Source organism: Hemitrygon akajei, chromosome 9 (assembly GCF_048418815.1).
Source record: "Hemitrygon akajei chromosome 9, sHemAka1.3, whole genome shotgun sequence".
In the NCBI taxonomy this organism is placed as follows: domain Eukaryota; kingdom Metazoa; phylum Chordata; class Chondrichthyes; order Myliobatiformes; family Dasyatidae; genus Hemitrygon; species Hemitrygon akajei.
In genome coordinates, this window is record NC_133132.1 from 25,267,762 (window position 1) to 25,390,636 (window position 122,875).

The 122,875-nt window shown below is 43.2% G+C and overlaps 2 protein-coding genes across 2 annotated transcripts; one reads left to right on the plus strand and one right to left on the minus strand.

Moving 5' to 3' along the window:
• Positions 1-11,914: 11,914 nt before the first annotated feature.
• sxph (saxiphilin) lies at positions 11,915-103,398 on the minus strand. The gene is made up of 16 exons (XM_073055674.1): positions 103,321-103,398; positions 97,015-97,178; positions 90,804-90,903; positions 75,116-75,292; positions 59,096-59,258; positions 54,385-54,449; positions 49,234-49,391; positions 44,332-44,518; positions 36,311-36,459; positions 35,265-35,355; positions 25,126-25,305; positions 22,141-22,303; positions 15,992-16,074; positions 15,167-15,351; positions 12,049-12,235; positions 11,915-11,958 (listed from the first exon to the last, which is right to left on the minus strand). Exons 1-16 carry the CDS (start codon positions 103,364-103,366, stop codon positions 11,915-11,917), a joined length of 2,142 nt encoding a protein of 713 aa, XP_072911775.1. The 5' UTR covers positions 103,367-103,398.
• A 17,314-nt stretch (positions 103,399-120,712) lies between these two features.
• LOC140732640 (testis-specific serine/threonine-protein kinase 1-like) lies at positions 120,713-122,113 on the plus strand. Its single transcript, XM_073055336.1, has one exon. It carries the CDS (start codon positions 120,713-120,715, stop codon positions 122,111-122,113), a length of 1,401 nt encoding a protein of 466 aa, XP_072911437.1.
• Positions 122,114-122,875: the final 762 nt, after the last annotated feature.

Sequence of the window (122,875 nt, forward strand, 5' to 3'; positions counted from 1 at the left end):
GTATCAGTATTACAATGGAGTAAAGGGAATTTAGAGGTACGGAAGAGGAGCTGGCCAAATTGATTGGAAGTGGACACTAGCAGGGATAACAGCAGAGCAGCAATGACTGGAGTTTTTGGAGAACTTGAAAGGTGCAAGATAGATGCATCCCAAAGAAGAGGTATTTATTCTAAAGGCTGGATTTCACAACTGTGGCTGACAAGTCAAAGCCAACATAAAAGCTTTGATGTATACATGATGTATAATAGAGCAAAAATTAGTGGGAAGTTAGAGGTTTGGGAAACTAGGCAATGAAAAGGCCATGAAGGTGGGGGGAGGGGCAAGCTAGCCAATAATATCAAAGGCAATGCCAAAAGTTTATTTTCAGATATATAAAGACCAAAAGAGAGGGAAGGGTATATTTTGGAATACTGGAAAATTACGCCAGTGAGTAATAGGGGAAAAGAAAATAGTGGACAAATTGATTAAGTATTTTGCCTAAGTCTTCACTGTGGAAGACAGTAGCAGCATGCTGGAAGTTCAGAAGTGTCAAGGGTAGAAGTGAGTGCAGTTGCTATTACTAGATAGGTGCTTGGGAAAATGAAAGATATGAAGGTAGATAAGTCACCTGGACCAGATGGGTTGCACCCTGAGTTCTGAAAGGGGTAACTGAAGAGATTGTAGAGGCATTAGTAATGATCTTTCAAGAATCACACCACTCTTCAAAAAAAAAAAAGGGGGGGAGCAGAAGAAAGGAAATTTTAGGCCAGTTAGCCTGACCTCTCTGGTTGGGAAAATGTTGGTGTCTATTGTTAAGGATGTGGTTTCAGGCACCTGATAAAACAGGCCAAAGTCAGCACGGTTTCCCTGTTGGAATTCATTGAGAAAATAGTAAGCAGGCTAGACAAAGGATACTCTGTAGATGTTGTGTACTTGGATTTTCAGGAGGCCTTTGACAAGGTGCTGCACATGAGGCTGCTTAGCAAGATAAAGAGCCCATGGTATTATGGGAAAAATACTAGCATGGCTGGATCATTGGCTGATTGGCAGGAGACAAAGAGTAAGAATAAAGGGTGCCTTTTCTGGTTGACTGCTGGTGACTAGTATTTCATGGAGGTCTGTGTTGGGACCGATTCTTCTTATGTTGTATGTCAATGCTTTTTATGACAGAATTGATGGTTTTGTGGCCAAGTTTGCAGATGATGTGAAGATAGGTGGAGGAGCCAGTAGTGTTGAGAAAGCTGGGAGGCTGCAGAAGGAGAATTAGCAAAGAAATGGAAGCTGGAATAGTGTTGGGAAGTGTATAGTCATGCACTTTGATATAAGGAATAAAAGCATAGGCTATTTTCTAAATGCGGAGAAGAATTCAAAAATCCAAGGTGTAAAGGGACTTGGGAGGGTTCCCTAGAGGTTAATTTGCCGGTTGAGTCAGTGATGAGGAAGGCAAATGCAATGTTAGTGTTCATTTCAAGAGCACTAGAATATAAAAGGATATAATGCTGAGGCTTTGTAAGGCACTGGTGAGGCCACACAAAGTATTATGAGTAGTTTTGGGCCCTTTATTTAAGAAAGCTCGTGCTGAAGTTGGAGAGGGGTTTAGAGGAGACTCAGAAGAATGATTCTGGGATTGAAAGGCTTATCATATGAGGAGTGATTAATGGCTCTGGGACTTCACTCACTGGAATTTAGAAGAATGGGGGGTTTCTCATTGAAACACAGAACATTCATTGAAAGGCCTAGGTAGAGTGGATGTAGAAAGGTTGTTAAGTATGGTGGGGAAGTCTAGGACCAGAGGGTGGTCAATCTGTGGAATTCATTGCCAAAGGTGGCTGTGGAGGTGAGACGATTAGGTTTATTTAAGGTGAAGGTTGACAGGTTCTTGATTAGTCAGAGTGCGAAAGGTTACGGGGGAAAGGCAGGAGAATGGGTTTGAGAGAGAGATGGATCAGCCATGATGAAAGGGTGCAGCAGACTTGGGACCGCAGGGCCTAATTCTATACTATGTCCCATGGTGTTGTGGTCTCTGCAGGAGAGTTTAAAGTGGAGAAGCAGTTCCAATCCCTCCACCCCGGAACCCTGGGTCCAGTGGTATAAGCAGTCGTCTTTCTTGGTTGCGGTAGATGATCACGACGCCTTCTGTGCCTTGTCATGTTGGCATGCCCTTTGCTCTCGTTGCAGAACTGTCTTCCTGCCTGTCTAAGAGCGTTTCTTTCCCCCCCCCCCCCCCCAGTAGTTTATCTTGGGTGCTGGGCAACGTTCCCTCAAGTTTCTTCTACAGTTGTGCGGACCAACCATTGCTCTGAGCAGGAAATTTTTCTGGGGCCTGAAAACTGCAAGGCACGTTATATAAAAGAAATTTTCAGCTGCATGGCAGCAAAAGGGCTATGTGCGCGGGAGCATTTCAGTTGCTGTATGGCTTCACAACGCACAGTGATGCATTGAAGATTCCCTCCCCAACTGCAGCTCATGTGAGCACAAGGAGTCGCGGAACAGAAGGAATGATTAAAGTTCAGGGACAACAGCGTGGCAGGTCTGGACAAGAATGTGGGCTTGCGGTGATTCCGATGTGATGATCCATTCCGCACTATAGTGACCATGCAGTCTAAATGCTGATCTTCGAGTTGTACATATTGATCACCAGCTCCTGCTGGAGGCACGTTTGTTGGATCAGCACTTTGAGGACTTTTCTGTGCTGGAGGACAAATCCCACCTCCCTCTCCAAATTTAGCAGTTGGGCTGGGATGCGGAGGCAGGCCAAAAACTTGTAGCCCCTCAAATTAGAATATAAGACACAGGAGCAGAAAATTGAATCTGCTCCATTATTCGATCATGACTGATTTATTTTCCCTTTCAAGCCCATTCTCCCGCAACCTTTGCCACCCTGACTAATCAAGAACCTATCAACCTCCACTTTAAATATACTCAATGACCTGGCCTCCATGGCCATCTGTAGCAATGAATTTCACAGATTCACCGCCCTTTAGCTAAAGAAATTCCTGTTCTAAGGGGATGTCCTTCCATTCTGAGGCCATGCCCACTAGTCCTAGACTCCCCCACTTTAGAAAGTATTCTTTCTATATCAATGGTAACACACTCAAAATGCTGGAGGAACTCAACAGGTCAGGCAGCATTTATAGAATGGTTTTGGAGGCCTAGTCTTTTCAATATTCAATAGATTTCACAGATCCTCATTCTCTTAAACTTCAGCGAGTACAGGCCCAGCACCATCAAACGCCCCTCATACATTTACCCTTTCATTCTTGGAATCATTCTTGTAAATTCCTCTGGAGCCCCTTTCTCAGATAAGGGACTTGGACACTATTCACATTGACGTAGCCTACACTTGTACAGCAGTGGTGGTAACAATCGGTGAACAAAAACACACTGGATCAGACCACATTGCAGAGGCAAAGGGACAGAGTTTGGGAGGTGAAAGGTGGAACAAGATGAAGAGGAGATGGGGGAATGATGAAATGAGGTGGGGGAGGCTGTAGAGTCTAGGGTGATTTAAAATGGGAACAGAATGAAAGACCATGGGTGGACAGGCAGGAGGCAGAAAGGAACATGGGTGGGGGGGGGGGGGGGTTGGTACCTGAATTTAGGAAAGACGGAAGGGACAGAATAATGGTTCACCACAGACTAAGTGAGTTGAAGGGCCCCTTTCTGTACTGGAGTGCTTTATGACTTCCAGGGCAGTTTAGATTATTTGGAATGCTTGTCTTCCTAGGCTGAAACATCAAGCTGCAAGGGTCCTGTTACAGTTATACAAGACCTTGGTTAGACTACACTTGGAGTACTGTGTACAGTTTTGGTCACCACACTACAGGAAAGGTGTGGGAGCAATGGAAAGAGTGCAGAAGAGATTCACCGGGACATTGCCTGAAATAAAGGGCAGAGATTATGAGGAGAGGTTTGATAGACTGGGGTTGTTCTCACTGGAAAATGGGAGGTTGAAGGCTGAGTTTATAGAGGTGTAAAACATTACAGGGGTATAAATCTGATCTCAGGTGAGAGGGGAGATATTTGGAGGAGATGTGGAGTGTAAGATTTTCAAAGAGAAGGTGATAAGTATCTGTAAGTCAGTAAAACTCCATCTTTCCAAAACATACTGGTGCATTTCGACACTGACAGACATAGAGTATCCTCGCATCAGCCATTACTCTCACGACTACAACGAACTGTCAGGTCATTGCCTGCAGTCTACAATCACCGCAGGACGTGTTTGTGTCCAGGACAAAGAAGTGGGCAGGAAAATCATTGTGGACCCCACTCACCCTGCAAACTGCCCTTTACAAAATCTCCCTTCTGGAAAGCACTTAAAGGCTATTGAAGCAAAAACTTCACACCTTCTTAAGTTTCTTCCCCCACCATTCTAGTCAGCCTCCCCCAGCTTCCTTCCAAATATTATCTCAATCACTGTACTGCAAATACTGAAACTACTTTTTATAATGCTACCTACATTGTAAATAAATGCAAATATTTTTGCACATTTTATTCATATCTGTACTTTAACCTCAAACACGATTTTTATATCATTCTTTATAATTGTTAAATATTGGTTTTTGTTGAGCCTTGACCAAGCTGCCAGAGGAGGAAGTGGAGAAGATAGTTACAGTGTTGAAAAGGCGTGTGGACAGGTACTAGGGGTGGAAGGAACTTAGAGGGTCATTGGCATAATCTTTCCTTATAACTCAGGTACTCCAGTCCTGGCAACATCCTCGTTAATTTCCTCTGTACTCTTTCAATCTTATTTAAATCTTTCCTGCAGGTAAGTGACCAAACCACACACAATACTCCAAGTTAGGCCTCACCAATGTCTTGAACAACTTCAACATAATATCTCATCTCCTGTACTCTATACTTTGATTTGCTGATCCAGTTTACCATATTTTCTTCTAGATTGTTGATATAGATGACAAACAACAATGGACCCAACACCGATCCCTGCGGCACTCCACTAGTCACAGGCCTCCAGTCGGAGAGGCAACTATCTACTACCCCACTCTCTGGCTTCTCCCACAAAGTCAAGATCTAATCCAATTTACTACGACATCTTAAATGCTGAGCAACTGAACATTCTTGACCAGCCTCCCATGCGGGATCTTGTTAAATGCCTTGCTAAGTTGATGTAGACAACACTCCTTCCCTTAATCAATTTTCCTGGTAATTTCCTTGAAAGCTCTGTAAGATTAGTTAGACGTGACCTACCATGCATGAAGCCATTTTGACATTCCCTAATCAGTCCTTGTTCATCCAAATACTCGCATATCCAGTTCCTTAGAATACATCCCAATAACTTTCCCGCTACTGATGAGGTCACCGGTCTATAATCTCCTGTTTTATTTTTAGAGCTTTTCTTAAACAGTGGGACAATATTAGCTATCGTCCAATCCTCCAGCACCTCACCTGTTATTAAGGATGAATTAAACATCTTTGCTAAGGCTCCTGCAGTTTCTGCACTTGCCTCCCATAGGATCCAAGAGAACACCTTGTCAGTCACTGGGGGTTTATCAACATTAGTTTGCCCCAAGACAGCAAACACCTCCTACTCTGTAATCTGTACAGGGTCCATGAAGTCGATGCTGCTTTGCCTCACTTCTATAGACTCTGTGTCCATTTCCTAAATAAATACGGATTTTTAAAAAATCCATTTAAGATCTCCCTCATGTCTTTTGGCTCCATGGATAGATTACCATTCTGATCTTCCAGAGGGCTAATTCTATCCCTTGCAATCCTTTTGCTCTTAACATAACTGTAGAATTCCTCAGAATTATCCTTCACCTTGTCTGCTAGGACAACTTCATGCCGCCTTTTAGCCCTCCTGGTTTTTTTTGTAAGAGTTCTTTCTGGTATTACTTATACTCCATAACTACCTTGTTTATTCCTACCTGTCTGTTCCTGCTATATATCTCCCTTTTTTCTTAACCTGGGCCTCAATAACTCTTGAAAACTAAGGTTCCCTTCACTTGTTATCTTTACCTTTTATTCTGACTGTCACATATAAATTTGGTACTCTCAAAATTTTACTTTTGAAGGCCTCCTACTTACCAAGTACTTCTTTGCCAGAAAACAGCCTGTCCAAATCCACACTTGTCAGATCCTTTTTGATACCATCAAAATTGGCCTTTCTCCAATTTAGAATCAAAACCCACAGACCAGACCCATTTCTTTCCATATTTACTTTGAAACTAATGGCCTCATGATCACTAGGTGCAAAGTGTTTCCTTACACAGACTTCTGTCAGTCTTAATCGCCGATCAAGTATCACGCACTCTTTTATTGGGACTTCAATGTATTGATTAAGAAAACTCTCCTGAACATATTTGACAAACTCTATCCCATCTAGTCCTTTTACAGTATGTGTTCCCAGTCAACATGTGGAAACATGTGGATATGTTAATATCCTAATATGCTTAGGATATTAGTTGCACCATGCTCAACCTTTTGATTCCTAACTTTGAGGTCTTAACAACATCTGTCTCCAAAACTGTGGCACAAGTACCAATCCTGAGATCACAGCCTTGGAGTTTCTGCCCTTTAACTTAGCACTTTGAACTCCCTGAACTCACTTTGCAAAACCCTGTCACTCTTCCTACCTATGACATTGGTACCTATGTGGACCATGACTTTCGGCTATTCACCCTCCTATTGAGGTCTCAATCTGAATAGTTCAGGAGCCTCGCTCCTGGGAGGCAACATACCATCTAGGAATCTCATTCTCATCCACAGAACCTGCTGTTTCCCTAAGTGTTTAATCCCTTTTCCCTTCCTGACCATCACCCAGTTTCCAGTGTAACTACCTCTATATGTCCTATTATACCCCCCAGCCTCGCGAATGATCCGGAGTTCATTCAGATCCAGCTCCAACTCCTTAACGTGGATTGTTAGAAGCTGCCACTGGATGCACTTCTCACAGTTGTAGTCATCGGGGGCACTGGAGGTCTCCCTGCCTTCCCATATCCACCAAGAGGAGCATTACACTATCCTGCCTGGCATCTCCTCTGTTTTAACTGAGAAAATATAAAGATGGAAATACAACAGACTGTGGGGGAAAAAATGACCTGCAGCTTTTCGCTTTCTCTGACTGAAGCCTCAAAGAGCTAAAATCTCAAAATCCCCACTCTAACTCTATCCACTCCAACAGCCCCTGCTCAGAACACCAAAGTGGAAAGGGTGAGCAATTTCAAGTTCCTAGGTGTCAATATCTCTGAGGACTTGTCCTTGGCCCAACGTGTTGATGCAGTTACAAAGAAGGCCCTGCAACAGTTAGGAGGAGATCTGGCGTATCACAAACAACACTTGCAAATTTCAACAGCTGTACCGTGGAGAGCATTCTAACTAACTGCATCACATTCTCGTATGGAGAGGGGGCACTGTACAGGATTGAAATGAGCTGCAAAAAGTTGTAAACTCAGTCAGCTCCTTCATGGCACTGCTATCAGATTTCTGAATGGCCACTGAACCCATGAACGCAACCTCACTACCTTTTTTCCCCTATTTTCCAATACTTATTTAACTTTTTAAATATACATACACCCTTACTGTAACTTACTGTACTTATGTGTTATTATGTATTGCAATGTACTGCTGCTGCATTATAACACGTGCCAGTGATATTAAACCCATTCAGACTGATCAGCTCACAAGATCCATCCTTTTCTGCAGAATGGAAATACAATAGTCCACTGCTAATTAAATGTGTCTTTAACTGGTCAGTTAAGTAGGGAGAGAGAGTCTGATTCAGCCACACCACTTTCCCACCATAGGCATAAGATGTATTTTCAAGCCAGGCAGCTTTAGCTAGGTGAGGAAACTAACACCAGTTCCATCACCGCTTGACAGCCACATGTTAACAGGTGGGAGAAACGCAAAATCAGAGGAAGCCCATCATCTCTTGGGCCGCGACTTCGGTCTACCCATGGTTCTGTAACAGTCAAAGAAACTCTGATCGGTCACTCCACGCTCTCCGTTTCACACTCCTCTTTACTTCCAACCACATCACACTGTGCTGGGTCCCCTTCCTCTGAGTTCTCACTCGCCCCACAGAGAAGGATCTTTTAAACCTGACGAGCTTCCTCACCCGGTTCTCCGTGGCTCCTGTTGCAAAAGTACCTTCCCAGTAGCAGTGACCACTACATCCAGCTGCTGGGAGCACGTACCCCTGCCAGTGATCCCCACTTAGTCCACTCCAGACTCCGGACCAGGGTACCTTCCCTTGACAGCAACAGTGGGAGTTGAGTCTCCACTCATTCACCTCCTCTTCCACTTTCAACTATCATTTTCTTTTATCTTTACCTTTGCTTCAGTAAGTACTTTCAGTTCTTCTATTATCCAGGTGGACTTTCATGGTTGTTTTCCGATGAATTTGCCGAGATGATTGGAACAAAGAGCAGTACAGTTCAGGAACAGGCCCTTGTATCCAACTAATTAAGCTAGTAATGAAACGCCTATCTAAACCAGTTCCCTTCTGCCTACATGGTGCCCACATCCTCCCATTCTCTCTATGCCTATCTTATGAACCTCCTAAACACTTTGTACCTGCCTACTCCACTACCTCTAGCAGTAAATTCCAGGCACCCACCAAACTTGCTCTGCACATCTCCTTTCAACTTACCCCTCTCTAAGTGCATACCCTCTAGTATTAGACAGTTTGACTCGGGGGGGGGGGGAGGGGAGAGATACTAGCCTCTCATAATCCTATTAATATCTATTAAATCACTCCTCAGCCTCCACCAGTCCAGGAAAAACAACCCCAAGTTTATCCATCTTCTCCTTACACATGCCTTGCTCCAGACAGCATCTTGGTGAACCCATTTTGCACCCTCTCCAAAGCCCCCAATTCCTCTCCACATCAGAATGCAACACTCCACAAGTGGCCAAATAGAGTTCTATAAAGAAGTAATATAATTTCCTGACTTTAACTCAAAGCCTCAACTCAGTAAGGCAAGCATGCCATATGCTTCCTTTACCACCCTATTAACCTGTGCAGCCGTTTTCAGGGAGCTGTCGACTTGGACCCCAAGATCCCTCTGTGAATCAATGCTGTTAGTGTATTGTCATTTTACATTTTATCTCTGAAGTGCAACACTTTACAATTGTCCAGATTACCATCTGCCATTTCTCCACCCACCTCTGGCAATCTTCTATACTATCCACAACGCCACCAATCTCTGAATTCACCAACCCACCTGTCAGTATTTTCAAGCAAGTTGATTATACTGTTATGTACCCCTAGGGTTCATTTTTTCTGTGGCCTGTCACTTTAAAATGCTGGGAGAATGAGACTGACTTGTGCTCTATTGGATTTCTACTGACTACAGTGTGCTTGGACTTATGCAAGGACACTGCCTGCTTCTGAGTTGCTATGGCGAAGAGAGATGGAGTTATTTGATGGACAATCGATATTATGGTTTCTCTGCAGCTTGTTTTGAATATACAAAGACAAACAGAAGTATACAGTTAGAGTCAAGATGGACTCGGTCAATGGAAGACACCAGTGAGTCGGTCATTGGTTTAAACTTTCAGTAGCCCAAAAGGGATGAGTTGAGATCGATCCTGAGTATTGATAAATGACTCTCACAAGTTTTCTGCAACTAGAACAAGATTGCAGGGAGAGAAGAGAGGAGAGGTAGAAACCTAGTGACAAAGAGATCACTGTTTGGACTCTCTCTAAGTAGCCCGTAAGGTGAGTTTGTTTCCATTCGGCTATGGAAGTGTGATTGTCACTTAGTTAATCCACAGGTGTGGGTTCTCTGGTGAGGGGAAAACCTTTGTGAATACCACGTGTGTGTTTACCCTTTGTCTGGGTGTGGTATTTCACTGAAGAAGGCACTCCTGTGGCAAATCACTGTAGGAGTTATTTCCTATGTCGTGGAACTGGATAAGTGGCTATCACGTTGTGTGTTTGAGGTAACCTTGTGGAATCTACCGGTGTGTCGGTAGATTCCTTGCCTGGGTGGTGGTTCCCTTGAAGATGGTCCCCTTTGTGATAATCCATACGTGGATTTTGTTTGAGTATCCTGTGGCCACCACTTTGGGATGTCCCGTAGCTGAATTCGGGTGTGGTACCACTTGTGTTGAAAGGATATTAGTTGAAGATCACTGTCACTGATGCTTCATGTGCGTGGAGTGGAACAACTTCAGAGATAAAACCTACTGCTATTGTTATTTTGTATTGCTGTTGTGGAATCTGTGGAATATCGATGTAATTGCCTTCTCATAACATACGCCTTTGGATTACAAATCTCTCTCTCCTATTCAACTCAATATCACGAACTGAACTGACTTCATACCTATACCATCGTAAGACTGTATCATTTACTACCTAAGCTCGAGGAAGTTTGGGGTTTTATATTTACACACTTACATATGCATATACTTTGCTAACCTATTAGCTTTATCTTGTTTTATATTACTTTATTACATAGATGCTAATAAAATAGTGTTTGTTAACAGTAGACTCAGACTCCAGGTGTGTTCCATTTCTGCTGGTTCTTTTAACCCGTTACGGGGATGTAACAATACACATCACAACCAGCAGAGGTCTGAGCACAGATCCCTGCAGAAGATGACCAATTATGGACATCGCCCTCTTTGGGCAAGGCCTTTTTGAATCCAAGTAGCAAATTCACTGCATTTTCACCTTGTGGATGAGCCTCCCATGAGAGACCATGTCAAACACTTTACCAAGATCTATGTAGACAACAACCACAGCTCTACCCTCATCAATCACATTCATCACCTCCTCAAAATCTCTATCAGGTTAGTAAGACATGACCCACACTACATAAAGCCACGCTGATTGTCCCTAATTAGGGATATGGACCACGTGTGTACAAGCAGATGTGGTGTTAACCTCCTGTTACGGTTTGGGCTGAAGGGCCTGGTTCTGAGCCCCAGTGGTCTTGGCCCAAAACGCCAGTTGTTCGTTTCCCTCCATAGATGCTGCCTGACTTGCTGAGTTCCTCTAGTACTGTGCGCGTGTGTGTCTAGATTTCCAGCATCTGTAGAATCTCTTATGTGGGACTGTTTCTGTTCCCTGTTGTGTACTTAGTGTAGTGGCAGTGACATAAGAGAAGTCTGTGTCCAACTGTGTAGAATGAGGCAGGAAACTGTTTCCCTTCTGTCCACACCCCCCCCCCCCTAACTTCTGTAGCAGATCTGCATGATCCAGTTAAACTCATTCAAGTGTGGAGGTTCATTATGCACAGACTGGAACAGCTTTCTTTAGTCCTCACCCTGCTTCGACCCTTACTTGGAGGAGCTTCCAAACCAGCTCAATGGCTTGCAATGCCAGGAACATCTGGCTGCGTTTGGGGGCACTGTTCCCAGGTGCATCGTAACTGAAATGCTCCTGCACACACAGCCTTCATTGCTGCACAGCTGGGATTTTTTTAATATAATGTGGCGCAGTTTTCAAGCCGTGTAAAAGCTTCCTGCTCAGAGCAGTGGTCAGTCTACTCAGTTGTAAATAAAAATGAGAGGGTGTGTTGGTCGGGTGTCAGTGGGAAGAGCAGAGCCCTCTCTCACTCTGCAGCTCTCGATCCTGGGCTTGGAGAGGTCCAGCCACTCCTGGGTTTCCAACCTATCCAGGGCCACAGTTCAGGAACCAGAGCTGTTGGTCATTGTTATTCCTGCAGATTCAGTGGGTGGGATCCCATCCTGTCAGTCTGTCAAGGGGTATTACAGTGACTCATGTGTCCAACGGCAGGCAAGCGCACAAGCAAACAGAGAAGTTAATTCAATGCCCTCCTCATTTTACACAGTCTGTTACCTTCCCCCACTCCCGGGCGCTTAGCTATGATTATTCACTTCATTCAGGACACCGGTGAGGGGTGTTGTCAATGACCTGTCTGGATGGAGAGGGAAATGAACATGGGGCAATGTGGAGCAGAGAGGCTCTGGGCTCTTCCCCCTGTGACTGCTGGCACCAGCTTCACCAGTGGCTGCAAACATCCCGGTGGCAGAATTCCAGGATTTCTGTGGAGTAACAGGATGGGAGATGTGTTTGAAATCTTTCCGAGGGAGACGATTATTACCCATTGTGATAATCCTGCATGAGGACGCTACCTGAGTGTGTGCAGCTGAAGACAGACTCGGCCAGGCTGACAAAAGCATCGCCCAGGATGTCAGCGTAGCTCAGGTGAGCCGCTTGGCTCAAAGACCGGGTTGCATCCTTGAAGAGCAGGTCACTCTCTTTATATTTTTTGGACTGGAAAAGCTGGAATTCAGAGAGGGAGCTGGGCCCAAAACGTTCCTGAAAAAAGATGGGAAGGAACTGGTGAACAGCTCTTGAAAGCAGTAGGTCCTGAGACAGCAGTAATATTCATACGTGGGGCAGCTTGTGTCACTGGGGCTGTTAGTATCACTCTACCAGTCCAAACCAGTCAAGTGGGCAACTAACAAAGTTTTCTGACCATATCTCAAATCTTACAAAGAGAAACTTAGTACTTTGGCTCAGTTTTCTTTTGTGCTTATAAGGAGGAGCATATTCAAACAGAGGGGAGGCTTTGTAGGGTAGAGGTTTATGTAATGATGTACGGTCACTGGAAACAGGTATGTAGAACTCTCTTCTCTCAGAGGGGCTGGATCTCTGAAGATACAAGGCACAGAAGAATCTGGAAGTAAGGAATTACTTCTCAAGATTCAGAGCAGTCAATCTGGAATGGAGATTAGAAGAAACTGCTTTTGCAAAAGAGAAAAGAATCTGTGGGGTTCCCTGCCTAGGGATACAGTGAAGGATACACGAGACACAGTTAGACTTTTGCATAGTAGGGAATTAAGGGTTCTGGGGAAAAGGCAGGAAGGTAGAGCAGAGTCCATGGTTACCTGAGCCTATTGAACAGCAGAGCTGGCTTAATGGGCCAAATTGCCTACTTATGAACCCACCTGTCAAATCTTTCTGCTATGGAATGTACATAAAAATGCTTATCAGGACACTGAGAACTTGGCACAGTGACAAAAGAGTTTGATAGAGTAACGTAGCAAAGAGCTCTCTGCATGTGAGACTGGAGACAGAGGGGAAAGTAGTAAAGATCCATTGGGGGATGTGAGAGAGCCTTCCTTTCCCAGAGTGCATGGCGTAGCTGAGCAGAGCACATCCAGATGGAAGAGAAATAGGCAGTAACGTCAACCTGGCTGCATAAAGAGTGATGAGTGGAGGCAGTACATAGTTGTTGGGATGAATGGCCTATTCCTGTGCTCTAAGTACTTTGCGAGGGTGAAGAAGAAGCTGCCTTCTCCGTACCTTAGACAGTGAGCTGACTGCTGCTTGTTCAGCCATGGGAATGTTCCTCTCTGAGATTAAATACAACAATATCTGGAGCTAAAGCATTGGGATACACCTGTGTTGTCTCTCCAGAAAACTAGGGCACCTGGTCAACCATCTGCATTGCAAACCTGCCAGGTAGTCAAACTCAGCTACCCTGTGCCAAAGAGTGGCTTAAACACCCACACATCATGGTACTGAGATCTGTGCTCCACAATTAGTTGCACATCTGACAATCTGGTCCCATCCACTTACACCACTGGATCTACTAGACAACGTGGGAAGTTTCCCCAGGGGTGTCCTGATCACATGATGCTGGACATGTGATGCCCACCAATCGTTGGCAATGTGATGACTGTGGTCATCGGAAATCAGCACTCACTCTCCAATAATCTGCTAACTGATAGCTATTTTGGATTATTTGAGCCACTTGGCTCCAGACCTGACCATAACCTCGGTCCAGATGTAGATTCAGAGTTACAGAGACTGCTTTCACAATAGTATGCCCTGATAGAGCCAGAACACTCCAGTGGTTGGAGTCACACGTCGCACCAAGGAAGATTCCAGCTCTGTTACATCACCACTGTTCCTCAGGACAGTGTCCTTGGCTAAACTTTCCATCAATCAGGAGTGGGGAAGTTCTATGACAATTATACAATGTTCAATTCTGTGCACAGCTCCTCAGTTCATGCATGAAAGGAAAAGGGAGTGGCAATCTCCAAGAGAGGGTTTAACCACCCTAACCATCTACCTGAATATTGAATGGTATTATTATTACCAACCCCTCGCCTTCAATATCCTGGGAGGTCATAATGGGAGAGACTTGTCTAACGATGCAGGTGTAAGGTCATAATGGGAGAGATTTGTTTAACAGTGCATGGTTATTGACAACCGAGGTATGTAGAAACTTCTTCTCTCAGAGAAGCTGAATCTCTGGAGATATAAGGGACAGAGGAATCTAGAACTAGAAGACATAGCCTCAAATTTCAGGGTGAGTAGACTTGGAATGGAAATGACAAGGAACGGTTTTTCCACCATAGAATAATGAATCTGTGGAATTCTCTGCCCAGGGAAGCAGTGGAGAAAAACATTCGACTGGCCAGTCACGTTAACGTGGTGGCCACAGAAGCACACCAGAGGCCAGGTCTCCTGCAGCAGGTGAGCCAAGACCAGAGTGTGATGGGATTCTCTCAATTTACCTGAGTGAGTGCAAATGCAGCACCTCTTGAGGAGCTTGGCATCACCCACTCAGAGAGGGGAGCCACTATGGCAGAGGGAAGGGCTAGAGGAAGCTGACTGGCAGCAACATGTCCCAGGATGTGAAAGCAGTGTATTGGGCACCGGGGTTAAAGCAGGTTCCTTCACCCTGACAGTGGAATGAGGCCAAATCACATGTGGTTGGTGAAACAGTATTATAGCAGGGTCTGCTCAAGGCACAATACATGCTGCCCCGTCCAGTTGTTCTCTTTTGACCTGATAGAGGTTTATAAAATCTGATAAGGGGGATGGTGACAGACTTTTACCCCAGGTAGAGAGTCCGAAACGAGGGATAGAGCAGCACAGTGAGAGAGGAAAGATTTAAAAGCATCCTGACGGGCATCTTTTCCAAGCGGAGGAGGGTAGGTAGGTGGAATGAGGTGGCTATAATTGCAACATTCAGACAAGTTCAAGAATAAGAAAGGCTTAGGGGCCTAATGCAGGCAAATAGGACTAGCTCAGTAAGACAACCTAGTGTGAATGAATTGGGCCAAAAGGCCTGTTTCTGTGCTGTACATCTCCATGACTCTATTTTTGACTTTCTAACCAATTCATTATCCCCTCTTGTAACCACCTCTCCTCCTCCTGACACCACCTCCCCACCACCGTGCCTGATCCCCGAGGATGAAATGATGAGATGTACGTCATTGATCAGATACAAACCTGGGAGTTCATCAGGAAGTCTCTGGTTTTGGTGGCGATGACAGACCTGGTCATGACAATGTTTGGAGGGACAGCTCCCAGGTTGCACGAATCCCACTCTGTGAGTGGGGCACGGCTTCCACCCGGACAGAGCAGCTCGAAGTCATCGAAAGTCCAACCTGTGGCCCAGCCACTCCTGCCCAGAGCTGCAGGGGAAGGGCCACAGTTAATGAACATCTCTTTTGAAAGCTGAGAAGAATTTCAGTAATTCCTAATTTCTGTCCTTCAGGTTGTGCCAACATGAATCTGTTCACAGAGTTGAAATCACAGTGAACCCCTGAAATGTGTGATGCTGGCTCTGGGAAGACATCAGCCATTAGTTCCAATTCCTGTTCACCCTGTCTATATCCTTGTTATCCTTTCCTGTCCAGGTATCTGTTCCAACATTGGAATAAAATACACCTCCATCATTCAGCCTCCAGGCTTGCTCCACATATCCAACACCCTGTGTGAGAGAAACTGTCCAGATCACCTTTAAATTTCTCCTTACACATGTGCTCTCTTGCTCTAGCCTCCCCTCCTGTGAGAAAAAGACTCTCTATCTACCCTATCTATGTCTCTTATAATATTATAAATCTCTGCAAGGTCTCCTCTATCCTCCATCGTTCCAGTGAGAACAAACCCTCTGTATCTAAACTCTCCTTATATCTACTGCCCTACGTTCCACTGGTTCTGAACACTGTAACCCCCATCCCAATCTGATCATCACTATACATTCCCATCCGTTCACAGCTGACACATTTTCATTTTTAACCTATTTAGAACAGAAGCTGAAATCTATCTTACCCTCAATGTTTTCCATTAAGTTGTGATGCTCCAGAAAGGCGACATCGCCAAAGTTTTTCTGATTGGAATTCCCAACTAAACACCTGGAGAAACACCAGCAGTTAATCTCTCCCTCTGTTCATTGTGATACTTCTTCCCTATTCTACTTTGTGTCCTATGATCAAACTTACACTCTACCATTCAGACACCATCCACCACTTCCAGTCTGTCACAGCTCCATCTCCGGTGGCTGATCTGAGTTCCCTGGGAAGGCTGACTACAGGTGTCTGATGAGCAGCATGTGGGCATGACCCATGGAGATGGAACAGGAAAGACGATAAGGAAATGAGATACAGCCCCTCAGTGTCCAGTAACAGCAGAACCCCAGACAGTTGTTCATCCCCAGCAAAACCTTAGCAATGGTTGCACTGAGCTTGAGTGCATCCCTCAGCATGTCCTCACGGACATCTCGATGAACTGGAAGACCAACAGGCAGACCAAAGAGCATCTTTCACTGAGTTGAGGATCTTCCAGCAGCACCTGATGTCTGTCTGTGTGTACGTCCCTGGGAACAGCCCATAGATCAGCTGTTAGGCAGCAACTCTGGATGACTTGGGACAGGGATCCTTGCATCCCTCTCCAAAGCCTGCGGAGAGATAGACGTTAATCTCATCCTCAACGCAGCTGTTCGTGAACAGTGCGTGTTGTGGGATGAGACTTGGACAGGCATTCAGAAGCGAGCTTACTCTGGGACTGAAGGTCTATTGCCCCAGGTATAGGAGAGGTAGAAATGGCATCCGTCTATGCCCCCCCCCCCCCATGTAGAGGAAGGATTCCAGATGGAGAATTCTAATGTCTTCTCCCTAACTCGGAGGATGAGAGAAGGAGGTGGACCCAAAGGGTCAGGTTCATGGCCTCTGCATCTTTTCACTGTTCAGATTCAGATGCATTTATCACATGGACATCGAAACCTACAGTAACGTGTGCTATTAGTTTTAACAGCCTGCAAGTGTTGCTGTACATTCCAGTGTCAACACAGCATGCCCAGAGTGCTCAGTGGAACAATAAAGAACTCAATGAAACAGAACAAGCAGCAAAACAGCAAAGCAAACCCCTTTACCACTCACATACACAGACAGTCTTCCAGTGCCAGGGTACGGATTGACTTACTGGCTCCGATCTTCAGTATCAACCACTGGACTAACCGATGATGGGACCCCGAACTTCAGGCTCAAACTCTGGACGTGCCAATTAGACAGCCCTTGGGCTTCTTGCTGGTGTGGACTCCAAGCTCATTTGAGCTCAGGGTTAAGACCTAGACTGATGTCCTTCACCTGTCTGGACTCTGTCATGGAGCAGAGTGGAGGCCTGACCCCAAACCTCCGCACATTCCTGTCCCTAATCTGACTTCTAACTACTCTCTCTGTCCCAAAAACCATTCCCCTGACCCTAAAAATAAACAACTAGCTCTGAGCCACAATCTTGATGGAGACCACAACTTGGTGCCATACTGAAAAACTGAGCGAAGACGGACAACACTTTCACGGTCTGTCTGGGTGGTCCAAGTGCTGCCCAGGCAGCTGAATTGAATAAAAACCTCTTCCAGCAGGCAGAAAATACAAAAGCCTGAAGAAGAGCTTACATTCCACTGTTATCTGACTCTTGAATGGGCCTCTTGTACGATAAGAGGGACTCTCGACCTCACAATCACCTTTGTTATGATGTTGCACCTTATTGTCCTTATTGCACTGCACCTGTTCAGTACCTTTTACACGTTGTTCTGCGTTGTTACTGTTTTCCCTCATACACTGTGTGATGATTTGATCGTATGCAGGACAAGCTTTTCTCTGTATCTTGGCATAAGACAATAGTAAACCAATACCAATAATTTGGAGAAGGAAGTCTGAGAATCCGAACAGGAGTGCTGCCGGAGCCATTTTGATTTTTTCTTCTCGTCGGGGTTAAGAGATGAGACTGCACAGGCGTGTGACATCGGGCAGTGAAGCGCGGAAGATTTAAAAGGAACCCAGCCTTATACAGTGGGCAGCGTCGTTTTGCAGGCAGCAGAGTGAAGGCTTAAGGGCTTTGGCTCAATGGGCTTAGGCAGAAACGGTCAAGGCAAGGTAGGTTTAGTTTTCAGTTTCTTCCTATTATTTGAGGAAAGGGGGAATTATGAGTGTGAGGGCAGCTTGTTGTTCTCGGTGTCGGATGTGGGAGGTCCTGGAGTCTCCTAGTCTCCTGGACATCCATATCCGCGCCAGGTGCGCTGAGCTGCAGCTCCTAAGGGACCATGTTAGGGAACTGGAGCTGCAGCTCAATGACCTTCATGTCAGGGAGAGTGAGGAGTTGATAAAGAGGAGTTACAGGCAGGTGGTCACACCAGGGCCACGGGAGACAGACAAGTGGGTCACAGTCAGGAGAAGGAAGGGGAAGAGTCAGGTACAAGAGAGTACCCTAGTGGCTGTACACCTTGACAATAAGTACTCCTGTTTGAGTACTGTTGGGGGGCACAGCCTACCTGGGGGAAGCAACGGTGGCTGTGGCTGCGGCACAGAGTCTGGCCCTGTAGCTCAGAAGGGTAGGTAAAGGAAGAGGAAGGTAGTAGTAATAGGGGAGTCGATAGTTAGGGGGTCAGATAGGAAATTCTGTGGATGCAGTCAGGAGACCTGGGTGATAGTTTGCCTGGATGGTGCCAGGGTCTGGGAAGTTTCTGATCACATCCAAGATATCCTGAAATGGGAGGGTGAAGAGCCAGAGGTCATGGAACATATAGGTACCAATGACATAGGTAGGAAAAGGGAAGAGGTCCTGAAAGGAGAATATAGGGAGTTAGGAAGGGAGTTGAGAAGAAAGACCACAAAGGTAGTAATCTTGGGATTACTGCCTGTGCCACGCGACAGTGAGAGTAGGAATGGAATGAGATGGAGGATAAATGCGTGGCTGAGGGATTGGAGCAAGGGGCAGGGATTCAAGTTCCTGGATCATTGGGACCTCTTTTGGGGTAGGTGTGACCTGTACAAAAAGGACAGGTTGCACTTGAATCCTAGGGAGACCAATATCCTGGCAGGGAGATTTGCTAAGGCTACTGGGGAGACTTTAAACTAGAATGGTTGGGGAGTGAGAATCAAATTGAAGAGTCTAGGACAGAGGAGGTTAGTTAACAAATAGAGAAAGCTTGTAGACAGTGTATGAGGGAGGTTAGGCAGGTGATAGAGAAGGGGAGTGCTCAGACCAAAGATGTAGAGAAAAGGAAGAAAAAGAAGATAGTAAAGTTGTTTGCACTGTTAGAGATAAACAGAGAGTAAGAGGTGGAGAATTTTTTAAATGCATCTATTTTAATGCTAGGAGCATTGTAAGAAAGGTGGATGAGCTTAGAGCATGGATTGATACCCAGAAATATGATGTTCTAGCTATTAGTGAAACATGATTGCAGGAGGGGTGTGATTGGCAACTAGATGTTCCTGGATTTCATTGCTTCAGGTGTGTTAGAATTGGAGGGGCAAGGGGGGAGATGTTGCATTGCTTGTCAGAGAAAATATTACAGCGGTGCTTTGGCAGGATAAATTAGAGGGCTCGTCTAGGGAGACTATTTGGGTGGAATTGAGGAATAGGAAAGGTGTAGTAAAACTTATAGGGGTGTATTATAGATCACCTAATGGGGAGCAAGAATTGGAGGAGCAAATTTGTAAGGAGATAGCAGAAACTTGTAGTAAGCACAAAGTTGTGATTGTGGGAGATTTTAATTTTCCACACATAGACTGGGAAGCCCATTCTATAAAAGGGCTGGATGGTTTGGAGTTTGTAAAATGTGTGCAGGATAGTTTTTTGCAGCAATACATAGAGGTACCGACTAGAGAAGGGGCAGTGTTGGATCTCCTGATAGGGAATGAGATAGGTCAGGTGACAGAGGAATGTGTTGGGGAGCACTTCAGGTCCAGTGATCACAATGCCATTAGTTTCAATAATAATTATGGAGAAGGATAGGTCTGGTCCCAGGGTTGAGATTTTTGATTGGAGAAAGGCTAACTTTGAGGAGATGTGAAAGGATTTAGAAGGAGTGGATTGGGACAATTTGTTTTATGGGAAGGATGTAATAGAGAAATGGAGGTCATTTAAAGGTGAAATTTTGAGGGTACAGAATCTTTATGTTCCTGTTAGGTTGAAAGGAAAGGTTAAAAGTTTGAGAGAACCATGGTTTTCAAGGGATATTGGAAACTTGGTTCAGAAAAAGAGAGAGATCTACAATAAATATAGGCAGCATGGAGTAAATGAGGTGCTCGAGGAATATAAAGAATGTAAAAAGAATCTTAAGAAAGAAATTAGAAAAGCTAAAAGAAGATGTGAGGTTGCTTTGGGAAGTAAGGTGAAAATAAATCCAAAGAGTTTCTACAGTTATATTAATAGCAAAAGATTGTGAGGGATAAAATTGGTCCCTTTGAGAACCATGTGCACACAGCTATGTGTGGAGCCAAAAGAGATGGGGGAGATTTTGAACAATTCCATTTCTTCGGTATTCACTAAGGAGAAGGATATTGAATTGTGTAAGGTAAGGGAAACAAGTAGGGTAGTTATGGAAACTATGATGATTAAAGAAGAGGAAGTATTGGCGGTTTTAAAGAATATAAAAGTGGATAAGATAGTGTAGAAATAGCAGGGGCTCTGACAAATATTTCAAATGTCATTAGAAACGGGGTTAGTGCCAGAGGATTGGCGTATTGCTCATGTGGTTCCATTGTTTAAAAAGTGTTCTAAGAGTGAACCTAGCAATTACCGGCCTGTAAGTTTGATGTCAGTGGTGGGTAAATTAATGGAAAGTATTCTTATAGATGGTATATATAATTATCTGGATAGACAGGGTCTGATTAGGAACAGTCAACATGGATTTGTGCGACAAATCTTACTGAATTTTTTGAAGCAGTTACTAGGAAAGTTGACGAGGGTAAAGCAGTGGATGTTGTCTATATGGACTTCAGTAAGGCCTTTGACAAGGTTCCACACGGAAGGTTAGTTAGAAAGGTTCAATCGTTAGGTATTAATATTAAAGTAGTACAATGTATTCAACTGTGGCTGGATGGGAGATGCCAGAGAGGAGTGGTGGATAACTGTTTGTCAGGTTGGAGGCCGATGACTAGTGGTGTGCCTCAGGGATCCGTACTGGGTCCAATGTTGTTTGTCATATACATTAATGATCTGGATAATGGGGTGGTAAATTAGATTAGTAAGTATGCAGATGATACTAAGATAGATGGCATTGTGGATAATAAAGTAGGTTTTCAAAGCTTGCAGAGAGATTTAGGCCAGTTAGAAGAGTGGGCTGAAAGATGGCAGATGGAGATAAATGCTGAAAAGTGTGAGGTGCTACATTTTGGTAGGAATAATCAAAATAGGACATACATGGTAAATGGTAGGGCATTGAGGAATGCAGTAGATCAGAGTGAGTGATCTAGGAATAATGGTGCATAGTTCCCTGAAGGTGGAATCTCATGTGAATAGGGTGGTGAAGAAAGCTTTTGGTATGCTGGCCTTTATAAGTCAGAGCATTGAGTATAGGAGTTGGGATTTAATGTTAAAATTATACAAGGTATTGGTGAGGCCAAAGTTGGAATATTGTGTACAGTCACCAAATTATAGGAAAGATGTCAACAAAATAGAGAGAGTACAGAAGAGATTTACTAGAATGTTACCTGTGTTTCAGCACATAAGTTACAGAGAAAGGTTGAACAAGTTAGGTCTTTATTCTTTGGAGCGTAGAAGGTTGAGGGGGGACTTGATAGAGGTACAGTATTTAAAATTATGAGGGGGACAGCTAGAGTTGACGTGGATAGGCTTTTTCCATTGAGAGTAGGGGAGATTCAAACAAGAGGACATGAGTTGAGAGTTTAGGGGCAAAAGTTTGGGGGTAACATGAGGGGGAACTTCTTTACTCAGAGAGTGGTAGCTGTGTGGATCGAGCTTCCAGTAGAAGTGGTAGAGGCAGGTTCAATATTGTCATTTAAAAAAAAATTGGATAGGTATATGGACAGGAAAGGAATGGAGGGTTATGGGCTGAGTGCAGGTTGGTGAGACTAGGTGAGAGTAAGCGTTCGGCACAGACTAGAAGGGCCGAGATGGCCTGTTTCCGTACTGTAATCGTTATATGGTTACCAAAAAACAGCTGGAGTGGTACTTACCGCAGTGCCCCCAGGTTTCCATAGTAGAGTTCATCATGGTTGGCAGCACACCGCAGACCGGAAATCTTTGAACCAGCTTGCTCCCTGCCAACGCAGACTTTACAAAGTTTGCCCATAGTTCTGGAGCCGGGCATGCAGGCCTTACGGAAGTAATTTGTGTAGGCTGTGGGTCAGTGAGAGAGAGGTGTCCGGTCAGAATGTGCAGAGAGCACCTCTGGGAACATTGGCTTGTTGAGTATGATTGAGGCTAACCATCTGGTGCCTTGGGTTTTCCCAGAGGCTGAAGGGGCGAAGTTCATTTGGTGCTTCATGCCTCCTGCCTACTGCCAACAGTACCTCTCCTGAAAGTGGCTGGATGGTATCGGGTTGATTGTGAGAATGTGGAAAGTGTGTATGTGCCCATTTCACCACTCGGTGATTCGAATGACTAGGCCTCTTATGCACGCAAGGCTCTTCTCTTTATGCGTGGGTATTCGACTGCGTATATTTTCATCTCTGTGGGCCTAGTTCATCACTCCCACACTACAAGTTGCCCTGTGTGTACCGTGGTTAACATGATTCAGTAAATGTTTAATCCTGCTTCTCCATTGCCATTCTTGCTCCAAGTATACGCAACAGTAGCTGTGTGTGGGTGTCAGGATAATGACTTCTGCAGTGCAACAGTCTGCCAGCACTGTGGGAGTTATTATCCTGACAGCTGTATGAAGACACCCTCTGGACTCAGGGCTGGGCTAGGAATGGGAGGGGGATAGGGATGGACACAGGAGGGAATAGAGAACCTGGAGGTCTTGCCACTCCCACCCTCAAAAATGTTTACCTATTCCACACACAAAATGCTGGTAGAACACAGCAGGCTAGGCAGCATCTATAGGGAGAAGTTGTTGTTTGAATTTCCAGCATCTGCAGATTTCCTCGTGTTTACCTATTCCAACTACCTTTCACCCATCTCTAATCCAATTCCTCTATGATCAAATGTATTCGGATAAAATAAAAAAGCAGCCACAAAACCCTGCCATCGCTCCTGTGACTTTACTCCTGGGTGTTTGGTACGGTGCACTGGAGTTTCACCTGTAACGCCTGGGATGGCCGCCTGACCAGTGGACCAGGTGTTGGGTGACCATGGTCCATCCTAAGGAGCAAAGAGGCAACCGGAGTGAAAGGGTGTGGGCAGCAGCATGAGGACTCCCACAACAATTTCTGAATTTTCTCCCCATTCAGAAAATAGTCTATTCCTTTCTTCCTTCTATCAAAGTGAATGATCATACACTTCTCTACACTATACTCCATCTGCTTCTTCTTTGCTCATTCTCCTAATCTGTCTAAATCAGGGGTTCCTTGGTTAATGGACCCCTTGGTTAATGGTAGGGGTCTGTGGCATAAAAAAATTGGAAACCCCAGTCTAAAACTTTCTGCAGACTCCTCACTTCCTAAACACTACCTGTCCCCCCAACTATCTTCGTATCGTCCACAAACTTGGCCACAAAGCTATCTATTGTATCATCCAAATCATTGACATATAACATGAAAAACAGCTGTCCCAACAAAGACCCCTGCAGGACACCACTAGTCACCAACAGCCAACCAGAATGAGAGTGAAGTGTCGCCTCACCTGGAAGGACTGTCTGGGGCCCTGAATGGTGGTGAGGGAGGAAGTGTAAGGGCAGGTGTAGCACTTGTTCCATTTACAAAGATCGCTCCCTACGCGACTCCCTTGTCCACTCGTCCCCCCCATCCCTTCCCACCAATCACCCTCCTGGCACTTATCCTTGTAAGCGGAACAAGTGCTTCACCTGCCCTTACACTCCCTCCTTCACCACCATTCAGGGCCCCAGACAGTCCTTCCAGGTGAGGCGACACTTCACCTGTGAGTTGGCTGGTGTGGTATACTGCGTCCGGTGCTCCCAGTGTGGCTTTTTATATATTGGTGAGACCCGACGCAGACTGGGAGACCGTTTCACTGAACACCTACGCTCTGTCCACCAGAGAAAGTAGGATCCCCCAGTGGCCATACATTTTAATTCCACGTCCCATTCCCATTCTGATATGTCTATCCATGGCCTCCTCTACTGTCAAGATGAAGCCACACTCAGGTTGGAGGAACAACACCTTATATACAGGCTGGATAGCCTCCAATCTGATGGCATGAACATTGACTTCTCTAACTTCTGTTAATGCCCCTCCTCCCCTTCTTACCCCATCCCTGACATATTTGTTTTTTTCTCTCTCTCTGCCCATCACTCTGCCTGTTCTCCATCTCCCTCTGGTGCTCCCTTCCCCCTTTCTTTCTCCCTAGGCCTCCCATCCATGATCCTTTACCTTCTCCAGTTCTGTATCACTATTGCCAATCACCTTTCCAGCTCTTAGCTTCATCCCACCCCCTCCGGTCTTCTCCTATCATTTCGCATTTCCCCCTCCCCCTCCTACTTTCAAATCTCTTACTATCTTTCCTTTCAGTTAGTCCTGACGAAGGGTCTCGGCCCGACAGTGCTTCGCCCTATAGATGCTGCCTGGCCTGCTGTGTTCCACCAGCATTTTGTGTGTGCCATGTGTGGCACCTTATCAAAGGCCTTCTGAAAATCCAAGTAAACAAAATCTACTCACTCTCCTTTGTTTATCCTGCTTGTTATTTCCTCAAAGAATTTCAGCAGATTTGTCAGGCAAGAATTTCCCTTAAGGACATGCTGTCTTTGCCTATTTTATCATGTGCCTCGAAGTACCCTGAGACCTAATCCTTAATAATTGGCTCTAACACCTTCCCAACCACTAAAGTCAGGCTATCTGGCCTATAATTTCCTGTGTTTTGCCTCACTCCATTATTAAAGAGTGGAGTGCCATTTACAATTTTCCAGTCCCCTGGAACCACTCCAGAATCTAGTGCTTCTTAAAAGATTACTAATATCTCTTCAGCTACTTACACACACAAACACAACTCTATCTCATGAGATACAGAGATAGAGCCTACAGAGTTCCTCAGGGCACCCTCACCTTCATTGATGTCGCAGGTATCCGTGTCGTTGTGAGAGCGGACAGTGAACTTTGCCAACAGCAGCCATCCAGCAGGGCTGTACACGTGGCTGTGACAGCTTCGCCTCCCTGCCAGGTTAAATAAGTTCTCGCCCCGGGACACCTTCTTCACCACTGAGACTGCGTAGACAGGAGGCGGCCCTACAGTGGGATGCCAAGGTAAGAGAAACATAGAACAGTAAGCACAGGAACAGGCCCTTTCACCCACTGGTCATTATACTAGCAGTGAGAAGGGTAACAACCATTACCACTACCTCACCCTGCAATGGGCACCTGTCATCAAGCACTGACTCACCTGAATCAGCAAGTTATCTGCCCACTTTCAGTGCTCTGATATGTCAGTGGCTCCTCCATCCTCAGCCTCCCACTGACCATCCACCAGCCCCAGCTCCCTTCTCCTGTCATCATTGCACTGTACCCCACCTTTCCCTCTGTGGACACCCGGCTGCAGATGATGGGTGACCTCCTGCCTTCGCACACCAAGCAGCTGTCAGAGAGCCATAGAGTATGGAAACAGGCCCATCAGCTCACCCCCTTGGTGCTGACCACCAACACCTATTTACACTAATCTCAGGGTGGGTTGAGCAAGCTAAAACTTTTCTCTCTGGGTGAGGGAGGATGAGAAATAGAAACATAGAAAACCTACAGCACAATACAGGCACAATACTAGGCTTACCCATAGCCCTCTATTTTTCTGAGCTCCATGTACCTATCCAAAAGTCTCTTAAAAAACCCTATCATATCTGCCTCCATTACCGTTCCCGGCAGCCCATTCCACACACTCACCACTCTCTGAGTAAAAAAAAACTTACCCCTGACATCTCCTCTGTACCTACTCCCCACCACCTTAAACCTGTGCCCTCTTGTGGCAACCACTTCAGCCCTGGAAAAAAGCCTCTGACTATCCACACGATCAATGCCTCTCATCATCATATACACCTCTATCATCCTCCGTCGCTCCAAGGAGAAAAGGCTGAGTTCACTCAACCTGTTTTGGCATGCTCTCCAATCCAGGCAACATCCTTGTAAATCTCCTCTGCACCCTTTCTTAAGAAATGCTTTAACAGAGGTGTGCAAGATGATCAGAGCCACAGATTGAGTGGACAGCCAGAGATTTTATCAGAGGGTGGAAAGAGCAAATAGGAAGGGCATAATTTTAAGGTGACTGGAGGAAAGTACAGGGAGATATCAGAGCTAAGTTCTTTACACAGAGAGAGGAGTGGTGGCAGAGGCAGATACACAAGGAACATTATCTCAGATAGACATATGGATGAAAGAAAACTGGAGGACTATGTAGGTTAGATTGATCTTGGAGTAAGCTAAAAGGTCAGCACAGGGCCTGTACTGTGCTGTAGTATTCTATGTTCTATGACACACCGAGTGGTTTTGATGATAGAGAAGTTCTGGATATACGGGCAGTCTCTGAGGCACTGAGCACTTTGTATTTATATTCAATGTTCTGTTCATTTTGCATCACGTCAAGAGGAAAGAGCTGAAGAAGGTGATGAAGCACAAGGAGAACATGGACATCTCTGAGCAACCATAAGCTGGAGATATTCCAGTGAAACTCTGCACGAAACCGGGATATTATCAGAGAGGATAGGAACATCCATTATACATAGAACATTACAGCACATTCCAGGAGCTTCGGCCCATCATGTTGAGCCAATCTTATAACATAATTCAAGATAAATCTAAGTTTCCCTCCTACATCTTTCTATCATCCTTGTCAGGCAAGAATTTCCCTTAAGGACATGCTGTCTTTGCCTATTTTATCATGTGCCTCGAAGTACCCTGAGACCTAATCCTTAATAATGGGCTTTCTACATCTTTCAATCAATCTAAGAATTGATTGGCACAATCTACCACCACCCCTGGCTGGGTGTTCCATGCACACACCAATCTGTGTAAAGAACTTACCCCTGACATCCGCCCTATAACTTAAAATTATGCCCCCCAGTATTAGCCATTTCCATCCTGGGAAAAGGTCCCTGGCCATCCTCTCGACCTATGTCTCTTATCATCTTGTACACCTCTATACAAGTGGGCCCTTCAGCCCACTATACCTGCACTGGACAGTTTTGCTGCATAGTCAAATGGGACTCATTGAAAATGGTAAACAATGAGTCAGAGGCAATGTCCATGTTACTCAAACATTCAGGCTCGACATGTATAGTATATGATTTAGATTCCCCAAGAACTCTACCTTGTCAACTTCCCTGTTGATCTTACTGGCTGATGCACAGCTCCCCCAGAGAAGACAGAAGCAGCGTCCTATTAACAGTGAATTCTCAGAGTGGGCACATAATCGGGAGCCTTTACACACGACTTTCTTTGCTGCCACACTGTCTGATATGTTAAGGTGTTCTTTGTGAGAATGTACCCGTGACACAGAGCTACAGAATGATTAAGGGCAATCGATAATTGGTATATTATTGTCACAGGGACCAAGAAACTGCATAAAGCCTTTGTCTGCATACCATGCAAACAGATCATTCTGTACACAGGTACAAAAAATAACTAGAAAAGGGAAAACAATAACAGAATGCAGAGTTACAGATACAGAGAAAGTGGAGCACAGGCGTTTGACAAGGCTGACAGAGATCAAGAGTTCTTCTTTTACTATACGAGAGATATGTTCAAGAGTCTGATAACAATGGCTGAATTTTTCATACAGGGGGTAGTGAATATCTGTAATGACCTGCCTGAGAAGAAGGTGGCAGCAGATACAACTACATTACCAAGGCATTTGGACAAGAACCTAGATTGGAAAGGAGTCGAGAGATATTGGCAAACACGAGGAAATCTGCAGATGCTGGAAATTCAAGCAACACACACCAAATGCTGGTGGAACGCAGCAGGCCAGGCAGTATCTATAGGGAGAAGCACTGTCGACGTTTCGGGCCGAGACCCTTCGTCAGAGATATTGGCAATTGGGATTAGCGTGTTAAAGTCAAAGTCATGTTTATTGTCCTCTGCACAAAAACATGTATGCACCAGTGCAATGAAAAACTTACTTTGCAGCAGCATTGTTGGCACATAGAACATTACAGCACAGTACAAACCCTTCAGCCCATAATCTTATGCAACCTTTAAATCTATTTTAAGATTCCTCACCTTTCTCTCCTTTAGAGCCCTCCATTTTTCTATCATCCATGTCCCTAACTAAGAGTTTCTTAAATGTCCTTAATATATCAGACCCTACCACCACCCCTGGCTGGATGTTCTATGCATCCATGTTGAGTGTATAAAAAATCTACCTCCAAGATCCTCACCATACTTTCCAGCAATCACCTTAAAATTATGCCCCCTTGTATTAGCCATTTCTGCCTGGGAAAAAGTCTCTGGCTGTCCACTTGTTCTATATCCCTTGTACTCCTTCTCTCTAAAGAGAAAAGCTTAAGCTCACTCAACCTTTCCTCATAAGACATGTGCTCTAATCCAGCCAGGATTCTGATAAATCTCCTGTGTACCCTCTCTAAAGCTTCTACATTCTTCCTATAATTGTGTGGGGAGGAGGGATTTGGGGGTTGATAATCGTGCTGCCATTCTTTTCTTTCTTGGGTTTGTGGCTATCTGGAGAAGAAGAATTTCAGAGTTGTAATAAAGTAATCTTTGAACCTTTGAAATACATTAGACATTAAAGTCAGTATGGGATAGATGGGCCGAAGGGCAAGCTTCAGTGCTGTGCAACTCTATGACTCCATACTCTTCAGAGTATATAGATCCACACACTTCATTCTAGGGGGAATGGTATCAACCTGGAATCCAAGGTCTCTGCTCTATGTATGTACTTTGTACAGCATAAACCTTTCAATCTCAATGTGCCTCATGTTGATGTCATTCACAGTTCAATTTCCACCACAGCATGCACTCCCCATTCTGTATATACAGCTCCTAATCTCAATGAGAGCTGGTCACTCTTCTATCTGTTAGAAAATTGTAATATCAATTGCATTCATTTGAAGAATTGCATTCATTTGAAGAAGACTAGAATATAAAACCAAGAATGCAATGCCAGGACTTTATGGGCATTGGTCAGACCACATTTGGAGTATTGCGAGCACTTTCGGGCCTCACATCTAAGAGAGGATGTACCGACATTGCAGAGGAACAGAGGATGCTCGTGAGAATGATCCCAGGAACGAAATGAGGGAGTATATGAGGAGCATTTGTTGGCTCTGGGCCTGTACTCATTGGAGTTTAGAAGAATGGGGCGAGGGTCTCATTTCAAGAATCACTAGATTCTGGAATAGTTCCAGAAGACTGGAAAATTGCAAATGTAACTCCACTCTTAAAGGGAGGAAGGCAGAAAAAAGGAAATTATAGATCAGTTAGCCTAACTTCAGTGAAGATGTTGGAGTCCATTAATAAGGATGAGGATTTGGGGTTCTTGGAGGAACATGATAAAATAGGCCAACAAAAGCATCGTTTCCTTAAGGAGAAATCTTGCCTGACAGATCTATTGGAATTCTTTGAGGAAATAACAGCCAAGACAGACAAAGGAGAGTCAGTGGAGGTTGCTCACTTGGATTTTCAGAAGGCCTTTGACATGTTAAATGTCAATGAGTTGGATGATGTAATTGATGGCTTTGTGGCTGTTTGACAATATGAATTCTGAGGAACAAGTAGTATTGTGGAAGTAGGGAGCCTGCAGAAGGACTTATAGAAGTTGGGAGAATGGACGAAGAAATGGTAGTTGCAATATAGTGCAGCAAAGTGTATGGCCATGCATTTTAGTCAAAGGAATAAAAGTGTAGACTATTTTCTAAATGGGAAGAACATTCAAAAAGCAGAAGTGCAAAGAGACGCATAGGATTTCCTAAAGGTTAATTTGCATATTCAGTTGGTGATAATGCAAATGCAATGTTTGCTTTCTTTTTGAGAGGACTGGAATATAACGGCACAGTATGTAATGTTGAAACTTTAATTAGACTGCATTTGGAGTATTCTGAACAGTTTTGCACCTCCTATCTCAAAGGTTTGGTAGCATTGGAGAAGGCCTACAGGAGGTTCACAAGAATGATTCCAGGAATGAAAAGATTAACATATGAAGAACGTTTGATGGCTCTGGGCCTGTATTTGCTGGAGTTTAGAGGAATGGGGAGGGGTAGAATCCCATTGAAACTTATTGCATATTGAAAGGTCTAGATAGAGTGGGTGTGGAGATTATGTTTCCTATAGTGGGGAAGTCAAGGACCAGAGGGCCTCAGAGTAGAGGGACATCCATTTAGAACAGAGATGAGGAGGAATTTCTTTAGCCAGAGGTAGTGAACCTGTGGAATTCATTGCCACAGACGGCACAGCAGGCCACGTTATTGAGAACATTCAAAACAGAGGTTGATAGGTTCTTGATTACTCTGGGTGTCAGAGGTTGTCAGGCCTATACAGGCAGGCAGCACCCGGTCTCCACCCAGCTAACAGGTCACCTGCCTCTTGTTTTCAACTCATCACCTTCAACCTATTTAAACCCAGCTCCTATCCACAGTTCTTGAACCAGCCAGCCTCAACCAATTGCTCCAAGCCTTCAGTTACCTTGTGTTAATATCCATTCTCTCTTATCTTGTGACCCCTCATGGCTTCTTATTTGGCATTTTATTGGTTGCTCGCTGCTGAACAGTCTCTGTGGCTCTGCGTTCGGGTCAAGCCTCCTCTACATTTCCTGATAGGATGGGTGAACTAGCAATTGACCAAGCAGAGTTTGCTCACCTAAAGGAAGTCATCTGCCTTAATGAGTATACAAATCAGAAGCAGCAGGAGACCATCGACCTTCTGTTCACCACTCTCAATCAACCCTCCATCTCATTACAGCAAACCCTCACCAGTCAGCCTCCTCCCTCAGAACCTCATACTGCAGTGCCCGAACATTTCAGCTGATCCTCAACCCAATGCTGCAACTTCCTGTCCCAGTGCATCTTGCACTTTGAGATGCAGTCATCTCTGTGTTCTACAGACTGGGCCAAGTTTGCCTTCATCATCTCTCTTTTAACTGGGCAAGCACTGATTTGGGCCACCACTAACTTGGAACAATTAAACTATAATCTGCAATAAGTAAGGTGCTGAGATGTGCCGGGTTTTTGACCATCTGGGAAATGGAAGCGAGACAGGAGGTAGGATAGCTCACCTTCATGTTTGGAGCTGGATTATGCCATAGAATTCAGGACACTTATGGCTGAGCATGGCTGGAGCACAAAAGCACTCCTGGCCCATTACCATCACAGCATCTCTGAGTCCTTGAAAGATGTGCTGTCTACACCAACCATGAAAGCCTCGTCACTCAGGCCCTCCCTGTTAACAAGTATCATATTGAACGACCATCCAGGTCACCAGCCAGAAGTCCAGTTCCATTTCCCAAACCATTTCAGGCTGCAGGTCCCATGCAGTTAGAGAGAGCTCCCTTAGCCTGCTCCTACCTCCCAGGAGTGTGAGTGTTGGAGAAACAACTTGTCTGCTTACTGTGCCCACTGCATCTGGGAAAACAGCATCACCAGGATCCAGCCAGCCCCTCATTCCAGCACCATTGTCCAACTCGCTTTCTCTGTTCTCCTCTACACCCCAACTGCTCTACGTGCACAGGAGGTTCTGGTGGATTTCAGCACAGCAGGCAACTTCCTAGACTGGACTCTGTGTGTGCAGCTTGGACTCCTAACTGAGCCCATCTTTCACCCTGTCCACATCACAGCCATTGATGGACATCCCTTGGGGTCTGGGATGGTCAGAGCATGCACACGGCCTGTGCACATGGGCATCAGGGAGCACCACAAGTCCATCCAATTCCTCTTGATTGACTCACTCAACACTCCTCTCATCTTGGGTTACCCCTAGCTCTCCACTCACAAGCCTCACTTCAACTGGTCATCCGGTTCACCTCTGAGTTGGGCACCCACCTGTCTGCAACCTCTGTCAGCTTCAGCTCGTAAATCAGTGGAGACAGAGCTCACCAAACTCTTGCAGGAATACCATGACTTAGCCATCGCCTTCAATAAAGGCAACACCCTGCCACCTCACACACCACACCAGCTAGTGCACAATTCTTCTTTGTCAAAAGGAAAGGTGGGGGACTTCGTCCTGGTATTGACTACAGTGGACTCAATAAAATCACCAGTAAGCACTGTTACCCTCTCCCCTTGACAGGTAGCACATTCAAAAAACTCTGCTGAGCCCGGATCTTCACCAACCTGGATCTACAGAGAATTTACAACCAGATTTGCATCCACTGGGGAGGGGGGCAGGGGGATGAGTGGAAGACAGGGTTCATACACACACTGGCCACTAAGAATACTTGGTGATGCCTTTTGTACTTTCCAACAGTCCAGTGTTCTCCAGGCATTCATTTACAAGATCCTCCATGGCATGCTACACAGCTATGTGCTTGTTTACTTCAAATACATTCTCATCTTCCCCAAGATCATATCTGTCACATCTGCTCAGTCCTTCAGCATCTCCTCGAAAACCAGCTGTACTGCAAGATAGAGAAATGCCAGTTCCACACCCCAGTCATTTCCCGTCTGGTTTCCGTCCGTAAACAAGCGGAAAAGTGAGAAAATAAGCATGTTGTAAGTTGCAGAGAAAGGGAAAGGGATGCAAGGAATATGTGGAATAGTGTCGGGTCCAGGGTTCTGAAATAAGGAGAGTAAAAGCTGACAATACTCTAAGTATGATAATAAACCAGGATGCCTTTTAGAATCTACACTCCACTTCTATGCTTAAATCATTCATGCATGCTGGTATATGGTGCCTATAAAAACTATCCACTCCCCTTGGAAGTTTTCATGTTTTATTGTTTTACAACATTCAATCACAGTGGATTTAATTTGGCTTTTTTGACACTGATCAACAGGAAAAAACTCTTGTGTCAAAGTGAAAACTAAACTCTATAAATTGGTCTGAATTTGTTACAATTCTTAAACTCAGAATAATTGATTTCATAATTATTCATGCCCTTCAAGTCAGTATTTAGTAGATGCACCTTTGACAGCAATTGCAGCCTTGAGTTTGTCTGGATAAGTCTCTATTAGCTTTGCACATCAGGATACCACAATATTTCCCCATTCTTCTTTGCAAAACTACTCAAGTTCTATCAGATTGCATGGGGATCGTGAATGAACAGTCCCTTTCAAGTCCAACCATAAATTCTCAATTGGATTGAGGTCTGGACTCTGATTTGACCCCTTCAGGACATGAATTTTGTTTTTAAACCATTCCTGTATAGCCTTGGCTGTATGCTTAAGGTCACTGTCTTGCTGGAAAACAAATCTTCTCCCAAGTCGCAGTTCTCTTGCAGACTGCATCAGTCTTCCTCCAGAATTTCCCTGTGTTTTGCTGCATTCACTTTGAACTCTACTTTCAAGCCTTCCAGGGCCTGCTGCAGTGAAACATCCCCGCAACATGATGCAGACACCACCAAGCTTCAGGGTAGGGATGGTGTGTTTTTAATAATATGCGCCATTTGACTTACACCAAACATAGCATTTAGTCTGTTGGCCAAAAGCTCAGTTTTGGTTTCAGATCAGAACTTTCATTCAGCTGACTCCAGAGTCTCCCACATTCCTTCAGGCAACCTGCAGCTGAGATTTCATTTGTTTTTTCCAACAGTGGCTTTCTCTTTGCCTCTCTCCCATAAAGCTGTTGACTGGTGAAGCAACAGTTGTATGTGCAGTCTCTCCCATCTCAGCCACTGAAACTTGTAACTTCTCCAGAGTTGTATGAGTCTCTTGATGGTCTCCCTCATGAGTCCCCTTCTTGCACAGTCACTCAGTTTTTGAGGATGGTCTGTTCTAGTCAGATTTACAGCTGTGCCATATTCTTTCCATTTCTTGAAGATTAGCTTAACTGTACTCCAAGGGATATTCAGTCACTTGGAAATTTTCTTGTATCTTGTGTCTTTCAATAACCTTATCACAGAGTTGCTTGGACTGTTATTTTGTCTGCATGGTGGAATTTTTGCCAGGATACTGACTCACCAGCAGTTGGAGCTTCCAGACTCCAATCAATTGAAACACCCTGACTACACACAGGTGATCTCCATTTAACTAATTATGTGACTTGTGAAACCAATTGGCTGCACCAGTGATGATCTGGTGTGTCATATTAAAGGAGTGAATGCTTATGCAGTTGATTATTTTGCGTTTTATACTTGTAATTCATTTAGAGTTGTTTGTTATGTCTCCCCGCTCATTGGAAAATGGAGTCACCTCTTTTTCCCTTATTAGGAGAGAGTGAGCCTGCAGCATGTTGAATTACTGGGTAAATAATGTAGTGTCTGGGGTAACTGCAAATCTGTGTCTTTGCTATTGCTTTGCTCACGCTCGAGTGCTGGTAGCGGGTGCGCTTTATTTTTGCCGGTGGAGGGAGGGGAATCGTTGCTTGCTGCCACTTACACGAGGGAGGGAGGGGAGCTGGGGGGACTTCAGGGTTCTAACATTTAAGTATCATTCATTCTTGGGGTACTCTGTTTTCGTGGATGTTTGCGAAGAAAAAGCATTTCAGGATGTATATTGTATACACTTCTCTGACATTAAATTGTACCTTTGAGATTACTTTGTAGAAATCTGTCAAAAATGTCACTGACATGAAAGTGTCTTTTTCTGTTAATTAGTGTCTTTAAAAAGCCAAATTAAATGTAGTAAAACAATAAAACACAAAAACTTCCGGGGGTGGGGGTGAATATTTATTTAAACACTGTATATTTTATTCCACATTTGTAATTTAACATCTAACTTTGTTTTTATATAATTCTCTATTCTTTATAATTTTTGAATATTAATTATGTGTTTACATTTTTTTACTATTTACACTATTTGTCCTCTTGGTCCTTGTGTGTGGTTCCTCATGGATTCTATTGTGTTTCTTTGTTTTGTGGCTGCCTGCCAGAAGTTGAATCCCAAGACTGTATATGATAGACATACTTCGATAATAAATTTGAACTTTGAATGTTGTTTTTTGTTGCATGTTGCACCCTGACCAACTCACTACAGCAATTTCCTAATACATGTGGTGCAGAAAGTTGATCCTGGATCCTCCAGCTCAGTCCAATGGTTGTGTTATTCACAAGTATTTCTTGTCATTGAGGGAGTTTGTCAAAGGGACCAGTTACTCACCGTAGTGCTCTGTTACCACAGGAACCAGACCACACTTCCCAGCGATGTAAGCATGAGTAGCATCAAAAGAAGCTGCGTCCACCTCATCCCTCTGGAAAACAGAAGGAAATTTTGTGGCTAACAGTTTCCCAGTCTGGGGGAAGGCATTTTTCCAAGTAAATAGGAATCAAACACTACACATGCTGGAAAGCTGAGATAAAATCCAGCCAACATCTGTGGTTGGCCTGGAATCATTCCTGGAGAGTGTGACCATGGTTATCCCTGGCATGCAACAGCCGTGAAGCATACACCGATGGATGAACTCTGCTGGCAGGTACCTGGATAAGGCAGCTCAGGTACAGGCCCCACAGGATAACAATGCCAGGCTCCTAGCACTGGCTCAGTGAGACCTGCTGCTAACTAGAGACTGAGTGAATGACATTAAAGGGAACAGAGGCAGTGTAGTGGGTAAATTACTGGTAAACCCAGGCAGAACATCGCAGGACCCAAGTTTAGATAGTTGGGGGAACGTAACAAAGTTTCCCACAATGAAAAAGAATTCTCCGATGACTCATGAGGGGTTGAAACCAGGAGGGGGTCTCTCCTTGGTGGGTGGGATGCAGGGGGTAGATCTGAGGAATAAGTTCTTTGGAACCAAGAAAACCTCACGGAATAAGAGTGAAGGATGAAATATTTAAGAGGAACCTGAAGAAGAACTTCCCCACTCAGAGGGTGGTGTGAGTGTGGAACGAGCTGCCAGTGGAAGTGGTGGATACAAGTTCAACTGCAATTCTTAAGAGAAGTTTGGATAAGTACATCGATGGGGGATGGAGGGTATGGAGGGTGATGGTCCAGGTACAGGTCAAAGGGACTGAGCAGAATAATGGTTTGGCATGGACTAGATGGGCTGAAGGGCCTGTTTCTGTGAAGTCATGCTCTATGACTGTATGTGCAGAACTATTTTCATCAAAGTGTGGTAGAGCACACTTATGAAGGTGTACCACAGGGTCCTTTAGAACTAGTGGTGGATGTTGCATGGACTAGATTACATTCTCAGAAGTCAGTACCTTTATCATTTCTATGCAGTGGCTCGCTGATGTTGCTCTGATGCACACCAGGAGTGTGGATTTTGCATTCAGAGCCCAGTTCTCGCACTTGCTTTGTTCCGCTGTGCTTATACAGCACCACCGTACAATGCTGTTCTCCAGAGAGCTCCCTGACAAAAATCACAGCACAAGGTCACCATCAGAATATGCTCCGCACAACCCTCAGACCACCAGGCTGACCCACAGCAATGCCCTCCCCCAACTGCTAATTCTGGCTGTATGAACTCCAGGCGATTCCATCATGGGATGTCCTCCCCACCCCCAACAAGTCTAGGGCATACACAATGATTGGTAAGACCCCAGGTAAGACTGAGTAACTGATTGATACATGGGATGCAAGATGAGCTAGCCAATCAGACACAAAATCAGTTTGGTGAAAGGAGTCAGAGGTGTTGGCAGGGGGTTCTTTATCAACTTGTCATTTGAAGTCAGAATACAGGGTTAATGGCAGGATTCTTATCAGTGTGGAGGAACAGAGAGATCTCAGATCCATGTCCACATCCCTCAAAATTGCCATGCAAATTGATAGAGTGGTTAAGAAGATGTATGGTGTAGGAGATTTGAGTTCAAGAGCCATGAGGTAACGTTACAGCTCTATAAACCAGACATGGAATAGTATGTCAGTTCCAGTCACCTCATTATAGGAAGGGTGTGGAAGCTATGGAGATGGTGCAGAGGAGATTTACAAGCTTACAAGCTTGCAAGAAAACAAAGAATATTTTCATTTCAAGGTTCAAAAATCCATTTTTTTGATGATTTTCCATGTGAAATTGTGAAACAACGCACTGCTTTTGGTCCTTCCATGAAACTAGCTTTTCAAAAGAAGCTTTTTCCATCACTACAGTACCCAGTGAAATTAAGGATCATTATTAAAAATTCTGGAATTCGTATTTTCAGTGATCCAGCTGAAGCATTGCATTTTATTAACTCTTTGTCTGACGAGTCCGATGGTGAATCTGAAGTTTGAAGATTGAATGATTTATAATAGTTTGATGGTCTCATGGTGTAAAGTGAAGAAATTAAAAGATTTGATGGTTATAAAAGTTTTTACCTTAAAATGTATTTTTATCTCTGAAAAAGTCTGGTTTGGAGGGTTTTAACCTCCAAAGATATAGCAGGAGAACTGTTGAAAGATCGTAGATAATTCTGAACCATTTAGACTTTTTTTTCTGTAGCATCTAAATGTACCAACTTTTTTTTTGTTTCGTATGCTTTTAAAGTTTCTTTTAAGTAATTATCTGGATTTTCTTATGTTTTAAAGAGACTGGACAATTTAAAGATAGCGATTTTTTTCTTCTCTGCAAATATTTCAATGACAATGAATTTGAAGTCTGAAGTTGAATGACTTATAATGGTTTGAGAGTCTCGCAGTGTAAATACTGATAAAATTGGAAGATTTGATGGTCACAGAAAGTCTATTTTAAAATGTATTTTTATTTTTGAAAAAGACTGGTTTGGAGGGTTTCAACCTTAGAAGATATAGTGTGAGAACTGTTGATAGGTTGTAGTTAAGTATGAACCATCTAGAACTTTTTTTTTGCAGTATCTAAATGAATCAATTGGTTTTTTTTTATTCCGTATGCCCTATTGAGGATAATTTAAAATAATTATTTGGATTTCCTTGTGTTTTAAAGACAGATTTGACAATTTAAGGATGGCAATTGTTTTTCTTTTGTGAAAATATTCCAAGAATTGTTTTGGATGTGTTTTTCTTCCCTTATCTAATATTATGAAGGTTACTTTCAAATTGAAGGTTATTTGCTTTCACAAGAAAAACACTATCCTTCCAAGTTAATTATACTGAGATATAGGTTGACTGAAATGAAATTTATATTCAATAGAGGGAGATACAGATTACTTTTAAAAAAAAATTTTTACTCAGCTAGGCGGAGCTGTATTCACGACTATGCTTTTCTTGGGACTTGTGTTGATTGACATCGACTTGTTTCTGGGCTTTGTAGGTTGGGTGGTATTTTTTTTCTTTTTTTATCCCCATTATGGAATCCCAGAGCATACGCAAATTATTTTTATTGTTGTTCATCTCCGCCATTTTCGATCACTTTATCCTGACACGAGTCAAGCTACTTTTTTTAGATACAAAGTTTCATGATGACATCTAAACAGTTAAATGTTTGTGGTTGGAATCACCCTATTAAGCGTAAGAAAACATTTAAGGTTATAAATCGATTCCAGCCTGATATAATTTTTGCTCAAGAGATGCATATCAGGTTATGTGATAAAAATCGATTTTTTAAATTTTGGAAGGACCCTCTATTTCATGCAAATTCCCAGAGTAAAACTAGAGGTGTCTCCATTTTTATCAATTCTAATATTCCTTTTAGTTAGGAGGATATTATAGCTGATATTAATGGTAGATTTTTAATTGTTAAAGGAATAATTTGTAATAAGAAAATGGTTTTGGTTAATATTTATGGACCAAATGTTGATGATCCCTCATTTTTTAAAGCTGTTTTGCTCTATTACCTGATTTAAATGAATATATATTATTAATGGGTGGTGATTTTAATACTTACTTAAATCCTTTAATGGATAAGTCATCATCCAAACATCAACTTCCTAACCGTTCTGCATCACTTATTAATTCCTTTTTAATTGATTATGGTTTAATTGAGGTCTGGAGGCATATGCATCCTAATGATAGAGAATTCCTTTTTCTCACATGTTCATAATAAATATTTGAGAATTGACTATTTTATTGTCGACCCTCGACTTGTATGTAATGTTCAGAAATGTAAGTATGATGCGATTGCTATTTCTGATCATGCTCCTTTAAATTTAATAATTGAAAGATGGTGTTTCTACCAGACCACTTTGGCATTTTCCAGAACATTTATTACAAAGTGCAGAATTTGTTGAGTTTATTGAAACTCAGATAAAAGAGTTTTTTCTCTTTAATAATACAGGAAACATCTCCAAGTTATTAATTTGGGATACATTGAAAGCTTATGGTCAAATTATATTATATATGGCTAAATTGAAGAAACAAACAAGAATGGAATTAGATAAAATTTCTAAACAAATTAAAGAACTGGATAACATTAATGCAATCTCTCCAAATGTTGTTTCATTTAAAAGAAGAATAGAACTACAACCACAGTATAACTTATTACTAACATATCCTATTGAAGGATATTTGCTTAAATTGAAAAGTCAATTTTATATCTCTGGGGATAAAAATAATAAGCTCTTAGCTTCCCAACTAAGAGCAGATAGAGCTAAAAGACAAATTTTAAAGATTCGTAAAATCAATGGAGATATAGTAAGTAACTATGAAGATATTAATAATACTTTTCAAGATTTTTACTCTATAGATCTCAATTTCCTGCAGATTCCTCCAAAATGGAAGCTTTTTTACGTAAGATTAAACTTCCACAAATTTCTGATGAAGATCAACAGATGCTTGATGCTCCAATTTCCGAGCATGAAATTCAGAAAGCTATTTTATCAATGCAATCAGGTAAAGCTCCCGGACTTGATGGTTATTCGGTGGGATTTTTCAAAAAATTTGAAAGATTACTTTCTCAGTATCTTTTGGAAATGTTTCATGAATCCTTTGAGAAGGGTAATTTACCTTTTTATGAAGCATCTATTCCCTTAATTCTTAAAAAAGATAAAGACCCTGTTGAATGTTCATCATATAGACCTATTTCACTATTAAATGTGGATGCAAAAGTTCTTTCTAAAATAATGTCTAACTGCTTGGAAAATATTTTAATTAAAATTATCTCTATGGACCAAGACGGGCTTTATCAAAGGCCGTTACTCTTTCTCTAATGTTTGGAGATTGATGAACATTATTTATTCACCATTATCTAAGCAACCTCAATGTGTTATCTCTCTTGATGCAGAAAAGGCATTCGATAGAGTTGAGTGGCCATACTTGTTCAAAGTATTAGAAAAATTTGGTTTTGGTAATAATTTTAATAGATGGATTCAAATGATCTATAAGAACCCTATTGCCACGGTCATTACTAACAATTAGAGGTCTTCTTTCTTTTCACTTTCTCGTGGTACTAGACAGGGATGTCCATTAAGCCCTTTATTATTTAATCTTGTATTGGAGCCTTTAGCTATAACATTATGGGAGGCCAAAAACATTCATGGTATTTCTATAAATGGAACCATACATAAGATTTCTCTTTATGCAGATGATCTTTTGAATTTTATTTCGAATCTTGAGGAATCAATTCCTAATCTTTTGGAAACACTTAAAGATTTTGGAAAATTTTCAGGATATAAACTTAATTTGAATAAAAGTGAATTGTTTCCATTAAATACTTCTGTTAGTACATATAATGATATTCCTTTTAGAATTGTTAATACATTTAGATATTTAGGTATTATAATTACTAAAAAATATAAAGATCTTTATAAAGCCAATATAGTTCCTCTAGTAGACTCCATGAAATTACTATTTTCTAGATGGAATCCACTTACTCTTTCTTTAATAGGTCACATCCATGCTGTGAAAATTATGATTTTACCTAGATTTTTATATATTTTCCAAAATATACTTATCTTTTTAACTAAAATATTTTTTGATCAAATTGACTCTCTTATTTCTTCCTTTATTTGGAACAATAAGAGACCAAGAATTAACAAATACTATTTACAAAAACCCAAAAAAGATGGTGGACTTACACTTCCTAATTTAAGACTGTAAATATTAGACAATTATGTTTTTGGTTATACTGGCTCGATAAGAGCCAAAAACCACTTTGGGTTGATTTGGAATTAAAAGCTGTTAAACAATTTCATTTAACTTCAATATTAGGAGCTCCATTACCTTTACAGTTCTCTAAAATTCCAAATTTAAATTTTTACCCGGTTATTAGACAATCTTTACTGATTTGGATTCAGTTTCATAATTTTTTAAATTTTAAACAATTTAAGTTGTCTAGTTTTTATATCAAAACTTTTCATTTAAACCTTCAATAACCAACCCCATTTTTCTCCTATGGAAAAATAAAGGGATCCGTTTCTTTACAGATTTATTGTATAATGGTCGACTGATGACTTTTGAAGAGTTAATTAATAAATACTCTCTTGCTCATACACATTTTTTGCAATATTTTCAGGTTAGACATTTTTTACAACAATATTTACCTAAGTTTCCATACTTACAAGAATCTGATTTGTTGGATACCATTTTGAAATTGAATCCCTTAGTGAAAGGTTCCATTAGCAGAATTTATAATTTACTCTTGTTACAAAAAGAGAACCTATCACTAAAGATTAAACAAGATTGGGAGAGAGAACTTAATATGACCTTTGAGAATGAAGATTGGGTTCGAATTTTGAAAAATGTAAATTCTTCTATATGTGCTAATCGCTGTCTAATTCAATTTAAAATTGTCCATCATTATTATTTAACAAAGGAGAGACTATCCAAAATATTTCCTAGTGTAGATAATTATTGTGATAGATGTAAAACAGAAGTAGCTACTTTGTCACATATGTTCTGGTCATGTTCATTAAAACTGTTTTGGAAATCTTTATTTTCTACAGTCTCTAAAGCTTTGAAAATTAATTTACAACCTAATAGATTAACTGTTCTATTTGGATAGTTCCACATCATATTCAGGGTATTTCATCTTCAGATCAACATGTAATTGCATTTGTTACATTGTTGGCAAGAAGGGCTATTTTATTAAAATGGAAAGATATATCTTCCCCTACATTAATTGAATGGTTTTCTCAAGTAATGTTATGTCTCAGCTTGGAAAAAATTAGAAGTAGAACTTTTGAAACTCGATTTGATTTTGAGAGAAGATGGGGTTCTTTTGCCAAATATTACCATTTAATTTGAATTATTCTATATGGTTTCCTTCCAATTTTATTATCTTTTTTTAAAAAAAAAGTGAACTGGCAGTTGATGAATTTTTTTCTATATATCTAGATGATGGTATTGCTTCCAGGGGTTGATTCCTAATGGGTTCTTTTTCTCAGTTAGATGGGGTTCTTTTTTTTCCCTTCTTTTTTCTATATAATTTTTTTCATTTTTATATATTATGATTAGTTTTTTCTTCAGCTCTATTAATTGTATACATATTAATTTGTTGAAATCTTGTTTTATTCTATAGTTGTAGAAGATTATGTATTAATAAAAAGATTTTAAAAATGAAAATGAGATTTACAAAGATATTGCCTGGATTACAAAACATGTCTTATGAGAATATATGGAATGGGCTAGGGTTTTTCTCTCCAGAGCGAATAAGGATGAAAGATGATGTAATAGAGGTAAACAAAATGATTTGAGGCATAGGTTGAGACTTTCTCAAGGCAGAAATGGCTAATACAAGGGAGTATAGTTTTAAGGTAATTGGAGGAAAGCATGGAGGAGGGGAGAGTGTCAGAGGTAGGTGTTTGACACAGAGTAGTGGTGCCAGAGGTATTGGTCAAGATAGATATATTAGGGATATTTAAAAAACTCTTAAGTAGGCACATGGATAAAAGGGGAAAGGAGGACTACCTAGGGCAGGAGGGCTAGATTGATCGTAGAGTAGGTTAAAAGGCTGGTACTACATCACGGGCCGAAGGGCCTAGACTGTGTCATAGTGTTCTATATTGGAGGCCTGTGACCGGTGGTGTGCACAGGACTTGGTACTGTTGCTTGTCTACATATGATCTATTTGGATGAAAGTGCAGGTGTAATGGTTAGTCTGAAGCTAACACCAGAATTAGTGGAGTCATAGACAGTGAAGAAGATTGTCTAAGGTTCAACTGGGGAATTTGGGCAAAGAAATGGCAGATGCAATTTAACTCTGACAGGCGTGAAGTGAAGCATTTTCAAAAATGAAACCAGGACAGGTCATACACGGTAAACGACAGGGCCCTGGGGAGTGTTGTAGAATAAGGAGACCAAACGGTACAAATACATAGTTCCTTAAAAGTGGTGATACAGGTAGACAGGGTGGTAATGAAGGTGTCTTTATCAGACAGGGAATTGAGTACAAGGGTTGGGGCATCATGTTACATCTATTCAGGATGTTAGTGAGATCACACAGCCCAGAAACCAGTACTTCACCCCAACTCATTCATGCCAACCAAGATGTGTATTTAAGCTCGTCCCATTTGCATGCATTTGATCCATATCCTTCTTATCCATGTATCTATCCAAATGTCTTTTCAATATTGTTGTACCTGTCTCAATTCTTTCCTCATTCCAATTACATATGACCCTCTGTGCAGAGAATCTGCCCTTCTGGAGTATGGTGTACATTAGTGGTCACCATACATTGGGAAGGATATGATTAGGCTAGGGAGAGCACTGAACCAATTCATATGGATGTTACCAAAATTATCAGGGGCATAGATATAGTGGATGATCACAGTCTTTTTCCCTGGGTAGGGGTAATCTAAACGAGAGGGTGTAGGTTTAAGGTGAAAGGGGAAGAATTTAAAGGGGACCTGAGGGACAGAAGGTGGGGGGAACAGTATATGGACTGAGCTGCCACTTGTAATAGAAGCAGGTTGAAAGACTTTAGGACAGGTACATGGATAGGAAAGGTTAAACATGGAAAACGGGAAGGCACCTTGGACAATCTGGGCCAATGGGCCTGTTTCCCTGCTGTATAACTCCCTGACAGCAAGGACCAGCCAACACAAGATAAAACCTCCAAGGAACCTTGCCTACGGGATGAACCATTCTGCTTTAGTGAGGCTAGAACTCTTTCCAAAGAATTTAGTTTCCAGCATTTACTAAATGGGAGTGGGAACCTCAGCAATAGGACCAATAGGCCATTGAATAAAGGTAACAGTATCGACCTTCCACTCTGCCATCCACCAGCATGGCTGAAATAACCCATTACACACAGTCCTCTCCGAACTGCCACCTCCCCAGGTTGCAATCTTCTGGTTCTTTGGTACCTGGCCTAAATGGTATGAGGTCATAAGGCAAACAGTTCCAATCTTTATAGATAATACAAGAGGCAATGTTTGGTCAACATCAATGACATTACCTTGATGGCCCAAACCCTTCAAGAGAGTGATGTAGTCTAATCCCAACACCTGGCTGATGTCTGTGTTGTCGGCAAGGAGCATCAGCTTCACTGTGGCATCCTGAAACATGAGGTTCTTCCTGTTGAAACCAGCTGAGCTGAACAACTGGAAAAGTTGTCGGTGCTTTCCTTTCAGGCCGAAGAAATACTGCAGTGGGGAGTGACGGTTCCCAGTATTATTCATTTATTCTCATTATTTGCATAATTTATCTTCTTTTGCACATTGGTTGTCTGTCTTTATATTTATAGCTTTTCATAAATTCTATTGCATTTATTTTCCTGTAACTGCCTGCAAGAAAATGAATCTCAAGATAGTATACAGCGACATATATGCACTTTGATAATAAATTTACTTTGACAGATTCAAGGCAGAAGACTTGCGTCAGTACTGCCTCCTCACCACTCTGGAGACCCAGGTTTGACCCGACCTCAGGTGCTCTCTGTGTGGAGTCTGCATGCACTTCCTGAGTGAGATTCCTACGGGTGCTCTGGTTTCCTCCAAATTGTACAAGTCAATAGATTTAATTGTGCGCTGTATAGTCCTTGTAGTGTGTGGGTGAATGGTAGAATCGAGGAGGAGGGTGTGGGGGCCAATGAGAATGCGGGGAGAATAAAATAGGATTTGTGGACAGTCGGCACAGACTCAGAGGGCTGAAGGGCCTGTTTCTGTATTCTGTGACTATATGGACCATCATAATTCCCCCCTCCACTGCAAATTCCTCACCATCCCTGAGGTTCATCAGGCTGGCAACACACACATTTTAAAAATATTTCTTATTGGAATTTATAGTATTTTTTATGTCTTGCTCTGTACTGCTTCACAAAACAACAACGTTCACAACATGGTCAGTGGCAATAAACCTGATTCTGATCACAGCAACTAGGAACTTAAGGAATATTAACTGTCCTCCAAAATGGCTCAGCTGCTACAGTACAAAGGAGAAAGAATAAAACAATGTGGATCTTCAGCATCAACCTCACCGCTGGATAGTCACTTCTGAGACATGCTTAACCCGATCAACTTTGCAAATTACGTAATTCTCATCAATATTTGGGGATTGATATGTAAACAGAATTATCCTGAAAGTGAATTAAGCAACATCCTGGTAAACTCAGATATGTTGGACAATACGCCCAATGTCATCACTATGACTGGGCACTTGGATTTGACAGCTTAGCGATATGCATGTAGGAAGGGGTTCCAAACACGCATTAGGAGTCCCTCAATTACTATTCAATTAGATCACAACTGATCCATTTGCAACCTCAACTCCGCATCCCTAACTTCCCATGGTAACCTTTCTCCTTGATTATAAAACATCATGTATTCCTGCCTCAAAAGTATTCAAAGACTTGAAAGATTCAGCTCCCTCTGATTTGATAAAGAGTTAGAAAACCCAATGTAAACCAAAGAAATGAACTGCAGGAGTGATTGCTTTTGAGATCAGGGCACCACTTGATGGCACAACCAATGACAGGTGGTGCCTGAGAAGGGGGCATCCATCACAAAGAACTCTCACCGTACTCCAAGTTTCTGGATGGTCCATCAAGCCATGAACACTAACTCATTATTCCTCTTTTGCACTATTTATTTTTGTAAATTATAGTCATTTTTTACATCTTGCATTGTACTGCTGTCACAAAACAACAAATTTCATGACATTTCCATTCCCATTCTGACATGTCAGTCCATGGCCCTCTCTACTGCCATGATGTTTGGAGGAGCAACACCTTGTATTCCATCTGGATGGCATGAAAATAAAATTCTCTGGCTTCTGGTAAATGGTAAATGGCAAATGGATCCCTCTTCCATTCCCCACTTTGGCTCCCCTCCTACCACTTCTCTTCACCTGCCTATCACCTTCCCCTGGGGCCCCTCCTCATCCATTGTCCACTTTCCTCTCATATCAGATTCCTTCTTCACCAGCCACCTTTCTCAGCTTCTCACTTCAACCCCTCTCCCCCACCCCCCTGGCTACACCTATCACCTTCTAGGTGGTACTCCTTCCCCTCCTCTACCTTCTTATTCTCCTTCTTCCCCCTACCTTTCCAGTCCTAATGAAGGTTATCAGCCCAAAATGTTGACTGTTTATTCATTTCCATAGATGCTGCCTGACCTGCTGAGTTCCTCCAGCATTTTGTGTGTGTTGCCCTGGACTTCCAGCATCTGCAGAATCTCTTGTGTTTAAAATTTCATCAGTGATTATAAAACTGATTCTGATTCTCACACTGAACAGCAGACAAAATGTGGTTTGAGGATATTTTAAAAGAAAAGGGAGAAGTAGAGGAAGGTGACTGTGAGGGCTTTGGTCAGTGACAGAAGGTACAATCAGCCCATATATGGTAATATCCAGGGAAAGGGTCTCGCCCTACCCAGCCAACAAGCCCATGAACACTACCTCAGTATTTTACCCTCTCTTTCTGCACTACTTATTTCATTTAAACACAAACACACACACACACACACACACACACACACACATTCTTCTTCTTCTTCTTCTTCTTCTTCCGTTGTCCATCAGAATCCGATGACGATGTCCACTCCTTTAACGGTGAGATCTTTTATGACTATACAGTCCTATCCTGGACCCTCAAGTTCTATTGCAGGTGGGACATGTATATGTGGTAGTCATGGTAGTGATGGCAACCATGGCTGCATTTCTCCTGGCTCTCTTCTGCTGTCTTCTGGTTGTTCTTTCCATCTCCAGAATACAAAAACCATCCCTACACAGCTGTCGCCAAGTGTTACAGTCAGCAGCAACATCCTCCAGGTCCTCAGGTCTGATCTTGCACTTCCTTAAAGCATTCTTCATCTGATCCTTATAGCACTTCTTCGGCTCTCCAGCTGACCATCAACCATGATGTAGCTGGCCCTATAGCACTCTGCAGGGTAGTGGACATGGGGGCATCCTTATCACATGCCCCAGCCACTGCAACTGTAATCATGGCCTCAATACTTCTGCAGTTGATTTTTACTAGTATTTCAGTGTGAGGCACCCGCTCACACCAAGTAATTCCCAGGATGTGAGCTGATGGCGGCTTATGTGGAAGCACTCCAAGGACTTGATGTGATGGCTGTAGGTTACCCAAGCTTCACAGCCATAAAGGAGGGTGGTGACACAGACACAGGTGGTATACAGCGACCTTTGTGGAGGGACGAAGGCTCCTGTTCTGAAAGACTCTATGCCAAAGTCTCCCAAAGGCAGTTGATGCCTGCTTAATGCGGCTCTGGATGTCGTTGTCAATGCCGCTATCCTCAGAGACAATGCTCCCCAGATATTTGAAAGATGGCATGACTGACAGGTTTTCATCACCAACAGTGAAGGCAAGTAGGGTGGGTGGGACACTAGTACTCCATTGGCAAACCACTTCTGTCTTGGTGGTATTGACGGTCAGCCCCCATCCTGCTGTACGCTCGCACCGCCAGAGCAAAGACAGTCTGAAGATCCTCCGGAGTATGGGCCACAAGAGCACAGTCGTCTGCATACTGCAGCTCCAGGACTCGTTCTCTATGGAGCTTGGTGGTTGCTTGGAGCCTCCTGATGTTAAAGAGGTTGTCATTTAATCTGACTTCCACTGCCACATCGCTGCTAACCTCAATCTCGTTGTGGAGAAGCTTGGTAACACACAAGAGGAAGATGTTAAAGAGCACTGGTGCTAGCACACACTCCTGCCACACCTCCATGCGTAGGAGGAAGGGCTCGGACTTTTGTCCTCCTATGGTCACCCGAGCAGTCATCCCATCATGGAACTGGCGATGTTCACACACACACACTTATTTTAATAAACCTGATTCTGAAGTTAAATAAAGTGAATAAATAAAGATTGAGGAACAAGTGCAAGTTTTCAGAGTCCAGTTATTCTGCAACAACAGAGGCAGATACAACAGAAGCATTACATGAATGTGCAGAGAATGCAGAAATATGGACATTGTTCAGCTAGATGGGATTAGTGTAATTTGGCATTATTAGCTTAATTAGTTGTGCTGAACATGGGCCTGTTCATGGTCACTGTGTTCACTGCATTTACTAACATTTACCAGACCCCTTGCATTTTCAGAAAACAGTGCAGTTGTCCTGTGCTGTAAGCCAATCAATCATTGATCAAGGAAATAAAGTCCACTCACATATGAATCAGTCTGTGTGTCTGTGAACAGCCCAAGTCCTGTTGCCTAGATGGGTTTAGATATCTGAGTCAAACAGTCCCAGATGTCTAAACCCCTCAGCAGATTAATGACACTCCTCAACAGATTAATATAACTGACTCCAATGCGTGAAGGAGCTAGAGGTGACTTGCTAGAGGTATACAAGATGATAAGAGGCAGAGACTGAGTGGCCAGAGAAACTTCCTATTCTCTCGATTCTAATGGGCATCTTTTTAAAGTGATTGGAGGTAAGTCAAGGGGAAATCAGGGATACAGTAAGATTTTTTTTTACACAAAGAATGGTGAACACATGGAACATGTTGCCAGGGATGGTGGTAGAGGCAGATACATTAGGGACATTTAAGAAGATGGATGATAGAATAATAGAGGGTTAGATTGATCTTAGAGTATAAAATTATTAGAATACCAGGTTATAAGATCAGCATATCGTGGGCCAAAGGGCATTTACTGCACTGTGCTATGTTCTATATTTCTATAACTCAGTCAGTCATGGGGGCAGCAAATGAATGAAATAAAAACATCTAAACTAAATGGAAAATGCTGGAACCACTCAGCAGATCAAGCAGCATCTGTGGTAATTGTTGTTTCAGGATGAAGTTTGAAGTTTACCCTGTTTCTCTTCCCACAGACACTGCCTGATCTGCTGAGCATTTCCAGCATCTTTCTAGTTTTACATGACACAGAGGAGGAGATGGGACCTGGGCCAGGGCGAGGAATTTCCGAGTGCTCTTCCGGGCGTTGTATCTAGTCACGACTGCGTTCCCAGGACCACGACCCAGGTGGCATGTTCTCCAGTCCGTAACGTTGGCCTGTGTTCCGTCGGTGCACAGCAGTCTATACTTGGCTGCTTCAGATACTGAGGAGAACAAAGGAACAACACTTTGTTAGGTCTAGAAGGCATAGCACTGTTGTGGAAATACCTACAGATGATTGTAAACAACTTAATCTCCAGTCAACCTGATCTCTACATTCACCTTTGTGTCCCAATTACACCCATGTCACCTATTAACCTACTGTCCCTTATGTGTCTGAAATATGGGAGGAAACCCACGTGGTCTTGAAGAAAAAGTATAAGCTCCCTACAGACTGTAATTTAATCCAGGTTGCTGTTGAGGTAACAGTGTTATGGTAACTGCTACACTCTCATGCTGCCCCTAATAAATTTGGTTTATTATTGTCACATGTACCAAGATACAGTGAAAAGCTTGACTTGCATGCTGTTCAAGTCATCAAACAGTGCATTGAGGAAGAATGAGGAAAAGCAAAAACAATGCAAAAATAAAATGTAAAAATGCAACAAAAGTGCAGTGTAGGGAAACGATAAAGTTCAAGGTCATAACGGGGTAGATTGTGAAGTCAAGAGTGCATCTTATCGTTCAAGAGGTCCATTCACAAGAGTCTAACAGCAGGATAGAAGCTGTCCTTGAGCCTAGTGGTATGGCTTTCAGGTTTTTCAGGTTCCAACACTGCCCAATGGAAGAGGAGAGAAAAGTGAATGTCTTTAGCCCTAGATAAAAATGTGGAAAAATTCAAGGAAAAGGAGGCAAGCTGTGGTGAGTAGCTGGTATTTATCCAACACTTAACACTACAGAACTATTACCACGCACTGGGCCCCATTGGGCTTCCAGACAGACAGCAATTCTAAACAACTCCTAGGGATTGAGATGCTTTGGGACATGCTGAGTTTAGGGAAGGTGCAGGACAAATGTAAACCATTTTTGCCTCTGGAACGGTGCCTTGAAGTACTGTTCCCTGCAGTATTAGGAAAACATTTATCCACTGTATCTCATTTACTAACAACTGATGGTGACATCTTAGTTCCTTTTACTACTACAACAGTGCAATGGTGAAATCGACCTCACCAACACTGCCATAACAGATACACTATTGAGAGCACCCTGACGGTTGCATCATAGACTGGTACAGCAGTTCTAAAGCACAGGAGCCCAAGAGACTGCAGAGAGTAGTGGTCACAGCCTGGTTTGTCAGGGATGCAACCACCTCCATCACCGACAGCATCTACAGGAGGTAGTCCCTCAAGGAGGAGACATATGCCATCAAGGACCCTCACTATCCAGGCCATGCCCTCTTCTCACCATTATCATCTGGCAGGAAGTGACGAGGCCTGAAGTCCAACACCACCTGGTTAAAGGACAGCTACTTCCCTGCAACCATCAGATTCTTAAACCGACCTGCACAACCCTATTCTTCCGTCAGCAAAGGGCCAGCTTTTGTACTATCATGGAATTGTCTCTGATTGTATTTATTTTCCACTAATGCCTTTAAGGACAACAAAGAGGGGATCGCAGGAGGCAAAGGAATGGCTACAAATCGATAGGCCTGGCCTTGTTCAAATATCAGAGGATCTGAACAACTACGCCACGGTTGTCATGGACTTTATATTAAAAAAATGTCGTAGACGAATATGTCCCACAAAATCATTCAGCGTCTTCCCCAATTAGAAGCTCTGGATGAACCAAGAGATCCACAATCTGCTGAGGGGCAGATCAGTGGCATTCAGGTCTGGTGCTCAAGTACGATGCAAGTGGTCCAGATACACTCTCCAGAATGTCATCTTACTTGCAAAGTGGCAATTCTGGACCAAACCTGAATTACTGAAGGATATTTGGCAGCTGTGGCAGGGCTTAAATGCTTCCACCTCCAACAGAGTGAAACCAAGCGACACAGATGACAGCAGGGCTTTGCTCCCAAATGAGCTCAATGCCTTCTATGCACATTTTGACCATCAAAACATGGAGGAAACTTCACAAACTGCCACAGCCCTTGGTGACCCTGTGATCTTAGTCTTGGAGGCTGATGTAAGAGCAACCTTTAAGAAGGTGAGCCCACAGAAAGCACCCGGCCCAGATGGGGTACCTGGCCGAGTACTAAACAGCTGTTCTGATCAACCGGCTGGAGTGTTCACCAATATTTTCAACCTCCTGCTTCGGCAGTCTAAGTTACCCACCTACTTCAAGCAAACTTCAATTTTACTGGTGCCTAAGAAGAACGTGGTAACCTGACTCAATGATTATTGCCCAATAGCACTTACATCCACTATGATAAAGTACTTTGAGAGGTTGGTGATTAAACATGTCAACTCTTGCCTGAAAACCAACTTAGATTTGCTCACTGACACAACAGGTCAACAGCAGAAGCCATTTCATTGGCTCTTTACCCAACCCTGGAATATCTGGACAGTGAAGACACATACATCAGGATGTTCCGTACAACTACAGCTGGGCATTCAACACTAACATCCCCTCAAAATGAATCAATAAGGTTAAAGACCCTGGCCTCAATGCCTTCCTTCTGTAATTGGATCCTTGATTTCCTCACTTGCAGACCCCAGTCAGTTCAGATTGGCAAAAACATCTCCATTAGCACAGGTGCATCACAAGGCTGTGTGCTTAGCCCCTGCTCTACTCGCTTTACACCTATGACTGTGTGGCTAATACCGCTCCAGTGCCATATTTACATCTGCTGATGACACCACTTTTGTTGGAGAAATTAAAGGTGATGATAAATCAATATACAGAAGGGAGACTGAAAATCTGGCTGAGTGGTGTCAGAACAACAACCTCTTAAGCAGTCAGCAAACCAAGGAGCTGATTATTGACCAGGGGGAGGAAATCAGAGGTCCATGAGCCAGTACTCATTGGGGGATCAGAGGTGGAGAGAGTCAGCAACTTTAAATTCCTCACTGTTATCTTTACAGAGGACCTGTCCTGGGTCCAGCACGCAAGTTCCATTATGAAGCACAGCAGTGTCTCTGCTTCCTTAGAATTTTTGGAAGGTTTGGCGTGATATCTGAAGCTTTTACAAACTTCTATAGTTGTGTGGTGGAAAGTATATTGACTGGTTGCATCATGAGCCTGGTATGGAAACACCAATGCCTTTGAAATGGATTAGAGTTTACCCTTAGAAAAGGAAATACCTGAAACATTTACAAAAGAGGACACTCCTCTTAATGTATTCTCTCTAATGTAAATCAAAAGTCTCCCTTTTACAGCCAAGATGATCCAAAGGAAAACCAGAAAAGACCCCACACTGTCTCAGGTCTACATTGCCACCCAAAATGGCTGGAATGTGCAGCAGAAATTCCAGTTCCCCCATTTTTACCAGTGCCAGGATGAACTTGCTCTTGACAGGGATTGAGAGTTGTGGAGATTGAGAGTTTTTCCACCATCCATGCTGAGAGCCAAAGTGATGGAGGAGCTACGTGCGACGTTTAGGTTTGATCAAAATGAAAACATTGGCTTGAAGCTTTGTCTGGTGGCCTGGGATAGATCAGCAGATCGAGCAGCTTGCCATGAACTGTGCGGGATTTCATCAAGCCCAAAAGATGCCAAGAGCAACACCTCTCCATCCCTGGGAATGGCCTCACTGCCCAGGCAGAGGATTCATGTGGATTTTGCTGGATCATTCATGGGCACAAATTTCTTAGTAGTAGTGGATGCAGCAACCAAGAGGCCAGAAGTGATCCCAATAGCCTCCATTACAACCTTGTACACTGGTGATGTGTTGAGAAGCCTCTTCTCAAGGAAAGGTGCTCCAGAACACTTAGTCAGTAACAATGGGCCACAGTTTGTTGTGGAACAGACTCAGTCATTCTTGAAAATCAATGGAATAAGACATAATACATTTGCACTGTACCACCTAGCTACGAATAACTTGGCAGAAAGGGTTGTCCAGAGTGTAGAGAATGCACTGCAAGCAACGTCAGCTACACTGATACTGAATCAGAAGTTCACCATTTCCTCCTTGCATATCACAATGCAGCACCCTCCACAACCAACAACTCACCAGCTATGGGTTCTGGGTTCCTATGCTTACCCTTGTGTTCACGCTTGGATCTCCCCAAACCCGATCTCAGGAGTATGCAGGAGAAACAGCTGAAACAAACTGAGGGCCCCTCAAATAAGATTCAAGCTTTCACTTCAGGACAAGAGACAGACTACAGAGGTGATCAAAAGTGGGTACTTGGAAGGATTAAGGACAGAACCGGACCACTCTCCTACACAGTGGGAATTGCATCTGGAAAGAATACATCGGTCGATTGAGGAGAGCAGAGTCAAATGTTAGAGAAGAAATGTGTCCAGAGCTGTCAGAACCACTTCCTGCAGACCCAGAGTCAACTCCTACAAGCATCACAGAGGAGGCCCCATGACCTGAGATTGTTTCACAGCCACAAGTCTCACCTGCCAAGCAGAGTGACCCCCCCCCCCCCCCCCCCCGCCAGCCAGGAGAGACATTATCTACAAGAGAAATCCTCCACTGTGATTAAATCTTTAGGGCTGAATGGGACAATTAAAAATTGGATGCCTCTATAGTAGCTGAATTATGCAGTATACTGTATATATACGTATATAGGTTGAGATGCATTCTGGAGTTTATGACTAAGCAGGGAGGATTGCTGTGTATTTAATATTTCAGTAGTATTTGAGTAATATTGTAAATATATTGTTCGATTAAACATTCTTTCTTGTTTATATAATTCATTACGGGTTATATGAATAGTATAGGTCATTATGCCCCCACTCATAAGCGTGCTCCTCACTAAAAGTAAAAAAAGTTTACACGCATTGATTAGTTTTATGTTTTGAAGTTACAAAACATAACACTTTCACATAACCCTCCACCTTCCTTTCTCAGGCCTGTTTCTGTCAGGTATGACACTATGAAATCCGCCATTCAGAAGCAGAGCTTCAGACGTGGTGTCACCATGCTTTCTGCAGCAGAGCGGCTATCTCTCACTTCAGCACTGGCAGGAAGAACACGATTGGTGGGCACGTTTCTCCCTCTTCATTCTTCTGCTGTCATGGCAACCCTAGGAGAAGCAGACTCACCGCTCATGCTGGCAAAGGCCGAATTGTCCAGAAAAGCCACGTCACTGGTCCCCTGTTCCAAACACCTGCAAGGAAACATTAGCACGTCTTAGAACGAGGCCTGTCAGCCCAAACTCGCCCACCCCTGCTGAAGGCCTGTTGCGTGCAGGATTGCCATCTTGGTGCTGTGTTACTGGGCCTCCGTGACAATTTCTTACCCCAAGTTTGGGTGCCTCTTCTCCTTCGTGGCCTCCCTTCCAGTTCTGGAGGAGGAGAGAGGCCAGAAACAGAATGAACAGCTACTGAGGTAGGGCAGACAGTCTATGTCACTGTCTCACTGAGGTCTGACACCCCACCCAATAGACCAGGACTCAACCTTGGCATGTAGCTCTGCTGTCCGACAGGCTGCCGGGATCAAAGACCAACTTTATTTGCCATATACATTTGCATGTATTAGGAATTTGCTGTGGTGTTCTGGTGCAAAAGGCAACAGAAAGAACAATATCCATCAATTATAAAGAATAAATTATATACAGTACACTATAAATAAAGTTAGAGGTTAAATACCTATATGGAATATAATGTGCATAAATAACCGTGTGTATTTATAATGTAAACAGCATTATACAAAATTGTTTAAAGTTTTGACAGTGCGTTGACTGAGATAATAGAGTGGGGGGGGGGGGGTAACTAGAATGTGATGACTGTGCTCTCTGACTAAACAGCCCAGGAGTGTGGGTGGGTTTGTCAGGTGAGGTACTAGGTCAAGCTGAAAGCATGATGGGTCCAGGTGAGGGATAAAGCTTTCTGTAACATTTCAGTGTATGTTTGAAACTGACTGCTTCACTGCGACATGAGTGGTAAGGTGCCACGTGTAAAACTAGCAATTTATAATAGCGCAGAAGACGTCGGACTCACTCAGCCCAGGATCTGGAGGGAGAGACAGGCAGAATGATTCTTTCACTTTGTTTGTCACGTACATATCGAAACACACAGTCAAACCATCCAAGATTGTGCTGGGGGCATCCCCCATGCTTCTGGTGCCAACATAGCATCCCCACAACTCATTTACCCTAACCCGGCGTGTGAGAGGAAACTGGAGTACCCAGAGTGGACCCATGCAGTCACAGGGTGAATGCACAGAAAATGAGGATATCAGAACCCTGTTTGGTGATTGCGCTAACCACTGCACTACCCTACCGTGCATCGAGACTGTGAAGAAGAGGCAGGGTCACTCACATCTCCCTCAGCCTCCTGCGTGATGATTCACTGGCCTGTGTCCACATGAGGAACAGCACACTGACCCAAGGTCAAAGGGGTTAGCAGTCAAGTATTTGTGCATGGACAGTGTGGCACCCAGACCTCGTCCAGAACAGAGTCCAGTAGTAAGAGAAGGAAGGCTGTTTACAGGAGAGGAGAAGAAACTAAGGCAGAAATTGACTGTTTTTTGAATGAGAAAGGATTTATGAACTATGGGAAGAAGGTGGGAGAATGAGGTCGAGAAAACAAAATCAGTGGAGCAGACTCAACGGGCCAAATGGCCTAATTCTGCTTCTATAAGATCCAAGGCCAATGGTCTCATCCACTGTGGCATCTAAGATAGGCTATCTGGGTTTCCCCACACTGTTTGACACCTGATACGCTTTCATTGGGTGGTCAGTGTGGTAACACAGAGAATGTAGCAGCTGATGTGTGCACAGCAAGACCTCACAAACAACGGTTTGATAGGTTTCAATGACTAGATTATGTTGGTTGGGATAATTATTGTTCAGGATGTTTGGGGCAGTATTTCCAAGTCACTCTTCAAGATCTCTCACGTCCACCAAGGAGACCATAAGACTATACGAACAGAATTAGGCTGTTCATCCCATTGCTCCTCCATTTGATCATGGTTGATTTATTATCCCTCTCAACCCCATCCTCCTGCCTTCTCCCATAACTTTTGGTGTCCTCACTAATCAAGAACCTATCAACCTCTGCTTGAAATATACTCAACAACTTGGCCTCCACAGCATTCCGTGGCAATGAGTTCCACAGATTCAACAACCACTGGCTAAAGAACTTCCTCTTCATCTCTGTTCTAAAGGGAAATTCTGAGACTGTGCTCTTAGGTCCTAGACTCTTCCACTACTGGAAACATCCTCTCCACATCTACTCTATCCAGACCTTTCAATATTCGACAGATTTCAAAGAAATTCACCCCTCCCCCCAATTCTTCTAACCTCCAGTGAGTACAACCCACAGCCATCAAACTCTCCTCATACATTAACCCTTTCATTCCTGGGATCATTCTCGTAATCTTCCTCGCCAATGCCAACAAATTAGACTCAAAACTACCCACAAGACCTCAAGTGCAGTCTGATCAATGCCTTTTTAAAGCCTCAGCATTACATCCTTGTTTTTATATTATAGTCCTCTCAAAATGAATGTTAATATCGCATTTGCCTTCCTCACCACCGATTCAACCTGCAAGTTAGCCTTTAGGGAATCCTGCATGAGGACCCCCAAACAAGAGAAAATCTGCAGATGCTGGAAATCCGAGCAACGCACACAAAATGCTGCAGGAACTCAGCAGGCCAGATAACTTCTATGGAAAAAAGTACAGTCCTGCCAAAGGGTTTCGGCCCAAAACGTCGACAATACTTTTTTCCATAGATGCTGCCTGGCCTGCTGAGTTCCTCCAACATTTTGTGTGTGTTGCAATGACTCCCAAGTCCCTTTGCACCTCTGATTTCTGAATTTTCTCCCCCATTTAGTTCAGTGTCTGATCCCAAACTAGTACTGCTGGAGACGTTCCATTTGAATCACTGGACAGAGAACAGACCTCAGGGAGGAACTCAAAAACTTGCAGGAGCTGGAGATGGGAAATAAAAACAGGGAAGTGCTGGCAAGCTCAGCAGATCAGGCAGCATCTGTGGAGGGAGAACAGAGTTAATGTTTCAGGCCACAGAGCCTTTTATTAAAACAGGGAAAGTTTTAGGTTGTAGAGAAGGTGGCAGGGATGGAGGGATGGGGCAGTATCTGAGATAGGGTTTGCCCGATCATTTATTTTACTGGGGACAATTATGTAGTAACGCACATATAGGTGCCCCTTCCTACTGGACAGAGGAACCCCACCCCCATCACCAATATTCCCTTTGTCTTATCCATTCCTTTCCTGGAGCTTGAAACAGCACTTTCTGGATCCTCCCTTCCCATTTACGATGTACTCACATCGCCCGGTAGCACTCACATCAACAGTGATGAAATGCTTTGAGAGGTTGGTCATGACTAGACTGAATTCCTGCCTCAGCAAGGACCTGGACACATTGCAATTTGCCTATTGCCACAATAGGTCAATGGCAGATGCAATCTCAGTGGCTCTCCACACCGCTTTCAACCACCTGGATAACACAAACACCTATGTCAAGATGTTGTTCATCGACTATAGCTCAGCATTTAATACCATCATTCCCACAATCCTAATTGAGAAGTTGTAGAACCTGGGTCTCTGTACCTCCTTCTACAATTACATATCCTCCTCGCTGACAATCAACACTGGCACACCCAAGTTTGTGAGCTTAGACCACTGCTCTACTCTCTATATACACATAACTCTGTGGCTAGGCATAGCTCAAATACCATCTATAAATTTCCTGACATTGTTGGTAGAATCTCAGAGGGCGTACAGGAGTGAGATATGCCAACTAGTGGAGTGGTGCCGCAGCAACAACCTGGCATTCTACGTCAGTAAGACTAAAAAGCTGATTATGGACTTCAGGAAGGGTAAGATGAAGGAACACATACCGATCTTCAAAGAGGGATCAGAAGTGGAGAGAGTGAGTAGTTTCAAGTTCCTTGGTGTCAAGATCTCTGAGGATCTAACCTGGTCCCATCATATTGATGTAGTTATAAAGAAGGCAAGACAGCAGCTATACCTTATGAGGAGTTTGAAGAGATTTGGATATGTCAACAAATACACTCAAAAACTTCTATAGTTGTACTGTAGAAAGTATTTTGACAGTCTGCATCATGGACTGGTATGGAGGGGCTACTACACAGGACCAATAGAAGCTGCAGAAGGTTTGTAAATCTAGTCAGCTCCATCTTGGGTACTAGCCTACAAAGTATCCAGGACATCTTCAGGGAGCGGTGTCTCAGAAAGGTAGCGTCCATTATTAAGGACCTCCAGCACCCAGGGCATGCCCTTTTCTCACTGTTACCATCAGGTAGGAGGTACAGAAGCCTGAAGGCACACACTCAGCGATTCAGGAACAGCTTCTTCCCCTCTGCCATCTGATTCCTAAATGGACATTGAATCTTTGGACACTACCTCACTTTTTAAAAATATACAATATTTCTGTTTTTGCAAGTTTTTAAAAAATCTATTCAATATACATAATTGATTTTCTTGTTTATTTATTACTATTATTATTTTCTCTGCTAGATTATGTATTGCATTGAACTGCTGCTGCTAAGTTAACAAGTTTCATGTCACGTGCTGGTGATAATAAACCTGATTCTGAAATGTCAGCCGGTTCTCTCTCCACAGACAATGCCTGACCCACAGAACGTTGTAACAGTAAGGACCACAGAGGATGGCTGACACATTATGTGGGAGAACAGTTGGGCTAATCAGAACAGAGCCAGGACCAGTCCCCTGGGTATGGAGACACATTCAGGAAATTCTAACCCGCAGGGAGCAGGTGGCAATGGGTCAGGTTTGGATCTGGACCCTGTCATGGGTACATACCTGAGAGCTCCTTCAGAACCGTAGTACGGCTCATTGTCGGTGGTTTCACAGAAGTAGTTTCTGGCCATGTTGTAGGACTTTTGGCCCCGGCAGAGTGCACAAAGATTCGGGAACAAGGCACCGGCTCCAGGAGCACAGGAGGCACTGAAGAAGTTGCTAGCGGCTGTGGGAGCAAAACACAAGCAATTACAGGGTCAAGCACACATGGCATAGTAGTACAGGGACACATAACACAGATTAATTCCTGGTTTATTTACTAGGACTACTGATAATTACCAAGTTAGTGAGTTGGAGGCCAGTGGAATGTTCACTATTGTCCTGCTTGTGTTGCAGATAGTGGGGACACTCTAATCTAGCTGGGGTCTGACCACAGGAGTTCCTCGATACTCCAACCTGATGAGAATCCTTTGGCTTCACTGTTCACGTGGTTGAAATCCGTCACTTCAATTGACTTCAGTTTTGCAATAATCCTGGCACAGCATTATGACTGAAACTGGAGCAGGGGAATGGAAGAGGGTTTTAAAAACATTCTCTGTGTTGACAGGGTGAGCTACACTATTTCTTCTGTTGAGGATTACAGGTGAACTGCCATCAATTTAAAATTTTCACCTGGAGAATGCGTCTGCATGATTTTTAAAGTAGTCAGTAAGAATGTAAATACTTTGGCCAAAGGATCACATCTGCATATGGTTAAAGGAAATAAAGACTGGCATGTTTGTGCAGAGAAGAGAGTGTGTTGGCTCAGATCCATGCTGTGTTGTGTTTGGAGTCTAACACAATAAATCATGTTGTCAGAGACGACTACCAGACATTGTCCAGAAACTAAATCACTTAACTGGTAACTGCAAATCAACACACAGCAGATGTGGGTAATCTGAGATAAAAACAGAAAATGGCAATTACTCTGCCCGACACCACGACAAACTACAGAAAGTCATGAACACAGATCGACACATTACAGAACCCAGTCTCCCCTCCGTGAACTCTGTCTACACTTCTCGCTGTCTCTGGACCCCGTTCAGCTCCTGTTGGGCAGAAGATACAAATCCCTGAACACATATGACCAGGTTCAGGGATAGCTTCTATTCCAAAGTTATAAGGTTCTTGGAGAATTGTTCTATACAACAATGGTGAAGTCTTGGTCCCCTAGTCTGCCTTACCATGGCCCTCACACCTCACTGTCTACCTGCACTGCATTTTATCGGTAACAGTAACACTACATTCTGAACGCAAACACAAGGAAATCTGCAGATGCTGGAAATTCAAGCTACACACACAAAATGTTGGTGGAACACAGCAGGCCAGGCAGCATGTATAGCAAGAAGTACAGTCGACGTTTCGAGCCAGGACTAAGTGAAAGAAGAGATAATAAGAGATTTGAAAGTGGGAGGGGGAGGGGGAAATGTGAAAAGATAGGTGGAGGGGAAGATATTGTTGAGGAAGCAGGGAGTCTGATTCCCATTCTGATATGTCAATCCATGGCCTCCTCTACTGTCAAAGTGAAGCCACACTCAGGTTGGAGGAACAACACCCTATATTCTGTCTGGGTAGCCTCCAACCTGATGGCATGAACATTGACTTCTCTAACATCCTTAATGATGTTAATGTATCTCAATATCTCAATATCTCAATAAACCATAATGTTAATGCCCCTCCTTCCCTTCTTATCCCATCCCTTATTTATTTATCTATATTCCCCCCTTTTTTCCTCTCTCTGTCCCTCTCACTCCTTGCCAGTTCTCCATCTCCCTCTGGTGCTCCCCTCCCCTTTTCTTTCTCCCTAGGCCTCCCATCCCATGATCCTTTTCCTTCTCCAGCTCTGTGTCCCTTTTGCCAATCAACTTTCCAGCTCTTAGCTTCATCCCTCCCCCTCCTGCCTTCTTCTATTATTCTATTCTATTATTATCTCCCCCTTCCCCTCCCACTTTCAAATCTCTTATTATCTCTTCTTTCAGTTAGTCCTGATGAAGAGTCTCGGCCCAAAATGTCAACTGTACTTCTTGCTATAGATGCTGCCTGGCCTGCTGCGTTCCACCAGCATTTTGTGTGTGTTACTACATTCTCAATCCTAACAACAGACCATAAATATAAAATACTGAGCCATTATCAAAAGGTTTCAAATTTAAAATAACATCTATTATGTTGTTATCCAGGCTGGTAGGAAATATATGTAGTTTAGATCTTAAAAAATCTCTAATCTGCAGATATCGATAAAAGTGGGTATTTGATAGCTTATATTTCACCGAGAGCTGCTCAAAAGAAGAAAGATACCCTCCAACAAACAGAAATCATTTAATGCCTAACCTATCCCATTCTCTAAAAAACGGATCGGTCATAGATGGTTTTTAAAAAATTAGAGAAAAAATGACTAGAAAGGTATCTCAATAAACCATAATGTTTTCTAAACTGTAGCCAGATCCTCAAAGTGCGTTTAACCACAAAACTGTCAGTTAATTTATTTAAAGATAAAGGAAGAGAGGATCCAAGAAGAGAAATAATAGAAAATTTCGTAACAGAGTTGGCTTCCGAAAAGACCCATATTGGACAATCCTCATGATTAATATAATATAACCACAACAGAAGATTTCATATGTTAATTGCCCAGTAATATAACCTAAAATTAAGTAGAGCAAGGCCTCCATTCTTTTTTATTTTTTGAAGGTGGGCTTATTTAATCAGGGTTTTCTGTTCTTCCATATATAGGAAGAAAGAATTGAATCTAAAGAATCAAAAAAAACTTAGGAATAAAAACAGGTACATCTTGAAAAAGGTATATAAAATTAGGTAAAATATTCATTTTAATAAAATTGATTTGACCAATCACGATAGAGAGAGGCGACCAATTCATTAATTCATTAAGGTTAGAAAATTTTCTTTGAATAGATCTTTATAATTCTTAGTGATTGTTACACCCAAATATGTAAATTGTTTTCTTACAATTTTAAAAGGAAGGTTAATCACTCTTACGCAAATTCAATTTATATCCTGAAAACTGACTAAAATTAATCAGTAAAAGACTAATATCAGAATGTGTGATTTCTCTGGATGCGGAGAAGACCTTTGATCAAGTTGAATGGAATTACCTATTTAAAACCTTGGAAATATTTAATTTTGGGCCCAATTTTATTTATTGGATGAAATTACTTTACTTATCTCCCTCTGCTCGGATCCTTACTAATTTTCAGATTTCTAAACCAATTAAACTCCAGCGTGAAACCAGACAAGGATGTTTGTTGAGTCCTTTGCTTTTTGATTTGATATTAGGACCTTTAGCAATTGCCTTTCGAGAGTCTAAAGATATCACCAGTATCTTAAGGAAAGGTACTATTCATAAAATTTCACTTTATGCTGATGACCTATTGCTTTTTATATCTGATGTTACAACTTCTTTACCTCTGTGTTACTACATTCTGAATTCTGTTTTACTCTTCAATATACTGAGGTACAGAATAATCTGCCTGGATGGAAAGCAAACAAATGCTTCGCACTGTACCTTGGTGCATAAGACCATAATAGAAATATGAGCAGAATATTCAGTCCATTAAGTCTGCCCCACCACTCATCATGGCTGATTTATTATCTCTCAGCCCCAATCTCCTGCCTTCTCCCTGTAACTCTTGTTATCCTTACGAATCAAAAAGCCATCAACCTCCACTTTAAACACTGTATACCCAGTGACTTGACCTCCACAGCCTTCCGTGGCAATGAATTCCACAGATTCATTTCTCAATTCTGTTCTAAACACACATCCTTTCTTACACAAGGGGCCCAAGCTGCTCATAATACTCCACGTGGTCTGACCAGGGCCTAATTAAGCTCCAGCATCACATCCTTGCTTTTATATTGTAGTTCTCTCAAAATTAATGCTAACATTTACCTTTTTCACATCTTATCCAACCTGCAAGTTAACCTTTAGAGAATCTTACACAAGGCCTCCCAAGTCCCTTTGCACCTCTGAACTTTGAATTTTTCCCCATTTAGAAAATTCTCTACACCTTTATACCTTCTATCAAAGTGCATGATCATACACTTCTCTAAACTATATTCTATCTGCCACTTCTTTGTCCATAAGACCATAAGATATAGGAACAGAAGTAGGCCATTCAGCCCATCGAGTCTGCTCCATCATTCAATCATGGGCTGATCCAATTGTTCCAGTCAACCCCATTCCCCCGCCTTCTCCCCATACCCTTTGATGCCCTGGTCCATTCTCCCAATCTGTCTAAATCCTTCTGCAGACTCCCTGCTTCCTCAACACTATCTTCCCCTCCACCTATCTTTACATAGTCTGCAAACTTGGCCACAAAGCCAAAGCCAAAGGGGAAACACTCAGCAGGTCAGGCATCGACTGTGGAAAGAGGAACAGAATGAACAAGACTTTGATGAAAGGCCATTGGTAGAGGGGTTCCCAACCTGCTTGATGCCATGGACCTTTACCATTAACTGAGAGGTCTGCAGACCCCAGATTGGGAACCCTGGTCTAAAATTTTGACACTGTTTCTCTCCCTTTGGCTGCTGCCTGAAGTGCTGAGTGTTTATCAAATCAAGTTTACTTATCATTCAAACCATACATAGATACAGCTGAACGAGACAGTGTTCCTCAGGAGCCAAGGTGCAAAACATTCAAACTAGGAAGCACACATTCTAAAATAGTGACTTTACATCACTGACAGGTAGCTGTATTGGAAGAGGCAGCTAGAGATTGGAGAATTGTGTGATGCGTGCCTGAGAATTGTGTAGGCATGCCTGATGCCAGATCTCTCTGGTCATACAAACCACACTTCATTGGCATATGGAAACCCTGCAGACGAGAAATAATCTGTGCTTAGCAAGAGGCATAACAGGGCTGTGTGGGTGACTTGCGCCAGTGCTATTGTGTTCCATTTGTGTTGTTGCAGGTATGTGCTGATCACAATCCACTCTGTTATGCAGGAAGCAATGGACACTGTGAGCCTATCAGGACGAGTTGTCAGTTCTTGGCCACAAAGTCAGAATGTCTGAGTTCTGGCCCCTGCAGGAACCCTGTCCACAGGAACATACTGGGATCCACATTAACCGATCCCTCAAAGTTGCTGCTCAAGTTGATAGGGCTGTTTGGAAAGTACATGGTGTGTTCATCTCTGATTGTTGGATAATTCAGTTCCAGAGCCACGAGACAATGTTGCAGCCCGGTTAAACCACACTCAGAATGGTGTTCAGTTCTGGTCACCTCATTATAGGAAGGATGTGGAAACTTTAGAGAGGATGCAGAGGAGATTCACAGGATTCTGCCTGGATTGAAGAGCATGTCTTACGCGGAGAGAATCAAAGTTCAAAGTAACTTTATTATCAAACTACATATATGTCACCATATAGAACCCTGAGACTTGTTTTCTTGTGGGCATACTCAGCAAATCCAAGATACATAATAGAATCAATGAAGGAGTGTACCCATCGATTCAGACAAACAGCCAGTGTGCAAAGCACAACAAACTGTGAAAATACAATAAATAATAATAATAAGTAAATAAGCAACAAATATTGAGAACATGACATGGAAAGTCCTTGAAAGATTGTCCATAGATAGTGGGAGCAGTTCAGCGATGGGGCGAGTGAAGTTAAGTGGTTATCCCCACGGATTCAAGACCCTGATAGTTAACTGTTAGTGAACCTGCTGGTGTTGGTCCTGAGGTTCCTATACTTTCTTCCTGATGATCCAGACTTTTCCCCAGGGTGGAAATAGCTAATACCAGTGGCCATAATTTTAAGGAAAGTGTAGGGGAGATATCAGAGGTAAGTTTTATTTTTACACGGAGGGTGCTAAGTATATGGAACACCTTGTCACAGTGGTGGTAGAGACAGATACATCAGGAATATTTAAGAGACTCTTAGGTAGGTACATGGATGATAGAAAACTGGAGGGCTATATAGGAGGGAAGGGTAGATCTTAGAGCAGGTTAAAAGGTCAGCACGGTATCTGGGCCAAAGGGAATGTTCTGTGTTGTAATGTTCTATTCGTACTCACGTGCACAAACACACACTCTCACCACTCCCTGAAGGGCTGAGTAGAGGCCTCGTTTTTCATGAATCAGAATCACAGGGTAAAACAGCTCAGAACCAAAACCTTCATCCCACCATGTCCAAACTGACCATCTAATTGATCCCACCTGTCCACATTATGACCATAGCCTTCTATGCCTTGCCAATACAAGTCTCTGAGAACTCCTTCTCCAACATTGCACTTCACCATTCTCTCTGTAAAAATCTCACCCCTCTTTAAACCTGCGCCTTCTTGTTTTTGATTCCCCTACCATGGAATAAACTTCTGACATTGCACTCTCTTTCAATAGTGCACTTCAGGCCAGCTTGAAAATGTCTCTAAATAATTATCACCAACGTTTCACTTGTGGATCCAGAGGAGCCAACATACTGGACCACTGTTACACCACCATCAAAAGCACTTGCCGTGCTATCCCACACCCACACTTTGGAAAGTCTGATCACCTGGCTGTACTTCTACTCCCTGAGTACAGGCAGAGACTGAAGACCACTGCATCAGTAGAGTAAACCAAGAAGGTATGGATGAGGAAGGCAGAGGATCACTTTACAGGACTGTTTTGAGTTGCTGGACTCAACTCCATTCAGCGATTCATCTTCGAGTCTGAATGAATACACCACAGCAGTCACTAATTTCAGAATCAGAATCAGGTTTAATATCACTGGTATATGTCATGAAATTTTTTAACATAGCAGAAGTAGTATAATATACTGATAATATAGAAAAAAGTACATCAATTACAGTAAGCATAAATATGTATATTAAATTTAAATAAGCAGAGCAAAAACATAAATAAAAAAGTAGTGAGGTTCATAGGTTCAATGTCCAATCAGAAATCTGATGGCAGAGGGAAAGAAACTGTTCCTGAATCGTTAAGTGTGTGCCTTCAGGCTTCTGTACCTCCTTCCTGGCAGTAACAATGAGAAGAGTAAACACAAAATACTCTGCAGATGCTGGGGTCAAAGCAACATGCACAACACACTGGAGGAACTCAGCAGGTCGGGCAGCATCCGTGGAAATGAACAGTCAATGTTTCGGGCTGAGACCCTTCCTCAGGACAATGAGAAGAGGGCATGTCCTGGGTGATGGTGTCACAGCAACAACCTTGCACTCAACGTCAGTAAGACTAAAGAATTGATTGTGGACTTCAGGAAGGAGAAGTCAAGGGAACACACACCAGTCCTCATCAAGGGATTAGAAGGGGAAAGAGAGAGCAGTTTCAATTCCTGGATGTCAACATCTCTGAGGATCTATCCTGGTCCCAACATATTGATGCAATTACAAAGAAGACATGACAGCAACTATATTTCACTGGATTTCTGAATGGACTCTGAATCCATGAACACTACCTCACTACTTTGTTTTCTTTCTTTTTGCACTACTTATTTAACTTTTTAAATATATACTGTATAATTCTTAATATAATTTACAGTTTTTATTATGTACTGCAATGTGCTGCTGCCACATAATAACAAATTTCATGACCTATTCATTCCTATTCAACGATTCAGATATCAGGTCACCCTTCCAGGAAAAACAGAGTGTCATACAGCACTGAAATAGGCCCTTTGGCCCATCATGACCATGCTGACCAGTAGGTACCCATCCATACTAATCCCTCTTTCCACCACATGACCCTGATGCCAGGGTGTTTCTGGTTCTCACCTAGACCCATCTGAAGAACTACAGCCCTCCGTGTTGTTTGTCCATGTAGAAACACTGTAATAGAGAGCATTAAGAAGAGGTCTGTTATAAATGGGACATTGCTCAGATTCTCTACACCAGAAATGCCTGGAGAGGGAGGAGCTGTTTTCCAAGCCGTGCATGAGACACTTCGGCTGCTCTCCACTGCCGGATGACTCCATAGAGCTGAGAGAGCCAGGGTTTCCACCCAGCCGCCTCTGGCTGAGAGCCCTGTGCTGGTCCAGGTCCCATGCTGCCCCCTCACTGTGGCCCCAGTCTGCATGCACACATATTTAATGGATTAATGTGGACAATTTCCCAGTTTCTGTTCAATGACTTCATTTCCATAAGACCATGAGACATAGGAGCAGAATTAGGCCATTAGGCTCTGCCATTCCATCATGGCTGATTTATTATCCCTTTCAAACCCTTTCTCCTCCCTTCTCCTCATAAACTTTGATGTCCTGACTAATCAAGAATCTATCAACCTCCGTTTTAAGTATACCCAATAACTTGGCATCCATACCTGTTGGTGGCAAATGAATTTCATACATTCATACCATCTGGCTAAATAAATTCCTCTTTATATCTGTTCTAAAGGGACGTCCCCCTATTCTGAGGCTGAGCCCTCTGGTCCTAGACTCCCACGCTATAGGAAACATCCTCTCCACATCCATTCTATACAGGTCTTTCAATATTCAAGATCCCCTGTCATGTGTGCACAGCAAGACCTCACAAACAACGGTTTGATAGGTTTCAATGACTAGATTATGTTGGTTGGGATAATTATTGTTCAGGATGTTTGGGGGAGTACTTCCTAGTCACTCTTCAAGATCTCTCACGTCCACCAAGGAGACCATAAGACTATACGAACAGAATTAGACCGTTCATCCCATCTGCTCCTCCATTTGATCATGGTTGATTTATTATCCCTCTCAACCGCATCCTCCTGCCTTCTCCCATAACTTTTGGTGTCCTCACTAATCAAGAATCTATTAACCTCTGCTTGAAATATACTCAACAACTTGGCCTCCACAGCATTCCGTGGCAATGAGTTCCACAGATTCAACAACCACTGGCTAAAGAACTTCCTCTTCATCTCTGTTCTAAAGGGACATCCTTGTATTCTGAGACTGTGCTCTTAGGTCCTAGACTCTTTCACTACTGGAAACATCTTCTCCAGATCTACTCTATCCAGACCTTTCAATATTCAATAGGTTTCAAATAGACTCCCCCCTCTTTCTTCTAAACGCCAGTGGGTACAGGCCTAGAGTCACCAATCTTTTCAATCCAGAAACATTCTCATGATCTCCCTCTCGACCCTCTCCAATGCCAGCACAATGTTTCTTAGAAAAGGGGCCCAAACATGCTCATAATACTTGAAGCGCAGTCTGAACAATACCTTATAAAGCCTCAGCATGAGATCCTTGCTGTTATACTATAGTCCTCTCAAAATGAATGCTAGCATTGCATTTGTGTTGCTTTATGTATGTACAGTCTATGTATATAAATCAATCTCATGTATTTGTATTTATTGTACTTCTTATGTTTTCATTACGCTTATTATGTATTTTTATGCTGTATCAGATCAGAAGTTACAATTGTCACATACCCCGTGACGGGTTAAAGAACCAGCAGAAATGGAAAACACATTGGAGACTGGTATTGCTATAAACTAATAGTGTTTATTAGTAACTACGCAATACAGTACTAAAAATGCAGATATATTATACAGGTTAGCAATGTGTGTGTGTGTATATACACACACACACACACACACACACACACACACACACACACACACACACACACACACACACACACACACACACACACACACACACTTAAGTGTGGAAATAGGAACAAAACTAGGCTCTTTCAAACCTAGGGGATATAGTCTTATGATGATGAAGAGAGTTCCGTTCGGTTTGAGATAGTTAGTTGAGTAACATTGGAGAGAGAGAGAGAGGTGAGCTGATGCCGTCGATCTTCCTGTTGTCTTCTGAAATCCCTGTTGTAGTCACCGACTATAATGTACAACCGTTCTCCAGTGATGGAATTATCACCCAGGCAAGGGTGGACACACAAATAATTCCCCACTGGCCGCACCTTTTCACACTGCTAGAGCCACTGATCAATTTCCCCGAATCGATCCTCCAAAAACCCCACCTTCCTGTGGGTGCAACAAAGCTCGTTCAGTGTCCAAAACTATGTGTCTGTCTGTGTAACAGCGGACCTGGTTTTTATTTCCACATGTTGGATACCAGCTGTCCATCAACCTGCTCTGCCCTCCTCTCTCTGCAAGAACTTTGCAAACAGGCAAGTGTCCTTGTGGAAAGGTAAACAACTTGTAGAGAAACCATAACATCAATCTTTCGAGCAGTTTCTGGCGCTCTCTCTCTCTTAATAACAACTCAAACAGTGTCCAAAAGCCAGTCTCATTCTCCTGACATTTTAAAGTGATAGTCCACAGAAAATATGAACCCTAGGAGTACATAACACAATCACCTCACTCTCCTTTACACTTGTGTACTGAAGAATTACAATATTGATCTACTAGTGCTGTCAAAATGAATGCTAAAACCGCATTTGCCTTTTTTACCACTGACTCAACCTGCAAGTTAACCTTTAGGGAATCCTGCATGAAGATGCCCAAGTCCCTTTGCAGCTCTGATTTTGAGTTTTCTCCCCATTTAGAAAATAGTCTACGCCTTTATTCCTTCTACCAAAGTTCATGATCATACACTTCCCAACACTATGTTCCATCGGCCACTTCTTTGCCCATTCTCCCAATCTGTTGAAGAAGCAACTCCCTGCTTCCTCAAAACTACCTGCCCTTCCACCTACCTTCGTATCATCTGCAAACTTGAGCGCAAAGCCATCAGTTTCATCATCCAAATCACTGACATGCAATGTGAAAAGAATCAGTCCCAACACAGACTCCTGCTGAAAACCACTGGCCAACCAGAAAAGGCCCCCTATATTCTCACTCTTTGTCTCCTGCCAGTCGGCCAATTTTCTATCCACGCTAATATCTTTCTTGTAATACCATGGGCTCTTAGCTTGTTACAGCACCTTGTTAAAGGCCTTCTGAAAATCCAAGTAAACAACATCCACTGACTCTCCTTTGTCTATCCTGCCTGTTACTTCCTCTAAGAATTCAAATGGATTTGTCAGGCAAGATTTCCCCCTCAGGAAACCATGCTGACTTCGGCCTATTTTATCATATACCTCCAAGTACCCCAAAACCTCATCCTTAATAATGGACTCCAACATTGTCCCAACCACTGAAGACAAGCCAACAAAAAGCTAATTTCTTCTGCCTCCCACCCTTCTTAAACTGGAGCAACATTTGCAATTTTCCAGTCCTTTGGCACCATTCTGGAATCTAATGATTGTTGAAGATAATTATTAATACCTCCATAATCTCTTAGCTACCTCTTTCAGAATCCTACGGTGTACTCCTTCTGGTCCAGGTGACTTTAGACCTTTCAGCTTCCAAAGCATCTTCTTCTTTGTAATAGCAAATACACTCAAATAAATTAGCAAGGCTCAAACTTCCTTGGGAAAGTAAAATGAAAGAACAAAGAGTGGCACAAGGAAAGATGTTTTTAAGCAGTGAGTAGTTATGGTCTCAATTGGACTGCAAGATAACATTCAAAAGGCAGCTGAATCACTATCTGAAAGGGAAGAGAAATTGCAGAGCTATGGACAGAGTGTAGGAGAATGGACTAGTTAGGTTGCTGTTAGACACAGCCAATCTCTGGTTTTACATTTTACAATTCATGGATTGTATGAATAAATACTCTGCTTTGCCCCATGTATCTTGTGTGGTTCTATGTAACTCTGTTTATATTTCAAGTTACTAGCATTTATATTTTGGTATTGTTGTTATTTTTCTTCCAATAAATATTATAATTCTTGAATCCATAATAACTGATCTCTCCAAGTGCAGTATGCACCATTAAATGTAATCCTAGTACAAGTACAACACTTAAAAACACATATTCTACCTGGCTCAAACTGTTCATTATGATAGATTTACAGATTTTAAAGTAGAAGGTCTGACTATCTCAGAGGAAGGTGATAATTTTAGTGCAATGCACAAAAATCTGAAAATGACAATTAGCTAGTGTGAAAACTGTCTAGGAATATTACTTTATATTTGCTGTACAACTATGGCAACAGCAGCTCCGAAAATAAATTAGTGTGTGCCATACAGCAAAATGCTGTCTTTACAGTGCCATCAGCTTTACCAATTCTGACAGTCGTTTGTGGATATTGATTTAACTGCACATCAGTCTAAAATTTCATTTGTCTATAAGTAATGGAAAACACATGAGCCTCAATATGGGCATACGGGAGAGAAGCTGCAGATGCTGGAAATCTGCAACAAAACACACCAAAAAAAATCTCAATACTTTGAGAAATGTCTTGTGTCTAAATATTTTCACAGCAAAGTATGATCAAGCTGATGATGTTTCTATTCATGATACTGATGATATAAATGATGAAGACAGAGGTAAGAGTTCAAGGTAGTTAAGAAGTAATTCAACTCTTATTTAATAAGCACAAGTCCAGAAGTCAAGGCTCAATGACTGAACCCCCGTCTCGAAACTCTGCGAATCCACTGAAGAAGTCGAGGGTCACAAGTCTGCTGGATCTAGAGGATGTGTATGTGCATGGGTGGATGGGAATGAGGAACAGGGCTTGTTTAGCTGTTGTTGTTTTGTCACTTGGCATGTTCTGTTTTGCTGTGTTCTGAGCTCTTTTGCTGAACACTGTGGGCACGCTATGTTGGCACCAGAATGTGTGGCCACACTTGCGTGCTGCCCCATCACATCCTTGGGTTGATTAATCCAAATGACACATTTCACTGTATGTTTCAATCTACATGTAATAAATAAATCTGGATACAAAGAATTATATTGTTGATATGTAAAAATGTAGATTAAATTCAAGAGCAGGGAGGTCATGCTGCAACTATACAGGGGACTGGTGAGGCTGCACCTGGAGTACTGTGTGCAATTCTGGTCTCATACTTGAGGAAGGATATACTGGCTTTGGAGGCAGTGCAGAGGAGGTTCACCAGGTTGATTCCAGTGATGAAGGGGTTAGCCTATGAGGAGAGATTGAGTCGTCTGGGACTATACTCTCTGGAGTTCAGAAGAATGAGAGGGAATCTTATAGAAACATACAAAATTTTGAAAGGGATAGATAAGATAGAAGTAGGAAAGTTGTTTCCATTGGTAGGTGAGACTATAACTAGGGGACATTTCCTCAAGATTCAGGGGAGAAGATTTAGGATGGAGATGAGGAGAAACTTTTTCTCAGAGAGTGGTGAATCTGTGGAATTCTCTGCCCAGGGAAGCAATTGAGGCTTCTTCACTAAATATATTTAAGATACAATTAGATAGATTTTTACATAGTAGGGGAATTAAGGGTTATGGAGTAAAGGCAGGTAGATGGAGCTGAATTTATGAACAGATCAGTCATGATCTTATTGAATGGCAGGGCAGGCTCAATAGGCCAGATGGCCTACTCCTGCTCCTATTTCTTGTGTTCATATGTTCTTATGTTCTGTCCCTTGCCATTCTCGAATTTCTGGCATATCACTGGTGTCCTCCACAGTGAAGACTGATGAAGACAGTGAATATTTGGTCTGCTATTTCTCTGTCCCCCTATTACTACCTCTCCAGCATCATTGTCCAGCATTCTGATATCCACTCTCAGAATCAGAATCAGAGTCAGAATCAGGTTTATTAACACCGGCATGTGACGTGAAATTCATTAACTTAGCAGCAGCCGTTCAATGCAATACATACTCTCACATACTCTCTACTCCCTTTCATGAATAAAGGAACAACATCCACAACCCTCCAATCCTCCGGAACCTCTCCCGTCCCCCATTGATGATGCGAAAATCATCGCCAGAGGTTCAGCAATCTTCTCCCTCACCTCCCACAGTAGCCTGGGGTGCATCTCATCCGGTCTCGGTGACTTATCCAACTTGATGCTTTCCAAAAGCTCCAGCACATCCTCTTTCTAAATGTCTACATGCTCAAGCTTTTCAGTCCTCTATAAGTCATCTCTACAATCACCAAGATCCTTTTCCATAGTGAATACTGAAGCAAAGTATTCATTAAGTACCTCTGCTATCTCCTCCGGTTCCATACACACTTTTCCACTATCACACTTGATTAATCTTATTCTCTCATGTCTTGTCCTCCTGCTCTTCACATACTTGTAGAATATCTTGGGGTTTTCCTTAATCCTGTCTGCCAAGGCCTTCTGGCTCTCCTAATTTCATTCTTAAGCTCCTTCCTGCTAGTCTTATAATCTTCTAGATCTCTATCATTAGCTAGTTTGTTGAATCTTTCGTAAGCTCTTCTTTTCTCCTTGACTAGATTTACAACAGCTTTTATACACCATGGTTCCTGTACCCTACCATCCTTACCCTGTCTCATTGGAATATACCTATACAGAACTCCACGCAAATATTCCCTGAACATTTGCCACATTTCTTCCGTACATTTTCCTGAGAACATCTGTTTCCAATTTATGCTTTCAAGTTCCTGCCTAATAGCTTCATATTTCCCCTTGTTCCAATTAAACACTTTCCTAACTTGTCTGTTCCTATCCCTCTCCAATGCTATAATAAAGGAGATAGAATTGTGATCACTATCTCCAAAATGCTCTCCCGCTGAGAGATCTGACACCTGACCAAGTTCATTTCCCAATACCAGATCAAATGCAGCCTCTCCTCTTGTAAACTTATTACATATTGTGTCAAGAAACCTTCCTGAACACACCTAACAAATTCCATCCCATCTAAACCCTTCGCTCTAGGGACAAGCCAATCAATATCTGGGAAATTAAAATCTCCGACCACAACAACCCTGTAATTATTACACCTTTCCAGAATCTGTTTCCCTATCTGCTCCTCAATGTCTCTGTTACTATTGGGTGGTCTATAAAAAACACCCAGTAGAGTTATTGTCCCCTGTCCTGTTCCTAACTTCCACCCACAGAGACTCCGTAGACAATCCCTCCTTGACTTCCTCCTTTTCTGTAGCCGTGACACTATCTCTGATCAACATTGCCACGCCCCACCTCTTTCACCTCCCTCCCTGTCCTTTCTGAAACATCTAAAGCCTGGCACTCGAAGTAACCATTCCTGCTCCTGAGCCATCCAAGTCTCTGTAATGGCCAAAACATCATAGCTCCAAGTACTGATCCACGCTCTAAGCTCATTCACTTTGTTCATAATACTCCTTGCATTAAAATAGACACATCTCAAACCATCGGTCTGAGCGTGGATGTTGTTTACAAGGATGTTGCCCAGATTGGGGAGCATACCTTATGAGAATAGGTTGACTGAACTCTGCCTTTTCTCCTTGGAACGACGGAGAATGAGAGGTGACCTGATAGAGGTGTATAAGATGATGAGAGGCATTGATCATGTGGCTATTCAGAGGCTTTTTCCCAGGGCTGAAATGGCTAATGTGAGAGGGCACAGTTTTAAGGTGCTTGGAAGTAGGTACACAGGAGATGTCAGGGGTAAGTTTTTTACGCAGAGAGTGGTGAGTGCGTGGAATGGGCTGCCGGTGACAGTGATGGAGGCAGATATGATAGGGTCTTTTAAGAGACTCCTGGATAGGTACAGGGAGCTTAGAAAAATAGAGGGCTATGGATAACCTGAGGTAATTTCTAAGTAAGTACATGTTTGGCACAGCATTGTGAGCTCTAATTCCCTTTACTGCACTGTTATATTTATACATCTGATTTTAGCTTCTCCCTCTCAAACTGCAGGAAATTCCATCATATTGTGATCGCTCACTCCTATGGATTCCATCACCTTAAGCTCCCTAATCAAAACCGGTTCATTACACAACACCCAATCCAGAATTCCCTTTTCCATCATGGGCTCAACCATGAGCTGCTATAAAAAGCCATCTCATAGGCATTCTACAAATTCCCTCTTGGGATCCAGCACCAACTTGGTTTTTCCAATCTACCTGCATATTGACAACCCTCTCAACACCAGGTCTGCCACTAATCTACAACAATGGGTTCAGAGGGAAACAAAAGAGAGCTCTTAAAGAGGAACTGGTTTCCTAATGAAGAAGGGTATCAGCCAGAAATATGGATAATGCCTGACCTGCTAAGTTCTTCCAGCATTTTGTGTGTGTTGCTTTGGATTTTCAGCATCTGCAGAATCTCTGGTGTTATGTGTATTATAGATTTGCCGTGGTGTGTTGGCACAACATGCAAAAGTCAAAAAGCAGACATTGAGTTACCTTCAGCCACAGACTGATTCTCTCTCCACTGGAGGTAGCGATGGGACAGCAGGAAGCCCAGCGGAATATTCCAGCCTGCTGTGCGCCGAGCACCATCATGACAGCTCCTCTTCCCCCTCAGCTGCCGAATGTCGAGGCTCTGGTCCTGCGTGACTGCCACGGAATACAGACAGCCTCCTGCAGATAGGATGGCAGGTCAAAGGAGTGAGCTCATTCATATAAGGAGAGACAAGTGGAGAGGGCATGTTGGAAATGATGAGGAGTTGAGAGCTGTAGTTGTTCAGAGGGACAGAGATGGCCTTGTTGATAAATCACTGGAACCCAATAGCAAGCTATAAAGGCGGCAAATGGTACGTTAGCCTTTACTGAAATGGCATTTGATCATTAAAATATCAACGCCTTACTTAGTAAGAATAGATAGCCCCAGAATATAGTGCACTGACTTGGCCTCCCTACCTTGTGTTGGAGGGATTGCAACAAAAATCACTGGATTAAAATCAAAACACGCTGCAAATTGTAGGAATGTGAAATTTAAAGAGAAAATGCTGGCAACTCTCAATGCAGTTGAATGGTATTGGATCAATTTTGAGAATGTGGCAAGGGTGACGCGCAAAGGGCTCTGGCTTTTGGTGTCGGCCTTCGAGGTGCGCCTTTCCATCGCTCCCGCACTATAAACTGTCCATGCTAACATGACTCAGTAGAAACATCTAATCTCAGGACTCCATTGTCGTTCTTGCTCCGCTCATACGTAACAGAGGCGGGTCGGTGTGTTGTGAGAAGGGGTTTCAATAGATTAGGAAATGCTGATTGACAAAGAGACTTGTTTGGTACTGTAATTGGTGGAAACAACTACTGTACCAACTTTGAGTTATGGTTCACTTTAAGAGGCTGGTCTGATGTCATGACATAATTACATTAAGGATTTTACACGCTTTGTGTTCAGTTTTTCGAAGTTCGATAAATGAGTTTTTATAGTTTTTTTTTTAAACATAAAATGCCTCTCCTCATTTTATTTGTGAAAACGTGCACACAGGATAACAGTGCAATTACATTGGGCCATGGTTCTGATAGGGCTGGACATCATAGGTGTAGAGAATATGTTTTTCCTCCTGAGTGTTCAGAACACAAGATAAAGAAAAAGGGGATTTGGGACTGTGAGAAAAGTATTTCTTCACTCTGAGGGTTTAGCCCGTGGAACTCACTCGGATTGTGGACAGGAGATGCTTGCTGCTCAGTATGTTTAAGAAATAAATTTCTAGGTGGCAGAGGCACCAGGGTGTATGGGGAGAGGGGGTCAATATGGGGCTGAGATGGAGGACCTGCCATCAGCCAGGACATGGAAGGGCCTAACCCACTTCTACTTCCCACGTTTCTAGGACAGAGCTTCTATCCTATGACCCTCCATGGCACTGAAAGCGTCTTTATGAGTGCCCACTTCTCACAGCTACTGTGGGGAATTCAGTACGTGAATTGTGTCTCTTTCATAGGAACTTTGGAAGGATTAGGTGGAGATGTCAATGCACAATATCAGATATCTGTGTGTTCTGGGCTCTCTGATTGACACCCTAAGTTTACCTTCTCCAAGAATGTTGAACCTGAGGTGACCTGGGCGTGGGGTCATGCCATTGATGAGGTAACAGTGACAATCAGCTAAGGGTGAACGGCTGTGGGCATCTTGACCGGCCAATCCCAATGCTGTGTGTTGTCAAGGTAGGCTGTCCTTGTCCAGTTACTGTCTCTCTGCTGGGCTGTCAGAGTCGGGCCTGTGAGACCTGACCTTCTCCTCATCGTCCTCTTGTAACGTATCCTTCCTCCTTTCCCACAGCTCCTGGGCAGTTCAGAAAAGGGTTCTGTCTGACCCCATTGTAGGCTGTGAAAAGGGAATTGGCCCTCTCTGGGAGTGGGAGACAGCAGGGTAGCCCAAGATGATGCAAGCACAGCTAACACACCTGGGTTCAATTCCTACTGCTGTCTGTCAGGAGTCTGCACATTCTCCCCGTGACCACATGGGTTTCCTCCAGGTGTTCCGGTTTCCTCCCACATTCCAAAGATGTAGCGGTTAGTCTGCTAATAGGTCATTGTCGATTGTCCTGAGATTAGGCTAGGGTTAAGTTGGGGATTGCTGGACAGTGCAGGTCAAAGGGATGGTTCTGCACCGTATCTCAATAAAAATAAATACAACACCAGGATAGGGTACCGTCTGTCCAAGAGTGACATTGGTGCCTTGTACATAGAACGTTGAAGTTGAACAATCTACCCCATTATGACCTTCCTTACATTTATAATTTATTCAGATTTATTTGTCACATGTACATAAAACACACGTACAGTAAAATGTGTCATTTGCATTAATAACCAGCACACCCAAACATGTGCTGGGGGCAGCCCACAAGTGTCACCACACATTCTGGCATTAACATAGCAAGCCCACAGTGTTCAGTAAAACAACACAAGCAGTAACAGCAACACGAAAACAAAACAAACCCCTTCCCTATCCATTCCAGCCAACCACCCGCACACTCAGACAAGGCTCCAGCTCTAGGACTGATCATCTCCAGGCCCAGTCCTTGTCTAAATAATATTGGTATTGGAATTGGTTTAATATGTACTGATATACAGTGAAAAGATTGTCTTACGTATTGTTCAAATCATTACACAGTCACAGTGCACTGATGTAGAACAAGGTAAAGCAATAACAATGCAGAATAAAGTGGTAGACTCTTGACCTCACAATCTACACTCAGTGGCCACTTTATTAGGTACACCTGTACATTAATGCAAATATCTAATCAGCCAATCATGTGAAAGCAACTTAGTGTATAAACGCATGCAAACATGGTCAAGATGCTCAGTTGTTGTTCAGACCAAAATCAGAATGGGGAAGAAATGTGATCTAAGTGACTTTGACTGTGGATTGATTGTTAGTGCCAGATGAGGTGGTTCGATCATTTCAGAAATTGCTGATCTCCTTGGATTTCCACACACACCAGATCTAGAGTTTATAGAGAGTGGCGCAAAAAACAAAAAACACCCAAAAACCACTGTCAGTCCTGTGGGTGAAAACACCTTGTTAACAAGAGAGGTCAGAGGATATTGGCCAGACTGGTTCAAGCGGACAAACTTAGAAACATAGAAAACCTACAGCACAATACAGGCCCTTCGGCCCACAAAGCTGTGCCGAACATGTCCCTACCTTAGATATTAATAGGTTTACCTATAGCCCTCTATTTTACTAAGCTCCATATACCTATCTAAAACACTCTTAAAAGACCCTATTGTATCTGCCTCCACCACCATTGCTGGCAGCCCACTCCATGCACTCACCACTCTCTGAGTAAAGACCCTGATATCTCCTCTGTACCTACTCCCCAGTACCTTAAACCTGTGTCCTCTTGTGGCAACCATTTCAGCCCTGGGAAAAAGCCTCCGACTATCCACACAATCAATGCCTCTCATCATCTTATACACCTCTATCAGGTCACCTCTCATGCTCCGTCACTCCAAGGAGAAAAGGCCAAGTTCAATCAACCTATTTTCATAAGTCATGCTCCCAATCCAGGCAACATTCTCGTAAATCTCCTCTGCACTCTTTCTATGGCTTCCACATCCTTTCTGTAGTGAGGCCCAGAACTGAGCACAGTACTCCAAGTGTGGTCTGACCAAGGTCCTATATAGCTGCAACATTACCTCTCACCTCCTAAATTCAATTCCACGATTGATGAAGGCCAATATACCGTACGCCTTCTTAACCACAGAGTCCAACTGCGAAGTTGCTTTGAGCATCTATGGACTCGGACCCCAAGATCCCTCTGATCCTCCACACTGCCAAGAGTCTTGCCATTTTTTTTCTTTTTTTTTAAGAAGAAAAAAAACAAGATTTACAGAGTGCAATACATAGATACACCTCAACATAACTTGTGTACATTCATATATTGTAACAAAATTGATCAAAATGTTATAGCATATCACATAAAGGTATACCACTTTGTAATCAAAAATTTAAAGATAAGTCATACATCATAAAAGAAATTTTTTATATAAAAAAAGTCAACCCCTTACCAACTACCAAAGAAAAAAGCTGATGGATGACAATGGATAATTAGGAAAAAAAAGACATATTCACTTAAGAAGAGAAGATAAAAATATACATAAAAGTCTGTGCACTGTTAAACTTTATAAATTGGAAAAATAATTTAGGAAAGGTCCCCAGATATCATAAAAAGATTATTTTGTATTTAAGACTGATCTTTTCTAAATTTAAATAAGACATAATATCACGTAGCCATTGAAGATGTGTAGGAGGAGTAGACTCCTTCCATTTAAGCAAGATTGCTCTTCTTACTAAAAGAGAGGTAAAAACTAAAACCTGTAGGTTAGGAGTATTTAAAGTTATATCTTCATTTGCAATAATACCAAACAAGGCAGTAAGGGGATTTGGGTCAAATTGGACCCTAAAAAGTTGTGAGAAGGTTTGAAATACTTCCCGCCAAAACTTTTAAATTTAGGGCAAAACCAAAACATATGAATTAAAGAGGCATCAGCAGAGTTGCATTTATTACAAAGTGGAGAAACATTTGGGTAAAAACTGGACAGCTTCTGTTTAGAAATGTAAGCTCTATGAACCACTTTAAATTGTAGAAGAGAATGACGAGCACAGAAAGATGATTTATTAACCCGTTTAAGAGTTTTATTCCATCTATCATCAGAAATCTGACAATTTAGGTCATCCTCCCAAGCTTTTTTTATTTTATCTAAAATGTCTTGTCTAGAATCAATCAACAAGTTATAGATATCGGTTTTAAACTTAAAAGATCGTCCAGTAAATTTTTATCAGGACCTATAGGAAAAGTAGTTAATTGGAAACGTAAAAAATCTCTAATTTGAAGGTATCTGTAAAAATGTGTTTTTGGGAGTGCAAATTTATTTGACAATTGGTCAAATGAAGCAAGAGATCCTGAGATAAACAGGTCCTAAAAACACCTAATACCTAGTTCATCCCAATCTTTAAAGATTTTATCAGTCATGGTAGGGATAAAAAAAATAATTAAGGAGAATGGGAGATGATAATGAAAAATTTGCTAAACCAAAAAATTTCCTAAATTGAGCCCAAATCTTTAAAGTTTGCTTAACAATTATATTATCTGTTATTTTATTTGCTGAAAAAGAAGAGTATGATCCAAGAAGAGAGACAATAGAGGAATTTTTTTTACAGAATTAACTTCTAAGGAGACCCATGATGGGCAATCTTTACAATAAATATAATAAGACCAGAAAGTAATATTCCTTATATTGGCAGCCCAATAGTAAAACCTAAAATTGGGTAGGGCTAGTCCACCCATCTCTTTATAGGTAAACTTTACTTAAACGAGCTTGTTTATTATTCCAAATATAAGATGTTAAAATTGAATCTAAAGAATCAAAGTACATCTTAGGAATAAAAATAGGTAAGGCCTGAAAAAGATATAAAAATTTAGGAAGAATCTTCATTTTAATCGAATTAATTCGGCCAATTAGGGATAAAGAAAGAGGGGACCATTTAGAAAGTGTCTTTTTCACATAATTCAATAAGAGGTTTAAGTTTTCTTTAAGTAAATTCTTGAAGTTTTTAGTAATTGTTACACCTAAATATGTAAATTGACTTGTAACAACTTTGAACGGAAATTTGGCATTTGATGACATTAGGTCATTTAAAGGAAATAGCTCACTTTTATGTAGGTTCAGCTTATATCCTGAAAAAGAACTAAACTGGGAAATTAAAGAAAGAACCAAAGGTAAAGAAGTTTCAGTGTTAGAGATAAAAAGTAAAATATCATCAGCATATAATGAAATTTTATGAGTCATACCTTCCCTTAGTATACCAGAAATGTCCTTAGATTCTCGAAATGCTATTGCTAAGGGTTCTATAGCTAAAGCAAAAAGTAAAGGACTAAGAGAGCAACCTTGTCTAGTTCCCTGCTGTAATTTAAAGGGCTTAGAAATTTGGGAGTTAGTAATAACCTGAGCGGTAGGAGACAAGTAGATTAATTTAACCCAACAAATAAAATTAGGCCCAAAATTAAACTTTTCTAAGGTCTTAAAAAGATAATTCCACTCAATCCTATCAAAGGCTTTTTCTGCATCTAAGGATAATATACACTCTAATATTTTTTTGGATGGTGAATATATCACATTCAATAACCGACATATATTAAAATGGGAGTAACGATTTTTAATAAATCCTGTCTGGTCATGTGATATAATAGATGGTAAAATATTTTCAAGTCTTCGAGCTAAGATTTTGGATAAAATTTTTGCATCAACATTTAATAAAGAAATCGGTCTGTATGAAGAACATTCAGCTGGATTTTTATTTTTTTTAAGAATAAGAGAAATAAAAGCTTCATTAAAAAGATTGAGGGAGTTTACCTGATTTAAAGGACTCTGATAAAACAGAGGATAAATAAGGTGTAAGTAAAGTAGTGAAAGTTTTATAAAACTCCCCAGGAAAGCCATCAGGTCCTGGGGTCTTACTAGAATGTAAAGCACGTATAGCCTCAGCCACTTCTTCATTGGAAATAGGCTGATCTAACTGTGTTAGACTATCAGCAGACAATGTAGGAATGTTGATATTACTGAAATAAGCATTAATATAGGTATCATCTGAAGAAGAGTCAGACTGATACAACTTAAGATAAAAGTCTTTAAATATGTTGTTAATTTCAGAATGGTCAGATGTCTTAGTTCCATCATCTTTAAAAATTTCTGTGATGTTACGATTAACTGTAAAAGATTTTAAGCGATTGGCTAATAAACTACCAGTTCTATCCCCGTGAATGTAAAATTGAGTTTTATCTCTCAACAGCTGTCGTTCAATTGGGTAAGTCAGCAGAAGATTATACTTGGATTGGATTTCAATACGCTTATTATATATACTTGGATCTGGAGATAAGGCATACTTTCGATCAAGATCTTTTAATATCATTGCTAGGTCAGACCTTTCTTTGTCAGCTTTTTTCTTTATATAGGTAGAGTAAGATATAATTTCTCCACAAATATATGCTTTAAAAGTATCCCAGACTATATTGCCAGCAGTATCTCCTTTAAAATTTTCTTTAAAGAAAAAAGTAATATGGTTTTCCAAAAACTTTAGAAAATTTTTATCAGATAACAATAAGTTAAAATGCCAACTTCTATTTGGTACAGAGTAAACAGGTAGTCTTAAAGCCAGAAGCACAGGTGCATGATCAGACAAAGCAATCTCCTTATAATCACAGGATCGTACCAGTGGAAGCAAGTTTCGATCTATAAAAAAATAATCAATCCGAGAGTACATATGATGAACCTGAGAGAAATATGAATATTCCTTTTCTTGGGGGTGTAAAAAACACCACACGTCAAGAATACCACATTGAAATAAAAAAGATTTAAAAAGTAGGACTGATTTATTAGTGACAGGGGTTTTACTTGAAGAGCGGTCTAATATAGGGTCAAGCCAAAAATTAAAATCTCCACCCATCACTAAGGAATACCGATTCAAATCAGGCAGAAAAAAGCCATTCAAAGAACAAGGAGTCATCTGTATTTGGAGCGTATACATTCACAAATACGATTAGTTTATTCTCAAGACTACCTGAAACAATAACAAAGCGCCCATTTGTATCAGAAATTACATTATGTTGAATAAAGGATACATTCTGATCAAACAGGATAGAGACGACTCTCGATCTAGATTCAGAGGGTGAGTGAAAATGTATATCCTTCCATCCTTTGAAAGAACATGAAATATCATCTTTACGAATATAGGTTTCTTGGAGAAAGATTATATGAGTTTTAAGTTTCCGGATATAAGAGAAAATCTTATTTCATTTAGCAGGGTTATTTAGACCTTTCACATTAAAACTAAGTATATTAATGAAAGAATCCATCAAGTATCCTTTAGTAATGTATAAAAGGTAATCACAGACATGTAGATAGTGAATAAATAAAACAGTAAAAACATCCAATCAGCTTTATGGAAGAACCCTCGCTCCCCCCAAAGAGAGAAATCAGCCAAGGGAAGCTGAAGACTAATTCTAACATTCTCAACCCAAAACTCCGGTGGCTCCAGAAAATATATCTGTATAGCTGTGCTGAATAAACGATTGTATATATATATATAAAAACAAAATATCAAAGTAAATAAGTTCGATATTTACAAAAAAAAAACCATGGGAAAATGTAAGTATTAGTCTCGGTAAAAAAAAGGAAAGACAGATAAGGAAAATCAAATAAGGAAAATCAATAAGTAAAACAACATATACTCACGGGTGCAAAAAAAAAGGAGCAAAGAAACAAATAGAAGATAATTAAAAAGGGAAGCGGTTTAGATAGCTTCCTACATGACTAATTTAAGGCATTCAAGGGAGAAAAAAAAGACAAAATGGCAAAATAATAAAAAAACCAAAAACCAGCAATAAGTAGTATAGAATATTGTATACAATTGAAAAATAGTAAAAGACCAAAAGGTGTATAAATAATCAAAAGATAGGAAAAATCTGAGTGAATTTAAGGTAAAGCAAAACACCCTACAGTTTCATTCCTCAGTAATTACTACATGTACACCCTACATAATTACTTTCAGTCAAATTACTAAAAGGAAGGTAAAAATCAACATAACACTGAGAGAATATAACGTATTGTTTAAAAAGAGCTGTGAAAAAGTAACATTAGAGGACCCATATAAAGGCAGAAAACAGCAAAAGAGAAAATGGATGCAGTCTGCCTGCATGTTTTGCATAGTTTGAAAGATAACAAGGCACCAGTTACTTAATCAAATAAATGATTAAGACTTTGTAAAACCAAGAAACCTTGTTATCAACAAAGCGCCAATTACTTGATTGAACACCTGAAATTAAAACATTTAGCATAAAGCAACTCAAGGTTGAATTTAAGCATGGAGACTACTTAAAAATTTCTTAGCTTCTTCAGGCTTCATAAACCAAGAAACCTTATTATCAGAAGTAGTAACCTTGAGTTTACACGGATCTCTGAGAGAAAGGCGACAGCCAAGCTTAAAAAGATCAGACATGAGACATGACCGCTTTAAAAGCCTGTCTAGCTCTTAGAACTTCCAGTGGATAATCTTGAACGATCCAAAACTGTTGATCACGAAATTGTAATATACGTTTCTTCCTTGATTCACAAAGGATCTGTTCTTTAATCTGATAGTCATAAAAGCGAATGATAATAGAGTGAGGTTTGGCAGGATCCCAATTAGGCGGGGTAACTCGGTGAACGTGCTCAAATTTTGGTAGTTCCGATAATATATCAGGGAATAAACCTTTCAGCATTTGAGCACAAAAATCGATAGGTTGATTACCCTCCAGTTTTTCAAGAAGCCCAAGAATTCTGATATTGCACCTTCAGTTCCTGGTCTCCAAATCTGTAAGTTACTTCAGTAACGCGTCGAATTTTTAAAGTTGTTCCTTAGAAATTTTCTTGAAACCTTCGATATCCTTCTGCAACACCGGCAGAGATTCTTCGTGTAGCTTAATACGAATTTCGTGGTCATTCACAGTCTGCTGTATACTTCCAAGTTTCCGATTAAGCGTTTTCAGTTCAGATTTAACCAGGTCGAAGGAATTCTGTAACAAGTCAAACTTGGATTCCAAGTCGTCCAGTTTATCCAATTTTTCGAGTTTCTCTGACATTTGTTGAAACATTTCCATCAAAGTCTCTAAAGTAGTCTCTTTTTTTGAGTGTTTTCTACTCATGGTGCTCTCACCGAGATAGGTTTAAATAGCAAAGTAAGCGAATAATTTCGGAGCACGTAGCTACTGCAACCTACTCCATTACAGCCACCGGAAGTCCATGAAGAGTCTTACCATTAATACTATATTCTCCATCATATTTGACCTACCAAAATGAACCACTTCACACTTATCTGCGTTGAACTCCATCTGCTACTTCTCAGCCCGGTTTTGCATCCTATCAATGTCCTGCTGTAACCTCTGACAGCCCTCCACACTATCCACAACACCTCCAACCTTTGTGTCATCAGCAAACTTACTAACCCATCCCTCCACTTCCTCATCCAGGTCATTTATAAAAATCACGAAGAGTAAGGGTCCCAGAACAGATCCCTGAGGCACCCCACTGGTGACCAACCTCCATGCAGAATATGACCCCTCTACAACCACTCTTTGCCTCCTGTGGGCAATCCAGTTCTGGATCCACAAAGCAATGTCCTCTTGGATCCCATGCCTCTTTACTTTCTCAATAAGCCCTGTATGGGGTACCTTATAAAATGCCTTGCTGAAATCCATATACACTACATCTACTGCTCTTCCTTCATCAAAGTGTTTAGTCACATCCTCAAAAAGCTCAATCAGGCTCGTAAGGCACAACCTGCCCTTTACAAAGCCATGCTGACTACTCCTAATCATATTATATCTCTCCAAATGTTCATAAATCCTGCCTCTCAGGATCTTCTCCATCAACTTACCAACCACTGAGGAAAGACTTACTGGTCTAATATTTCCTGGGCTATCTCTACTCCCTTTCTTGAATAAAGGAACAACATTCGCAACCCTCCAATCTTCCAGATCCTCTCCCATCCCCATTGATGATGCAAAGATCATCGCCAGAGGCTCAGCAATCTCCTCCCTCACCTCTCACATTAGCCTGTGATACATCTCATCTGGTCTCAGCGATTTATTTAATTTGATGCTTTCCAAAAGCTCTAGCACATCCTCTTAATTAATATCTACATGCTCAAGCTTTTCAGTCTGCTGAAAGTCATCACACCAATCACCTAGATCCTTTTCCATGGTGAATACTGAAGTAAAGTATTCATTAAGTACCTCTGCTATTTCCTCCAGTTCCATACACACTTTCCCACTATCACACTTGACAGGTCCTATTCTTCCACATCTTGTCCTCTTGTTCTTCACATACTTGTAGAAAGCCTTGGGGTTTCCTTAATCCTGCCCACCAAGGTCTTCTCATGGCCCCTTCTGGCTCTCCTAATTTCCTTCTTAAGCTCCTTCCTAGTAGCCTTATAATCTTCTAGATCTCTAACATTACCTAGCTCTCTGAACCTTTTCTTTTCTTCTTGACTAGATTTATTACAGCCTTTTTGCACCACGGTTCCTGTACCCTACCATAACTTCCCTGTCCCATTGGAAAGTACCTATACAGAACTCCACACAAATAGCCCCTGAATATTTGCCACATTTCTTCCGTACTTTCCCCTGAGAACATCTGTTTCCAATTTAAACCTCCAATCTCCTGCCTGATAGCCTCATAATTCCCCTTACTTCAATTAAACGCTTTTCTAACTTGTCTGTTCCCATCTCTCTCCAATGCTATTGTAAAGGAGGCAGAATATTGATCACTATCTCCAAAATGCTCTCCCACTGAGAGATCTGACATCTGACCAGGTTCATTTCCCAATACCAAATCAAGTACAGCCTCTCCTCTTGTAGGCTTATTGACATATTGTGTCAAGAAACCTTCCCGAATACACCTAACAAACTCCACCCCATCTAAAACCCTTGCTCTAGGGAGATGCCAATCGATACTTGGGAAATTAAAATCTCCCATCATGACAACTCGGTTATTATTACACCTTTCCAAGACCTGTTTCCCTATCTGCTCCTCAATATCCCTGTTACTATTGGGCAGCCTATAAAAAATACCCAGTAAAGTTATTGACCCCTTCCTGTTCCTAACCTCCACCCACAGAGACTCGTAGACAATCCCTCCATGGCGTCCACCTTTTCTGCAGCCTTGACACTATCTCTGATCAACATTGCCACGCCCCCACCTCTTCTGCCTCCCTCCCTGTTCTTTCTGAAACATCTCAAACCAGGCACTTGAAGTAACCATTCCTGTCCCTGAGCATCCAAGTCTGTAATGGCCACCACATCATATCTCCAAGTACTGATCCAGGCTCTAAGCTCACCCTCTTTGTTCATAATACACCTTGCATTAAAATAGACACATCTCAAACCATCAGTCTGAGCACATCCTTCTCTATCACCTGCCTATTCTCCCTCACACACTGTCTACAAGCTTTCTCTATTTGTGAGCCAACCTCCCCTACCCCAGTCTCTTCAGTTCAGTCCCCACCCCCCAACAATTCTAGTTGAAATTCTCCCCATGATAGGACTCTCCCTTCCTTGATAGGAAGGAGACAGGAATTCAAATGACCAAAGTGCAGGAGAGCATCTCTGAATGCACAACACGTTGAATTTCGAAGTGGATGGGCTACAGCAGCAGAAGACCATGAATGCCACTATATTAGATACAGGACGCACCTAATAAATCGGCCATCAGGTGTATTTTCAAAGCAGGGTAGACAGGTTATCTTTAAACTGGGGCAGAAGGTTGCTGAAATATGGAGCTGAGGTGACAAATCAGCTCATTAGAGAGCAGAGCTAGACTTGAGGGGGCATGTGTTCCTTCATTCGTCAAAGGGGTAGGTCAAACATTGCACAAGTAAAGATGTGCACCTACTGCTCTCCATATGTGTATTATATCATGCATGTCTGCTAACATACAATATACATGGAAGAAGCAGCTGCAGCTTTTTGCCTTCTACGGGTATTATTTAGTTACTGAGTTAGCATATGGTTAACACACACAGCCAGATGTTTGCCTCGTTCACATTGTAAGAACTTAGAGAGAAGGCAGCATTGATCAATGGGGTCCTCCACTACCCTAGCCAATGCATGCCCCCCTCTCATTACTACAATCAGGAGGTACAGCAGCCTGAAGCCACAGCTTCTTCCCCTCTGGCATCAGATTTTTGAATGGACAATGAACCAACCAATGCACATTACCTCACTTTTTTACTCTCTTTTTGCACTAAATTTACTTAATTTTTATATATATTTGTATTTTCACATGTATATTTGTTGATTTATGAGTTTTTGATGTACTGAGCTGTCTTGCTGCCGCAAAACAACAGATTTCATGACATATGCCAGTGATATTATACCTGGTTCTGATTCTGAGAGGGCAGTCAGCCATTTGTGTTTGTCCTGCTGTTCATTGAGAAGCAGAAGACGGGACCTCATCAAAGCTTACAAACGACAATATGTCGGACTGAAGAAGGAGATAGAGAGCTTAATGACATGGTATTGTAACAGCAAGGTCGAATCTGTTGCTACGATCTACGTAGCGCCGGCTGTGATTGCACAGGTGCCGGTGGTGATTGCACCAGAGACGGTGGTTGTGCTGGTTCCGGCCTAACTGGAGGTGTCAGCCCACTAGGTGTCAGTGATCCCTCATGTGTGTGCGAGGCGCCTAGTATATGCGCGTGCGAGACGCCTGGTATAGGAGTGTCGTGAGGAGTCTGTGTAGGGCTCGGTGTGCGCGGTGTCACCTCGGGTACAGGGTTCATAGTTACCGTGGAGTGTTCGGGATAGTGGTCTGCTGCTCCTGCGGGCGCCAGGTCGCGGACGGAGACCGTGTCCTCCCGCTCATCAGGTAAGACCACGTAGGCATACTGGGGGTTCGCATGTAGAAGGTGAACCCTCTTGACCAGCGGGGAGTATTTATTGCTCCTCACATTGTTCCGGAGCAGCACTGGCCCTGGGGATGTCAGCCAAGCCGGTAGGGTGGTCCCAGTGGCAGACTTCCTGATCCCCGTAACGAAGGCGTCTCGTAATAGCAGCTCCACATGTTGTTCCGCCGTCAGTCCTTTGCAGTCGCAAGCTCGCATGAGTGTCTGTAGGACTCGGAGAAACTGCCCGCTTGACTCGTCGGGTCACTGCCGCCGCGTCGCTAAGCGATGTCTTGCGTAGACGGTGTTCACTAGCCGCAGGTACTGTCTTTTGAGGGCATCCAGTGCCCCTTGGTAGGTCGGCAGGTCCCTGATAAGGGAGAATACTTTCGGACTTACTCTAGATAGTAGTATTTTGTACATTGTGGCAGGCTCGTCACTGGAATCGCTTCCAAGTATGATTGGAAGCATGCAAGCCAGAGTTCAAAGGCAAGAGCTGCTTCTGGAGCTTGGGGGTCCACGTCTAATTTTTCCGGACGTAAAATACTTTCCATGTTTTAAAACTTCCAGCCAATAAAATTGATGCACCATCAATAACTCTCGGAGACGAGAGGCGAGATATAGGCTTTATTGGCTGGAAGAAAGAACAAGCAGCAATTGACCACCACACTACATCCTGGAGACTGAGGCCGGGTCTCAGGCTCCAATCACCTTTATACCGGGGTCTGTGGGAGGAGCCACAGGAGCAGTCAGCGGGGGGGCGTGTCCAGACAGGTATATGTAGTTCACCACACATGGTATTGTAACAGCAATCTTTCCCTCCATGTCAACAAAACAAAAGCTGTTCACTGATTTCAGGAAGGGAGACAGTGCACACGCTCCTGTCTGCATCAGCAGTGATGAGGATGGGAGAATGGAGAGCTTCAGCTTCCCAGGTGTGAGCATCAGCAAGGGCCTGTGCTCGTCCAACCACGTTGATGTCGTGGCCAAGAAAACTCAACAAAGCCTTTACTTCTTTAGGAGGATAAAGACCGTCGATTCTTACAAATTTTAATCAGTGGATGTACAGTGGCTTGGTAAGGCTACGAAAATGGCAGAGTGTGTGGACGCAGCTCAGCACATCATGGAAACCACCCTTGTCTGGATGGACTCTGTCTATACTTCTTGCTGCCTCAGTAAAACAGCCAGCATAATCAAAGACCTCACACACACTGGGCATTCTTCCTCCTCACCCTCCCATCAAGCTGAAGATGCAAAAGCACATACCAGAAGGCTCAAGAATTGCTTCTATCCCACTGTTATCAGACTCCTGAACTTATCGTTTGTACAATTAGATGGCCTCTTGGCCTCTCAATCTGCCTCGTTATGATCTTGCATGTTGTCGTTTACCTGCACTGGACTTGTTCTGTAGCTGTTACACTTTATTCTGCATTGTTATTGTTTACCCTGTTCACCCTCAATGCACTGTGTAATGAGTTGATCTGTAGGCAAGACAAGCTTTTCACTGTATCTCGGCAGGATGCATGTGGCAATAACCAAAACCAAAGCCCTTGACACAACTGGAGAGGCGAGCTGCAGGATGTTCCTGATAGAGCAGAGGGATGGAGTCAGGGGTCACAGGCATAGGATACCAATATGGAGAGAAAATTCTTCACCCAGAAAAAGGTGAACTGTACAGTTCTCCAACACAAGATGTAGTTAAGGCCAAACCTTCAGAAGGGTGTAGTATTCATGGTTAAAGAGACCAAAGGATAGGAGAAGAAGACAGGAAGGCAGTACTAACTTGGAAAACCCGCCATGATCCTACTGAGTGGTGAAGTAGGTTTCATGGGCTGAAATGCCTACTGCTGCCCCATCTTCTGTGCTCCTACAAGATAATAACACAACTTCCAGTTCAGTGTGCCTCCCTGCCTTTCATTTCAATTGTATTTCTGATCAATGTCTTTTTAATTTTACTTTTCATCCCAGTGGTTCAACAGACCATGCAGCAGGATAACCCCTTTCTCCACACCTGTACTTCTAACAAGATTATTTCAGAGGCAGAGTCATGCCAGTATATGCTGTTGTTGACCTGAAAATGCACAAATCACCTTCTTCAGCAAAAATAAGCTTCCAGAGGACTTGTTTGAAGAGTAAGGCAGGGATCAGGAGGTGCCTGGGTCACTGGCCTTTGCTATTGGGAGAGTGTGAACCTCAGTGGATTATGAATAAGGAACTCACCGTCTGGATACATTCCCTTTGCCACAATAGTGAGGTCATAAAATGTCGCTGCAGTGTAGGCGTCAGTGGCATCCAAAGACATTGCATCTGCCATATTTCCCTGCAGAAGGAACAGTCTGTTTAGTTCTCTCGCTATGCCTGACTGCAAGAACACAAGAACACAGCATTATACTGGGCTCAAAATAATCAGGGATAAGCTTGCAATCGAGCAAACATTTCCAAGAGATTCAGAACCATTTTTTACATAAAGTACTTTACAACTAGTTACTTCATAGTCCACTATTATCGGCATCCATTATTAGGATCCCACCATCCAGGACATGTCCTCTTCCCATTACTACCATCAGGGAGGTGGTACGAGAGCCTGAAGACCCTTTTTCCCATTCCTACCATCAGGGAGGTGGTACTGGAGCCTGAAGACCCCTTTTCCCATTCCTACCATCAGGGAGGTGGTACTGGAGCCTGAAGACCCCTTTTCCCATTCCTACCATCAGGGAGGTGGTACTGGAGCCTGAAGAACCCTTTTCCCATTCCTACCATCAGGGAGGTGGTACTGGAGCCTGAAGAACCCTTTTCCCATTCCTACCATCAGGGAGGTGGTACTGGAGCCTGAAGACCCCTTTTCCCATTCCTACCATCAGGGAGGTGGTACTGGAGCCTGAAGACCCCTTTTCCCATTCCTACCATCAGGGAGGTGGTACTGGAGCCTGAAGAACCCTTTTCCCATTCCTACCATCAGGGAGGAGGTACTGGAGCCTGAAGACACCTTTTCCCATTACTGCCATCAGGAAGGTGGTATGAGAGCCTGAAGATCCCTTTTCCCATTCCTACCATCAGGGAGGTGGTACTGGAGCCTGAAGACACACACTCAACAATTTAGGAGCAACTTCTTCCCTCTGCCATCAGATATCTGAATAGACAATGAAAACTAATTTTGCTATTTCTTGCACTACTTATTTAATTTTTTGTATATTTTCTTATAATTTCTAGTATTTGTTATGTATTGCTCTGTACTGCTGTTGCAAAACATGAAGTTTCACCAAATATGTCAGTGATAATAAACCTGATTCTGATTATATAGTTAAAGGTAATTGAATGAAACTAAACCGCTCTGCATTGCAAACATCCAATTAGTCTGCTTGAAATACTTGGGCTTCTTTGTGATACAGTGGGCTCCAATTAATCAGGGTTAAGCTTTACAATGAAACAACAGGTTCCAAGTGGATCTGAACCATTCTTTACATAGGAGCACTGCTTCTCAAGGCTGGGCCACCATTCTGTATGATCATGGCTGATTGATGCTGTCTTCAATTCTTGTGCCTTATTGTCCTCTATTGCTGATAGAACATAGAAATCTACAGCACTCTACAGGCCCTTCAGCCCACAATGTTGTGCTGATCATGTAACCTATTCTAGAAGCTGCCTAGAATTTCCCTACTGTGTAGCCCTCTATTTTGCTAAGCTCCATGTACCTATCTAAGAGTCCCTTAAAAGACCATATTGTATCTGTCCTCTACCACGTCACCAGCAGTGTATTCCACGCACCCACCAATCTCTGTGTGAAAAACCCACTCCTACATCCCCTCTGTACCTACTTCCAAGCACCTTAAAACTATACCCCCTAGGTTAGCCATTGCAGCCCTGGGAAAGAGCCTCTGGCTATCCACATGAGCAATGCCTCTCATCATCTTATCCTCCATCACGCCAAGAAGAAAAGGAGAAAAGTTTTTGTGAAAATTTATTTACCTCCACTTTAAATATTTATAATGATCTAACCACCACAATCCTCCGAGGAGGAAAATTCGGGAGATCAAGTCAAGTTTGTTGTCATGTGCACAAGTACAGTAAGGTACAGGCTCCCCTGTAGTGTATCTGTCAAACTCTACCTTGACTAATGCAGCAGACTCCCAGCTCTCTGGAGAAGAGAATTCCACAGATTCACCAAACACTGAGAGTCAAAGTTCTGGGGTCAAACAGCACAGAAACAGGGTTCTCCACGCTACTAAACAAAATGCCAATCACACTGGCCCGCTTTTGTTCATTATCCTTATACACTTTTCCTGTGACTGTACACACTCACCCTCTATGACCCTCACGATCTTATATTTCTCTAGAAGGTCACCTTTCACTCTACTGCAGTCCAGAGAAAAAGGTCCTAAACTGCTCAATGTTCAGGCCAGTGTTTCCAACATCTTCATCACCATCCTGTCTACCTGTGACACTACTCTCAGAGAACCACGTACTTGGCTCCAAGATCATAAGACCATAAAACATAGGAATAGAATTAAGCCATTCAGCCCATGGAGTCTGCTCTGCCATTCCATCATAGCTGGTTTATTATCCCTCCCACCCCCATACCATGCAGCCGAAGACTTGGCCTCCACAGCCGTTTGTGGCACTGAATTCCACAGATTCGCTGTTATGAGATGCTCCCAACTATACTGGCATCTGGGCTTTAGACCCTCTAACTCTCTGGAGTATGGATAGTCCTCCTTAGGAGTTCAGGACGGTCCCACTAATTGGCAATCATGCTTGGTGGTGGGGGGAGGGGGGGGAAGAGTCCAAGAATTGAGTCTTTAGCAGCTGAACTGAGGCTCACATCTCAATCGTAAGCCTAACTAGCGTTTTATTTTTGCTCAGTTCTCATTCCAGCTTTATACCGTGTCTCAGTTCCAGCCTCGGATACCTCAGCATTTGGAATCCAAACCATCCTCGCCAAAGTACGATTGAGCCAACATGGATTCAGCGGGGTATCAGAGTCACTAGCATGAGGCTGGCCTCGATCCACTGCAGTTCCACTCTGCCAATCTTGGACAATCTCCATAAGTCACAGGAGCAGAAAGGGGCCATCGAGTCAGCTCCGCCATTCCATCATGGCCGATCCCATATCCCACTCAACCCCACACACCTGCCTTCTTGCCATATGCTTTGATGCCCTGACTGATCAGGAAATTATCAACTTCTGCCTTAAGTATACTCATGGATTTGGCCTTCACTGCAGTCTGTGGTAGAGCATTCCACAGATTCACTGCTCTCTGGCTTTAAAAAAAATCCCCCTTAACTCTGTTTTAAAAGATCACCCTTCACTTTTGAGGCTGTGCCCTCTAGTTCGGGATACCCCCAGCATAGGAAACATCCTCTCCACATCCATCATATCTAGTCCTTTCAGATCCCCACATATTCTTGGAGTCATCCATCGCGAATGACCGTTCACCCAGGGATTGCCTGGGCGAGTATTGGTGGCCCAGAATGACAAGAGGTTCGACATTACGTGCAGGTGTGCACCAGGAACAAAAGCCCCATGCCAGACCTCAAGGGCACACATCTCCATGGACTTTGTCATGGGTCTTCCACCATCCCAGGGGAAGACTGTCAACATGGTAATTGTTGATCGGTTTTCAATGACCTCCAAGTTAATTGCCTTGAAGAAGCTACCTTCTGCGACGGAGATGGCCAAAATTGTCCTGGATCAGATCTTCAGGATCCATGGATTCCCAGTGGACATTGTCTCGGATCGTGGTCCATAGTTCGCGTCATGTTTCTTGAGGGCGTTCTGTAAGCTGATAGCAACTGCAAGCCTTTTCTCTGGGTTTCACCTGCAGACTAATGGCCAACGTGCCTAACGCTGGCCCCCTAGGCTGAGTCGATGTAACTAACTAATGGCCAGACAGAGCAAACCAACCGGGACCTAAAGTGTCCTAAGATGCCTGGCTTCAGAAAGGCCTGATGAGTGGTGGGACCATCTGATGTGGGCAGAGGTCACCCACAACATCTTGCAGCATTCTGCGTTCAGGATGCTGCTGTTCGAGTGCCAGTTTGGTTGTCCTCCGCCCATTTCTGGAACAGGAGACCAAGGCTGGGGTCCCTGTGGCCAAGGATCTCATCCAACACTGCAAGCAAAATGGACTGGGGCAAGAGATTTTGCTGGCCTCCACCCGGAAGGCGAAACCCAGGCAAACTGAAGGATAAAGCAGGGACCCACTTTGCAGCCCTGGCTGTCCACACCCAATTTGGTGGAGTCTAGAGAGTTGGCACCCAAGTTCATTGGACACTTCAAAAGCCAGGGGAAAGTAAAACCAGGAGGGTTGCGCCTCTAAGCTCCCAAAGACCCTCAAGATCAATCGCACCTTCCACATCTCTAAATTAAAGCCTGTCACTTAACCCTATCACCGCCCAGATTTATCGATTCACAGTGAGAAGATTTTTGGAGCCCCGTACTGTTTGGGAACACATCGTGGACTGAGAAGGATTCTGACGCAAGGGAGAGTGCTGGGGGCCTGGAAAGGACATCTTGGATCCCACCTCTGATCCACGGCCATTATCACCGTCTCTCCGGGCAGCCAGGGCCATCAGGAGCTGGCCGTAAGAGGAGGGGGCCCTGTTATGAGACACTCTCAACAATGCCAGCTCCCGGGATTTAGACTCTCTAACTCGTTGAAGTACAGACAGCTGGCATGGTCCAGCTATTGGCAGTCAGGTTTTGGGTGGCAAGATTTGAGTATTTAAAGAGCACCTGAACTGAGATTCGATGCTTGTTCATAAGCCTGGCTAGAGATATTGTCTAGTGTTTTTTTTCTGCCTGTACTGAATCCAGCTTTATACCGTGTCTTGATTCCAGCCTCGGATACTCCAGCACGTGTCCAAACCTTCCTCGTAAAGGGGTCTCTTCACATTCACCACCTTCTGGCTAAAGAAATTCCTCCTCCTCTTTGTTCTGCAGGGACGTTCTTGTGTTCTGAGGCCGTACCCTCTGGTCCTAGACTCCTGCACTATAGGAAACAGCTTGTAATGACTGCTCTACCTAGACCTTTCAATATTCAATAGATTTCACTGAGATTCCAACCCCCCCCCACCCCAATATTCCTGTAGACCCTCCCGTTCACTGTGAAGAAACCTCATTCTAAAAGGTTAGCCTTTACCCTGAACTCTTTGAGGCTGTTCTGGCACTTTGTTTTCAAGTGCTTCCTCTGATGAACTTGAGAGGTGCATTTTGTCACCTGCATCATGCTTTCCGACTTCTCTTTCCTCCAGTACAAAGGGCGTAGCCACGTGGTGGGGGCATTACTGGGGTAATGGCTAGCTTCATCCCCTTAACTTTCCACTCCTGTTAAAGGGTCTCGGCCTGAAATGTTGTTTGTTTATTCCCCTCCAGAGATGCTGCCTGACCTACTGAGTTCCTCCAGCACTTTGTGTGTTCTTAATGGCGTAATAACCAGGATGTTGTTACGTGTTTCTGGAGACCCGAGCTGAAAGTTCACTGAGGCAGCTGGTGGACTTGCACTCTGGTAACCTGTAGCTAAAACAAAGCCAATTTCAGTGAGCATGACCACAAAAATGGGGACTGTTGGTCCAGGGAGAGAATTGGGGTCTATGTGTGATTCCTGCCCACCAATATCTACCTCAGTGACTCCTCGAGGAGGAATTGGGGTGGACAATAAATCCTGCCATTGAGTGACTTCAACAACCTGAGAAGGCAGAGTACCTCGCCACTCTCTGGGACCCCTCAGCAGTTGTGCATTCCATAAGACAAAGGAATAGAACTAAGCAATTTGGTCCATTTAATCTGCTTGACCATTCTATCATGGGATTTATTTTTCCCCTCGACCCTATTCTCCTGCCTTCTCCCTGTAACCTTTGATGCCCTTGCTAATCAAGAACCTACCAACCTCCACTTTAAATATACCCAATCGTTGGACTCCACAGCCATCGGTGGCAATGAAATCCATAGATTCTCCACCCTCAGGCTAAAGAAATTTCTCCTCAGCTCTGTTCTAAATGAACGCCCTTGTACCCTGAGGCTGTACCATGTGGTCCTAGACTTCTGCACTATTGGAAACATCCTCTCAATGTTCAGTCTATCTAGGCCTTTCAATATTTGATGTTTCAATGAGATTCCCCCCCCCCCCCCACCTCATTCCTCTAAGCGTCAGTGAGTACAGGCCCAAAGCCATCAAATGTTCCTTGTATGTTAACCCTTTCACACCCAGGATCACACCTGTGAACCTCCTCTGGACCATCTCCAATGCCAGTATATCCTTTCATAGATGAGGGGCCCAGAACTGTTCACAAGACTCCAGGTGAGCCGCGCTGATAAGCTGCCTGCTACAATGATGGAGCACCACGAGGGGTATAGTGGAGCATCAGATGCAAACAGGTTCATTTCTCCAAGAGAATATGCTCAAGGGTCTTTCTTTGACCTTTGCTTCCTTACCCGTATCTTTTTGATGCAGTCCTCGACATTACGTGCTTTGATGCAGGACAGCTTGGTGAGGGAGTTCCTTGCTCTGGGAGTCAGCACTGCCTGGAGAGCATTGGAGAGTTCGGCACACTTCCTCTGTTCCATGTCTGATATATTACACCATCTGAACTTCTTTGCTGCAATTTCAGAAAGGAGATTGTAACTAGAGAACTCTGCTCAAAATGGACAACATCCTGTCTGTCTCATTCTCTAACCCCCACACCCCAGCCCTTTCTCCTATCACCCACCTGCGCTGAGGGGCATTTTTAAGCTGCTAACTACCTACCTGGATGTCTTTGGGATGTGAGAGGAAACTGAAGCATCCAGGAGGAAGCTACGTGGTCATGAAGAACTTTCAAACTCCACACAGACAGTGTCCAATGTCAGGACCCTGGAGTTGTAATGGTGCGGCTCTACACGCTGCATTTCGGTGCTGCCACAATTCAGTGCTGTCTCTGGAAGTCCACCACCAGACATATTCTCCTCACCCTTTCTGAAGAAACTGTTCCCTCTGCTCCTCGCAGTCGCCATCCCCTGCAACCACAGTTTCTCCCCAGTACATTGGAACTGGAGAGTGACAAGAACTGTAGGACACAGCTGGTTCAAGGGCTGAACGCCCCCTTTCCACTTGGTGACCAATGCAAATCAAAAGCATTAAAATTAAATTTGCATAATTACTTTGGAGAATGCTGGAAGTACCCAGCAGGTCAGGCAGCATCTGTGGAGAGTTAACGTTGCATGTTGATGGCCTTGCATTGGAAATGGGAAAAGTTAGAAATGCAGAAGTTTTAAGTTGCAGGGAAAAGACAATGTGGGGAGAAGAGAAGTGATGGAATTGGGACCTGGAAAGATACAGCTGGAGATGGAGTTAGAGGACACAGAAAATGGAAGCCTCAATCAAACAGCATCAGTCATGTTGGATTAGGGTCTAAATTCTTATTTTATATAATCATGAGATGCATTAGTAAGGTCTTTGTTCCAGGGAAAGGGAAACAAAATCTAGAGGAGAGGGGTTTAAGGTGAGAAGGAAAAGAAAAAGGACCTGAAGGGCAATTTTTTTCCCCACACAGAATGATGGGTAATAGAACAAGATACCTGGGAAAGGGGTTGAGGCAAGTACAATGACAACATTTAAAAGACATTTAAATCCAAAAGGTTGACTGGTTATTCCTCTTCATGGCTGCTGCCTGGCCTGCAGAATTCCTCTGGCATTCTGAATATGTTGCATATACCTGGTGCATTGGGCGTGGAGCTTCTCTCTGTGGATATTGATATGCTAAAGGCTACTGATGCAAAACCTTGTTTGATCCAAGTTCCCAGTGTGCACACATGGTCACCTAATGTGCAAACACAAGAGATTCTGCAGATATTGGAAAGCCAGCGTAACACACACAAAATGCTTGAGGAATCCAGCAGCAACTATGGGAAGGAATAAACAGTCGATATTTTGTGCTGAGACGCCCAGTCTTGATGAAGAGTCTCAGCCTGAAATGTCGATTCTTTATTCCTTTCCATTGATGCTGCCTGACCTACTCAGTTCCCTCGGCATTTTGAGTCGACCTAGCCCTTTTGAGGCATCGCTCCTTGAAGATGTCTTGGATACTAAGGAGGCTAGTGCCCATGATGGAGTTGACTAGTTTTACAGCTCTCTGCTGCTTATTTCAATCCTGTGAAGTAGCTCCCCCCCCTCCCCATACCAGACGGTGATACAATCTGTTAGAATGCTCTCCATCTGTACAAATTTGCCAGTGTTTTTGATGACGTACCAAATCTTCTCAAGTCCCCAATGAAATATAGCTGCCATTGTGCCTTTTTTCTAGCTGCATGGATATGTTGGGAAGTCTTCTCCTCCTCCCAGTGAATACAGAGTTTACCTGTTTAACCTCGCCTCATACGACAGCTCTGGAGCTGTTCAATGATGTCCAATCCCACTCTCCCCAACAGAAGCTCTGTCAGTGGCTAGAGAACTAGATTGATTTCAACACCTCCTCTCTACCTCCCAATAACACTCCTGACCACAACACACGTGGTTATTTTAGAATCATCGTGTGGTAGTCAGTGTATCGGGGAGGAACCGGTGCACCGGGAAACCGTCAGGAAAGCTGAAGCCCACGCCTTCTCTGTTCTTCTCTTGGCAAAAGCTGTCTGATTGTGCACCGTAGCAAGCAGTTAGTACAATCACTTTTCAGCACTACCAATCACCCAGTGGGGTTCGATCCCTGCCGCTGTCTGTAAGGAGTTTGTACATTCTCTCCGAGTGCTCCAGTTTCCCCCCACATTCCAAAGATGTACGGGCTAGGGTTAGTAAATAGTGGCATGCCATATTGACACCAGAAGTGAAGCGAAACCTAATCCAATTAACCACTCAGACCTCCTTTAAATTTCTCCCCTCTCATCTTAAACCTGGGTCTTCTAGTTCTAAACTTCCCTGTCCTCATCTCCTTCTGCCATAGGCCATGAACTTATCAATCACCCTGATGAGTTATTAACTTCAAACTTTCTGCACAATCACTCAAAGAGTTGAACTGCATGTGCACATAACGAGAGCTGTATAATTCATCTCCTTCTACCTTAGGCCACAAACTTATCAATCAACCCTGCTGTGGACACTTTCTGGAGGTCCAAGATCCATATGCTTCACGACCACTGGACTAAGGGTGTAAATGTAGGAGGGGACTATGTTGAAAAATAAATGTGCTAGGTTTTCTAAAATTGACTCCTTCTACCTTAGGCCATGAACTTATCAATCACCCCTCATATTTTTGCATATTTTGTCACAATTAAACATTGAAATGAAAGCTCCTTATTCCACAAACACGTACCACACTTCAACTGCATTGCTTAGGCCCTTCAAAATCAGAGAGAATCCACCCAGAAACATGTACAGTATGTGTCGACATGTTTCCTTTACACATCACAGCTTGTATCTCCACACAGAAAATGCCGGGGGAACTCTGCAGATTCAGATTCAGTTTATTGTCATTTAGAAACCACAAATGCAATGCAGTTAAAAAATGAGACAACGTTCCTCCAGAATGTTATCACAAAAAGCACATGACAAAACAGACTACACCAGGAAATCCACAAAACGTTTGGCAATCCCCAATCCAGAGTCCGGAGAGGCTGCTGCGTATTAATATCGCGCTACCATCTTTTCGTGTTCCCCGGAAAGGAACTCCAAAATCACCGGACAAAACAAGACCAAAAGCTAAAGCAACAAGACCTGAACAAAACCACATAATTACAACATATAGTTACAACAGTGCAAACAATAGCATAATTGATTAAAAAAAACAGACCATGGGCACAGTAAAAATAGTCCAAAGATGTTAAAAGACTAGAAGTTCGAAAGAAACCATCACACAATTTTCACAAGTCCTCAGGGTCCCGATAGACTCGCCATCCCATGTCGGCGGCATAAGGGAGTACTCCCGCTATGGACTTCCACGGCGCCGCCCGACTCAGCCTCACAGACGCAGCACACAATGAAAGCTCCGTCGAACCCAGCCTCGCAGACGCAGCACACAATGAAAGCTCCGTCGAACCCAGCCTCGCAGACACAGCACACAATGAAAGCTCCGTCGAACCCAGCCTCGCAGACGCAGCACACAGTGAAAGCTCCGTCGAACCCAGCCTCGCAGACGCAGCACACAATGAAAGCTCCGTCGAACCCAGCCTCGCAGACACAGCACACAATGAAAGCTCCGTCAAACCCAGCCTCGCAGACGCAGCACACAGTGAAAGCTCCGTCGAACCCAGCCTCACAGACGCAGCACACAGTGAAAGCTCCGTCGAACCCAGCCTCGCAGACGCAGCACACAGTGAAAGCGACCTGACCGCAGTGGATTCCAAGTCTGTTGAACCTCCGACCATCACCTCCGGCACAGCTTCTCCAAGCACCATCCTCTGCCGAGGGTATTAAGATGCCCCCGCCAACAGCCATTGGCAATGTGACCCCGAGGACTGGGGGCCCGTTCTACCCAGCAGAGACCCGGACCTCACAGCAGCAGCAGCAACGGATCAGGCAGTTTTCAAAATGGGGAGTTTTCAAAATGACAATCTGTGTTGATCATGTTACTCACCGGCATATTTCCCATCCTTGTCAGACTTATATCTCTCACAGGGAATGTTTCTTCACAAATGACAGTGCTCAGATCATTTCCCCGTTGCAGATACTACCCTGTACTTCTACCATCTTCTGCTCTGCCCAGCCCAGCCTGGCAGAATAAACTTTATTCCCTTGCAGCCCAGCCCAGCCCAACCTGCCCAAATAAACTTCGTACCCTTCCAGTCCCAGCCCAGCTGCCAGAATAAATTTCATCCCCTTCCAGTCCCAGCCCAGCTGGCAGAATAAACTTCATCCCTTCCAGTCCCAGCCCGCTGGCAGAATAAACTTCATCCCCTCCAGTCCCAACCCAGCCTGGCAGAATAAATTTCATCCCCTTCCAGTCCCAGCCCAGCTGCCAGAATAAACTTCATCCCCTCCAGTCCCAACCCGCTGGCAGAATAAACTTCATCCCCTTCCAGTCCCAGCCCGCTGGCAGAATAAACTTCATCTCCTCCAGTCCCAACCCAGCCTGGCAGAATAAACTTCATCCCCTCCAGTCCCAACCCAGCCTGGCAGAATAAACTTCATCCCCTTCCAGTTCCAGCCCAGCCTGGCAAAATAAACTTCATCCCCTTCCAATCCCAGCCTGGCAGAATAAACTTCATCCCCTTCCAGTCCCTTGCACACTAACTCAGTCGAGCCCACAATTTCTAGCATGTAAAGTCAAGGTTGAGTTTGTTGTCATTCGCACAACCACACATGTGCATGGTGGAATGAAAATCTTTCTATCTCCTGCCCGCTGGTACTTCTCCCCCTCCCTCCATCTTCTTATTCTGGTTTCTGCTCCCTTCTTTTCCAGTCTTTTTCAGGGTGTTTTCAGGCAGTTTTCAGGGTGGGTAGCGTCCACAATGGTTTTACTGCCCATTTGTTTGCCCTGAACACAGATGAGTCTTGTAGCGATGGTAGACTGCAGGATTTGTATTGTCTGGACCTGTTTGTGAGACCTGACTGACCACAGCAATGATCAATGTTTTCTTAGATAACCATTTACTTTTGGGAAAGGGGAAACCTGACCAGGAGCAATGATGAGGTGGGCCTGAGATTACCCACAAAGGCTCTTACCTAGAGCCATTGTTGGCACAATTGGTCAAACATTTCAGCTACACAGCAATTTTGTTCAGTGATGAGGAACAGGTCACTGTTCTACCACAGGAGACAGCACACAGAAACTATCCAGAATGGGACAGATACAGATACCCCCAGCCACTCCTGGTCTGTTCTTCAGGAGAATCACATAGAAATGATCCAGAATGGGACATAACCCCCACATAACCAGCCACTCCTCATCTGTTCTGTTCTACAGGAGACATCACAGAGAAATTATCCAGACTGGGACAGACACCCCCAGCTACTCCTGGTCTGTGGAAGCTGTCACATTAATCTTCATTTTCCCTGCATCATTCTAATAGACAGCCCTTTAGGTCAATGTAAGAAACAAATAGTGCATCTATATTCTGCATAACACAACATCCAAATGTCTCCACCCAGTTATAAATGTTTATAAACATGGTCACTGTTATAATTTCCATGATAAAGGTGAACAATGAAGTGTAATTTTCAGAGAGGGTGCAGAGAGGGTAATTAGGATGCTGCTGGGATTGGAGAGCATGCCTTGCAAGGAAAGGCTGAGCAAAACGTGGAGTTTTCTGTTTGGAGCAAAGGAAGCTGAGTGGCAAATTGACAGAGGTGTACAAGATGATAAGAGGCACAGTTCGAGTGCACAGCCAGAGACCTTTATCCAAGGGCAGAAACGAACAATATGAGAGGGCATTTTTTTAAGGTATTTGGAGGAAAGTATAGGGAGGATGTCAAAGGTAAGTTTTTTTTACACAGAGAGTGGTGGGTGTGTGGAATGCCCTCCTAAGTGTGATGGTAGAGGCAGATACATTAGTGGCATTTAAGAAACTTTAGATCGGCACATGGGTGATAAAAAAAGTAGAGGGATGTAGGAGGGAAGGGTTAGATTGACCTTAGAGCTGGCTAAAATATAGGCATAACACCATGGGTCATGGGGCCTCTGGTGTGTTGCAGTGTTCTCTGTCGATGAATAGGCAGAAATACCTGTTCGAGTCACAAAGAGAGTTAAACAACACAGAAATGACTAAACTGACAATAAATCACACATGGCCAGCTCTGGTCAGAAGAAAACAGAGATGCAACTTCAAACTTACCCAAAGCTATTGCAATGAAGAAGACGAGAACAATTCCTCCCTTCATGGTAGGGCTATCAATGTTTGTCTCCACTTCCCGTTAACTCTGCGCTCCAGTAAAGGATCTCAAGCAGAGCTTAGCGAGAGAGCGACAGTGTACAGATAACGTCACAGTGAACGCCTGGCAGCCGCTGGCTCCAACAGTGGAAGGCTGTGCTCCATCCATTGCTGGGAAATAACACTTGGAAGCTGCTGGTATTTGAAATTAACAGTCTTCATGTGGAAGCAATTATCTGCCTCCTTGTATTATATTCAGATGTTTCTCAGAGGTTAACAGAATGGAATCTGGCAGCTTTGTATCCACTTGTCAAAGCTTCACAAGTGCTCCGGTCTGCAGCCTTTAACTGTCTCCGACCCATGGAGTCCATTATAGAGCACCTGGAGGAAAACACACACAGCCACAGGGAGACCTTATAAACTCCTTACAGAGAGCAGCGGAGCTGAACCCGGGTCACTGGTGCAGTAACGGCCTCACACTACCACCTGCGCCAACATTTAAGAGAAGTTTGGATAGGCACATGGATGAGAGAGATATGGGGAAATGGTTAGGATGCAGATAGATGGGCTAGGCACAGACTAGATGGGCCAAAGGGCCTATTTCTCTGTTGGAGAGCTCTATGACTCTATAACACAAGCCAGTGTTTGGAAAAATGAAATAAATTCGCCTCAGGAACTTCTCAACCAGTTATGTCATTCAGACAATACTCCCTAACATAAATTTCATCATATATCAGCCAGTGAGACACCGTACCATACACTGACTTTCTCTCTCCACAGACCTGAAGACTATTTCCAGCATCTTCTGTATTTATTCCAGATTTACAGCATCTGCATGCTTTTATTTTGTTTTTCAAGTACATTGCGCTGTCTGTCTTCCCCAAACAATTATAATAAAATAATTCTTCTCCACTTTAAGCTCCTCTCTTGTAAAGATGGAATGGAAATCCCAGCGATCAGACAGGTCTCCTTTCCACCAAAGGTCTCAATTTCAGCTGAAATCTTTATAAGGTATCTCTTATCACCTCTTACAAAGTCAAATCAGGCAATATAGGGGACAACAGGGCTTTGCTTTCAGGTGAGCGCAATCTTATCATCACTTTGACCATCAAAACATGGAGGAACCTTCACAAACTCCCCGAGTCCCCAGATGACCCTGTGATTTCAGTCTCCGATGCCGGCATGAGAGCACCCTTCAGAAGGGTGAACACACAGAAAGTATCCGGCCCAGATGGGGTACCTGGTACTAAAGACCTGTGCTGATCAACCGGCTGGAGTGTTTACTGAGATCTTTAACCTCTCACTGCGGTAGTGTGCAGTCCCCACCTACTCCAAGCAGGCTTCAGTTATACTGGTACTTAAAACAATGTGGTAACTTGCCTCAATGACTCATCCAGTAGCACTTACATCCCCTGGGATGAAGTCCTTTGAGAAGTTGTTGATGAAACATATCAACTCCTGCCTGAGAAGCGACTTGGATTCACTCCATTTTGTCACTGTCACAATAAATCGACAGCAGATGCCATCTCATAGGCTCTTCACTCAACCCTGGAACATCTGAACAGCAAAACAGTGGCATGCAAAAGTTTGGGCACCCCGGTCAGAATTTCTGTTACTGTGAATAGTTAACTGAGCAGAAGATGAACTGATCTCCGAAAGTCATAAAGTTAAAGATGAAACATTCTTTTCAACATTTTAAGCAAGATTAGTGTATTATTTTTGTTTTGTACAATTTTAGAGTGAAAAAAGGAAAAGAGCACTATGCAAAAGTTTGGACATCCCAAGAGATTAGAGCTCTCAGACCTTAATTAGCTTGTTAGGGCTATGGCTTGTTCACAGTCATCATTAGGAAAGGCCAGGTGATGCAAATTTCAAAGCTTTATAAATACCCTGACTCCTCAAACCTTGTCCCAACAATCAGCAGCCATGGGCTCCTCTAAGCAGCTGCCTAGCACTCTGAAAATTAAAATAAATGACGCCCACAAAGCAGGAGAAGGCTATAAGAAGATAGCAAAGTGTTTTCGGGTAGCCGTTTCCTCAGATCGTAATGTAATTAAGAAATGGCAGTTAACAGGAACAGTGGAGGTCAAGTTGAGGTCTGGAAGACCAAGAAAATTTTCTGAGAGAACTGCTTGTAGGACTGCTAGAAAGGCAAATCAAAACCCCCGTTTGACTGCAAAAGACCTTCAGGAAGATTTAGCAGACTCTGGAGTGGTGATGTACTGTTCTACTGTGCAGCGACACCTGCACAAATATGACCTCCATGGAAGAGTCATCAGAAGAAAACCTTTCCTGCGTCCTCACCAAAAAATTCAGCGTCAGAAGTTTGCAAAGGAACATCTAAACAAGCCTGATGCATTTTGGAAACAAGTCCTGTGGACTGATGAAGTTAAAATAGAACATTTTGGCCACAATGAGGATGTGACTAAACACATTGATGAAGGAAGAGCAGTAGATGTAGTGTATATGGATTTCAGCAAGGCATTTGGTAAGGTACCCTATGCAAGACTTACTGAGAAAGTAAGGAGGCATGGGATCCAAAGGGTCATTGCTTTGTGTCCAGAACTGGCTTGCCCACAGAAGGCAAAGAGTGGTTGTAGACGGGTCATATTCTGCCTGGAGGTCGGTCACCAGTGGAGTGACTTAGGGATCTGTTCTGAGACCCTTACTCCTCATGATTTTTATAAATGACCTGAATGAGGAAGTGGAGGGATGGGTTAGTAAGTTTGCTGATGACACAAAGGTTGGAGGTGTTGTGGATAGTGTGGAGGGTTCTCAGGGGTTACAGCGGGACATTGATAGGATGCAAAACTGGGCTGAGAAATGGCAGATGGAGTTCAACCCAGATAAGTGTGAAGTGGTTCATTTTGGTAGGTCAAATATGATGGCAGAATACAGTATTAATGTTAATACTCTTGGCAGTGTGGAGGATCAGAGTGATTTGGGGTCCGAGTCCATAGGACGCTCAAAGCAGCTGCACAGGTTGACTCTGTGGTTAAGAAGGTGTATGGTGTATTGGACTTCATCAATCTTGGAATTGAATATAGGAGCCCAGAAGTAATGTTGCAGCTATATAGGACCCTGGTCAGACCCCACTTGGAGTACTGTGCTCAGTTCTGGTCGCCTCACTGCAGGACAGATGTGGAAACCATAGAAAGGGTGCAGAGGAGATTTACAAGGATGTTGCCTGGATTTGGGAGCATGCCTTATGAGAATAAGTTGAGTGAACTCTCCCTTTTCTCCTTGGAGCAAAGGAGGATGAGGGGTGACCTGATAGAGGTGTACAAGATGACGAGAGGCATTGATCATGTGGATAGTCAGAGGCTTTTTCCCAGGGCTGAAATGGTTGCCACAAGAGGACACAGGCTTAAGGTGCTGAGGAGTAGGTACAGAGGAGATGTTAGGGGTTAGTTTTTTACTCAGAGAGTGGTGAGTGCGTGGAATGGGCTGTTGGCAACGGTGATGGAGGCGGATACGATACGGTCTTTTAAGAGGCTTTTAGATAGGTACATGGAGCTTAGTAAAATAGAGGGCTATAGGTAAGCCTAGTAATTTCTAAGGTAGGCACATGTTCGGCACAACATTGTGGGCCGAAGGGCCTGTATTGTGCTGTAGGTTTTCTATGTTTCTATGTTACCATTTCAATAGATTTGTCCTGGGACCAGCACATAAGTCCTATTACAAAAAAGGCACAACAGTTTGCACAGATTCAGCATGTCATCTAAAACTTTGACAAACTTCTGTAGATGCACAGTGGAAGTGTCCTGACTGGTTGCATCATGACCTGGTATGACCAGTGACCTTGAATGGAAAAGCCTACAAAAAGTAATGGATATAGCCCAGTCCATCACAGGAAAAGCCCTCTACACTACTGAGCACATTGACAAGGAGCAGTGTCACAAGAAAGCAGCATCTGTCATGACAGAACCCCTCCATCCAGGCCAGGCTCTTTTCTCACCGCTGCCATCAGGAAGGTGGTACAGGATCCCTGGGTCCTACACCAACAGGTGCAGGAACAGCTGTTACCTTGCAAACATCAGGCTCCTGAACCAATATGGATAACTTCACTCACCTCAACTCTGAACTGATTCTACAGACTATAGGCTCAATTCCAAGGCTTGACAACTCATGCTCTCAGTATTATTTGTTTATTTATTTATTTGAACAATTTGTCCTTTTTTCTTATATATTAGTTGTTGCTGCTCTTTGTTATGCATATTTTTCAGAAGTTTATTGTATTTCTTTATGTTCCTGTGAATGCCCGCAGGAAAATGAATCTTAGGGTAGTGTATGGTGACATATACGTACTTTGACAATAAATTTACTTTGAACTTTTGAACTCTTGTATGATAACACAAGGAAATCGGAAGATATTGGAAATTCAAGCAACACACACAAAGTGCTGGTGGAATGCAGCAGGCAGGCAGCATCTTTAGGAAGAAGTACAGTCGACAGTTCGGGCCGAGACCCTTCATTAGGACTAACTGAAAGAAAAGATAGTAAGAGATTTGAAAGTGGGAGGGGAGGGGGAGATCCGAAATGATAGAAGACAGGAGGGGGTGGGATGAAGCTAAGAGCTGGAAAGTTGATTGGCAAAAGGAATACAGAGCTGGAGAAGGGAAAGGATCATGGGACAGGAGGCCTAGGGAGAAAGAAAGAGGGAGGGGAGCACCAGATGGAGAGCAGGCAAAGAGTGATTGTGAGAGGGACAGAGAGAGAGAAAAAAAAGATAGATAGATAGAGAGATAAATAAATAAATAAGGGATGGGGTAATAAGGGGAGGATGGGCATTAACGTATTTAGAGAAATCAATGTTCATACCATCAGGTTGGAGGCTACCCAGACGGAATATAAGGTGTTGTTCCTCCAACCTCAGTGTGGATTCATCTTGACAGTAGAGGCGGCCACGGATAGACATATCAGAATGGGAATGGGACGTGGAATTAAAATGTGTGGCCACTGGGAGATCCTGCTTTCTCTGACGGACAGAGCGTAGGTGTTCAGTGAAACGGTCTCCCAGTCTGCGTAGATCTCACAATCTAACTCATTATGGCTTTACATCTTTTGGTTTACCTGAATGCACTTTCTTTGTAACTGACACTGCAGTCTGGGAATGCTTTCCCTTGTATACATTGATGTACTGATATGGTGAAATGATCTGTATAGATAGTATGGAAACAAAGCTTTTCATAAACCTTAGTGCATGTGACAATTCTAAACCAATTACCATTCACAAATCCTCTGATAATTCATTAGAAGACAGAAGTTTCCATGTGGGAGACTCCAATCGATGAACCATTAACAAGGTAGAATATGGAATTCTTTCCCAAGATTGTGATCGGAAGGTTGGACATAATACTCAGTTGATGCAGGATTCCATTTGCACAGCTGACATGAAGCAGAAACCAAGTCAGATGAGCAAGAGAGATCAGTCAGAGGATGGAGGTAGGGTGGAGAAGGAAGATGTCTCCAGACCAGGATCACATTGGCACACCCTGTTCTATGTGTTTTATTGATTTGCACTAAGTCAAAACTAAACCTTTGGAGATTTGTCCATGATAGAATATAGGACAAAACAGTCTTTTGGCCAATGATGTTGCGCTGACCTTTAAAAAGATCAATCTGAGCTTTTCCTCGTACATTGCCTTTCATTTTCTATCATCCATGTGCCTATCTAGGAATTTCTAAATGTCCTTAATGTTTCTGCCTCTACCCCCACCCCCGTCAGGGCATTCCATATATTCACCACACTCTGTGTAATAAAAAAATCTATCTCAGATAACCCCGTTATGCTTTCCTCCAATCACCTTAAAATTACCCCCCAACCCCACCACTATATTAGCAATCCTGGGAAAAAGTCTATCCCTTCAATCAACGCCTCTTATCATCTTACACCTCTAGCAAGACACCTTTCATCCTCCTTCACTCCAAAGAAAAAAGCCCTATCTCACTCAACCTGTCCTCATAAGACATGCTAAGACATAAGACTAAAAAGAAAGTTATATAAGGTAGCTAAATCTAGTGGGAAGATTGAAGATCGAGAAGCTTTTAAAGATCAGCAGCAAATAACAAAAAGATTGATTAAGAAGGGGAAGATAGATTATGAAAGTAAATTGGCGAAAAACATAAAAGCAGATAGTAAGAGGTTTTATAGTTACATAAAAAGAAAAAGGGTGGCTAAAGTAAATGTTGGTCCCCTAGAAGGTGAGACCGGGAAATTAATGGTAGGGGACATGGAGATGGCGGAAACGCTGAACGAATATTTTGTATCAGTTTTTACAGTAGAGGACACTCAAAATATCCCAACACTGGATAAACAGGGGGCTCTAGGGGGAGAGAAGCTAACTACGATTCAAATCACCAAGGAAATGGTACTTGATAAATTAACGGGACTGAAGGTGGATAAATCCCCTGGACCAGATGGCTTGCATCCTAGGGTCTTATGGGAAGTGGCGGTCGGGATTGTGGATGCATTAGTGATAATTTTTCAAAACTCGCTGGACTCGGCAATGGTCCCGGCAGATTGGAAAAATGCTAATGTAACTCATTTATTTAAAAAGGGCAATAGACAGAAGGCTGGCAATTATAGGCCAGTTAGCCTAACATCTGTGGTTGGCAAAATGTTGGAATCGATAATTAAGGAAACAGTAACAGGGCATTTGGATAAACATAGCTTAATAGGACAAAGTCAGCATGGCTTTACAAAAGGGAAGTCATGTTTGACAAATTTGTTGGAGTTCTTTGAGGACATAACATATAGGGTAGATAAAGGGGAACCAGTGGATGTGGTGTATTTGGACTTCCAAAAGGCATTTGACAAGGTGCCACACCAAAGATTATTACTTAAAGTAAAAAATCATGGGATTGGGGATAATATTCTGGCATGGGTGGAGGATTGGCTTTCTAACAGAAAACAGAGAGTTGGGATAAATGGTTTATTCTCAGACTGGCAGTTGGTGACTAGTGGTGTTCCGCAGGGGTCGGTGTTGGGACCCCAACTCTTTACAATCTATATTAATGATTTGGAGAAAGGGACTAAGTGCAACGTATCGAAGTTTGCTGATGACACAAAGATGGGAGGGAGTGTAATGAGTGCGGAGGACATTGAAACCCTGCAGGGGGACATAGATAGGCTGAGTGATTGGGCAAACATTTGGCAGATGAAATATAATACTGACAAGTGTGAGGTCTTGCACTTTGGCAGGAAAAATAATAGAGCAAGTTATTATCTAAATGGAGAGAAACTGGAAAGTGCTTCTGTGCAAAGGGATCTGGGGGTCCTGGTGCAGGAAACACAAAAAGTTAGTATGCAAGTGCAGCAGGTGGTCAAGAAGGCCAATGGAATGCTGGCTTTTATTGCTAGGGGGATGGAGTATAAGAACAGGGAGGTCTTACTGCAGTTGTACTGGGTATTGGTGAGACCACACCTGGAGTACTGCGTGCAGTTCTGGTGTCCATATTTAAGAAAGGACATACTGGCTCTCGAGGCAGTGCAGAGAAGGTTCACTAGGTTAATTCCGGGGATGGGTGGGTTGATGTATGATGAGAGGTTGAGTAGATTGGGACTCTACTCATTGGTGTTCCGAAGAATGAGAGGCGATCTTATTGAAACATATAAGATTGTGAAGGGGCTTGATCGGGTGGATGCGGGGAGAATGTTCCCAATGATGGGTGAAACTAGGACTAGGGGGCATAATCTTAAAATAAGGGGGTGCCGTTCCAGGACTGAGATGCGGAGAAATTTCTTCACTCAGAGGGTAGAGGGGCTGTGGAATTTACTGCCCCAGAGAGCTGTGGAAGCTACTACACTCAATAAATTCAAAACGGAGATAGACATTTTCCTGGATAAAAATGGCATTAGGGGATACGGTGAGCGAGCAGGTAAGTGGACATGAGGCTAGGTTTAGATCAGCCATGTGATCTCCTGGACCAGTTTTCGATAGCCTGGATGGGTCAGAGAGGAATTTTCCAGATTTTTTCTCCTCAATTGGCAACTCGGTTTTTTTCCCTGGGTGATCACATGGGTTTGGGCGGGATGAATAATAAAATAAAATGGGTGGCATGGTGCCCTGTTGGTTGGCACTGTTGCCTTGTGGGATTCGGTGAAAACTAGAGTTAAGATTGGATCAGCCATGATCTTGTTGAATGGCGGAGCAGGCTTGAGGGGCCGATTGGCCTACTCCTGCTCCTATCTCTTATGTTCTTATGCTCTCTTACCAAGTAGCATCCTGGTAAATTTCTTCTGCACTCTCTCTAAAGCTTCCTATGAAGTGACCAGAACTGAACACAATAGTCCAAATGTGGTCTAACCATTGGTTTATAGAGCTGCAACACTACCTTGAGGCTCTTGAACTTAATCCTCCAACTAATGAAGGCCAACACACTAGCTGGCCAACATAACAGTTCAGCTAAACTCCATCACCTTTGGGTCCAGTTGTATGTTTCACAGTTATAGAGTAATATGGCATAGAAACATGACCTTTGGCCTGACTCACTCCTGCCAACAAAGATGCCCATCCCAGTAGCTCTCACTTGGCCTGCATCTCTTGACATTTGCTGCAAACCAACACATTTCACAACACAGGTCAAATTTAATAAATCTGATTCTGATTCAGGGCCCTGCCCATGCACTGGAAAAAGTGGTTTAATTGTGCATATATGTCATTGAGAGATTTGGTATTTTTTGCTGTATGTTAGATATTAAAAAAAAGAATATTAAAGCTATTAATTGTTAAGGCTGGCATAGTGATGCAGCTGGCAAAGCTGCCACCTAAGACTTCCCAAAACTTAGATGCAGTTCTGATTTCTGAGGCTGTCTGTATTCTCCCTGTGACCATCAGGTTTCCTCTGAGCTCCCTCTGGAACCTCCATAAACTTCCTGTTGTGTGCTGGTCACATTATTATACAGCTGTGGCCTAACCAGAATTTACCAAGATTCAACATAGCATTTCTGCTTTAGAAACTCCTCAGGTCCAAGCTTGCACATTATTGCCCTTCAAAAGGTCCATGCACATGAACCCCACACTCTCTTTACACACAGACCGCCTCTTCCCCTCTTTCTGTCTGAATGCATCATGACATATCTCTGTACTAAACTCCATTCCACTCACCTGTTCCACAATGTTGTCTTTAATTGGTATCATTTTCATCATTTGTCATTCCACAAAGTTTGGCACCTTTGACTAATTTTGAAATATTCCAGCATCCAAGTCGTTAACGTATGCAAAGAAAGCAATGGTCAGAGATCCAATTAGAGAATGCCACAAGCTAACATCTTCAGTCAGAAAACAACAGTTTACCACAAATCCATTCACACACCTTTTAGTTGCTGTTATTTCAAAAATAGATTCATCCAGTTAAATCAAACTGGATCTGATCTGCCTCTTACAAGTGCTGCCCTCTCCCTAAATCTTCTTAAGATTGCCACTTTGACAGTGATCAGCTCAGTAATCTCCAATAGCCCGTTAGTTTCTTCTGAAATTACAGTCACAGTTGTTAATGCAGGTCATATTGTAATTCAGAAGATCGGGCAGTATGGGCCCATAATTTCCTGAAGTGAATAACACTGTAAGTGGTCAAACTATTTTAAAATTTCCAGAGATCATATTCCTAATCACCATACAATGTTGAAGTTTGGCTGTAACATACTCCACAGTCAAGTGGAAGCCAACTCACTAAACAGAAACGCAAAGTGTGGTCCAGATGGATTGGCCAGTGACTTTATTTTGAGTAATATAACAAAAAGTAAACATCCTTCAAAGAAGGAGAGAAGCACCAAGGCAGAGGAACAAAACTCTTCCAAATTCAGATTGGTAAATTGCTTTATTTGTACACTGAAATCTGTGTGAAGTTAAATGACCCACTCTGCTCATTAGTTTAATGTTAAAATATGAAGAAGAGGAGAGGAAGGAGGAGGGGTATAATTGTACTGATCAGAGGACAGTGGGAAGCACAAACACAAGGAAATCTGCAGAAGCTGAAAATCCAAAGCAACACACACACAACGCTGGAGGAACTCAGCAGGCCAGGCAGCTGTAAATAGTTGACGTTTCAGGCTGAGACCCTTCATCAGAATGTGGGAAGCTTTTGACACTGCAGGACCTGTAGGAAATAAATTTGATTGCAATTTACAAAAGCAAATTAGGGATATACTTGCAAATGTCAAAGCTTTTGAAGGAAGGACTGAGCTAGGAACTTGGATAAAAGACAGAGAATGCAGGGAAGTTGGATAGATGTCCTTTCCTCAGGGAACTGTGAGGTTGCCTAGTAACCTGTTGTGTATGTGGCCGTTTACACAACAATATCATTAATAAAACCGCTGGAGACTGGAGCTATGTTAACAGGTTTCTTTACTAACTAAAACCGAACTGAACACATATATACAGATCAATATGCGCCCAATAGTGCATGCTCAATAATGTGTTACTACGACATAAAATAGTCCCATATAGTAGACTATATGGTACACTCCTCCCCTTTTATTTAAGTGTATCAACTGTTTTTTTTACGTTAAACAAATACTGTATTAATATACAAATGCCTACCCACTGTTTAGTTAATAACTTAATGATATGAAATTATAACAAAGTAACGTAATAGTAATAATTATAATAATTATAACTCAAGTCTTTGGAGGGGGGGGGGTCTTCTTGGCCTCTCTGGGTAAAATCTACCCTGCAACGTTTGCTTTGGGGAATTAGTCTCCACAGGTACATCAGATGGGTCCTCAGCACTGGTGACAGGCTTATCTGTGGGCGAGGCTGAGGTGGTCACATCAGGAGTGTTTTCTTCTATGTTCAGGGAGTTAGGGTAAGATGTTATTGTGTTTTCCACTGAGCATTCAGGATTTGATCCACATGACATGCTTCTATGTCATGGGAGTCCGGGCAAGGTGTTGTTGAGTTTTCTACCTGAGCATCCAGGAACTGATCCACAGGACGTCTCCATACATTCTCTCCCACCCATACTCTATACATCAGTGACCCGTCAGTGGCAGAAATCAGCTTCTGTCAAACCGAGTTAGGGAACTGGAGCTGGAGCTAGATGAACTTCGGATCATTCGTGAGGCAGAGGCAGAAATAGACAGGAGTTTCAGGGAGATAGTCACCCCTAAGAGTCAGGAGACAGGTAGCTGGGTGACTGTCAGGAGGGGGAAGGGGAATAGACAGGAAGATCAGAGCACCCTGTGGCCATTCCCATCAATAATAAGTATACCGTTTTAGATACTGTTGGTGGGGACGACCTACCAGGGACAAGTTGTAATGGTCACATCTCTGGCACCGAGACTGGACCCTCAGCCCAGAAGGGAAGGAGGGAAAAGAGGAGAGCAGTAGTGATAGGGGATTTGATAGCTAGGGGGACAGATAGGAGGTTCTGTGGGAGAGATCGAGAATCCCGGATGGTCTGTTGCCTCCCTGGTGCCAGGGTCCGTGATATCTCGGATCGAGTTCTCAGTATTCTCAAGAGGGAGGGTGAGCAGCCAGATGTTGTGCTCCATGTAGGGACCAATGACATGGATAGGAAGAAGGAGGAGGTCCTGCAAAGAGAGTTTAGGGAGTTAGGTGCAAAGTTGAAGGACAGGACCTCCAGGGTTGCAATCTCAGGATTGCTACCAGTGCCACGTGTTAGTGAGGCTAGAAATAGGAAGATAATGCAGCTAAATACACGGCTAAGGAGTTGGTGCAGGAGGAAGGGCTTCATGTTTCTGGACAATTGGGACTTGTTCCAATGGGACAGGTTGCATCTGAACTGGACGGGGACTAATATCCTTGCGGGAAGGTTGGCTAGTGCTGTTTCAGGGGGTTTAAACTAGATTTTCAGGTGAAGGGGAACCAGAGTGTTAGAGCAGATAGTGAGATGGAGGATAAAGATCATGCAAGAACTGCAAGTTTAGTGCATGGAGTAAAGCCAGATTTAACATATAAAGAGGCTTTGAGGAAAGAGAAGCAGAATAAAGGGTGTAAAGGTATTAAGGTAGAAGGGCTAAAATACGTGTACTTCAATGCAAGAGGCATCAGGAACAAAGGTGATAAACTGTCAGCTTGGATACATACATGGAATTATGATGTAGTGGCCATTACAGACATGTGGCTGGCACCAGGGAAGGAATGGATTCTCAATATTCCGGGATTTTAGTGTTTTAAGGGGGATAGAAGGGGGGAAAGGGAGGAGGGTGGCATTGCTGGTCAGGGATACTATTACAGCTATAGAAAGAGTGGGTAATGTAGCAGGATCCTCTTTTCAGTCAGTATGGGTGGAAGTTAGGAACAGGAAGGGAGCAGTTACTCTATTTGGAGTATTCTACGGGCCCCCTGGTAGCAGCAGAGATACCAAGGAGCAGATTGGGAGGCAGATTTTGGAAAGGTGCAAAAATAACAGGGTTGTTATCATGGATGACTTTAACTTCCCTAATATTGATTGGCACCCGATTAGTTCCAATGGTTTAGATGGGGCAGAGTTTGTTAAGTGTGTCCAGGATGGATTCCTGTCACAATATGTTGACAGGCTGACTGGGGAGAATGCCATACTGGATCTAGTATTAGGTAACGAACGGGGTCAGGTCACAGATCTCTCAGTGGATGAGCATCTGGGGGACAGTGACCACTGCTCCCTGGCCTTTAGCATTATCATGGAAAAGGATAGAATCAGAGGACAGGAAAATTTTTAATTGGGAAAGGGCAAATTATGAAGCTATAAGGCTGGAACTTGCGGGTGTGAATCGGGATGTTTTTGCAGGGAAATGTACCATGGACATGTGGTTGATGTTTAGGGATCTCTTGCAGGATGTTAGGGATAAATTTGTCCCGGTGAGGAAGATAAAGAATGGTAGGGTGAAGGAACCATGGGTGACAAGTGAGGTGGAAAATCTAGTCAGGTGGAAGAAGGCAGCACACATGAGGTTTAGGAAGCAAGGATCAGATGGGGCTATTGAGGATTATAGGGTAGCAAGAAAGAAGCTTAAGAAGGGGCTGAGGAGAACAAGAAGGGGGCATGAGAAGGCCTTGGCAAGTAGGGTAAAGGAAAACCCCAAGGCATTCTTCAATTATGTGAAGAACAAAAGGATGACAGAAGTGAAAGTAGGTCCAGATAGAGATAAAGGTGGGAAGATGTGCCTGGAGGCTGTGGAAGGGAGTGAAGTCCTCAATGAATACTTCTCTTCGGTATTCACCAATGAGAGGGAACTTGATGACGATGAGGACAATATGAGTGAGGTTGAAGTTCTGGAGCATGTTGATATTAAGAGAAAGGAGATGTTGGAGTTATTAAAATAAATTCGAATGGATAAGTCCCCGGGGCCTGACAGAATATTCCCCACAAGGCGCACCACAAGGCGAGGGAAGAGATTGCTGAGCCTCTGGCTAGGATCTTTATGTCCTTGTCCATGGGAATGGTACCGGTGGATTGGAGGGAGGTGAATGTTGTCCCCTTGATCAAAAAAGATTCTTAGAGATAGGAACTCTGGGCATTTAGAGAATCATGGTCTGATCAGGGACAGTCAGCATGGCTTTGTGAAGGGCAGATCGTTTCTAACAAGCCTGTTAGAGTTCTTTGAGGAGGTGACAAGGCATGTAGATGAGGGTAGTGCAGTGGATGTGATCTACATGGATTTTATTAAGGCATTTGAGAAGGTTCCACATGGTAGGCTTATTCAGAAAGTCAGAAGGCATGGGATCATGGGAAGTTTGGCCAGGTGGATTCAGAATTACCTTGCCTGCAGAAAGCAGAGGGTCATGGTGGAGGGAGTACAATCGGATTGGAGGATTATGACTAGTGGTGTCCCACAAGGATTGGTTCTGGGACCCCTACTTTTCATGATTTTTATTAATGACCTGGATGTGGGGGTAGAAGGGTGGGCTCGCAAGTTTGCAGATGACACAAAGGTTGGTGGTGTTGTAGAAAGTGCAGAGGATTGTCGAAGTTTGCAGAGAGACATTGATAGGATGTAGAAGTGGGCTGAGAAGTGGCAGATGAAGTTCAACCCGGAAAAGTGTGAGGTGGTACACTTTGGAAGGACAAACTCCAAGGCAGAGTACAAAGTAAATGGCAGGATACTTAGTAGTGTGGAGGAGCAGAGGGATCTGGGGGTACATGTCCCCAGATCCCTGAAAGTTACCTCACAGGTAGATAGGGTAGTTAAGAAAGCTTATGGGGTGTTAGCTTTCATAAGTTGAGGGGTAGAGTTTAAGAGTCGCAAGGTAATGATCTATAAAACTCTAGTTTGGCCACACTTGGAGTACTGTGTCCAGTTCTGGTAGCGTCACTATAGGAAGGATGTGGAAGCATTGGAAAGGTTACAGAGGAGATTTACCAGGATGCTGCCTGGTTTAGAGAGTATGCATTATGATCAGAGGTTAAGGGAGCTAGGGCTTTACTCTTTGGAGAGAAGTAGGATGAGAGGAGACATGATAGAGGTATACAAGATATTAAGAGGAATAGATAGAGTGGACAGCCAGCACCTCTTCCCCGGGGCACCACTGCTCAATGCAAGAGGACATGGCTTTAAGGTAAAGTGTGAGAAGTTCAAGGGGGTTATTAGAGGAAGGTTTTTTACTCAGAGAGTGGTTGGTGTGTGAAATGCACTGCCTGAGTCAGTGATGGAGGCAGATACACTAGTGAAATTTAACAGACTACTAGACAGGTATATGGAGGAACTTAAGGTGGGGGAATATATGGGAGGCAGGGTTTAAGGGCCGGTACAACATTGTGGGCCGAAGGGCCTGTACTGTGCTGTACTATTCTATGTTCTATATGTTCTAAACATCTTTACATTACGTTTCCATCTAAGTATGCAATCTTTGTAATTTATAATAAATAGAACAATCAAGGTAACATAGAAATACACTCAAATCAGCACGAGTTAATCAGTCTGATGGCCTGGTGGAAGAAGCTGTCCCAGAGCCCTTTGGTCAGGTATATGGATGCAGAGGGGTTTGGAGGGATATGGCCCAGGTGCAGGTCAGTGGGACTACACAGAAAAATGGTTCGGCACAGCCAAGAAGGGCCAAAAGGCCTGTTTCTGTGCTGTAATGTTCTATGGTTCTATGGTCTTGGCACTTATGCTGCGGTACCATTTCCCAGATGGTAGCAGCTGGAATCGATTGTGGTTCTGGTGATTCGATTCACAACTATCTTTGTAAATGTCCTGAATTATAGGAAGTTCACAACTACAGATGTGCTGGGCTGTCCACACCATTCTCTGCAGAGTCTTGCGAATAAGGGAGGTACAGTTTCCATACCAGGCAGTAATGCAGCCAGTCAGGATGCTCTCAATTGTGCCCCTGTAGAAAGTTCTTGGGATTTGGGGGCCCATACCAAACTTCCTCAACTGTCTGAGGTGAAAGAGGCACTGTTGTTCCTTTTTCACCACACAGCTGGTGTATACAGACCATGTGAGGTCCTCAGTGATGTGGATGCTGAGGAACTTGAAGTTGTTTACCCTCTCAACCCCAGATCCATTTATGTCAATAGGGGTTAGCCTGTCTCCATTCCTCCTGTAATGCACAACCAGCTCCTTTGTTTTTGCAACAATGAGGGAGAAGTTGTTTGCCAGCTCCACACATTTGCACAGCATTCTTGCTCTGTATAGCCTTTCTCTTCAACTGTTTTGTAAAATATATTCCAGTTCTGCACACTTTAATTATATTTAATTTTAGGTACTTCACTGATATAGCCCAGCAGTCATTTTTGGTCCCTTATTTCACTGTTAACAACAATGACCTACCTCTCTTTGAGCCACTTGCAGTCTCTGGCTTGGTTGACCAGACCTCATTCCCATAATACAAGCACAAGAAAATCTGCAGATGCTGGAAGTCCAGAGGAACACACAAAAAATGCTGGGTCATCTCAGCAGGCCAGGCAACATAAATGGAAAAGAGTTAACAGTCAACATTTCAGGCTGAGACCCTTCATCAGGACTCATCAGGTCTCAGCCCAGAACATCGACTACTTGCCTCCCCTGGCTGGAGCTTGAGATCAAATCAGTTCAGAGCCAATGAACATTACTTTGTAGGGCCACTTGTATGCACCCCATCTCAGCACACATGCTAACCCCCATTCCTGATGAAGGGTCTCAGCCCAAAACATTGGCTACTCTTTTCTCATGGATGCTGCCTGACCTGCTGAGTTCTTCCAGCGTTGCGTACATATTCTTTGATCCACAGCATCTGCAGTTGTATTTTTGTGTTGTGTGCTAACCAATCCTGTTTCCACTCTCGTTAAACTTCAGCTCATCCTAAATGTTGCTGCAGCATCCTCCCTGATGGCATGATTCCTAGTCTAGCAAAGTTTTATTTGCCATATACATTTACATGTATGTGACACACAAAGAAAACACAACAACATTCAACAATTATATTAAAGAAAGTTAGAGGTTAAAGTATGGATATGGAATAAAATGCACATAAATACCAATATGTATTTACAAAGCTTTATCAAAACTGGCTTAAAGTGTTTACAGTGCAGTGATGGGGGGGGGGGTAATACAGAGAGAGAAAATGAAGGGCTAATTGGAATGGTTAACTCCCTGTTTAAAATGGTATAAGGTTTTTGTTTTAATAGTACATTAGCACTTTCCAGAAGGGAGCTTTTGAAAAAAGCTATTTGCTGAATGCGCAGTTTCTGCAATGATTTTCCTGCCCTCTTCTTTGCCCTGGGCACATACAATTGTCTGCTAAAAATTACATACTCGGTTTTTGAATGCCTCGTGACCTTCCATGACATCATGCCCTTTACTCTTATCTCCACCAACTCCACTGTCATCTGTGACCTTCGCACACTTTCAATCCAACCTGTGGTCAATCTCCTGCATCTACCATTCCCAGCTCATCCAGAAGGTTTCAAAATGCTCACCAAACAGTTACCATGATTAATAAAAAGCAGGAAAATAAGTCATTCACAAATTACAAGTTGTGGAATCAGGACACACAATCTAATGTCAGAGTCTGATCAAGAGAAAGCCAATGAAAACGGCGTTGTAACAAGAACACAATAAAATGGGAGGAGAAGGCCACAGCTCTTCAAGCCTGCTCCACTGTTCAACATGATCAGGGTGGGTCGATAACGATCTTTTCTTCTATGAGGTGTGGCGGAGGAGGAAGTAGTGACCATTCTGCAGCCGTGTTCTCTACCCATTGTAGCACACCATCCATTGTGCCTTCACCTGTGATGTAACAGGCAAACATTCTTTCTAGAGCCATCACAACAGGAGTTGTCAGTAAGGTGGTGACTTGTTACTGTGTGGAAAACGACCTGCTGGAGTCTGAGTGAGAAAGTAACGTTCATGCACTGGGCAGAAGTCTCCATGGCATTTGTGGGCTGGCTGTCAGGGAAGGTGTATATCTATTGATACCACAGCACCATGGATGATGGAATGGTCTTGAAGAAACGAGGCTACACCTTGGGTGTCAACCTGGGAGAGGGGTCATACGCCAAAGTCAAGTCTGCCTACTCCGAACGCCTGAAGACTAATGTGGCCGTAAAGATCATTGATAGGAAAAAGGCACCTGCTGACTTTCTGGAGAAATTCCTACCCCGTGAGCTGGATATCCTGGCCATGCTCAACCACCGCTACATCGTCAAAACCTTTGAGATTTTTGAGACTTCTGATGGGAAGGTTTACATTATCATGGAGCTGGGTGTGCAGGGAGACTTGTTGGAGTTCATCAAGACCAGGGGCTCCCTGCCGGACGAGGTGTCACGGAAGATGTTCCGGCAGCTGGCTCTAGCCATCAAGCATTGTCATGAATTGGGCGTGGTCCACCGGGACCTCAAGTGTGAGAACCTCCTCCTAGATAAGGACTTCAATATCAAACTCTCCGACTTTGGCTTTGCCAAGCGGTGCAGTACAGACGACCAAGGGAGACCCCTGCTCAGTAAAACCTTCTGTGGCTCTGCAGCATATGCAGCTCCTGAGGTTCTACAAGGGATCCCTTACCAGCCCAAAGTGTATGATGTCTGGAGCCTTGGGGTGATCCTTTTCATCATGGTGTGTGGATCAATGCCATATGATGACTCTAATATCAAAAGGATGCTCAGGATACAGAAGGAACACAGAGTAGATTTCCCTCGATCGAAGGTGGTGGCTCCTGAATGCAAAGAGCTGATCTACCGCATGCTCCACCCGGACACCACTAAGCGCCTCACCATCGAAGAGGTACTGGAGCATCCCTGGCTCATCACCAGCAAGATGAAAGACTCTTCTGCACCCAAGAAATCAGAGGCGACCTCGGAGAAGCACGGGCACAAAAAGGAGGAGAAGCACAACGAGAAAAGTGAGCAAAAGCGCGACCAGAAGTACCAGTGGGAGCTTGAAACGGGGCACGAATGGGTGGACATGAAGCACGAGGCAAAGCATGAGTGGATGAACATGAAGCGAGACAGGGCAGACAGCAAGCAGGAAGAGGAAGCTCAGGCAGAGCTCGAAGCCCACCGCACAAGCGGGGCTGAAGAAGAAAGTCAGCAGCAAAAAGGGGAGCTGAAATCAGAGTACAAGGAAGGGACCAATTCCGGGTTGAAGTCCAGAAGAGAAAGTGTGATTAGCGGCAAACTAGTGGACGCCAAAATGGAGCCGAAAAGCAGCCGTCGCAAATCTCGGAGCTTGAGAGCTAGCATCGAGGATCAGCCCGACGACAGTGAAGTCTACCCTGACCAGGAGAGCTTGATTGATCCACACAGCAAAGCCGAGCTGAAAAAAGTTAGTTCCAAAAGGTCAAAATCTGTGGAAAAGAAGGGCAAACATTCAAGCAAATCCCGTGCCTAGACGCAGATGCTCAGAAGCTTCTACATACAGTAGCAAAGGACAAATAATCATTTGTAAGGCTACCCAAATCGTTGCCATCTGTTACTTCTGCTTGCACAGAAATGTAATAAAGAATCAGAAAGGAACTAATACCCTATAATATTTGTAAAGTACTCAGGTCATAGAGCCTTTGACCAAGTACAGTAACTACCCAAATACTTAGAAAGTCATGTGCAGGTCAGGCGGAACATTAACGGGAAAAGGGAGTTCTCGGCAGTACACTAAACTGGTCACAGACCAAAGGGAAAAACGTTATGGGACAACCGGATTGGGAACGGCTGCCTGGGGGTCAGAATGCTGACAGCAGATAAGATCTCAAACCCTCCACTCCGTTGCTCCTGCCCCCACATAGCTTACATTGGTAAAAGGCAGTCCCAAAGATTTTTTTAACAGTCCCCTCTGAATCAAAACTATTCTCAGTAACACTAGTTCACACTGACCTTGCTTGGTTTCTTTCCATTTTTCACACTTCATTTCCATCTCGTTGCCCCTGATCCTCACCGATTCATCAGCGGCTTGGTTGGTATTCTTTTCCTGGACTAGGATCGCAGACATTACCAGAACCAAAGAAAAAAAAGAGGCCTCTCAATAGATCATGATTGATTCAACATTCCTCAAATCCACTTCCATGCTCTTTCCCCATAAACCTGATTCCCTTATTAATTGGAATCCCCCAATCCTACCCTTGAATACACACAGGGGTTCTGCCCCATGTGGCAAGTA

Excerpts from the sequence above, each read along its gene's own strand:
- sxph (XM_073055674.1), bottom strand. The coding sequence starts at position 103,366 with ATGAAGGGAGGAATTGTTCTCGTCTTCTTCATTGCAATAGCTTTGG. Across the intron at positions 54,450-59,095 it reads GGTTCTGAAGGAGCTCTCAG|GTGTTTGGAACAGGGGACCA; the intron begins GTATGTACCCAT and ends GTTTCCTTGCAG. Across the intron at positions 35,356-36,310 it reads ACTGCATAGAAATGATAAAG|AGGGATGAGGTGGACGCAGC; the intron begins GTACTGACTTCT and ends TCTGTTTTCCAG.
- LOC140732640 (XM_073055336.1), top strand. The coding sequence starts at position 120,713 with ATGGATGATGGAATGGTCTTGAAGAAACGAGGCTACACCTTGGGTGTC.